This window comes from Gopherus evgoodei, unplaced genomic scaffold (genome assembly GCF_007399415.2).
Source record: "Gopherus evgoodei ecotype Sinaloan lineage unplaced genomic scaffold, rGopEvg1_v1.p scaffold_48_arrow_ctg1, whole genome shotgun sequence".
NCBI classification, from domain to species: Eukaryota; Metazoa; Chordata; order Testudines; family Testudinidae; genus Gopherus; species Gopherus evgoodei.
Window position 1 is genome coordinate 1,575,278 of NW_022060069.1, and position 137,584 is coordinate 1,712,861.

At 58.0% G+C, this 137,584-nt stretch overlaps 7 protein-coding genes across 13 annotated transcripts in view; 3 read left to right on the forward strand and 4 right to left on the reverse strand.

Moving 5' to 3' along the window:
* Positions 1–8,626, reverse strand: part of LOC115642994 (cytochrome P450 2A13-like) — a 9,880-nt gene extending 1,254 nt beyond the window's left edge. The window contains exons 1-8 of the mRNA XM_030546739.1: positions 8,432–8,626; positions 7,663–7,825; positions 5,518–5,667; positions 3,477–3,637; positions 3,015–3,191; positions 2,404–2,545; positions 1,485–1,672; positions 391–532 (exon numbers count right to left, since the gene is read on the reverse strand). Coding sequence (XP_030402599.1) covers positions 391–532; positions 1,485–1,672; positions 2,404–2,545; positions 3,015–3,191; positions 3,477–3,637; positions 5,518–5,667; positions 7,663–7,825; positions 8,432–8,611 — 1,303 coding nt within the window. The 5' untranslated portion in view covers positions 8,612–8,626. The remainder of the gene's footprint in view (positions 1–390; positions 533–1,484; positions 1,673–2,403; positions 2,546–3,014; positions 3,192–3,476; positions 3,638–5,517; positions 5,668–7,662; positions 7,826–8,431) is intronic.
* Positions 8,627–16,066: 7,440 nt separating this feature from the next.
* LOC115642996 (cytochrome P450 2A13-like) lies at positions 16,067–27,828 on the reverse strand. Of its 3 annotated transcripts, XM_030546747.1 has the most exons (10): positions 27,638–27,828; positions 26,998–27,160; positions 23,677–23,816; positions 23,390–23,414; positions 22,857–23,017; positions 20,185–20,361; positions 19,848–19,989; positions 19,276–19,463; positions 17,446–17,587; positions 16,067–16,252 (listed from the first exon to the last, which is right to left on the reverse strand). In XM_030546747.1, the coding sequence occupies exons 1-10, from the start codon at positions 27,815–27,817 to the stop codon at positions 16,071–16,073; spliced, it is 1,500 nt and encodes a 499-aa protein (XP_030402607.1). In that variant the 5' UTR covers positions 27,818–27,828; the 3' UTR covers positions 16,067–16,070. The 3 variants fall into 3 exon arrangements, with proteins under 3 accessions (XP_030402607.1, XP_030402605.1, XP_030402606.1); XM_030546745.1 differs by lacking the exon at positions 23,390–23,414 and having other exon boundaries at positions 22,857–23,026; positions 23,676–23,816; XM_030546746.1 differs by lacking the exon at positions 23,390–23,414 and having other exon boundaries at positions 22,857–23,023; positions 23,673–23,816.
* Positions 27,829–33,153: 5,325 nt separating this feature from the next.
* On the reverse strand, positions 33,154–41,352 carry LOC115642995 (cytochrome P450 2G1-like). 4 transcript variants are annotated; one of them, XM_030546744.1, is made up of 9 exons: positions 41,169–41,352; positions 40,634–40,796; positions 39,528–39,677; positions 37,367–37,527; positions 36,825–37,001; positions 35,658–35,799; positions 34,835–35,022; positions 34,139–34,280; positions 33,154–33,335 (listed from the first exon to the last, which is right to left on the reverse strand). In XM_030546744.1, exons 1-9 carry the CDS (start codon positions 41,346–41,348, stop codon positions 33,154–33,156), a joined length of 1,485 nt encoding a protein of 494 aa, XP_030402604.1. In that variant the 5' UTR covers positions 41,349–41,352. The 4 variants fall into 4 exon arrangements, with proteins under 4 accessions (XP_030402604.1, XP_030402603.1, XP_030402600.1 ...); XM_030546743.1 differs by having other exon boundaries at positions 40,634–40,640; positions 41,169–41,348; XM_030546740.1 differs by having other exon boundaries at positions 36,825–37,042; positions 37,399–37,527; positions 41,169–41,348.
* An 8,738-nt stretch (positions 41,353–50,090) lies between these two features.
* LOC115642990 (cytochrome P450 2G1-like) lies at positions 50,091–63,484 on the reverse strand. Its single transcript, XM_030546735.1, has 9 exons — positions 63,212–63,484; positions 57,541–57,703; positions 56,887–57,036; positions 55,886–56,046; positions 55,462–55,638; positions 55,070–55,211; positions 54,308–54,495; positions 53,949–54,090; positions 50,091–51,408 (listed from the first exon to the last, which is right to left on the reverse strand). Exons 1-9 carry the CDS (start codon positions 63,482–63,484, stop codon positions 51,227–51,229), a joined length of 1,578 nt encoding a protein of 525 aa, XP_030402595.1. The 3' UTR covers positions 50,091–51,226.
* A 14,855-nt stretch (positions 63,485–78,339) lies between these two features.
* LOC115642991 (cytochrome P450 2G1-like) lies at positions 78,340–86,769 on the forward strand. Its single transcript, XM_030546736.1, is given in 11 exon segments — positions 78,340–78,621; positions 79,445–79,607; positions 80,015–80,164; positions 80,313–80,473; positions 81,450–81,626; positions 83,340–83,423; positions 83,425–83,445; positions 83,447–83,483; positions 84,201–84,388; positions 84,622–84,763; positions 86,208–86,769. Coding segments are annotated over 11 exon segments (1,572 nt in total). The 5' UTR covers positions 78,340–78,441; the 3' UTR covers positions 86,477–86,769.
* Positions 86,770–90,492: 3,723 nt separating this feature from the next.
* On the forward strand, positions 90,493–116,448 carry LOC115642954 (cytochrome P450 2B4-like). The gene is made up of 10 exons (XM_030546661.1): positions 90,493–90,672; positions 91,750–91,912; positions 92,665–92,814; positions 106,647–106,659; positions 107,710–107,857; positions 108,642–108,818; positions 109,609–109,750; positions 112,009–112,196; positions 113,235–113,376; positions 116,144–116,448. Exons 1-10 carry the CDS (start codon positions 90,493–90,495, stop codon positions 116,320–116,322), a joined length of 1,482 nt encoding a protein of 493 aa, XP_030402521.1. The 3' UTR covers positions 116,323–116,448.
* A 3,614-nt stretch (positions 116,449–120,062) lies between these two features.
* LOC115642992 (cytochrome P450 2G1-like) lies at positions 120,063–132,153 on the forward strand. Of its 2 annotated transcripts, XR_003998272.1 has the most exons (10): positions 120,063–120,887; positions 122,507–122,669; positions 125,441–125,590; positions 126,094–126,254; positions 127,407–127,583; positions 128,410–128,551; positions 129,569–129,756; positions 130,623–130,764; positions 130,983–131,218; positions 131,364–132,153. XR_003998272.1 is itself a non-coding variant. In XM_030546737.1 (9 exons), the coding sequence occupies exons 1-9, from the start codon at positions 120,708–120,710 to the stop codon at positions 131,162–131,164; spliced, it is 1,485 nt and encodes a 494-aa protein (XP_030402597.1). In that variant the 5' UTR covers positions 120,063–120,707; the 3' UTR covers positions 131,165–132,153. The 2 variants fall into 2 exon arrangements, 1 of the variants encoding a protein (XP_030402597.1); XM_030546737.1 differs by having other exon boundaries at positions 130,983–132,153.
* Positions 132,154–137,584: the final 5,431 nt, after the last annotated feature.

Consider the following 137,584-nt stretch of genomic DNA (forward strand, 5'->3'; position numbering starts at 1 on the left):
TGATTTACACCGGCTGGGGATCTGGCCCCACTGACTCCAGTGGAGTGACATTGATTTACACCGGCTGAGGATCTGGCCCCACTGACTCCAGTGGAGTGACACTGATTTACACCAGCTGAGGATCTGGCCCCACTGACTCCAGTGGAGTGACACTGATTTACACCGGCTGAGGATCTGGCCCCACTGACTCCAGTGGAGTGACACTGATTTACACCAGCTGAGGATCTGGCCCCACTGACTCCACTGGGGTGACACTGATTTACACCAAGGGGCGATCTGGCCTCACAATTCTCTCCATGCAGGGTGAGGTCTAGTGGCCGGGCGGCCAGGCCAGGCCCGGATCTCGCTGCTTGGGACGCTGGGAACCGAACTCTGCGGAGGGATTCGTACCTATTGAGAAGGGCACGAAGGCGTCACTCTTCTTAAACTGGCCGTTCCCATCCAAGAAATGGCCGGGGTCGAAGGTGTCGGGGTTGCTGAATTGTGTGGGGTCATACAGCACGGATCCCAGCATCGGGTACACCTCCGTCCCCTGGGGGAGGAGAAGGCGACAAGCAGCAGTGATTAAACACAGATAAGCCACAGCGCAGATGTTGGGGCACGATTCAGGGTCATCTTCAGCTACGGGAGGAATTTGCAGCAAAAGCAAATATTAAATTGCAGAAGCCTGGTCAGGCTACAATCCAACGTTCACGTCTCGGCATGTGTCTCCCAACGCCCTCTGCTCTAGCTACTGCACTCGGCTCCGCCCGGAGCTGGGAAGGGAACCCAGGAGTCCGGACTCCTCGTTCTCACCATGCTGCCCCTGCGGATTAACGCTGAGATTGCAAGCTCTATGGGGCAGCGTCTTTTGTGTGTATTTGTACAGCACCGAGCGCGGTGGGGTCCTGTCCGTGACTGCGGCTCTTCGGCATGATGGGAATACAAAATACAACTAATAACAATACTGGACCAGGCCCTCAGCGGCTGTGCCTGTATTGATGTGCACAGGCTTTCCGTACCCACCGTGTGCATTTTAAGATGGCACTAGAGGTCAGGCTAAGGGTATTTATCCACATGGATGAATGTTATTGTTAGGTGTATTACGGCACCTCCCAGAGGCCCCAGCTGCAATCGGGGCCCCGTTGTGCCGGGCACTGGACAAAGGGAGTGATATTCCCTGTCCCAAAGGGCTTCCAGTGTAAATAGAAAAGTGTTGGAGAGTCATTAACACCGTTTGTTCATTTAACATGTGGGGGAAACTGAGGCACGGGGCAATGCCCTAGATCACATGCTGAGCTAGTAGTTGAGCTGGGAATAGAAACAAAGTCTCATGAGTCCCAGTCCGGCGCCATGCCCACTAGGTGACCCGACTTCCCAGAGGCAGCATCGAGCCCGGTGCACTGCCCTGTCTGCAGCACTGCGCTGGACTCCAGAGAAAGCGACAGTGCTGAGCCCTGCACAGCCATGGGGCGGGGTGGGGGATAGACGCCCCAGGACCCTACCTTGGGAATAGTGTATCCCCGGAACTGGGTGTCCCTGGTCACCCGGCGTGCCAGGCCCATGGGGATGACGTCACAGAACCTCTGGAACTCATGGATGACAGCGTTGGTGTAGGGCATCTGGCTCCGGTCCTCCATGCTCGGGGTGCGGTTCCGCCCAATCACCCGGTCAATCTCCTCGTGGATCCTTTCTGCAGAGACATCAGCAGAGCTCAAAGGGGGGGGCCCGTGCTGAAGGCTCAGTGTGGGGCTGGCATGGAGCTGGCATGCAGCTCTGTGGCCACCTGGGGACACTGCCAATTCCACCAATCTTCCCGTGGGAGCTGAGATCATGATCCGGCCCTGACCCCGCCGCAGTCAGGGAGTGACTCTGGAGTGACCCCGTGGAAGCTGAGATCAGGATCCGGCCCTGACCCCACTGCAGGCAGGGAGTGACTCTGGATTGATCCCAGGGAGCTGAGATCAGGATCTGGCCCTGACCCCACTGCAGGCAGGGAGTGACTCTGGATTGACCCCAGGGAGCTGAGATCAGGATCTGGCCCTGCCCCACTGCAGTAAGGGAGTGACTCTGGAGTGACCCCATGGAAGCTGAGATCAGGATCTGGCCTTGTCCCCACTGCAGTCAGTGGTTAACTCTGGACTGACTGGTCAGAATACAACCCCTGGCATTTCAGCTTGCCATAGTCATGCTGGCCTGGCTGACCTGGCGTTCCCTGACCGCTGGCTTCCTTTGACTCACGATGGAGCAACACGAACAGGACCCTGCTCCCATGTCAAACTCACTGCTGAGCTGTGACTCTCTGGCCCCATCCGGAGATGGTGTAAATGGAGGAACTGCTGCTGCCCTCACCAGAGTCTGGCTGATTTACACCAGCTGAGGATCTGGCCCTTTGTGGTTCCTTTGTCCTCCCTTTGCAGTTACCTTCGATCTCCGGGTATTTCAGCAGGATCAGGAAGCCGTAGCGCAGGGTGGTGCTGATGGTCTCCGTCCCGGCGAAGAAGATGGTGAGCACCGTCAGAACAATGTTCTTCATGGAAAACTCAGAGGAAGGATTTTCCTTTTCCTTTAAAAGACCACAGGGGAAGAAAGGGACATTTGAGAGAACTCCGGGGCTGTGACTGAGCTCAGATTCACTGTGCTCACAGCCGCCAGCCGGGAGCAGGGCCCCCACCCACTTCAGGATGCTGCACAAAAGTGGAGCAAAAGACAATCCCTGCTCCTAGGCGCTTACAGTCTGAGAGGATGGCTCTCAACCCATTGTACGGATGGGGAAACTAAGTCACAGTGCAATGCTGTGATTCAACTAAGGCCACACCAGGGGTCAGAGCCCAGATCTCCTGAGTTCCAGCCCAGTGCTTTCACCAAAGCGTGTTGTTCTTCACTATCTCTGAGGCTCGATTTCTCTGCCCCAGAAGGTTTGAGGCCTGAACAGACCCCGTTACCAGTTGAACCCCTGATTACGATCGGGCCGTTTGGTCTCTCAGGCCTGACGCCAACCAAACTGAGCTGTCCCCTCCGGCTACGGCCGGTACCTGCTGCATTTTGACCAGGAAGCAGTCGATGAAATCCCGAGGGGCGCTGGGGTCCAGGGTCTTCTGGTTCACCTTCACCTTCCTCTCGATGAACTTCTCCAGCCCTGCCAGTTGCTTGAAGGCTGCGCGTTGGGGGCCGGGCAGGTAGCACATGGTGTCCGAGAACATCTCGTAGAGCTGAGGGGCAGGGAGAGCAAAGACCCCGCTGAACACAGGGTGGTTGAGAGGTGATCTAGCCATCCCTGGCCACACCCGTCTGTCTGTCCATCTCTCCCCATTCAGACTGTCCAGCTCTTTCACACCCATCACAGCAGGTCCCAGGTTTTCCTCTTCGCTGCCCTCCCAGCGTTCTCGCATCCCCCTCCGCTCCCCTAGCTAACCAGTGCTCCCCCTGATCCCGCAGCCCGGGGCAGGCACGTCTCGGAGCCGTAGGACATGGCCTGGGGCGCCCCCCCGGCGTACCTGCCCCCAGGCCGTGGCAGTGAATTGGAAGCTCTCATTGATCATGTACAAGAGGGAGAGGAACTCCTCGTCCTCATAGTCGAACCGGTCCCCGAAGACCACGGAGCTGATGACGTTGGACACCGTGCGGCTCAGGATGTAGGTGGGGTCAAAGGGCAAACCTAGGGGGTACAACCAGCGTTGGGTGGGGCACAGGTGAGCCGGGAGGCTGTGCCACGGACCGTCTCCCCTCCATGGACCCACAGCCTCCCCGAGTCGCTCCTGCCCCCCCACCTGCCGTCTTCACGCGTGTGTCAGCAGGGGAAGGGTCCTGCTATGCACACAGGCTGGCCACAGGATCTGAGTTCTCGCTGTCACTTCCTTCATCCTCCCACGCAGCAGCGCCCTCATAACCCTGACAGGGCTGGGCCCCAGGTTCTGGGGGGCTGCACCCTGATTCTCCTCAGGGTCACTTCGGAGAGGGGCCAGGGTGTCTCCACTGCGGGGTCTTCGCTTCCTCGACCCACGGATCCGAGCATTACATTCAAACCTACCCCTAACCCTATGAAATACCTCTAAGAACTCAGGTGCAATGGGAGAGGTAGGGAACAAGGACCCCGCCGCATGGGCACGGGGACATTGCAACCGGCCGGCTCTGGGATGTGAGACCAGTTCACCGCCTTTTCCTCACCAGTCCCAGACCCTGGCTCTGCTGTGGTGACTTCGGGTCGGACCCCTGCCCTGGCAGTGCCCACCTGCTCAGATGCCAGGACTCTTCTCCCCAGCGTCGCCCCCCCATTTGGGTCACAGCCCCCCTCTCAGTCCAGTCTGCAAGATCTCTGGTCTGGCGACATCTCCCTGCCCAGGGCCCCACTGGCTCGCCCCAGCCACTCGCCACGCTTGGCTGCAGGGTTACGTGTGGCCTGGCCGGTGCCTCTTATCCCAGCTCTGGCCCTGTGGCTCCCCTTGCAGCTTGGCCTGGGCTATGCCTCTGCGTGGCTGCTCTGCGCTGCCCCGGGTCCCGGCTGCTCCAGCTCCCCAGCTCTGCCTCCAGCCTAGCTGCTTTCCCCTTAGCTCTGCCCTCCTTTGCTTCTGACAGCTCCCGCTCACATGGATGATGGACCCCTGGGCTCTTAACTCCCTCATTGGCTGGTCTGCCCCATCATTCAGGCTGACCTTCAGCAGTGGCCTCTCCCCATTGGCCCAGGGGACTGTCAGTCTCAGGATCTTGATTTCTCATTGGACCTACTCCTTTCTTTTTGTACAGGGAGAGGGCCACTACTGGGCCGACATATTACACCTGGCTGAACTGCACCTGGAGGGTCGACCCCGCAGTGCCACGCAGAGGCAGCGAGGTGGCGTGGGGGAAAACTAGCCCCGCCCTTGTGAGCCACCGGTTCTCTCCCCAGCTCTGCCACCGTCTGAGCCCGTCACCGGGAACGCAGCCGATCCCAGATGGACCCCAGGCAGCGAGTCAGCAAGAGACCAACACGCCAGCCTTAAATCCACAGTTCCAAAGTCCTTCATCCAATACTGACAAAGGCTTTTTCTGCCTAGCATGGAGATTCGTTTGCTGACCCGCTGTCTGTTTATCTGCTCAGATCGCTGGCCCACCTGTTTGCCTTCTCCTCCCCTTCCCTGCCAGACATGCAGGCAGCTTTGCACATGTCCTGACACCTCACATACACAGGCTACATATTACATCCTATGGTGGCGCCCTGGTCACAGAGGTAATCAGGCGGAGCAGGGATTTGAGCCCACACCTCCTAGGCTGGAACCCCACTCACTGGCCTACGGGGTGAGCACTTCCCCACTCCGTGACTCAGTTTCCCCACCTGCACAATGGGCGCTATGACACTGCCCATCTTTACAAAGATCCACAGGTAAGACCCTCAACTGGTGTAAACTGGTGTCGAGGTCAACGGAGTGATGACAATTTGCACCAGCTGGGGGTCTGGCCCCATTGACCCCAGTGGAGCTCTGGTCAGTTCCCACCAGCTGGGGGTCTGAACCCCCCTGACTCACGTGGCCCCGGCACTGGAGGAACAGGACACAGACAAACCTTTCGTGCCCCGCAAGGCTTCCAGCAGGAAATGAGCCTCCTCCAGGATCCGCTCCTCGATGCCTCGCTTGCCCACCCCGAAGTTCCTCAGCGTGGTGATGGACAAGCGGCGCAGCTGCTTCGCCCTCTCCCCGTTGCTGAAGGCCACTCCTGAGGGGCGGAGGAAGGAGTAAGGAACCAGACCATGATGCAGGGGGCCCGAATGGGGCTGTTTGCAGTACCCCACAATGCAATCAACCACTAGGGGACGCTAATGAGAACCCTTTCCGCAGGCCAGTCCTGCCCTGAGCTGGGCTGCGGATTTATTTTATTCACTGTATCGTGGGGGCAGCTGGTGGCTGGGATCCAACGGCATTAGGTGCTGAACAAACATATAATATGGAGAGCCAGTTCGTGCCCTGAAATATCCGCAGGGGGGCGAGGGGGATCTCTCTCCTGCCGTCCATCTCCACCCTCTGACAAACAGAGGCCAGGGACACCCTTCCTTACCCAGCCTGCATTTATCCAGTTCTCTTTTAAACCCTGTTATAGTCCTGGGTCTTCACAACCTCCTCAGGCAAGGAGTTCCACAGGTTGACTGTGCGCTGCGTGAAGGAGAATGTCCTTTTATTTGTTTTAAACCTGCTGCCCATTCATTTCATTTGGTGACCCCTAGTTCTTGATTATGGGAATAAGTAAATAACTTTTCCTTATCCACTTTCTCCACATCACATGATTTTATAGACCTCTATCATATCCCCCCTTAGTCTCCTCTTTTCCAGCCTGAAAAGTCCCAGCCCCTTTAATCTCTCCTCATATGGGACCCTCTCCAAACCCCTAATCATTTTAGTTGCCCTTCTCTGAACCTTTTCTAACACCAGTATATCTTTTTGGAGGTGAGAAGACCACATCTGTATGCAGTATTCAAGATGTGGGCATACCATAAATTTATATAAGGGCAATAATATATTCTCAGTCTTATTCTCTATCCCCTTTTTAAAGATTCCTAACATCCTGTTTGCTTTTTTGACGGCCTCTGCACACTGCGCGAACATCTTCAGAGAACTGTCCATGATGACTCCACGATCTCTTTCCTGACTTCTTGTAGCTAAATTAGCCCCCATCATATTGTATGTATAGTTGGGGTTATTTTTTCCAATGTGCATTACTTTACATTTATCCACATTAAATTTCATTTGCCATTTTGTTGCCCAATCGCTTAGTTTTGTGAGATCTTTTTGAAGTTCTTCACAGTCTGCTTTGCTCTTCACTATCTTTGCCACCTCACTGTTTACCCCTTTCTCCAGATCATTTATGAATAAGTTGAATAGGATTGGTCCTAGGACTGACCCTTGGGGAACACCACTAGTTACCCCTCTCCGTTCTCAGAATTTACCATTAATTCCTACCCTTTGTTCCCTGTCTTTTAACCAGTTCTCAATCCATGAAAGGACCTTCCCTTTTAACCCATGACAGCTTAATTTACGTAAGAGCCTTTGTTGAGGGACCTTGTCAAAGGCTTTCTGGAAATCTAAGTACACTGTGTCCACTGGATCCCCCTTGTCCACGTTTGTTGACTCCTTCAAAGAACTCTAACAGATCAGTAAGACACGATTTCCCTTCTGATGGTGCAGAATTTCCTGGGAACCCCGTGTCCCTAGTCTGCTCCTCCTGCACATTCACGTGTCTTTGAGGTCTCCACATTTTCATTTTTTATCCCCTCATTTCTTAACTTCAAGGAGGTTTTCACTGAAAACAAATAGAAACGACGCCGAATGAAATGTAGAGAGGGAGGGAATTTCATTGACTTTCCGCCTCCTTCTAAAGGAGAGCTTTTGCCCTAAAAAAATTCACTTTGGACCCACGGAGATGTTCCCCTTGCATAGCCCAGCAGAGCTGAGCGGTGGATCTGACTCAGGATCTAACAGGTGGGAGGCTGGTCCCTGTGTCGATCGGTGGTTACATAAAGACAGATATTTCCGGGATTGCTGGGAACAGCCCCGCCAGCCCCCTGCTCCTCTCTGCCCCAAGTTTGGGGCACGTCTCCAGCTGGAGCAGGTCAGGACTAAGTGGATGAGCCGCAAGATTTTCACCAGCTGCAGCCCTGGCCGGGACCTGCCCCCTCTGCTACCCCCGGCTCGCTCCCCTCCCACAGACGCCACTGACCATAGCCACGGAAGATCCAGTCGAAGGTGGCTTGTTTCCCACGCCCACCAAAGTCCTCGGCCTGGTCCAGCAGGGCCTCTGTCACCGCCCGGTAGCCGCACAGCACCACCACCCGCCGGGGTCCCAGGTGGAGGGTGTAGACGGGGCCGTAGCGCTCACTGATCTGAGATGGAGATGGAGACATCGTGAGACATGGGGATGAAGCATCAGGGACACACAGAGACAGTGCCCTGCTCCTCCTTGCTCCCCACAGAGCACCCCCAACTCTCCCCGTCCAATCAACCAACCCCTCCACACCCCCACCATCCACCCACCCTCCCCTCCCCTTCTGCACCCCCATCGCAGCCCACCACCTTTCCCTTCCCGTGCTCTCCCACCCCATGACCCCCCGCCCCACACCCCCAACCCTTGCCCCTCTCCCTCACACAGCAAACCCCGTCCCACCCCACCCAGTCTGTCCCTCCTCCATCCCTCCATGCCCCGCCTCTGCCCCCCGATACTCCCTGCGCCTCTCCCCAGCCCCGCCCAGAGATACCAGGGTCAGGCTCGTCACGGAAAGTTAACAAAGCTCCTACAGGCTGAGCAGGCTGGAGGCTCTGCGGTAGGGTGGGCAATTTTGGTTGGACGCATTCCTCGAGTTTTCACTGCTTGAAATAGTCGTTAATTAAAGATTAATCTGCAATTCCTGGAGCCTTGGCACCATTATCTGTGGCGCGGGGCTGTCGAGAGGTCAGGGCTCCCCGGGACGTCCCGGGCAGAGCGCACCAACCTTCATGAGCGACTTGCGCATATTGCTGAGCTGGACCTGCAGCAGGTTCCCGAGGAGGGGCAGCGGGGTGGGCCCTGGGGGCATTTTCCCCCGGCCCTGCATTTGCCGCCAGGTGGAGAGGAGCAGGAGGCAGGAGAGGCAGATGACCAGGAACAGGGTGACGGCTCCCAGGAGATCCATGGCTGGCTGGGAGCTTCCTCCGCTCCGCTGCGCTTCTCCGCAATCCAGCGCTGCAGGCGGTTTTATCCCCGGCGGGCAGGGCTCTGGCATCGCTGCCTCTTGCGTAACCCCCTTGTGCAACTGAGGGTTGGCTTCCCTCCAGCCCCCGGGCAGGGCTGCTGGAACAGGGGGTGCAGGATCCCCAAGGCACATAACCCCCTTGTGCAATGAGGGTTGGCTTCCCTCCACCCCCCGGGCAGGGCTGCTGGAACAGGGGGTGCAGGATCCCCAGGGCACATAACCCCCTTGTACAATGAGGGTTGGCTTCCCTCCAGCCCCCGGGCAGGGCTGCTGGAACAGGGGGTGCAGGATCCCCAGGGCACATAACCCCCTTGTGCAATGAGGGTTGGCTTCCCTCCAGCCGCCGGGCAGGGCTGCTGGAACAGGGGATGCAGGATCCCCAGGGCACATAACCCCCTTGTGCAATGAGGGTTGGCTTCCCTCCAGCCGCCGGGCAGGGCTGCTGGAACAGGGGGTGCAGGATCCCCAGGGAGCAAAGGCTGCAGCGGTGTCACCGTTTGCCTGGCCTCCCATGGGGCCGCTCCCGGTTTACAGCAGGGAAAGTTTTTCCATTGACTGAACCTCGGGGCGGGGGGGGTGACACTGGACACCCGAGGCTGGAAAAGCCTCAGCCAAAGACACTGGGCTGGAAGGAGCCTCCTGGCCCAGTCCCCAGCCAGCGCAGCTACCCCGGCGGAGAATCCTGGGCAGCTGATCACACTCCCCCTTCCCGCTAGTTCGGGGGTTCTCCCCCCGCCGCTCCAGACCCTCTCAGCTCCGACACTTCGGAGCCGCCTCAGTCGGCGCTGTTGATTCGTGGCCAGCTCCTGTGCCAACATTGTCCTGCAGCTTCTCCCTGCCTGGCGTCCCCCGATGCGCGCAGAGGGCAATCAGCCTTCATTCTCCCAGTAGGGCGCGGATTTTAGAGCACTCAAAACCAACCAACCAGTTTGCAACAAAACACTTTTAAAGAATGCCACCCCTTTCCCCTGCAGATGCCCGGAATCAGACACAGCAACAATTGAAGCATCAAAAGCAACTTTTAAAAATGGTTTTAAAACCACCTTTTAAAACCAGAGTGAAATCCCCAGTGGTTTAAACGCTCAAAGCCCCTTTGCAGCAAGAAACCCACAGCCATCACCTGCACATGCCCCTCAATCACAAACAACTTTACCCATTTTAAACAGACTCACAAACCCCCACATTTTGTCCAGAGTGAAGAACCCGGGATTTTAAACACTCAAAACCAAACCAACAGTTTGCAACAAAATACTTTTAAAACCCACAAACAATGGAAGCATCAAATGCAGGGTAGATCTGTTTTATATCAATTTGATTTAAATCATGATTTCAATCACTAGTCAGGAAGACTCGATTTAACCACGGATTTCCACATAAAAGTGCACTCTGGTTGGTTGTTATAACCCTAAGACATATTCTTCCCAGCTCAGAGCTAGAGGGAGGTTTCATGTTCAGAAGGTACACACTAGCCATTTTTAAACAGTGATTTCTTTTAAAAACTTTTCCCATTAGTTTTACAGCTGTATCAGAAAATGGATGATTGTTTGGTTATTTCATTTACCACAGATAATTGAGGCAGATTTATATGAAGTCATTGGGAGGTGAATTATCTCCAATTAATATTTGGAGGATTTTCTTGCCATGCTGTATTAGGAGGAGAGCATCACCAGACAGTTAAATTGTTTTATTTAACTAAAACAGCAACGTTAAGTATTCTGGATTTTTTTTCTTCAACAGCAAAGATAATATTTTAACAAAACAACATCTCCGGACTTCTTGTCCTTGTCCAGATCTATCCCACTCCCAACATTCTTCTGTTCATTGAACTTTTTGAAGCTTTGCACTTTTAGAGAGACGTAAGGGACTAACTGTGTACACAGATTTTTAGAGGGACGATAGGTTGGGTCTGTTATTTCTCACCTCTATATATTATTTATTTTAAAACATTTTTGCTGTTAACGAGCATCTTATCTCTGGAGACACAAACTCGCAGTTTGAGAAGTGCAAAACTCAGGGTATGGCTACACTTACAGCTGTACAGCGCTGGGGGTTACAGCTGTCTTCGTACAGCTGTGCAGGGAAAGCGCTGCAGTGTGGCCACATTTGCAGCATTTGCAGCACTGTTGGGAGTGGTGCATTATGGGCAGCTATCCCACAGAGCACCTCATCCCATTTTGGCGCCGTGGGTTGTGGGAAGGGGATGGAAGGATGCGGGTCATTCCGCTTCCTGTCCCAACGCCCCGTGGTGCATCGCTTCACATCCCAGCACTCACTGTTTTTCCGTCCACATTTGGCACCATTGTGAGTCTCCCAGCGGTTTCTGTGCAGTGCGATTTCTGTAGGAAATGGAGCCCGAGCTGCTGAGGACTTTGCTGATGAGTGTCGCCAGCACAGCACGTTTGGCAGTGGAGCTATTCCTTCAGCTCCAAAGTGACAGTGAGGAGTCAGACGATGATAGCGAGTCGCCTGACACGTACGACAGGAAATTGCTGCTGGCATTCACGGAAATGCTCAGCACCTTGGAACGCCGCTTTTGGGCTCGGGAAACCAGCACTGAGTGGTGGGATCACATCGTCCTGCAAGCCTGGGATGACGAGCAGTGGCTGCAGAACTTTCGGGTGAGAAAAGCCACTTTCATGGGACTGTGTGCTGAGCTCGCCCGCACCCTGCGGTGCAAGGACACGAGATTGAGAGCTGCTCTGTCAGTGGAGAAGCGGGTGACTATTGCAGTCTGGAAGCTGGGGACTCCAGACAGCCACCAATCGGTCGCGAACCAGTTTGGAATGGGAAAGTCGACCATTGGAATCGTGTTGATGCAAGTTTGCAGGGCCATTAATCACATCCTGCTAAGAAGAACCGTGACTCTGGGGAACGTGCAGGACATTGTGGATGGCTTTGCACAAATGGGTTTCCCTAACTGTGGAGGGGCGATAGATGGGTCGCATATTCCTATTCTGGCACCATCCCACCTAGCATCTGAGTACATTAATCGGAAGGGGTATTTCTCTCTGGTTCCCCAGGCTCTTGTGGATCACCATGGACATTTCATTGACATTAGCACAGGCTGGCCTGGAAAGGTGCATGATGCACGCATATTTCGGAACAGGGGCCTGTCAGGAAGCTGCAGGCCGGGACTTTTTTCCCAGACTGGAAGATCGCAGTAGGGGATGTCGAAATGCCCATTGTGATCCTTGGAGACCCCGCTTACCTGTTAATGCCATGGCTCATGAAACTGTATACAGGGAAGCTTGACAGAAGCAAGGACCGGTTCAACTACAGGCTGAGCCAGTGCCGAATGACTGGGGAGTGTGCTTTTGGCCGTTTAAAAGGGTGCTGGCGATCTCTGTATGTAAAAGCAGCAAAGAATCCTGTGGCACCTTACAGACTAACGGACGTTTTGGAGCATGAGCTTTTGTGGAGCATGAGCTTTCCCACGAAAGCTCATGCTCCAAAACGTCTGTTAGTCTATAAGGTGCCACAGGACTCTCTGCTGCTTTTACAGATTCAGACTAACAAGGCTACCCCTCTGATACTTGATCTCTGCATGGGAAGCTAGACTTGGGGGAAAGCAGCATCCCTGCGGTTATATCCACGTGCTGCACCCTCCAAAATATTTGTGAAGGAAAGGGTGAAACATTCAGTCAGGAATGCATCTCCGAGGTTCAACGCCTGGAGGCTGAATTTGCACAGCCAGAGAGCAGGGCTACTAGGGAGGCCTTGAGGGAGGAATTTGAGGCTGAAAACCAACAGTAATGTTTGGTGCCTTTTTTCTTTAAAATTTGTTTTGATCGTTTTGAACTGTTGTTTTGAACTGAAATGTACTGACTTGTCATTTCAAAACAAAGGTTTGTTTTAAAATTCAGCCATATTTGTTCAAACAAACCAAAAAAGGGTAAAAAAACACAACTCCCCATAACAAAACAAAACGAAAAACCAGAGAAATTTCATTGTGGATCAAAAGCCACCCCACAGAAATACACAAAAACCTTCCCACATTTTATGTTGGGTTTTTTTGTTTCAGATGTTTTCCATCCAAGACAATTTGTTGTTGGTTTGTTCTGGTGAGAAACTGAAAATAAAATCGGTTTCAAAACAAACCAAGTTTTTCCCCCTGGATTTTTCGATTTGGTCCCTGACCTGAGCCGTCAATTATTCACTCGGCTCTAATTGTCTCTGTCATCCAGGGCTACGTGGATGCACCTTCTGTTACCTTCTCCTTTGCACTGGCCGTGCGTGAGGCTGGTCAGCAGAGAATCAGACTCATTCTTCCCACAGCAAAATGTAGCTCGATTTCCTCTTTGGTTCTTAGCCACCCTCTCCTGCTTGACCCAGCTTTGTCCATCATATTAACAGATGCTTCCAAAGTCTCTGAGATCCTCAGCTGCACCCCAGCCGGCGATACTGGCCCTCTCTGTTCCTGGCCCTCTTGAGAATCTTCCAATTCAACCGTCACTTTCCTAGCACAAAATAAGCCACATCCTCTGCTGGGCTAAATCAGCGTGATCCCATTGCCTTTCATGGCGCTTAATCCAGAAAAACTACACTGAACTTAATGGCATTGCACCCCGGTACAAATGGTGTAAGTGAGAGAAGAATCGACTCCTAGACGGCCATCCGATAGCCATCCATTTATTGTTTGCATTATGACAGTGCTCAGGAGCCCCCGGCATGGGCCAGGTGCCCATGGTGCTAGGTGCTGTACAAAGACAGAACACAAGAACAGTGCCTGCCCCAAAGGGCTTACAATCCAAATATAAGGCACGAGACAACAGACGGCTAGAAACAGTGCAAGAAAACAAGGAGACGTCGCTGCTCAGCGTGCCAGGCAGGGGTTAGCAGGTTTTGGTAGGCGTGCTGGAAAAGGAGAGTGCGGGTTATATTCCATCCAGAACCTCGCCCACTCGCCCCAAATGGGTCAAGCTCTGCTCTCAAGGAAATCAGTGTAAACCCAAAAAGCCAATGGAATTATTCCAGATTTAGAGCAACACAACGTGGAGCAGAATTTTTCCCAGGAGCATATTCCTCCAAACTGCCAGAAAAGGTGCTGGTAAACACCACGCAGCCAAAGCGATAAAGTTGCACTGTAGGGCGTATTTTAAAAGGCGCCAAGAAGAGGTGCCAGGAGGAACCCACCCCTCCCCCCAGGTGATACAGTCATACTGACCTAGCTCCGGTGTGAGCAGTGCTAGTTTGGCAGGAGAGCTTCTCACGTCGACATCGTTAGCCCAGCCTGACGAGAGGCAGCAGCTAAGCCAACGGGAGAAGTTCTGTCAGGATCGTAGCGCTACACTGGCAAGCTGCAGTTTTTTAAGTGTCAACCAGCCCCTGGAAATTTCCACTACATGCATCTGATGAAGTGGGTATTCACCCACGGAAGCTCACGCTCCAAAACATCTGTTAGTCTGTAAAGTGCCACAGGATTCTTTGCTGCTTTTACAGATCCAGACTAACACGGCCACCCCTCTGAGACCAGCCCTCAGGAGCCACAGAAGGCCAATGTGTTGTACAGACAAAACTACACAGGATCTCTTCAGGGGGCAGGACAAAGATGCCACATTTATTATGATAACAATTTGATTTATGATCAATAACTAATATCTTAATCCTTGTACACACACACATTATACCTAATACCTACACACAGACACACACATACACACATACCCATCAGATGTTCTGCAGCTGCTGCATAGTTACCAGTCCTGGACATAGCTTGAATTCGTTAGGTGTTAGTTTGAATCTAGAGTCTATAGGTCTTGCTGTGTCACTGCCTCTGGGTTTGGTGACTGATCACCCATCAATTGCAGGTGTGACTTTCAGCCTCGGACCTGGCTTTGATCTTCCTTCTATTGCACCTTTTCTGTTTAGGGTGGACTCTGCTTACTTTGTTAGGGCTCTTGTCTGCATCTTCAGCCGGTGGGGTTTGAACTTTATTTCATCAGGACAGGCTGGGGCTGGAGGTTGATTCCATCATCCATCCATACCTCAGTCACACATCTAAACTAGCTAATAAGATTACAGCTGGGTTTGCAGAAAGGAAGGCTGGAGGAAGCTTTTACAAAATGGAGTGAGCATTTTAAAATGGGGTTTGAATTACAATATGGCAAACAGAGAACAGAAGTTACAATGTAGGCAAGTGCAGTGAATGGTGAACAGAAGTTACATTAATAAAGTAAACAATTAAAAACAATTTCATTTATCTACAAACGAAGCCCTTTTCTGCAATCCAAGCAGCTGCGGAGAAAGGTGGTGGCCGCCTGGCAGGGCAGCGCTGAGGGTTAGCAGAGGGTTCCTGGTTGCGAATGCAGGGCTGAGGAGCTGGCTGGCGTGTGCCTTAGGAGAAGGTTAAGAGAAGCCGCCAGGGAGGGGAGGAAGATCAGAGACAGGCTTCTTGGGCACAGAGCCTGCCGGAGTGGCAGGCAAGGGTTAGATCTGACCCAACACACTGGATGCCTGAGTGGGAACTGGGCTCTGTTGGATATTGGGCTCACGAGGGTACGGACACCTTCGTAGCTCTCCCCATGAGTGATCTCCACCTCATACGAATGCACAGGCCTGGGTGGTGCTCCCTGACCATCTAGCTGTGTGGAAAGGTTTCTATTTAAAAGGGGAGTGCTCGCCCCCACCCCCTGGGCAAATGGGAGACCTAAGTCCCCCTCTAGCCCCGAATGGCCATTTCACACAGCCAGAGGGACCCTATTGGCTCCGTCTTCCATCGGGTCCCATTCACAACATGGTAAAGTGTTGGGTCTTTCACTCCCCATCCCCTGGCTGTTGCCCAGCGGGCCATGGGCGGGCCGGCCAAGTGTCGAAGGGGGAGTTGGACCCACCAGTTAGAGCTGGGTGCAGGATGGGCGGACTCCAGGAAATGAGCTGAGTGTCAGTAGAACCGGAGGAACCGAAGCCAAATGCCAGCACCGGCGAGGGGTCAGCCGCAGTCGTAAGCCAGGGATCAGGAGCGGAGAGACAGAAGCCAAGTGCTGGCATTGGTGGATTATCCGGAGTCGGGAGCCAGAGCGGGGAGCCGGGGGTTAAAGCCAGAAGTCTGAAGGAGGGAGCAGAAGGTGCAGCAGAGATAAAGCAGGCTGGAGTGGGGCTGGAGGAGGGACGAGAAGAAGGGCACGTGCAGCTGCGGGCCTGGCATGCGTTGGGCAGCCACTGATGTGCTGCAGGGGGCCAGGCTTATAAGCCGAACTGCTAAACTAGCAGCCAGTCAGTGGCTGCGGCCACTCAAAATGTTCATGCTGTGTAGCGGGGCTCGTGGGTGGCTGAGCAGCGCGGTAAGCCAGGGAGCAGGCCAGCAGCTGTCCCCGGCTGCTCTGGCCCTGACACCCCAGGTTTCTCCGTTCCCCTCCCTCTCGAAGGCTCCCCCAGAAATCCCGTCTGATCCATGGGGCTGCTAGCACGGGACCAGGCAGATCTCGTAGCTGCGGGGCAGGGTGGCGAACCCGACCAGCTTCGGGGAGATGTCGATGTCTTTGGGCTCCACGCGGGAGCGGAAGCGGAAGTTCTGCAGGATGCCGGCGATGAAGAGGAAGAGCTCCATGCGTGCCAGCATCTCCCCGAAACAATACCTTTTCCCTAGGAGAGAGGACAAAGGCGGCGTCATGGCCCGGCTGGACCAGGGTGCCCGGGGCAGGGGCAATACCTTTTCCCTAGGAGAGAGGACAAAGGCGGCGTCATGGCTCGGCTGGAGCAGGGTGCCCGGGGCAGGGGCAGTACCTTTTCCCTAGGAGAGAGGACAAAGGCGGCGTCATGGCTCGGCTGGAGCAGGATGCCCGGGGCAGGGGCAATACCTTTTCCCTAGGAGAGAGGACAAAGGCGGCGTCATGGCCCGGCTGGAGCAGGGTGCCCGGGGCAGGGGCAATACCTTTTCCCTAGGAGAGAGGACAAAGGCGGCGTCATGGCCCGGCTGGAGCAGGGTGCCCGGGGCAGGGGCAATACCTTTTCCCTAGGAGAGAGGACAAAGGCGGCGTCATGGCTCGGCTGGAGCAGGGTGCCCGGGGCAGGGGCAATACCTTTTCCCTAGGAGAGAGGACAAAGGCGGCGTCATGGCCCGGCCGGAGCAGGGTGCCCGGGGCAGGAGAGACTCTGGGAGCGGGTCTCACTCCTTGTCCAAACTCTGCCCCAGTCTGGAGCAGTGGTGTCAGGTCTGGCCTTACCTTGAGGTGAACGGCCAGACTGGGGGGGGAAATGCCACTAGGACCCAGAGTGTAGGAAATTGTCTGCTGCTGGTGCATCTGTATTCTCTCTGCTCCAGATGCACAGGGATGGTGGAGTGCTGTGCTGGAGGAAGCAGGGCACAAGGGACATAACAGGCAGGCAGGAGACGAGGTGAGAGGGAATAACAGAAAGCAGCAGGGAGAGAGAGGAGGAGGAGCCTCTTATGTACCCCTCCAGCACCCCCAGGAGCCTGGACTGATTCACACCAGCTTGTCAGGGGCTTCCTGGTTCCTGCTGCTTCCCTGAACCCACTTGAGGAGAACAGGCAGTCAGCTGACGTAGGAGCCAGTTAGGTCTTTAAGACGCTGATATCTTCCCTCACTGATTTACACTGGCTGGGGGTCTGGCCCCATTGACCCCAAGGGAGTGACACTGATTTACACTGGCTGGGGATCTGGCCTCACTGACTCCACTGGAGTGACACTGATTTACACCAAGGGGTGATCTGGCCTCACAATTCTCTCCACACAGAGTGAGGTCTACTGACCGGGCCAGGCCCGGATCTCGCTGCTTGGGACGCTGGGAACCGAGCTCTGCGGAGGGATTCGTACCTATTGAGAAGGGCACAAAGGCGTCACTCCTCTTAAACTGGCCATTCCCATCCAAGAAATGGCCGGGGTCGAAGGTGTCGGGGTTGCTGAATTGTGTGGGGTCATACAGCACGGATCCCAGCATCGGGTACACCTCCGTCCCCTGGGGGAGGAGAAGGCGACAAGCAGCAGTGATTAAACACAGATAACCCAGAGCGCGGATGTTGGGGCACAATTCAGGGTCGTCTTCAGCCACGGGAGGAATTTGCAGCAAAAGCAAATATTAAATTGCAGAAGCCTGGTCAGGCCTAATCCGACGTTCACGTCTCGGCATGTGTCTCCCAACGCCCTCTGCTCTAGCTACTGCACTCGGCTCCGCCCGGAGCTGGGAAGGGAACCCAGGAGTCCGGACTCCTCGTTCTCACCACGCTGCCCCTGCGGATTAACGCTGAGATTGCGAGCTCTATGGGGCGGTGTCTTTTGTGTGTATTTGTACAGCACCGAGCGCGGTGGGGTCCTGTCCGTGACTGCGGCTCCTCGGCACGATGAGAATACAAAATACAACTAATAACAATACTGGACCAGGCCCTCAGCGCTGTGTCTGTACTGATGTGCACAGCGTGTACCTCCTGGCTTTCCGTACCCACCATGTGCATTTTAAGATGGCACTAGAGGTCAGGGTAAGGGTATTTATCCACATGGATGAATGTTATTGTTAGGTGTATCACGGCACCTCCCAGAGGCCCCAGCTAAGATCAGGGCCCCTCATGCCAGGTGCTGCACAGACCCTGGTGGAGATTGGGGTCCCCTATTGTGCCCGGCGTCGTGCAGAGTGAGCGATATTCCCTGTCTCAAAGAGTTTCCAGTGCAGATAGCAAAAGGGGAAGGGATCATTAACACCATTTGTCAATGTGACACGTGGGGGAAACTGAGGCACAGGGCAGCACCCAAGGTCACACGGTGAGCCAGAGCTCGGAATAAAAGCCAGGTACTGTAAGTCCCTGCCCAGTAGATCACACGACTTCCCAGAGGCAGGGTGTGACGGGGTGTGCGTACCCCGCACTGGACAAGATAGGGTTGATCCCACATTAAGTCCCGCTCCTCAGACCGAGCTGGGCATGCTCCAACTGCTGCCTCGGTATAAAAGGGAGCAGCCCAGCTCGTTCTAGGCTGACCACTGATGAGAAAGGATGCTTGGTGGAGGCTCCAGCCCAAGGGCTGCTTCAGCCCCAGATTGCAGGAGCCAGCGACCCTGGGGCCCAGACCAGAGACCTGTTGTCTATGGCCGGGCGGCTGGAGCTGGAGTCCCAGCCAGCTGCCGGCGCCGAGGCGCTTGGAACCCCCGACGGTGAACGGGGCCCAGCCTCAGGACTCCCGGCAGGAAGTGGCCCAGGGAGGCGGGTGAGCGGTATCTGCCATCCAAGGAAAGTCAGCATGTGGCAGCAGGATCCCCGCTGTCTGGGTGCTGACCACACCCACCAGTGACAGGGCCCTGGGCTGGACCCTGTGGAGCAGGGAGGGCCCGGGATCCCCTGCCCTGGCTGCCCCAGGATGGCAACCCCTAACTCTGGCCATTAGGCCACATGGCCCTGCACCCGAGGGCAGCTATCTTGACTCTGGCCACTGAGCCGGGCTCGTTCCAGTCTAGGGTTGTCTGGCAGACTGCAATCGTGGTGGTCTCACGATCCGAAAAGAGGACGGGGTGCGCACACCCCACGACACAGGCGTACACCCAGGTGTCCTGAGCGCCAGCCCTGTCTACTGCACTGTGCCGGCCTCCACAGAAAGTGACAGTGCTGAGCCCTGCACAGCCATGGGGCAGGGCGGGGGATAGATGCCCCAGGACCCTACCTTGGGAATAGTGTATTCCCGGAACTGGGTGTCCCTGGTCACCCGGCGCGCTACGCCCATGGGGAGGACGTCACAGAACCTCTGGAACTCATGGATGACAGCGTTGGTGTAGGGCATCCGGCTCCGGTCCTCCATGCTTGGGACCCGGTTCCGCCCAATCACCCGGTCAATCTCCTCGTGGATCCTTTCTGCAGAGACGTCAGCACAGCTCAAAGGGGGGCCCTGTGCCAATCTGGATTGACCCCGGGGGAACTGAGATCAGAATCTGGCCCTGCCCCCACTGCTGTCAGTGGGTGGCTCTGGATTTGCCCTGAGGGAACCGAGATCTGAATCCAGCCCCTAGAATTGGAATCTGAAATAGCAACTCTAACTCGGTGTTCCCTGACCGCTGGCTTCCTTTGACTCACGATGGGGTGACAGGACACAAACTCACTGCTGAGCTGTGACTGTCTGGCCCCATCCGGAGATGGTGTAAATTGAGGAACCGCCGCTGCCCTCAGCAGAGCCCGGTTGATTTACACCAGCTGAGGATCCGGCCCTTTGTGGTTCTTTTGTCCTCCCTTTGCCTTTACCTTCGATCTCCGGGTATTTCAGCAGGAGGAGGAAGCCGTAGCGCAGGGTGGTGCTGACGGTCTCCGTCCTGGCGAAGAAGACATTGAGCGCCGTCAGAACAATGTTCTTCAGGGAAAACTGAGAGGAAGGATTTTCCTTTTCCTTGAAAAGAACAAGGGGAAAAAATCACAGGCTAAAAACGAAGAACTCTGGGGATGTGGCTAAGCTCAGAACCCAGCCGTGACTCCATTGCTCTGCATCAATCGGGGTCCCCGTTGTGCCAGGCGTGATCCAGACAAGTTGCTAGCGAGTACCCCCCTTTCCCCCATCAACTTCCTGCAACTCCCCTGCCAGTACCTGCTGCATTTTGACCAGGAAGCAGTCGATGAAATCCTGAGGGGAGTTGGGGTCCAGGGTCTCCTGGTTCGCCTTCACCTTCCTCTCGATGAACTTCTCCAGCCCCACCAGCTGCTTGAAGACTGCGCGTTGGGGGCCGGGCAGGTAGCGCATGGTGCCCGATAACATCTCGTAGAGCTGGGGGCAGGGAGAGCAGAGATCCCACTGAACACGGGGTGGGGTTGAGAGCCCCCATACCCATCCTCTACCTATGCCTCCATCCCCAGACCTTCCTTCTAGCTCTTTATCTCACATCCATCGCTGCAGATCTCAAGCTATTGTCTTCGGCACACTCCCTGGGCTGTCTGGAGAGTCCCCTAGTTAATCAGCTCTCCCGCCCTATCCCTGCAGCCTGGGCCAGGCAGGTCTCAGGGCCCTGGGCCCCACAGACACAGGATCCCAGCAGCGGCTGCACCACCAGTGCCAAATCCACAGGTAAAATCACCTCTCTGCACCTACTGGAGAGTCCCCTGTTGATCCCTCCCAGGATCGTGTTCAATCTTTGGGCCCCAGTGTCGTGCTGGGAGCTCATGTCCAGCTGATGGTCCACCATGACTCCCAAATCTTTTTCAGTCACTGCTTCCCAAAGCTGAGTCCCCCATGGCATGAGTGTGTCCGACTGTCTTTGCTTCTGGATGGATCTCTTTACACTTATCTATACTAACATGAATGTTGTTTGCCTGTTCCCAGCTTATCAAGCGATCCGTGTCGCTCTGTACCAGTGAAATTCCCTCTTCATTATTTTCTCCCAATTCATGTGCCATCTGCAAATGTGATCAGTGATGAGCTGATGTTTTCTTCCAGGTCATTGATAAAAATGTTAAACAGTGTAGGGCCTTGAGAAACAGACCCACTCAATGATAACACCCCCTTTGCTATTACATTTTGAGATCTATCAGTTAGCCACTTTTTAATCCATTTCATGTGGGCCATGTTCATTTGATTGCTTTCTAGTTTTCTAATCAAAATGTCACGAGGTACCAAGCCAAATGCATTATACTACAGATTCCATCAGCATTATTGTCATAAACAGATAGAACAACTATTAACTTCAACCATACTTGTTCCTTCTCAAAAAAAGATCCCAAGTTGATTTGACAGAATCTTTTCTCATGCACCCACAGTAATTTGCATTAATTACATTTCTCTCCTTGCATTCTTTATTAGTCAAGTCCTGAATCAGTCACTTTCCTGCAATCGATGTCAGACTCACAGGCGATAACTACCTGGATCATCCCATTTACCCTTTTAAAAATTTGCCACACCTTAGCTCTTTGCTAGTTGTCTGGCAGTTCCCACCAGCCTTGTATTAGAAGGGATGTCGCTTAGTTCATAGTGTGGCCTGTACTCCATCAGCCCAGGATGCTTTTTCTCCTGTATTTCAACAGCAGGGTGCCAGTACTCACGGGGGCATCTTTCCACTCCTCCAGGCTTTGCACACAGTCCTGTGCAGGCTCTGTGTGCCTTAAAGCTGCACTGAAGGGCCAGGGTCAGGAAGGGGGTGCTGTCTGGTGGGGGGAGGTTCAGTACTCCCTGGGGTGTAGCCTAGAGTTACCACCTTTGAACTGCAAAAAAACCCCAGCACCTCCACCCACAAAGCAACTCTGCAATCGCCTTCCAACAGCCACTTCTGGCACCCAAAGAAAGAACATCACGGTGGCAAGCAGGTGTTTGTTTTCTCAGCACATTTTGCCAGCCGCTCTTTGCCAGGCTGCTCCGTTTCGCCAGCTGTCACTGAATTGCAGTTTCTGATGCCAGCCTTTTCCCCCCGGGGGTGCAGTGGGATCACTCGCACTATCGCCCTGACCTGCTGCTAGTTATTACGGCTCACACGTCTCCTCCCTCTCTCACACGCCCACGCGGGCACTGTCTGTGGTGGGCAGACGGCTGCCGTCGTTTCGCCAGGTGTGAGCTGTGATCACTTTAACTGCGGACGTGGGAGAGAGGCAGCATCTTTAGCCGGGCACAGAAACGTTTAACAGTAGCGAGCCCATGTATTGTGAGATTAATGCAAATCTTTAGAGCCATGTTAAAAACAAACAAACCCCAAACCAGTAGGTTAAATTATTTTTCTGGCAACTGGCAAATCCATAAACACCCCCAGCCAGGCTGGTAAAATACCAGCCAAGCGGTAACCTTGGTGCAGTCTGCCCGCTTGCAGAGTCTCTGCCGTCATCCCCAGCAGCAAGAAACACTCCTGGCGAATGTAGGTGAGTCCTGCTTATTATGAACAATCTCAGGATGGGGCGAGGGGTATCAAAGCAGCCCCTTAGTTTGGAGATGCAGTGTTTGGCGCCCTGCCACCAGCAAGCCAAGCCTCGCTGGAAATGGCTACGACTGGCCCGGTGGGGGACTCAGCCGGCTCTTTTGAAACTTTTGCTGTGTAATCTGTCAGTTCAGTCCCGGCCCAGTACAGAGTTCCACGGGGCTGGCTGCAGGACTGTGGGCATTAGGAAGCTCATCTCTCCATGCCCTGGAGGTTTTCACGCTGGCAGCGCAGTGGCTGCAGCATTTGCCTCTCAAACTCTTGTCCCCCAGAATCATACTGTGCTTTCTCCCACACCAGCTAACGCCCCCACTGGTGCTTTCTCTGGGACATGGGCTGGGGTGCTTAGTCCCCCCCCGCGACGTACCTGCCCCCAGGCTGTGGCGGTGAAGTGGAAGCTGTCCATCATCATGGAGAGCAGGGAGATGAACTCCTCGTCCTCGTAGTCGAACCGGTCCCCGAAGACCACGGAGCTGATGACGTTGGACACCGTGCGGCTCAGGAAGTAGGTGGGGTCAAAGGACAAACCTAGGGGGCACAACCAGCATTGGGCGGGGCACAGGTGAGCCGGGAGGCTGTGCCACGGACCGTCTCCCCTCCATGGATCTCACAGCCCTGTCACCCCCAAGTCACTCCTGTCCTGATCCTGCAGCCACTACCTGCCATGTTCACACCCAGCTGAATTGCATCTGGAGGCTCAATGCCCGTGAGCGGCTCTGCTGCTGTCTGCCCCCATGGCCGCCACAGTCCCTCCCCTCCCTGGCAACCCTGCGAGGCAGGGCAGGGCTATCCGACAGGGAACCGACACCCACAGAGACTAAGCCCCGGTCAGACAGGCAATCTTCAGCAGAGAAGGGAACTGAGCCCACACCTTGGGTCCTAGGCTAAAACCCCACTCACTAGCCATGGGTAGGGCCCCATCCCGCTCCATGACTCAGTTTCCCTATTGGCGCAGTGGGCGTTATGACACTGACCATCTTTGCAAAAGTCCACAGGTAAGAACCACCAGCTGGGGGTCTGGCCCCATTGACCCCAGTGGAGCTCTGGGTGGTTCACACCAGCTGGGGGTCTGGCCCCATTGACCCCAATGGAGCCCTGGGTGGTTCCCACCAGCTGGGGGTCTGGAACCCCCCTGACTCACGTGGCCCCGGCACTGGAGGAATAGGACACCGACAAACCTTTCATGCCCGCAAGGCTTCCAGCAGGAAATGAGCCTCCTCCAGGATCCGCTCCTCGATGCCTCGCTTGCCCACCCCGAAGTTCCTCAGCGTGGTGATGGACAAGCGGCGCAGCTGCTTCGCCCTCTCCTCATTGCTGAAGATCACTCCTGGGGGGCAGGGAGAGCAAGGCACATCTCCCAACCAGAACATTATGAATAATCTCGGGCTGGGGTGAGGTGCTGTACAAGCATGTCTCTGTAACAGACAATTCCTGCCCCCAAAATGCGGGGGGAGGGGGATTGCGTGCACCTCGGCATGGACACACTTGTACACAGTGGGGAGTTGTGCAGTAATTTCCCAGGTAATATTGTCCCTATTTTCCCCCCTCCCATTTGCAATGAGAGCTCCAGCTCTGAGTGTCGAGCCGGTAGCAGGCAGCTCCCTGCTATGATCTGCGGCTGCATAAAGATGGCAAATATTTTCGCAGTTACTGGGAACGGCCCAGCCAGACACCCTGTGACGTAACTCACATAACCTGTGACCGTATAGATCATTGTTGCAACCGCTGTTCTATAGCTGCAGCAAGTATTGTACAGAGGTTGTCATGTGAGGTGTCTCTGGAAAGGTTCTGGTTTGCTGGGTATGGTGATGCTATCTGTGTGGGTCTATCGTTTTTGTCGTTGAAGTTTTGAATATTGGCTCTGTACTTGTATCTCAGTGTGTTTTGATTCTAAGTAGCCTCAGCGAAGCGTTTGGGCAGCTTCTCAAGAAGGGACTGTTCTCAGTCAAGAAACACTTAACGGACAATGGACTTTGGGAGACACCAATCCACCTCTGAGCTTTCCTGGTAACGTTCAAACTAACATGGAAACAGTGGTGTCAGCCTGCAAACTGAGTCATGCATGGACATATGACTTTCCCGTGTGACTCCAGACTCCATCTTGCTGTGATCTTGCACAGGAGAACCAAAGGGTTTCCACCCACAAGAGAAAGACTATAAAAGACTGCTGCATCTCCTCCATCTCGTCTTCAACCCTGCTTCTTACCTCTGGAGGGACTTTGCTACAAACAGAAGCTCTGCACAAAGGACTGAATGACCCATCCCAGCAGGGGATGTTCTAGAGACTTGATTTGAACCTGCAGTTTACTCCATCCCTGCTACAAGCCTGAACTAAGAACTTTGCCATCACTGTATGGAATTGATTCCATTTAACCAAGTCTAGCTCTCGTCTAGATCTTTTTCCTTTTATAAATGAGCATTTAGATTTTAAAAGCTGCAAAGAATCCTGTGGCACCTTATAGACTAACAGACGTTTTGGAGTATTCACCCACGAAAGCTCATGCTCCAAAACGTCTGTTAGTCTATAAGGTGCCACAGGATTCTTTGCTGCTTTTACAGATCCAGACTAACACGGCTACCCCTCTGATATTTAGATTTTAGATTCTAAGAGATTGGCAACAGCGTGATTTGTGGGGAAGATCTGACTTGTAGATTGACCTGGGTCTGGGCTTGGCCCTTTGGGACCAGGAGACCCTGATTTCTTTTACTGGGGCATTGGTTTTCATAGCCAGTCGTCCCCATGACGGTGGTACTGGTGGGGATGCCAGGAAGCTGGAGTGTCTGAGGAATTGCTTGTGTGACTGGTTAGCCAGGGGGTGAGCCCGAAGTCCTCTCTGGCTGGCTGTTTGGTTTCCTTGGTGTGCAGAGAAACCCCAGCGTGGGGCTGTCACTGCCCGGCTCCGAGCAATCTGAATCGGTACCTCAGACGTGTCCCTCCAAAGGCAGCATCGTTACACACCCCTCCTCAATCATCCCTGTGATCTCATGCCAGGCTGGCTCAGCTGTGAGAGTATTGTTAAAACAGGGATTAGAATCCGAAAAATGCCTTTCGTGTTTTGACTTCATTCCATCTCTGTAAACTGCTGCCTGCATTCATCTCACCGGGAATATCTGCGTCCCATGATGTCCGGCATTATTCAAGTGTTTGTATTATAAGCTGCTGTGACTGCAAATCTCCAGACAGGAGAGAGACGGCAACTACCGTGCCGATCTCTCCCCGAAGGTCTGTCATGTCCTGCCCCGCCTGCAAGGCCCATCGCCAAAAAGATAAACTCTGGCAGAACATCAAAGAGGACCAGAGACTTTGCTGATTGCTCTCCCCACTCCAAACACATGAATTCTTTCCACCACCTGAGTGTGCAGCTGCCCACACAAAGGGGGAAAGGAATGAAAAGCCCGAAGCAGGAGGAACTGGATCTTTATGCTGGTTGGATTCTGAGATGAAAGGATCACTCGTCATAAACAAACGATCCCCAGTGCTTAGCCTGGGGTAGCTCTAAAGGACAGACGGATTTGGGTTCCAGTGGTTCTCAGTCTGTCCCCCTTTCAGGAGCCTGGTCTGTTTTGCAAACTCCCATGTTTCACCTCATTTGAAAACAAGTTGCTCACAAACCAGAAACAGAGATAGAAAAAAGAATCCCAGCCACCCAGTTACTGAAAACTGGCCGATTCGTTCATATTTACCATGTAATTATAAAATAAATCAAATGGAATCTAAATATGGCACTTACATGTCAGTGGACAGTACACAGAGCAGAATAAACAAGTCAGTGTATAAAATTTCCGTTTGTTCTGACCTCGCTAGCTCTTCGTATGTAGCCTGGTGTAAACCTAGGCCAAAGTCTAGAAGCTGTGCCCCCGGGAAGAGCTCTGGTCCCTCTGCGCACCCCTGGCTGAGAACCACTGGACATTGCTGTTACTTCTGGAAGCTTCCGACCGGAACGCCCTTGTGTGTCTCTGCGTTCACCTTGTAAGAGTCTCTCGTTTCCTTTCCCTAGTTCGTAGCGCTTCCCACCGTTTAGTGCCAGCGGCAGCTTTGGTGCAGGACCCACGGTGCGGTGGACGAGGGGTGCGGGACGGGTCCCTTGGGAGGAACCTGAGCAGTGCTGTGCTTCTTGGCGTAAAGGACCGTCTGCTGCAAAGGTGGGCTCACCTGGGCGGCGAGACGCATCGGAGGAAGGCAGCCCGTTTTGGTTGGACGTATTCCTGGAGGTTTTGGCCCATGGCTCGTTAATTAAAGACAGTCCTGGAGAGGTGGCAGCCCTAGATTGGAGGAGCCCAGGGGACTGCCTGTATGGTGCCTGAGGACAATCCGGGGCGAACGCTAAGCAGAGAGCTCACAGCCGGTTTAGGGTGGGTGACCTGCTTCCCATCTGTCTGCCCTGCGGCGGGACTCGAACTCCTGAGCTGTCGCAGGCCAGCTCAGCAACCCCCAGCCGGAGCGGCTCAGCACCGAGCTGCCTTCCCTGTGCCCCCCGGCTCGCTCCCCTCCCATGCATGCAACTGACCGTAGCCCTCGAAGAGGCAGCTGAAGGTGGCTTGTTCCCCGCGCCCGCTGAACTCCTCAGCCTGGTCCAGCAGGGCCTCCTTCACCGCCTGGTATCCGCACAGCACCACGACCCGCCGGGAGGCCAGGCGGAGGGTGTAGACGGGCCCGTAGCGCTCGCTGATCTGAGACGGAGACGCCGTGTGGGATGGGGGGGACGGACGCTCACCCTCTCCTCACTCCCATGTGCCAGCCCAGCCCCCCAAACACAGGGCACCTGCTGTCCCTCCCCCTCCTCACCCCACACGCATCGCCATGCCCTTCCCCCAACTCAGCAGCCTCTCCCCCCATACATACAGAGCATCTCCTCTCCCCTGCCTGTAGCCCCCTCCCCTCACAGCACCCCCACCCGTCTGGCGCCCCTCCCCCAATTGCAACACTCCTGCCCTTGCTCCACACCACCCCATACCCTCCCCACCTCCAGTGCCCTTCCTCTTCCCTCAACGCCCCAGTTCCTCTCCCCAAGCAGAGCACCCCTGCCCCGTAGCTACCCTAGGTCGAGATCCTCACAAGGTATTAATAAGGGTCCCTGGCCGCTGATGGGCGGGGTCACCCTTATGGGGTCAGGACACCCTGGGTCGTCCCGGGCAGAGCGCAGCTACCTTCATCAGCGACTTGCGCATGTCGCTGAGCTGGACCTGCAGCAGGTTCCCGAGGAGGGGCAGTGGGGTGGGCCCTGGGGGCATTTTCCCCCAGCCCTGCATTTGCCGCCAGGTGGAGAGGAGCAGGAGGCAGGAGAGGCAGATGACCAGGAATAGGGTCACGGCTCCCAGGAGATCCATGGCTGGCTGGGACCTTCAACCTTTCCTGTGCCTGTCTGTGATCAAGTCAGTTCTGCTGGCAATCGATGCAATTGCACAACTCGATTTTGCAATCAGGGTTTGGGCTCCTTCCAGAGAAAGCCCCGGAGTCCAAATTCCACATGTGCAGAAAAGCTGCAGCGGAATCTCCTCTATCTGCAGCGAGGGATCGCTGACATCCCTGGTCCACTCCCCGTCTTCAGCCGGGACGGGAAGGAACGGGGGGAGGGTAACCGGAGGAAGCAGAATTTTAAAATGCTTTACACAAGAACATAGGAGTGTGACGAACTGGGAATGTTCTTAATGTTTCCCCTGAATACTGTGTTGGTGCCTCAGTGTCCCCTATGCAGTTCTTAAGTATCTAGGTGGTGGAATAAGGGTGTGTGATTGCTGCAGAGGAAGGGGCCAGTGCCCCTAAATGCCTGACACTCTGTCTCCTAGCAACTGATGGCCTGGGCCCCTCCTCTGCAAAGGTGCCGGCTGAAGGTGTTGGAGACAAAGGGATCAGGTGACCTCCTGGCCTGGGAAAGGAGCTGAGCAGAGAGGAGGGGCTGGAGGGGGTTGTTAGTCTGGAGCTGGCTGGGGACAAGGAGTGAAGTGCAGACGTGGGGGTCTGGCTCACTGCCCCCCCCCCCCGAATGGACCCGGCCGAGGGGTCCAGTTCGTGGTATCTACAAGCTCTGTTTTAGACCCTGTTCCTGTCATCAAATAAACCTCTATGTTACTGGCTGGCTGAGAGTCACGTCTGACTGCAAAGTGGGGGGGCAGGACCCTGTGGCTTCCCCAGGACCCCGCTGGGATGGACTCGCTGTGGGAAGCGCACGGAGGGGCAGAGGATGCTGAATGCTCCAAGGAGAGACCCAGGAGGTGAAGCCGTGTGAGCTTCTTGCCCTGAACAAGTCTGCTCCAGGGGAGAGGAGGCTCCCCAAAGTCCTGCTTGGCTTGGTGGGGAGCAGCTCCAGAGCATCGCCCGGGGACTCCGTGACAAGGAGTGGACTGGCCCTGCTGCTCACCAGCCCCTGCCAGCTCTAAAATCCTGGACAGACACTTGTCAAGCCCCAACTTCAAACTATTTTGGTTGTTTTCCCCCCTGTGCTCCAGAATCTCATCCCTCTGCAGCGTCCTGACCGGACCAGGCCAGAGCACGCCGCACCCCCAGATACCACCGGGGATGTGAGACTCCGGGCTGGTCTGCACTAAAGCGAGGTTGACCCAGCTGTGTCATTCTGGGTGCGAAAAATCCACCCCCCTATGCAACATAGTTAAGGCAGCCGGGGCCCTGGTGCAGGCAGAACTCCTCCCTCACCTAGCTACCACCTCTGGGGGGTGGGGATTAACCACGCCCAGGGGAGAACCCTTCCTGGCAGTGCAGTTTTTCCCCCAAGGTGAGACTTGAAGCCACAATCTCTGACTTAGAAAGCCATTGCCTCGAGTATCGCGGCTGCATCGCTTGGGGATGCCAGCTGTGGCTGGCCGTGTTCCTGGCGGTTTGACAGCATGACATGATCTCTAATTAATCTGTAATTCCTGGAGACGCCACCACAGTCCTGGATGGCTGGCACCGGCGCAGCAGTTCAAGTGTAGACAAGCCCTTAGATGTCCCTCTGCTTTCTCCAGTGTGTCCTTTTCCTTCCCTGCCCTTTTTCTCCGCTTTCCACGCCTCTCCCTTTCCTCCTGGCTGAGAAGAATCTGGCTTCGCTGGCCAAGGCTGCATATTTCACAGCGTCGCTGGGAGCTGACAGAAGTGTGCGAGGTCCCAGAGCTGCTTTTCCAGCCCTCAGGCTGCAGTCGCACTTTCAGCCTCTTACTTCTGGCCCCTTTTGCGTGGGTTTGTCTCATGTGGCTTCCTAGAAAACAGCAGCAACGGCCACTCCAGCCTGGCACCATCAAATTCCCTCGCACTCAGAGAGACCCTGTTACCATCTTCTATGCCCCCCTCCCACCGAAAACAACCGAAGACCAAGGGTCAGGGTTAAAGATCGACCCTTTACACTCCAGAGGCTTTCGCTGGCTTTTTTTCTCTTTCCTCTCTGCAGCGTTAATACAAAATTTAAAGGCGTGTTAATGGCGTGTGCCAGGGGGCTAGGCAGGGTGAGGTCCCTGGGTCTCAAACCCCAAACCTGGTTTAATCGACGTTGACAGTGTCAAGGTCATCTTAGCACCTTTGACTCTCAGGGCTGATTGATTCCAGCTAAATGAATGCGAGATACCCTCCCACCCCCATCTGTGTGTCCATCCTCCCAGCCCCTTTCTCACTCGCACACACCATCTTTCCTCCGCACCTCGTCCATGTGGACACCTCTCACCGGCTAACCACGCCCTCCCTTCCTCGCTGGAGCTGTGGGACCTCCCTCAGGCTGTAGCGGGGTCCATCCCCTGGGACTCAGCAGAAGTGTTTTGTTCCCACAGCAGCCAAGCGAATGGTTGGCACTGCCTGGCGAAAGGAAGCAGTGGCCACCCTTGTGTGCCAGCCAAGCCCAGGCGACATCACCCCTCGGGGCACCTGTCACCAGGGCCAGCCTCCTTGGATCCAGCGCCTCCTGAGTCTGACCTCGGCACATTCAGCTGCCCTGTTCCATGCCGGGAGCTCTCCGCAGGGAGTCCACCCGGATGGGCCACTTGGTGAAGCTTCCTCACCCCACCCCCAAGGGGTCCTGCACCCCAACTCTGCAGTCAGCCATGACGTTCAGCCAGCGTGTAAAACAGAAGGTTTGTCAGTTTCCCTCCTCCATCCTTTGCCTCTTTGTTCTCCGATGCCTCCGGCTGGCCCCTGGCAGTGGATGGGCCCTGACCATCAGTTCCCACGCTACAGAGTGTCCAGCTATTGTCTGGGTCCAGAGAGCCAGCCAGTAGTCAGACCTGCCCTCCAGGGGTCTCTGCAATGATCACACACCCTTCTTCTGCCACCTGTACTTGTGCTACACATAGGGGAAACTGAGGCACATACAATAGTCCTAGAGAACATTAAGGAAATTCCCCCTTCGTCCCAGCCACTGACCAACATGCCGTCATACGCCAATGAGGACCTACCCACCCGCTAGGATCTTATGTGATTTTTGGACAGCCAGCAAACATCTGAATGCTTCTTTAATGCTGATCAACAGCGGAATCGGTCTCTGGGCTGGAGGGACCCCAAGGACACCCAAGGTGCGACCTACGCTGGCCTCAAACCCCTGGGGTTTTGGGTCAATTCACAAAACTCAAAGCCCACTAACAAAGCTCTTTCAAAGTCTTTGCTGGAAATCCAGCCCCTGATTAAATCAGCCCCCTTCTCCCTTGTCTCCATGAGCTAGTGTGACTTTTTGAATGTTTAAATTGCAAGTCAAATCTCCCTTGAGTGACTGCTCCATGTAGTGGATAGCAGCTTACTACTACTGCCGGTTGATGGGAGTTGCTCCTGGGGCTCCAATCTACGCTGGGATGCGGAGGGGTAAACCTGCTGGCCAACGATGGTTGGCACTTTAATAAAAGGATAATCTGTATCACAGCAGCTCCTAGAGTCAAGCTCGGGGTCCCCACTGGACCTGGGAGCGAGAACAACTTTGGACCTGGCTTTGTTCACACTATTGAACTAAACCAAGTGTCTGAGTGGGAATCTCATGTTGTCTCAGGAACAGAAGGGGTCCTGCCATGAAGAAACAACCAATAGCGACCAGAGCCATCCTGTGCCGCATGGGACCCAGTCACATTGTGTCCTCAGCACAGGTCAGTTCCCTTTAACCTGCCGCTTGGTTCATTTGTTCCGACCGCTGGATCCTGGAGCTGCTGAGAGCTGCGCGGGTTGGCACGGCTAGCAGACCGACCACCTCTTTCAGCCCAACAGCGGCCAGGTCTGAGCAGCTTGTTCGGCAGGGGAAGCACGGGCCTTGTCTCCACTGGATCAACTCGAGTTAATCAGGGTGAAAACGCTCGTGCACACACGGTGTAACCCATCCCTGTGCACTAGCTCCGCGTTTCTCAGGGAGCGCCCTTGCAAAGTGGATGAGGTTTTTTCGGATTGGAATCACTGGGGCTTGGAAGTAATTTTACCAAAAACCGTTTCTGAGGGTAACTTCAAGAGAGCTCTGCAATACCCCTCATTGCGCAGCCCCGGGTTGCTCTCGGAGCCAGGAGCCTGCCACCCCGGCTATAAAACAGTTGTGAGCTTCTAAGGAGGAAAGTGAAGTAAATGCTCTGGGCACATTAGGCAGTGCTGCAAACAGAACGCAAGTCTCCTGGTTAGTCACACAGGGGCTCGTTTATTTACATTAATTGCAAAATTAAGCTCCACAGAAGTCCCAGATAAAGAACAACCAACGGGCATGGGGGTGTCTGCATGGACAGTCATTGGGGATGGAAAGAAGCAGTTGGACTTTCCTTTGCACCGGGGCAGGTCAAAAGTTGCAGTGAAAATGTTCCGGTTTTGAATTATTTGGGTAAACTTCCACTTAAAAATAATATTTATTCCTTTTTCATTGCTGCCTTCTCTCTTCCTGCCCCTGCCCTCCCGTCACTTGATTTTTTTTTAGGTGAAGAAAAGGAGGGAAAAGATCAAAGACTGACAGAGACGCGAATGGAAAGAAAGAAAGTGAAAAATGACTGGCAAAAATATTGAAACGTCTCTCCTGATTTTAGGCGGGGGATGGGGTGGGGAAGAAAGGTGGGTCTGTTTCCAACCTTGAGCAATTGAAATGGCTCCAAAATTTCCAGCAAAACTGTGTCCCCTACGTTGGCGGGTTCCAGTCTACACTAGAAAGATGCGCTCCTGAATGGCTACCGTAAATCAAGTTAATATCCTGTGGCTCTGTCTCCTTCTGCTTTTAGGCCCACAGACCCTGCCTTCAAACCCCACAGAATAACCCACCCACAGGGCCATCACGGCCATGTCAGTCCAGCTCCCAAGGTGGTGGCTGGGGGACTCCAGCTGGACAAAAGTGGTGAGCAGGGAATCATCAAACCCAGCCTCCCATTAGCCTACCCCACCCGGTCGATTTTTCACGGCTTGGAGACTTTACACTGCAGTTGGGTGTCTCGTTCTGCGCTCTAGCTCAACCACAAGATATGGGCTGGATGCAGGAACCACTGGGGGAGCTTTTCTAGCTTTCATATCTAGGAATCTAGCCTCAGTGGAACCCTCTAAAGACCGGCCCGGTTTTTGCGCTAGGAAGAAAAGCCCTTTGAAGGCTGCTAAGCTGAACTGATCTGAGCTCCTAGCAGAGATCTGCCCGTTGCTAAATGAACTAATGCAGGGTGCAGCAATTTTCCATCTAGCTCCTAAAAGGCTCGGCAACTGGTCCCTATCCTCCCCTGCGGCCTCTCTACTTGGTAGCTGACGTTCTTCAGCGAGGGACCAGGCACATCTCGTACGTGGGGGGCACGTTCCCGAACCCGCTCACTTTCGGGCTGATGTCGATGTCTTTCGGGGGCAGGAGAGCTTTCAGCGAGAAGCTCTGCAAGATGGTGGTGAAGTACAGAAAGAGCTCCATGCGGGCCATGGCCTCACCCAGGCACACCCGCTTCCCTGGAAATACATGGAATGGAATTTAGTGCTCTTCACTCCAGCATGCCAAGTCAGTGTCATTGCAGGTGGGGAAACTGAGGCACGAGAGGGGGGGAAAGGGATTCACCCAAGGGCAGTGGCACAGCTGGAAATAGAACCCATTAATCCTGACTCCCAGCCCTTCCCCCTGCTCTAACCACCAGACCCCACTCCCCTTCCAGAGCTGGGACAGAACCCAGGAGTCCTGGCTCCCAGCCCCCCCCATGTAACCACTAGCCCCCACTCTCCTCCCAGATCTGGGGACAGAACCCAGGAATCCTGACTCCCAGCCCTTCCCCCTGCTCTAACCACCAGACCCCACTCCCCTCCCAGATCTGGGGACAGAACCCAGGAATCCTGACTCCCAGCCCTGCCCCCTGCTCTAACCACCAGACCCCACTCCCCTCCCAGAGCTGAGAGAGAACCCAGGAATCCTGGCTCCCAGCACCCCCCCATATCTAACCACTAGTCTCCACTCCCCTCCCAGAGCTGGGAGAGAACCCAGGCATCCTGGCTCCCAGAGTCTAACCAGCAGACCTCACACCTTGACAAGTCGGAAATAGCTCTTAGGTCTCCTGAATGTTATGGACTGGCCCACACAGCTAGTCCTGGGCTGTGGACCGGCGATATTAGGTCAGACTGTGTTGGAACCGTAGCTGCATTAGGGCTGGTCAGTGGGAGAGGGTCTGTAAGGAAGCACCCAGGCTGCTTCTCAGCCCAGCCCGGGACGATCAGCTCCAGAGAGCAGGGGGCGAGCGTCAAAGGACACGAGGCAGGTTCTGTACCTGAGGAGAATGGCACGAAGGCATCGTTCTTCTTAAAGCGGCCGTTCTCGTCCAGGAAGTGCCCCGGGTTGAATTCTTCTGGATGGCTGAAATATTTCGTGTCCCGTAGGACAGAGCCCAGTAAGGGGAATACGTTGGTGCCCTGGGGAAATGGAGAAGAGAGAGGTAAGAATTAAATACACCTGTATCTCTTCCAACCCCAACCTCCACCCACCCATAGGAGAGACCCATAGAGTGACCATTACAGCCGCTATTCCGGGGACCACAACGGAGCACATTGTTTTATCTGTGTAAACAGGACATAAAGACAGTCTGGGATTCCCCCGACCCTGGTGTCCTGGGTCTCTGTAATCACCGCAGCGATGTGTGTGTGAGCGGTGGGATACATTCCCACGCCTCCTTTGGCGAGACTGGAGGGTTCTGTGAAATCTTGACCCACGGCTGACGGTTGGGGCAGTTGGCCCCTCCCTCCATAGGGCTGTTTAGTCTCGGTTTGGGTGGATCGTTTATTCCTGTGACGCCGTTCTTGGGGGAAGTTTGTGTGGCCAGAAAAGGGGACGGATGTTTGCAGCCACTGTCACTTTCTACTCCCTAAGAACATCTGGGGCAGTTCGGACAACTGGGGCTCACCCCAAACCCCCTTTCCTGGGAGGTTTCGCGATTTCAAACCTGCCCGTTTGCCCCCTGGCCCCGCACCTTGGGGAGGGTGTACCCCCGGAACTGGGTGTCCCGGATCACCGTATGTGGCACCCCCATGGGCACGATATCCGTCACCCTCTGGATCTCATGGATCACCGCATCTGTGTAGGGCATCTTCATCCGGTCCTCGCTGGCGGGGACGCGGTTGCGGCCGATGACATGGTCGATTTCCTGGTGCACCTTTTCTGCGGAGAGGCAGGCAGATCTCTGCGGGAACTGTGCGGGCACCACAGCCCCCAGGCCACGTGGGAGAGCGACACCACCAATCCCGCTGTGTGCCAGGGCTGAGCTGCGGAAGGGCCTGCTGCCACGGGGGGCTTCTAGTGGAGCTGGCCACTGGAGCAATTCATAGTTTAGAGAAAGAGCCGGGCACGGGGGAGAGGCGGCCACCAGTTGCCACCAGTGGGATTTCTGGGGCAGCACTGGGCAGCAGTTGCAGATTCCAGTGGGGCTAGCGGGGTGCAGGTCAGGGGGGTGTATTTGGGGCAGCATCAGACGACCCTGGCAGCCAGTCCTTTAGCAGAGGCAGTTTTTAGAGAAGAGATCCAGGTTCAGTTCTACACAGAGAGACCTCACCAAGGTCCTCATTAGATGCACATTAGTGGGTCTGAACGCCGCTGCCCTCTGCAGGGTGGGAATGAACTGCCTAACTATGTGCCATAGCCACTACACTGCAGTTAATGGAGATTCTCCTTATCAAGTGATAGGGGCCTTGGCAGAAGGATCTGGGTTCCATCCCTGCAGCCAATCAAAAGCTCTAGGTCGCTCATGGAAACTCACATCCCACTCACTAAACAATTCAGCCTTTTCCTTCCTTTACCTTCGACTTCCGGGTACTTCATGAGGAAGAGGAACCCGTATCTCAGGGTGGAGCTGACGGTCTCTGTGCCGGCGAAGAACAAGTTGAGCGTGGTGAGCACCAAGTTCTTGGTGTTGAACTCACTGTTGGGGTTCTTCTTTTCCTGGGGGAGACGGACACGGGAAAGGGCAGTGGGTGACATCCCTGGATAAAGGAAGGTGTCGCTGCAGGCACAACCTGCGCGCTGTCTCCTGACATGAACACCTCGGCAGCTCACCAGACAAGGAGCAGGGGAGGGCCGGCAGGTCTGGGGAACGCTTCCCGGGGCTCGGCAGAGAGCGGGCCAGGCGCATCGGGTCAGCACAGAGCCATAGCTCACTTTTAGAGATCTCAGAGTGCTGTATGAAGGCGGTAAGCATCATTAGCTCCATTTTACACATGGGGAAACTGAGGCACAGACTTACTCAAGGAAGAGGCGGGAATTGAACCTTGGTATCCTGAGTGCTATCTGCTAGGGAACACTGCCCAGCATCTCTGCCCAGCTGTTATGGTATCAAAGAAGCACCTCCGGCAGGGCCCCACTGCTCGGGTTGCTGCAGACACAGTGCGAGAGAGGCTCCCTGCCCCTCAGAGCTCAGTCTGACTAGCCAGAGGAAGGAGCAGGAGCCTCAGACGACAGCTGGGTCTGCTGAGGCCCACGGAGAGGCAGGGACTCACCCAGGGAGCCTGTGGCTGAGCTGGGATTTGAACCCAGGTCTCCTGAGTCTCGGTCCAGGACTGTAACCACAAGCTCCCTGTGTTATTGGCAGTATTTATTATTATCTGCTTTACTGCAGCACCAAGGAACCCAAATCACGGAGCAGACCTCCATTGTGCCAGGTGCTGTACATCCTTATTGCTATTCGGTGGATTATTGTAGCACTGCCCCAGTCCCGGACCAGGACGTCATGGTGTCAGGTGCTGTACGTCCTTATTGCTATTAGGTGGATTACTGTAGCACTGCCCAGTCCTGGACCAGGACATCATGGTGTCAGGTGCTGTACGTCCTTATTGCCATTAGCTGGATTACGATAGCACCGCGCCAGTCCTGGACAGGTTGCCAGGTGCTGAACAAACACAGATCAAAGAGGAAGCTCCTGCCCCAAGACCTCCCAAGCCGGACCGTTTGCAAGCCCTGCCAGCCGGTACCTTTTCCATCTGGATGAGGAAGCAGTCAATGAAATCCCGCGGGGCATTGGGGTCGAGCGAGGCCTGGTTGATCTTCACCCGCTCGGCGATGAAGGCCTTGAGGTCCTCGATGAGGTGGTAGATGCGGTGGTGGCGCCCGGGCAGGTACTGCATGACGCAGGAGTACATGTCGTAGAGCTGCAGGGGGGCAGACACCGAGTTCACCAATCGCCCCAGAGCTGGCTGCAGCCAGGCCCCTCCTCAGCAGAACCAGCTGTGGAGGGAGCACATACCCAGCCCCCCCAGACCATTTCCTGCCTCGCCTCAACTTCCCAACACAGATCATGTCTGGAGCCAGGCTTGTCCCCGAACGCCCCCGGGGCCTTTCAAGGGACAACGCATCCTCTGCGGCTTTCCGGCAGTTTCAGGGATTGTCTGACTTCCTGTATAATCGAGACCAAACCAACTCCCCCACAAAGCCCATGAGGGCGCTTTTCGAAAGGCCGCCAGCCCATCCGAGGTACGTCCTTGGGCACGGGTGGGAATTCTTTGCCCAGCGGTACCTGGGCCCAGGGAGTGCTCATCTCTACGAAGCTTTCGTTGATCATGCGCAGCAGGGACAGGAACGTCTTGTCCTCGTAGTCGAAGCGGCTCCCGAAGACGACGGCGCTGATGACGTTGGAGACCGTGCGGCTCAGGAAGAAGATCGGGTCAAAGGGCAAACCTGACACGGACAGAAGAGGAAGCGGCGGACATTCCCCCACTACGGTCTTCTACTGCGATTGACCCGCCCACTTGCTGTGACCCTGCCCCTTCTTGGGGTAGAGGCAGCAAGGTTTAGAGTGGCAACTCACACCTCTTGGAGCAATCGTTTCAGGCTCTCTGCAAACTCAGACAGAAATCACAGCATTGTTTATAGCTGGGTCACATTTTCAAGCCTCTAGAAACTTTAATGTTATATGTATTGTGATGGGGCAAGGCCAGATGGCTACAGTAAAGTGCTGAGAAATAGGTATGTTAGCTCCAGGCTAAACAAATCCCTAGTTCCATGGTAACCAAATGGCAGTTGCTCCAGGTTAATCAAGGCACCTGGGGCCAATTAAGATCTTTCTAGAAGGCAGTGGAGATAGCTACTTTGATTAGAACACCTGCAGCTAATCAAGGCAGGCTAATCAGGGCACCTGGGTTTAAAAAGGAGCTCACACAAGTTGGGGGGGGGGGGTAGAGGAGAAAGAAGCTGGGAGCAAGAGGGCAGTGAGCTGAGAGTGAACTGCTGGGGGATTGAGGAGGACAAGCATTATCAGACACCAGGAGGAAGATCCTGTGGCGAGGATAAAGAAGGTGTTTGGAGGAGGCCATGGGGAAGTAGCCCAGGGAGTTGTAGCTGTCATGCAGCTGTTACAGGAGGCACTATAGACAGCTGTGATCCACAGGGCCTTGGGCTGGAACCTGGGGTAGAGGGTGGGCCCGGATTCCCCCCAAACCTCCCAACTCCTGATCAGACACAGGAGGAGTTGATCCAGACTGTGGGGAAGATCACTGAGGTGAGCAAATCTGCCAATAAGTGCAGGACCCACCAAGGTAAAGGAGGAACTTTGTCACTATGTGTGTGTGTGTGTGTGTGTGTGTGTATATATATATATATATATATATATATATATATATATATATATATATAAAATACACACACACACACACACACAGATTCTGATTCTGTGGGACACCCAGCACCGGGGGAGTGGGATGCCCCTTAAATTCTAGCAAAAGCATTATGCCAATTGATTAGCAAGTCTTCCGATCCTCAAAGAAATGGAGGCACAAAGCGGGTGAGCGAGTGACACAGAAACAAGGGACAGAGGCAGGGGTAGAAGCCTTGTATTCTAAGCTCCCAGACCCATGTTCAGGCCACTAGGCAGCACTGCCCCTTGGCTACCTCCTGATTTGCTGGGCTCAGTTTGTCAAATGCAGCTAACTCGCGCTACAGCCCAGCTGCAGAGAAGTGAGACTGTCCGTGCTCTGAGGTGGCAGGATAGCTCGTTTGCTCGTTGATCACGGGGCCTAGCACCGGGTGGGGTCTCATGGGACAGGCGCGGGCTGGGGGAATGAGGAGTCCTGGGATCTAGTCCCACCTATTTCATAATCAAAAGGTATTTATATGGGCCCCTGTCTTATCCTAGCATCTGATCACCTCACCCTCTTCAAGCTGCAACAGTCACAATGCTGCTGGCCCCAAAGCAGAGCTCTGTGTCTGCAGAAGCTGGGTCAGTAAAAGAATGGCACCACCCCCACCTTGTCTCCCTAACCTCCTCTTCCCCCCTCCCCCAATAAGGTACAGCTATCAAACCCATTTTACAACAGGGGAAACTGAGGCACAGCATCTCATCCAGAGTCACTTGGGAAGGCTGTGGCAGAGCCGGGAATTGCACCTGGGCTGCTCACAGCTCAGGCCACCACCCTCACCACTTGGCCACGCTCCCTCTGCCACTCCTGTGTGACTGGATGAGTCCCTTCCTCTCGCTCTGTGCCTCGGTTTCCCCTTCTGTAAAATGGGAAGAATCGTCCTGCCCACGGGAGGGTGAGTACCTGGGAGGTGCTCGGTTACCATGGTGACATCAGCCCTATCAATGCCTATATCAGGAGAAAGGGCGGCTGATAAAGTGGCTGTAAAGCCGCACCCTGGCCCTGGCCTCGGGTGCTCCGGGGCCGGGGGGGAGGGACGCAAACCTCTGGTTTTCCTGAACTCCTCCAGCAGGTACTGGGCCTCCTCCTGGATCCGCTCCTCGATGGATCGCTTCCCCATGCCGAAGTTCCGCAGCGCGGTGAGGGAGAACCGGCGCAGCTGCCGCCACCGCTCCCCGTTGGCCAAAGCCACCCCTGGGAACAGCAGGAGAGAGCCACGGGAGTCAGCCCTGGGGACGCCCTGATGAGCCCCCCCCTTGCTGCCCTGCGGCACTGTGCCCCCGCGTGGTACTGACTGCCAGGGGAGAGCACCCCAATGAGCCCCCACTCCCCACAGCACTGTGCCCCCTCCCAGTACTGACTGCCAGGGGAGAGCACCCTCTGCCAAGCCCCCCATCCCACTCCCTGTGGTACTGTGCCCCCTCTCGCCCCTGTGGGGCTGGCACTGACTGGGGAGAGTGCCCTCTGCCAAGCCCCCCACCCCACTCCCTGTGGCACTGTGCCCCCCTCGCCCCCGTGGGGCTGGCACTGACTGGGGAGAGTGCCCTCTGCCAAGCCCCCCATCCCACTCCCTGTGGTACTGTGCCCCCTCTCGCCCCTGTGGGGCTGGCACTGACTGGGGAGAGTGCCCTCTGCCAAGCCCCCCACCCCACTCCCTGTGGCACTGTGCCCCCTCTCGCCTCCGTGGGGCTGGCACTGACTGGGGAGAGTGCCCTCTGCCAAGCCCCCCAACCCACTCCCTGTGGCACTGTGCCCCCCTCACCCCCGTGGGGCTGGCACTGACTGGGGAGAGTGCCCTGTGCCGAGCCCCCCATCCTGCTCCCCACGGCACTGTGCCCCCTCGCGGTACTGACTGCCAGGGGACAGAGCCCCCTGCCAAGGCCCCCCCCTTGCTCCCCTCACGCCCCCGTGGGGCTAGCACTGACTGGGGAGAGTGCCCCCTTCCGAGCCCCCCACCCCACTCCCTGTGGCACTGTGCCCCCTTGTGCCCCCGTGGGGCTGGCCCTGCCTGCCGAGGAGAGCGCCCCCTGCTGATTCACCCACACGGCTCCCTGCAGCGTGTGTACTGTAATGCCCCGTAACAGCAGCCCCCCGCTAACACAAGATGCTGCCCCCGGTGCACACGTGCTGAGCCTGACTCCGCCGCTTACCGAAGCCCTTGAAATTCCGGTCGATGGACGCCAGCTCCCCTCTGCCGCTGAACTCCTCAGCGTGATCCACCAAGGCTTCCTTCACGGCCTCGTGCCCGCACAGCACCACCACCCGCCGCGGGCCCAGGTACACCGTGAACACCGGGCCGTACTTCTCCCGCAGCTGCAACAGAAATCAGAGCAGAGAGGCCATGCGAGCACGTTGGGGTGCATGGGCTGGGGCACAGGCTAGGGGTCAGATCCTGAGCGGGCGTAACCGATGCGCTCCACTGCAGTCAAGAGAGTAAGGTTGATTCAGTGCATTCCCTGGCACGGCTCCGGCTATGCCCCCGTTTAGACCAGATCCCCATGGGACCCCGATTCTTGAGCGGCCACGTACACTACAAACCTGCCTTGCAAGACCCCTCTGCTGTGACGTGCTGGGGGAGAGCAGATTAGTGGGTGTCCCTTTGCCTATCCCCCGTCGTGACCGAGATCAGCCGCACACTCCACCTCGCCAGGGCCCTACACTGAGGTTCCCTGGGGCGTGACTTACAGCCATGAACGACTTGAAAGTCTCGTCGGTCTTCAGCTGCAGCAGGTTGCCGAGGAAGGGCAGAGGGGTCGGCCCTGGGGGCAGCTTCCCTCCCTTGTGCATTTTCTTCCATGCCGAAAGGAGAAGCAGGCAGGAGAGGCAGAGAGCCAGGAATATGGTCATGGCTCCCCCGAGCTCCATGGTGGACACAGCCGGTGAATGGCCAAGAGCCAGTGCCAGCTCGGCTGTTATATGCAGGCTGGTCGGTAAGGGGAGATGGTGCCATTCTTGGCATCCTGAAACTCTACTAGGTAAATAGGGTTTGGTTTCAGAAGTGCCAGGGCACTAATCGGCTTGGGAGATTCCAGGCTGTCATGGATGGAGGGTATTAGGCTCCCGTGAGAATCTCTCTTGTGCTTTTCATACCCTTGGCTGTAATGCACTGGGCAGAGTGTCAAAAGGACAGCATGGGATGTGTTTGTACAGCCCCAAGCACAGGCCGGGGAAGGGGCAGCGTGGCTTAGTGGCCAGCCCACAGCCCGTGCTGGGGTCTGTTCTGGGCTCTATGGCCTGGCATTTTGCAGCCTTGTAGCCCTGGCTTTTGCACAGCTGTGAATGACTCCAGGCCCGGTGGCATTAGGCCAAATGATGTCCACTGGGGATCTGGCCCGGGACAGGCTGAATACAGTGGCCCAATCAAAAGCTGTAGTTTAATAATCGGACTCTCACAGCGTCTTTATTTACTGCTCTTTTCTGTTGCCTTGCTAAGTCCCACGTCAGCCTGGGTCCCACCTGGCCCCCGTTTGCCCAGGATCGCCCCTTTTCGGAGGGAGCCACCATAGAACCACAGAATCTCAGAGTTGGAAGGGGCCTCAGGAGGTATCTAGCTAGTCCAACCCCCTGCTCAAAGCAGGACCAACCCCAACTAAACCATCCCAGCCAGGGCTTTGTCAAGCCTGACCTTAAAAACCTCTAAGGAAGGAGATTCCACCACCTCCCTAGGGAACCCATTCCAGTGCTTCACCACCCTCCTAGGGAAAAAGTTTTTTCTGAGGCCATGTCTACATCTAAAATTTTGCAGCGCTGGTTGTTACAGCTGTATTAGTACAGCTGTATAGGCCCAGCGCTGCAGAGTGGCCACACTTACAGCAACCAGCGCTGCAAGTGGTGTTAGATGTGGCCACACTGCAGCGCTGTTGGGCGGCTTCAAGGGGGGTTCCGGGAACGCGAGAGCAAACCGGGAAAGGAGACCAGCTTCGCCGCGGTTTGCTCTCGCGTTCCCCGAACCACCCTGCAAACCGTAGGGAAGGAGACCTGCTTGCTCGGGAGTTCGGGGAACGAGAGAGCAAACCGGGGAAGGAGACCAGCTTCGCCGCGGTTTGCTCTCGCATTCCCGGAGCCACCCAGCAAACCGCAGGGAAGGAGACCCGCTTGCTCGGGGTTCCGGGAACGAGAGAGCAAACCGGGAAAGGCGACCAGCTTCGCCGCGGTTTGCTCTCGCGTTCCCCGAACCCCCCTGCAAACCGCAGGGAAGGAGACCTGCTTGCTCGGGGTTCGGGGAACGAGAGAGCAAACCGGGAAAGGAGACCAGCTTCGCCGCGGTTTGCTCTCGCGTTCCCCGAACCACCCTGCAAACCGCAGGGAAGGAGACCTGCTTGTTCGGGGTTCCGGGAACGAGAGAGCAAGCTGGGGAAGGAGACCAGCTTGATTACCAGAGGCTTCCTCAGGTATGCTGGGATACCTGCTTATTCCACGGAGGTCAAGAAAAGCGCTGGTAAGTGTCTACACTTGATTACCAGCGCTGGATCCTCTACACCCGAGACAAAACGGGAGTACGGCCAGCGCTGCAAACAGGGAGTTGCAGCGCTGGTGGTGCCCTGCAGATGTGTACACCTTCAAAGTTGCAGCGCTGTAACTCCCTCACCAGCGCTGCAACTTTCTGATGTAGACAAGCCCTAATATCCAACCTAAACCTCCCCCACTGCAACTTGAGATCGTTGCTCCTTGTTCTGTCATCTGCCACCACTGAGAACAGTCTAGATCCATCCTCTATGGAACCCCCCTTCAGGTAGCTGAAAGCAGCTATCAAATCCCCCCTCACTCTTCTCCCCTGCAAACTAAACAATCCCAGTTCCCTCAGCCTCTCCTCAGAAGTCATGGGCTCCAGCCCCCTGATCATTTTTGTTGCCCTCCGCTGGACTCTTTCCAATTTTTCCACATCCTTCTTGTAGTGTGGGGCCCAAAACTGGACACAGTACTCCAGGTGAGGCCTCACCAGTGCCGAATAGAGGGGAATGATCACGTCTCAGTGACGTTGTCCAGGTGCCCAGCGGAGGGCTCGGGATCAGCCTGGATGCCCAGGGGGTTTATTCCTCAGAGGTGGCACCGGAGGCCCAGCACAAGGCCAGAGCTGAGCACGTGTTGGTCCCTGGGCTGCAGCAGGAGCAAAGTGGTAGGTAGGCTGGGCATTGGCCTCTGCCCAGGGTGGGAATTACCCCCCCGTGGGATTATGTAAAAGGAGATCGAGTTCAGGACTTGCGTAACCATGATTGAGCCAATTCTCTCCTCGCCCTTGCGGTGAGCTCCCCTCTTAACCCCGGCCTGTTTACTCATTAAACACGGGATGCAGCTACATGAACCTCCGTGAACCCGAGCTTGGCTGGACCTGCCCGGGAGCTGGTTTGCTGACTGGCTGAGAGATGCCTGGGCTGCTGACATTCCACCTCCCCAGTGTTTGCCTTCCCCTCTCGAGTGTGGGGCAGCACCGAAGGACGCTGGCAAGATCTCATAAACACATTTTTCAGAAACGCCCCAGCATTCCTTGCATGGCTGTGCCCCGGCCCTACAAGGAGACAGCAAGAGGCCCCGTCGCGCCAGATGCTGCCCAGACCTCAACCAAGATCAGGGCCCTGTTGCGCCAGGTGCTGCAGAAACCCCGGCCGATATCGGGGCCCCGTCGTGCCGGGCACCGCCCAGGCCCAGCCAATACTGGGGCCCCGTTGCGTCGGGCGCCGCCCAGACCCCAACCGAGATCAGGGCCTCGTTGCACCAGGTGCTGCCCAGACGCAGTAAGAGACAGCCCTTGTCCCCAAGAGTTCACCCTCTAAATCAGAGGTGGGCAAACTATGGCCTGGAGGCCACGTCCGGCCCGCAGCCCTTGAGATCCCACACAGGGACGCTGGCCCCGGCCCCTCCCCTGCTGTCCCCCCCACCCCCGCAGGGCAGTGCTCTGGGCGGTGGGGGTGCACGCTCCTGCAGGGCAGTGTGCCAGCATGGCTGGCTCCGGCTGGGTGGTGCGGCTGCCAGATATGGTTCTCTGAGCCGCATGGTAAGGAGGCCGGGGCGGGGGGGTTGGATAAGGGGTGACGGGTCCCGTGGCAAGCAGAGGACAGGGAGCAGGGGGCCTGTCAGGGGCCAGAGGTTCTGGAGGGCAGTCGGGAACAGGGGATGGGGGGGTTGGGTAAGCGTGAGAGTCCCCGGGGGGCTTGTCAGGGTGTGGGGGTGTGGACGGGGGTTGGGGCAGTCAGGGGACAGCGAGCAGGGGCGTTGGATAGGGGGTGGGGTCCCAGGGCTGGTTAGGGGCAGGGGGTCCCAGGAGGGGGCAGTCAGGGAACAGCGAGCAGGGGTGTTGGATAGGGGGTGGGGTCCCGGAGGTGATTAGGGATGGCAGTCAGGGGACAGAGAGCAGGGGTGTTGGATAGGGGGTGGGGTCCCGGGGGTGGTTAGGGGCAGGCGGTCCCAGGAGGGGGCAGTCAGGGGACAAGGAGCGGGGGGGGGTGGATGGGTTGGGGGCTCTAAGGGGGGAAGTCAGGGGGCAGAAAGTGGGAGGGGGCGGATGGGGGCAGGGGCCAGGCTGTCTGAGGAGGCACAGGCTTCCCTATCCGGTCCGCCAGACAGTTTTGCAAACCTGATATGGCCCTCAGGCCTGAAAGTTTGTCCGCCCCACCCCCCGCTCTAAACACCCAGGATGGAGTCATTATCCTGATTTTACAGGTGGGGGTCCTGGGGCCCGGGAAGATGAACTAACTCTCCCAAGATCACCCAGGGAGTCCATGGCAGAGACTGGGAAATGCTTGTCCCAGCCCAGCACCTTAAGCTCCCTCTCCAAGGCAGCAGGGGATAGTGATTTGTTCACGCCTAGAGCCTGGGAAACCTGCCACTCCCGAAGATCCTGCTTTGCGGAGCAGCCACGCTGCCAGGAGGCTCTGTTGGCTCTTTAAATGTGCTTCCCACCCACCCTTCTCGAGAGGCTGGAAAATTCCACCTGCCGGATCCCACCATGACCCTGCACTCAGAGGGAGGAAGGCAGGGCCCCGTTGCACAACGAGTCTCCTAGCACAGGGCAGCCAGGTTGGCCAGAGCATCTGCCCAAAGCCAGCCAAGCCCCTGGCCCCAGAATAGAAAAGTAAGCAACCCGAGAAAAGATAAACAAAAGCCACTGAAGTCTTGGATTAGCTTTGTGTAAACGAACCCAAGGCGGGTAAGGCTAAAAGACAAATACTGCAGGTGATTAAATCAGCACCTATTGTTTCATGGACAAAGGGAGAAGTTTATAAGGTATTTGGGTGTTGCAGCAATTCCTGAATCCCTTTTGACAATGAGACTCCCCTGGATCTGGATGTTGCAACGCCTAAAACCCTTTAAAAACCTGGGCCACGGGGTCTTGTTTGGTCACTACCGACAATCTGAAAACCCGCCCAGCCAGTCCAGCGAGATAGACTGGCGTGTGTGGGGAGAGAGAGAGGTGCAGGCTATGGGGATGGTGTGACGAACTGGGAATGTTCTTGATGTTTGCTCTGAATACGGTGTTGGTGCCTCAGTGTCCCCTATGCAGTTCTTAAGTATCTAGGTGGTGGGATCAGGGTGTGTGATTGCTGCACAGCAAGGGGCCAGTGCCCCTAAATGCCTGGTACTCTGTCTCCTAGCAACTGATGGCCTGGGCCCCCCCTCTGCGAAGGTGCCAACTGAAGGTGTTGGAGACAAAGGGATCAGGTGACCTCCTGGCCTGGGAAAGGGGTTGAGCAGAGAGGAGGGGCTGGAGGGGGTGGTTAGGCTGGAGCTGGCTGAGGGCAGATCTGGGGGTCTGGCTCACTGCCCCTAGAATGGACCCGGCCGAGGGGTCTGGTTCGCTGTACCTACAAGCTCTGTTTTAGACCTTGTTCCTGTCATAGAATAAACCTCTGTTTTACTGGCTGGCTGAGAGTCACGTCTGACTGCAAAGTGGGGGTGCAGGACCCTGTGGCTTCCCCAGGACCCTGCTGGGGCAGGCTCGCTGGGGGAAGCGCACAGAGGGGCAGAGGATGCTGAATGCACCAAGGTCAGACCCAGGAGGTGAAGCCGTGGGAGCTTCTTGCCCTGAACAAGTCTGCTCCAAGGGAGAGGAGGCTCCCCAAAGTCCTGCCTGGCTTGGTGGGGAGCAGTTCCAGAGCATCGCCCGGGGACTCTGTGACAACTGGTGGCAGCGGTGGGATGTACTGTACCCCGTGAATGGCGCTGCTTGCAGTAAGTGACTGGGGAGCAGTAAAACAAAGGAGGGATAATGAGGACCAGGCGTGCTGAAGGCTCAGAGTGGGACGGTTTCAGGGGGCGGTTAACCTCTGGGAGTGTGTGACCAGCGAGAAGGAATAACGGGGTCCCCCTGAGGACTGCAGTGAGCAGTCTCAGCGGTGGAGGAGCTTGTCGCTCGACCCTGGGAGAGAGAAGGATTTTTGCAGTAGCAGGGTTCCCCGGGGGATTGCAGGAGCAGTCCCAGGGGCAGAGGAGTCTGCAGCTCGACCCTGGCAAAGAGGTGGTGATCACGAGAAGGGCTGGCACACCCGGGGTTCTTCCTGGAAACCATGGGGGAGCCAAGAGCACACAGGCCTGTGAGTCCAGAGCAACTTGGGAACGGTGAAGTGATGGTCTATCACCATCCCCTTAAGAAGGACGTTGTGATCCTGTGCACAAAGAGAGGGTTACGCATGGGGAAATTCACCAAGGCACAGTTAATCGTGCAGTTGGAGGAGAAGCACCGCTCTGAGGAGCAGATTCCTGGCCCAGATGGGGCTACAATAGGATCTGGGAGCAGCTGGAGCATCAGCCAGGCATCCCCGAGAGTCTGGTCCCCAACCAGACGAGGGTCTTCACGATAGGGTTCCCCATCAGGGGATTGGAGACGGATGGGATGGGAGCAGAGCCTGAGAGACCGAGAGGACCGTGAGAGAGAGCAAGAGTCTGAGGAAAAGCTGCAGGAGAAGCAGCAGCAGCGTGGACTGGTGATGGTGGAGCAGAGAGACATAGGGGGCTGCCCAGGGGTCAGTGGGGAAACACGCCTGCGGGGGCGAGACCCTGGGACAGAGAGAACTGTGGTGGTGCAACCCGAGATGCTGGGGGACTGTGGGACCTGGGTGAAGTTCCCTGGGGTGAAGCCCCTCACCCTCCCTATGGCCCAGATCCCTGTGCAGACCCAGGAGGCGTCGGGCTGGCTGGTAGTTGGGGTTCTCCAGGATATCGGCTGGGAGGCCCTGTTGGGTGGTGACTGTCTCCCCTTGGGACAGGATCCAGGCCCCGCTCCTGTAATGGCCGAGGGTTTGATTCAAATCCAGGGAACCAATTGGCTAGGATGGAAATGATCAATGAAAATGCAAATGACCTGGCTGGCAGGGGACAGGGACTGCTGGGCTCAGGATACCTGCCTACCTATAACCAGCCCCCTGGGGCTGAGTGGGAGGGAGAGATGCTCCCCGCCCCCCTGCACACCGGAGAGGGGGCTCACGCTGGTTCTGATGCTGGGACCAGAGCAAGGAGCTCGCTGCCTGTCCCCACTGGGACAGCAAGGGCAGCGCTGAGCACGGGGGGAGCTGAGACCCCAGCTGAGTGGGGGGACACCCAGGCAGGTCAGGTTGGCTACCAACCAGGTTTGCCTGGTCCAGACGTGCTGCTGGGAAGTGATTACACAGCAGGGAGGGAGCTACCAGGGACAGGGCTCTGGGGGGCTGTGACCCCAGGCCCAGCCAGTGAGAGGGAGCAGGTCCCACTCCCTGCCCCAGCTGCTGAATCCCAGACCGAGCTGCAGAGGGATCCCTCCTTGGAGAAGCTGAGGGAACTTGCTGGCCACAGCGCTGCAAACCCCCTTGGGGAAGGCTGCAGGGACAGAGTCCTGCGGGAGAAGGGATTCCTGTACCGGGAATGGGCTCTTCAAGGGGAAGTAGAACTGGGGGAATCGGGAGGCAGCTGGTGGTGCCCCAGGAATCCACAGGGTTCTTCCCTCTCGAGCTGCTGGATGGGAGGAGAGTGAGGGGACCTATGGACCTGAAAGGGGAGGATTGGGAGGAGAAGGGGGAAGACCCCCGGGGGAATCTCTTCCCTGAGGTGGGAGCCAATCTCCCCATCAGGTGTTCCCCATTCAGAGTCACTGGGAAAGCAGCCCAGAACCTGGAGAGAGAGGTCAAGGACCTGCTGGCTTTAGATGTGATCCAACCGTCTTACAGGCCATGGGCCTCACCCATAGGGCTGGTACCCAAGGGAGACAGGATGATCTGGTTTTGTGGGGACCATCAGAAGCTTAAAGCCATCACAGTGTCCGATGCCGACCCCATGCCTAGGCCTGGGGAGACTCTAGACAAGCAGAGGGGGATGGAGAACTTGGCCCTGGCAGACACTGATAACGTGCATCTTGAGCCAGACCTGGGAGGAACAGGTGTCCCAGGTGACGAGGGGGCTGGGCTGCCTCAGGGAGATGGGACTGACGGTAAAAGCTGGAGAGTGTAAGGTGGGGACAGCAGAGGTGTTGTATCTGGGCCACAAGCTGGGCAGCAGCGGCTGCCCAAGCCCAGAGCTGGCCAAGGCCAAGATGGGGGCTCTTAGCCAAGAGAGCCCAAATCACAGACCAGAGTGCTGGGAGAAGACCCCGTCCTAGTTTGAACCCCAGGGGTACTGGGGTTGGCAAAGGGTGTGGGCTGCATAAACCTTCCCACATGCAGCCTGCGAGTGCCATCAAGCACACCCGACCTAAGGGAGGGCGTGAGACTGGACTGTCCTGGTGTAACTCACACCAAGGAATGGGAGAGGTGCTGGGGCATCCCTGGGAACATTGGTGGGTTCGAACTTCCCCAGGTCACTGGCTGGAGTGACCTCGCTCAGTTCGGTCTCGAAGCGGGGAGAGATGTGACGAACTGGGAATGTTCTTGATGTTTGCTCTGAATACTGTGTTGGTGCCTCAGTGTCCCCATGGCAGTTCTTAAGTATCTGGCAGAGCAAAGGGCCAGTGCCCCTAAATGCCTGACACTCTGTCTCCTAGCAACTGATGGCCTGGGCCCCCCCTCTGCAAAGGTGCCAGCTGAAGGTGTTGGAGACAAAGAGATCAGGTGACCTCCTGGCCCAGGAAAGGGGCTGAGCAGAGAGGAAGGGCTGGGGGGGTTGTTAGGCTGGAGCTGGCTGGGGACGAGGAGTGAAATGCAGACGTGGGGGGGTCTGGCTCACTGCCCCCCAGAATGGACCCGGCTGAGGGGTCCCATTCTCTGTCCCTACAAGCTCTGTTTTAGACCCTGTTCCTGTCATCGAATAAACCTCTGTGTTACTGGCTGGCTGAGAGTCACGTCTGACTGCAAAGTGGGGGGGCAGGACCCTGTGGCCCCCCCAGGACCCCGCCTGGGCGGACTCGCTGTGGGAAGCGCACGGAGGGGCAGAGGATGCTGAATGCTCCAAGGAGAGACCCAGGAGGTGAAGCCGTGGGAGCTTCTTGCCCTGAACAAGTCTGCTCCAAGGGAGAGGAGGCTCCCCAAAGTCCTGCCTGGCTTGGTGGGGAGCAGCTCCAGAGCATCGCCCGGGGACCCCGTGACAGATGGACAGATAGATCCCTGCATCCCTCCATCCCCATATCTAGCTATCCACCGCTTGGTAGATACAAGCCAGGGTTGTGAACAAGCAGGCACACGAACCAACACACGAAGTGCTCTCCGGAGCTTCTTTTGCAACCACCTCCCGTTTTTAGGGTCTTTAATAAGCTGGCTGCTGAAGCAGTTACAAGCAAACCCCGAATGAATACAAACTGAGGAAGCGCAGGGGGACGCAGGAAGCGTCACTGTCATTACGAGCCCAGCACACTGTCAGGAGAACATCCAGTAACGGCCGAGAGCCTCATCGCGGGGACGTCTCATTGAGTCCCGCCAGGAGCGTCTGCCTCAGCAGGCGTCAAGCGGAAATCGCATTAAAATCTCAAGCCAGGGGCACACGACGGGGCTCCCTGCTTTCCAGCCCCAGTGCAAGGCCAGGGCATGACAGTGCAGCTGCCTCCCTGAGCCAACCTGGGTCCAGGAGCAGGTTAATGGGTTTGGGTTACGTCAGCTGCCAATCACCCCTGGAGCTGTTCTGACAGCCCAGGTGTTCCAGCCAGGCCCGCTTGAAAGGCTTCCGTGGAGACACAGCAGCGCCGAGCGGGGGCTCCCTTTGGCGGATTTCATCCCCCTCCCCGAGAGGCCTCGCTGGGTGGAGGGAAGAATTCGTCCCTCCACCTCACGCTGTCTGCACTGGGGCATAGGCTGGTATCGCAATGTCACTCCTGCGTGTGGATTGCGCAGCCCCGGTCTGTGCTCCCACGAGATCCCTGCTCCTGGGCTGAAGGAGATCCCAGCCCTGGCTTTCGTTCTCACTCAGGTAACTCCGAGCAATGCAGTTACATTAGTGCCAGCCAGGCCCCCGAAGATTCCCCCAATCCCATTGCACAAGGGCCTTCAACCCGTGTGAAGGCCCTGATCCCACCACACTGCTCCCAGCCCCGGGTGCAGAAGGCAGATCCAGGACACAGCCAGAGAGCACTGTGCTGTGGTTATTCTCTGCCCCTCAGGGCCCACAGGGGGCAGGACAGGGACAGGACTGTTCTGTGTCCCCCAGTGTGAGCTAGAGCAGCCCCGAGGCTGCTGTAACTGACACCAGGGCCACACAGAGTCCATAATAGGTAACAGGAGTTTAAAGCTACTTTAAACCAAGCACAGGGAGGGGGAACTGAGAACCAGGCCTGATATGTTGCTCGTGCCCCTGGCATCTGTGGTTTCTTAGCCAGACTGGGGCCCCTGCCTGGGCCTTGTCTCCTTCTGTCTCTGTCAGCGAGGGACCACGCAGAGCTGGTAGAAGGGGGGGATTTTGGCAAAGCCGTCCTCCCGTGGCTTGGTGTCGATGTCCTCCGGGGCCACCAGGGGCTTCAGCGTGAAGCGCTGCAGGATGGTGGTGAAGAAGAGGAAGAGCTCCATGCGGGCCAGCGCCTCGCCCAGGCAGATCCTCTTCCCTACGAGAGACAAGAGGGAGGGCGCCGGGGTGGGGAATGAGCCACGCACCTGCCGCATGGATGCGCCAGGGTGGGCAGGCAGGGAGGGGCCAGCTTACGCTGGGAGCAGCAGTGCGGATTGTCAGCCGCCAGTGCTCACACGGACGGGATTCCTAGTGCAAGGAAGGAACGTGCGGGGAGGTCGAGCTTTGCAATCATTATTCTGATTCCACAGTGTTTGGTGCATGGAGAGAGAGAGTGTGTGCAAGGGACAGATAGATACAGGGGGTGTGTGGGGATAGACAGATAGATATAGGGGGTGTGTGGGGATAGATAGATACAGGGGTGTGTGGGGATAGATAGATACAGGGGTGTGTGGGGATAGATAGATAGATAGATAGATACAGGGGTGTGTGGGGATAGATAGATACAGGGGTGTGTGGGGATAGATAGATAGATAGATAGAGGGGGTGTCTGGGAATGAATAGATAGATAGATAGATAGATAGATAGATAGATAGATAGATAGAGGGGTGTGTGGGGATAGGTAGATACAGGGGGTGTGTGGGGATAGATAGATAGATAGAGGGGTGTGTGGGGATAGATAGATAGATACAGGGGGTATGTGCGAATATAGATAGATAGATACAGGGGTGTGTGGGGATAGATAGATAGATACAGGAGTGTGTGGGGATAGATAGATGGATAGATAGATAGATACAGGGGGTATGTGCGAATAGATAGATAGATACAGGGGTGTGTGGGGACAGATAGATAGATAGATAGAGGGGTGTGTGGGGATAGATAGATAGATACAGGGGTGTGTGGGGATAGACAGATAGAGAGGTGTGTGGAGATAGATAGATAGATGCAGGGGTGTGTGGGGATAGATAGATACAGGGGTGTGTGGGGATAGATAGATAGATACAGGGGGTATGTGCGAATATAGATAGATACAGGGGTGTGTGGGGATAGATAGATACAGGGGTGTATGGGGATAGACAGATAGAGAGGTGTGTGGAGATAGATAGATAGATACAGGGGTGTGTGGGGATAGATAGATAGATAGATAGATACAGGGGTGTGTGGGGATAGATAGATAGATAGATACAGAGGGTATGTGCGAATATAGATAGATAGATACAGGGGTGTGTGGGGATAGATAGATGGATAGATAGATAGATACAGGGGGTAAGTGGGGATAGATAGATAGATAGATACAGGAGTGTGTGGGGATAGATAGATGGACAGATAGATAGATACAGGGGGTATGTGCGAATAGATAGATAGATACAGGGGTGTGTGGGGACAGATAGATAGATACAGGGGGTAAGTGGGGATAGATAGATAGATAGATACAGGGGCTATGTGCGAATATAGATAGATAGATACAGGGGTGTGTGGGGATAGATAGATGGATAGATAGATAGATACAGGGGGTATGTGCGAATATAGATAGATAGATACAGGGGTGTGTGGGGATAGATAGATAGATACAGGGGGTACGTGGGGATAGATAGATAGATTAGATAGATACAGGAGTGTGTGGGGATAGATAGATACATGGGGCTGTGGGGATAGATTAGATAGATACAGGGGTGTGTGGGGATAGACAGATAGAGAGGTGTGTGGAGATAGATAGATAGATACAGGGGGTATGTGCGAATATAGATAGATAGATACAGGGGTGTGTGGGGATAGATAGATAGATACAGGGGGTACGTGGGGATAGATTAGATAGATACAGGGGTGTGTGGGGATAGACAGATGGATACAGGGGGTACGTGGGGATAGATAGATAGATACAGGGGTGTGTGGGGATAGATAGATAGATAGATACAGGGGGTACGTGGGGATAGATAGATAGATTAGATAGATACAGGAGTGTGTGGGGATAGATAGATACATGGGGCTGTGGGGATAGATTAGATAGATACAGGGGTGTGTGGGGATAGACAGATAGATACAAGGGGTGTGTGCGAATAGATAGATAGATACATGGGGCTGTGGGGATAGATTAGATAGATACAGGGGTGTGTGGGGATAGATAGATAGATACAGGGGGTACGTGGGGATAGATAGATAGATTAGATAGATACAGGAGTGTGTGGGGATAGATAGATACATGGGGCTGTGGGGATAGATTAGATAGATACAGGGGTGTGTGGGGATAGACAGATAGATACAAGGGGTGTGTGCGAATAGATAGATAGATACAGGGGGCTGTGGGGATAGATTAGATAGATACAGGGGTGTGTGGGGATAGATAGATAGATACAGGGGGTACGTGGGGATAGATTAGATAGATACAGGAGTGTGTGGGGATAGATAGATACATGGGGCTGTGGGGATAGACAGATAGATACAAGGGGTGTGTGCGAATAGATAGATAGATACAGGGGGCTGTGGGGATAGATAGAGCAGTGTGGATTAGGGGTGCTGTGCGGTGAGTCGGGGGACGGACGTGGAGATAGACAGGCCGAGGAGTGAGGATTGGGGCACTGCAGTGTTTCTGGGGACGGACGGACAGACAGATGGAGGAGTCCGGGTGAGGCAGCTCACCTGAAGAAAAGGGCACGAAGGCGTCGTTTTTCCGGAACTGCCCCGTCTCCTCCAGGAAGTTCCTCGGGTTGAAGCTTTCGGGGCTTTTGAACTTGCTGGGGTCGCGCAGGACGGTGCTGAGCATGGGGTAGATCTCGGTGCCCTGGGAGCAGAGCGTCAGGCGCTCAGAACGAGATGAGCTGGGTGGGAGTCATCCCCCCCCCGGGCATGTCCTCCCCTCTCTGCCCCCACACTGGGATTACGCAGGAACAGAGCTGCTCAGCGGGCAGGTGTCGGGTAACTGCCAATGGGGTCAGATCCCCAGCTGCCGAGAATCGGACCCGGACTCCCCCCTGCGCCCCTGCCCGCTCGCCCCTCACCTGGGGGATGGTGTAGCCTCTGAACTGGGTGTCCCGGGTCACGATGTGGGGCACGTCCATGGGGATCAGGTCGCTGAACCGCTGGATCTCGTGGATCACAGCATCGGTGTAGGGCATCTGGCTCCGGTCCTCGATGGCTGGGATGCGGCTCTGTCCGATCACCCGGTCAATCTCCTCATGCATCTTCCCTGCCAGCACCACAGACAGAGCTTACCCCCCGGCCTGGCGGCTCCCGGGAGCTGCTCAGGAGCAGGGAGAGCGGGGACCCCCAAGGCCTAGAGGGCAGAGCCCCGGACTGGACACGGAACACTTAGATTCTCTTTCCAGCTCTGCCGCTGACCTCAAGCTCTGTGCCTCAGTTTCCCCATAATGATACTGAGCTCCACCTGCAAATCAGTCTGACTCGGGTCAGCAAGCGCTCAGGACCTGGGTCCTTGGACCCTGCTGGGCGGGGTCAGAGCCCCAGGCCCTTTGTAACTCTGGTCCAAGCCCTGTCATTGTGCAGAGCGGATGCAGCCCAAAGCTGCAGACCCACATCAGGGTCTCCGGGTTAGCACGGCTGGGAGACCTGTGTACAGCAAACCCAGGCAGAGGCTCAAACCTGGGCTTGGAAACGCCAAGCCCACAAGCCAAAGTCCCACCGATCTAGGCTTAGTGCTCAGTGGAGACATGCCCTAACTACGGTGTGTGGGCCTTTTGCAAACTTCTCCCAGCGTTTGACTCGTGCAATTCAGGGACTGCTGATGAATGTTCCTTAGTTACCTAGGACCTCCGGGTGTTTCATCAAGAGCAGGAACCCGTATCTCAGGGTGGAGCTGACGGTCTCCGTGCCGGCAAAGAACAAGTTGAGCGTGGTGAGTTCCAAGTTCTTGATGTTAAATTCACTGGAAGGGTTTTGCTTTTCCTTGGGGAAAATCAACATAGGCTGAAACCTCAGCATGGGGATTTCTACAGCCACAGGAGAGCTGGTCTTAAAAGTACAGATTTGCACAACGATTCCTGTTTGAACTCTGCAAAATCACTTTGCTGCTGTTTTGGGGTGGGGGGATCCTGGTATTTGTTATGGATGAAAATTGCATGACTTGTGGGGCCCCTAGCGCTGTGTTTGCTCTAAGATCATCCAAGCCATTCACTCAGCTCCCAGAGCACCGTACCTTTTCCATTTGGATCAGGAAGCAGTCGATAAAATCCCGGGGGGAATTGGCATCCAGCGTTGCTTGGTTCTGCTTCACTCTCCTCTCAATAAATTTCCTCATGTCTTCTAGTAAGTAGTAGATTTTCATGTGAGGGCCGGGGAAGTATTTGAGGAAACTCGCATACATGTCGTAGAACTGGAAAGAGAAGAGACACACAGAGCACAGGTTTTGGTGCATCCCCAGAGCCAGACTGTCAGTCACGCCGGGCTGAATCTGGAGTCACGTCGAGGCGAATCTGGAATCATGTCCGTGTGAATCTGGAGTGCCTTCACTGAAGTCTATCGAATTACTCTGCATTTGCTCTGGTGACCCAGAACACAGTTATCTGCAGTAACCCACATGCAATGAAAATACCGACCATTTCATTTCGAGCAGGACATACCTGTGACCACGGGGTGCTCATCTCCTTAAAGCTTTCGTTCATCATCTGCAGCAAGGACAGGAATTCTTTGTCTTCGTAGTCAAAGCGGTCACCAAAGACAATGGAGCAGATGACGTTGGAGACGGCGCGGCTCAAGAAGAAGGTCGGGTCAAAAGGTTCCGCTGGTGCAGGGGGGGAGAGAAGGGAGGAGGGGTCGTGCGGTCATTGGGGGAAGAGGAGCAGCCAACATGAAGGGAGTTTAGGAGCGGACTCGGATGCTTCATAACAGTTCAAACAGGAATCGTTCCGGGGACTTCTCGGGTCAGTGTTATGCCCAAGGTCAGACTGGATCTTTGGAGTGGTTCCTCCTCCCCTTGGAATCTGTAACTCCACACAGAGACGCCCCGGGGGGTACAGAGGTGTCCCGTATGCTACACAACCTTTCAATCCAGATCTATCTGCCCAAGTCGTTCCAGCCCAACATTACTACAATGCTGTGGGGTGAGCGATCTCGAGAGGTCACCTACTCCTGCCTCCTATGCCGACTAACCCTAGCCCAACCCTACAAGGGTTTGTCCCACCTGTTCTTAAAAACCTGCAGTGGCGGGGACCCCACACCCTCCTTCTCTTACCTGTCCCAGGGCTTCGCTCCCCTGCGGGTGAGAAAGTTTTCCTCAATATCTAACCTAGATCTCCCTGGCTGCAGATTAAGCCCATGACGTCTTCTTCGACCTTCAGTGGACACGGAGAACAGCAGATCCCCGTCCTCTTTGTAACAGCCCTTCCTGGCTGTTCTCAGGTCCCCCCCAGTCGTCTTTGCTCAAGACTAAATGTGCCCAGTGGTTGGTTTTTTAACCTCGCTCTGCTCAAAGTGGGTGAGGATCATTCCTGTGCAGAGAGGCAGCCAGCAGCCCTGCCACTGGGTAAATCCTCAAACCGGGGCTTAAGCAGGACTTGGCTGGTGCCTGGGCTGGAGCCGATCCCCAGGGGGGTCGGGGGAGGGCACCACTCCGCTGAGTCACCTTTTGTATTTCGAAAGGCTTCCAGCAGGAACTGGGCCTCCTCCTGGATCCGCTCCTCAATGCTTTTCTTCCCCATGCCGAAGTTCCGCAGGACGGTCAGGGAGAACCGGCGCAGCTGCCGCCACCGCTCCCCGTTGGCAAAAACCACCCCTGGAGGGAGACGAGGGGTTTCAGCCCAGGAAGACGAAAGGCCGTTGAAATGAGCCAAGTGCCGTGGCATGGGCCAAGGGGGAGGGTGGCAAAGAGAAGGTCCCAGCTCTGATCCAGTGATGCAAAAATGCACCAAGCCAGCTCTTCTGGGGGGTGCAATCGTGGGGGGGTTGCATTGGCTGGTTGGGGCAAAGCTTGCTGCGAATCTGGACACACAATGGTGTGATAGGACCATGTGTGTTTAAAAGGGAACCATCTCCTCCCCCACCCCCGTGAAACATACAAAGCTTCACACTCAGGGAGCAGGACCACTTTAGCATGGGGGGTCTTTGTTCTCCTGATCCCCCAGAAGTCCTACAGCCCATCAGCTTGGGGATCGTGTCAGCCAATGCTGGAAGTGGGCCAGCTCCGGAGCTGGCATCGTTCCACTATCTCGATTTGGCCCAGCCGGGGAGCTGGCCCTGTAAGTTTGGGGAGGTTCATTGCATCGCGCCTGCTCCTCACCAAAGCCTTGAAAGTTCTTCTCGACAGTCGGCATGTGGGCTCTGCCGCTGAACTCCTCGGCCTGGTCCACCAGCGCCTCCTTCACTGCCTCGTGCCCACACAGCACCACAATGGGCTTGGACCCGAAATAGACGGTGAACACCGGGCCATACTTCGCACTCAGCTGTACAGGAAAGGTGATCAGAGGGGGGCAGGAAATGGGAATCAGTTCCACAGAAAATGTCAAAAAAACAAAAAATAACCAAAAACTCCTCCCCACCCCTAGCCCACCTCCCCCAAAATACCCTACCAAAGCCACAAACAATTTAGGCTGAAAACAGAAACATTTTTGGCTTGAAATGGAATATTTTTTGGCCAAAGCCTGAAAAAAGTTTGCCCTGAAAACTGCTGAAAATGGAAACATTCTTGGCTGAAAATTGACAAACTAAATACATATATTGGGCCAAATCCTTCTGGAAACCAAAACATTTTTAATTTTCACCTGAAATTATTTGTTTTCCTTCCCCCATCCCTGTGTTCCTGCCCCCCACTCCGGCAACGTTCACACAGAGCCGACCTTTCCACAAACAATTAAACTTGGTTGAAAACTCAACTTTCTGTTGGGAAATCTTGCCACGAAAATCTTTTTATTCCCCACCCCATGATTATCCTTTATGACCTGTGTTGCAAACCCCGACTCCTGGACCAGGACCCCATCGCGCCAGGTGCTGTACGAACACACTCAGTGCTATTCTTAGCAGTGAAAAGAGACGTCCATTGGCACCAGCCTGGTGGTTGATTTGGTGGCTGCTGAAGCCTCAGAAACACAAACTGAGTTACCAAACAGGCAACACAGCAGTTGATCAGCAGAGATCCGTTCCCCGCACCCCTGGCGGGCCAGGTGCAATTTGAGAAATAGAACCGTCTCCATTTCATTCAGTGCATATGAGACTGAACCCCCGAGGGCCGAGATACAACTGATCTGAATGCAGAGTGTGTTCACATTGAAGAGACAGACAGATACAGACATAGCTGTGGGGATTTACGTAGAAAGACACAGAGACAGCGCATGGTGTCTATGGTGGCTGGTATGTAACTAGACAGAGAGAGGGCTAGGGAGTGGTTAGCTAGTTAACTAACTTTCAGCAGCGCTGTGCCGAGTCTTCATTTATTCACTCTAAGTTAAGGTTTCCCGTGCCAGTAATACATTTCAATGTTTTTAGAAAGTCTCTTTCTATAAGTCTATAATATATAACTAAACTACTGTTGTGTGTAAAGTAAATAAGGCTTTTAAAATGTTTAAGAAGCTTCATTTAAAATTAAATTAAAATGCAGAGCCCACCGGACCGGTGGCCAGGACCCGGGCGGCGTGAGTGCCACTGAAAATCAGCTCGCGTGACGCCTTCGCCACCTGTGCTATAGGTTGCCTCCCCCTGAGCTCGAGGGTGTGCCTGGGGATAGATACATAGATAGACGGACAGACAGACGGGGTGTATGGGGATTAAATAGATAGATAGACACGGGGGTGGACAGAGTTAGATGGCAGGGTGTCCGGGGATGGGTAGACGCAGAGATGGGGTGTCTGGGGCTGGGTAGACGCAGAGACGGGATGTCTGGGGATGAGTAGGAGCAGAGATGGGGTGTCTGGGGCTGGGGTGTGTGGGGCTGGGTAGACACAGAGAAGAGGTGTCTGGGGATGGGTAGGTGGGGTGTCTGGGGATGGGTAGACACAAAGACTGGGTGCCTGGGGCTGGGTAGGTGCGGAGATGGGGTGTAGACAGGTATATATACGGATAGACAGACAGACGGGGTGTATGGGGATTTAAATAGATAGACATGGGGGTGGACAGAGTTAGATGGCAGGGTGTCTGGGAATGGGTAGACACAGAGAAGGGGTGTCGGGCTGGGTAGACGTAGAGACGGGGTGTAGACAGGTATATATAGGGATAGACAGACAGACGGGGTGTATGGGGATTAAATAGATAGACATGGGGGTGAACAGAGTTAGATGGCAGGGTGTCTGGGGCTGGGTAGATGCAGAGAAGGGGTGTCGGGCTGGGTAGACGCAGAGATGGGGTGTCCGGGGATGGGTAGACGCAGAGATGGGGTGTCGGGCTGGGTAGATGGGGTGTCTGGGGCTGGGTAGACGCAGAGATGGGGTGTCGGGCTGGGTAGATGGGGTGTCTGGGGCTGGGTAGACGCAGAGATGGGGTGTCGGGCTGGGTAGATGGGGTGTCTGGGGCTCGGTAGATGCAGAGATGGGGTGTCGGGCTGGGTAGACGCAGAAATAGGGTGTCTGGGGATGGGTAGACACAGAGACGGAGTGTAGACAGGTATATATAGGGATAGACAGACAGATGGGGTGTCTGGGGCTGGGTAGATGCAGAGATGGGGTGTCTGGGGCTGGGTAGACGCAGAGACGGGGTGCAGACAGGTGTATATATAGGGATAGACAGACAGACAGATGAGGTGTCTGGGGCTGGGTAGACGCAGAGATGGGGTGCAGACAGGTGTATATATAGGGATAGACAGACAGACAGATGAGGTGTCTGGGGCTGGGTAGACGCAGAGACGGGGTGCAGACAGGTGTATATATAGGGATAGACAGACAGACAGATGGGGTGTCTGGGGCTGGGTAGACACAGAGACGGGGTGCAGACAGGTGTATAGGGATAGATAGACAGACAGATGAGGTGTCTGGGGCTGGGTAGATGCAGAGACGGGGTGCAGACAGGTGTATATATAGGGATAGACAGACAGACAGATGGGGTGTCTGGGGCTGGGTAGACGCAGAGACGGGGTGCAGACAGGTGTATATATAGGGATAGACAGACAGACAGATGGGGTGTCTGGGGCTGGGTAGACGCAGAGACGGGGTGCAGACAGGTGTATATATAGGGATAGACAGACAGACAGATGGGGTGTCTGGGGCTGGGTAGACGCAGAGACGGGGTGCAGACAGGTGTATATATAGGGATAGACAGACAGATGGGGTGTCTGGGGCTGGGTAGACGCAGAGACGGGGTGCAGACAAGTGTATATATAGGGATAGACAGACAGACAGATGGGGTGTCTGGGGCTGGGTAGACGCAGAGACGGGGTGCAGACAGGTGTATAGGGATAGACAGACAGACAGATGGGGTGTCTGGGGCTGGGTAGATGCAGAGATGGGGTGTCTGGGGCTGGGTAGACGCAGAGACGGGGTGCAGACAGGTGTATATATAGGGATAGACAGACAGACAGATGGGGTGTCTGGGGCTGGGTAGACGCAGAGACGGGGTGCAGACAGGTGTATATATAGGGATAGACAGACAGACAGATGGGGTGTCTGGGGCTGGGTAGACGCAGAGACGGGGTGCAGACAGGTGTATATATAGGGATAGACAGACAGATGGGGTGTCTGGGGCTGGGTAGACGCAGAGACGGGGTGCAGACAGGTGTATATATAGGGATAGACAGACAGACAGATGGGGTGTCTGGGGCTGGGTAGACGCAGAGACGGGGTGCAGACAGGTGTATATATAGGGATAGACAGACAGACAGATGGGGTGTCTGGGGCTGGGTAGACGCAGAGACGGGGTGCAGACAGGTGTATATATAGGGATAGACAGACAGACAGATGGGGTGTCTGGGGCTGGGTAGACGCAGAGACAGGGTGCAGACAGGTGTATATATAGGGATAGACAGACAGACAGATGGGGTGTCTGGGGCTGGGTAGACGCAGAGACGGGGTGCAGACAGGTGTATATATAGGGATAGACAGACAGACAGATGGGGTGTCTGGGGCTGGGTAGACGCAGAGACGGGGTGCAGACAGGTGTATATATAGGGATAGACAGACAGACAGATGGGGTGTCTGGGGCTGGGTAGACGCAGAGACGGGGTGCAGACAGGTGTATATATAGGGATAGACAGACAGACAGATGGGGTGTCTGGGGCTGGGTAGACGCAGAGACGGGGTGCAGACAGGTGTATATATAGGGATAGACAGACAGACAGATGGGGTGTCTGGGGCTGGGTAGACGCAGAGACGGGGTGCAGACAGGTGTATATATAGGGATAGACAGACAGACAGATGGGGTGTCTGGGGCTGGGTAGACGCAGAGACGGGGTGCAGACAGGTGTATATATAGGGATAGACAGACAGACAGATGGGGTGTCTGGGGCTGGGTAGACGCAGAGACGGGGTGCAGACAGGTGTATATATAGGGATAGACAGACAGACAGATGGGGTGTCTGGGGCTGGGTAGACGCAGAGACGGGGTGCAGACAGGTGTATATATAGGGATAGACAGACAGATGGGGTGTCTGGGGCTGGGTAGACGCAGAGACGGGGTGCAGACAAGTGTATATATAGGGATAGACAGACAGACAGATGGGGTGTCTGGGGCTGGGTAGACGCAGAGACGGGGTGCAGACAGGTGTATAGGGATAGACAGACAGACAGATGGGGTGTCTGGGGCTGGGTAGATGCAGAGATGGGGTGTCTGGGGCTGGGTAGACGCAGAGACGGGGTGCAGACAGGTGTATATATAGGGATAGACAGACAGACAGATGGGGTGTCTGGGGCTGGGTAGACGCAGAGACGGGGTGCAGACAGGTGTATATATAGGGATAGACAGACAGACAGATGGGGTGTCTGGGGCTGGGTAGACGCAGAGACGGGGTGCAGACAGGTGTATATATAGGGATAGACAGACAGATGGGGTGTCTGGGGCTGGGTAGACGCAGAGACGGGGTGCAGACAGGTGTATATATAGGGATAGACAGACAGACAGATGGGGTGTCTGGGGCTGGGTAGACGCAGAGACGGGGTGCAGACAGGTGTATATATAGGGATAGACAGACAGACAGATGGGGTGTCTGGGGCTGGGTAGACGCAGAGACGGGGTGCAGACAGGTGTATATATAGGGATAGACAGACAGACAGATGGGGTGTCTGGGGCTGGGTAGACGCAGAGACAGGGTGCAGACAGGTGTATATATAGGGATAGACAGACAGACAGATGGGGTGTCTGGGGCTGGGTAGACGCAGAGACGGGGTGCAGACAGGTGTATATATAGGGATAGACAGACAGACAGATGAGGTGTCTGGGGCTGGGTAGACGCAGAGACGGGGTGCAGACAGGTGTATATATAGGGATAGACAGACAGACAGATGGGGTGTCTGGGGCTGGGTAGACGCAGAGACGGGGTGCAGACAGGTGTATATATAGGGATAGACAGACAGACAGATGGGGTGTCTGGGGCTGGGTAGACGCAGAGACGGGGTGCAGACAGGTGTATATATAGGGATAGACAGACAGACAGATGGGGTGTCTGGGGCTGGGTAGACGCAGAGACGGGGTGCAGACAGGTGTATATATAGGGATAGACAGACAGACAGATGGGGTGTCTGGGGCTGGGTAGACGCAGAGACGGGGTGCAGACAGGTGTATATATAGGGATAGACAGACAGACAGATGGGGTGTCTGGGGCTGGGTAGACGCAGAGACGGGGTGCAGACAGGTGTATATATAGGGATAGACAGACAGACAGATGGGGTGTCTGGGGCTGGGTAGACGCAGAGACGGGGTGCAGACAGGTGTATATATAGGGATAGACAGACAGACTTTCAAATGAGATGGTCTCCCCAAGAGTTGGCTCCTGAGCCAGTCACTGCGAGTCGCTTGCAGGGCTCTCGGTGACTCACCTTCTCCAGTGATTTCAGGGTTTCTCCCATCTTCATCTGCAGGAAGTTCCCGATCAGCGGGAGGGGAGTGGGCCCAGGGGGCAGGTTCTTGTTGCGCGACTGCTTTCTCCAGGCGGAGATGACGAGGAGGCAGGACACGTAGATGCCCAGGAAGATGGTGATGGCTCCAGCCAGCTCCATGGTGCGTGGAGTCACTGCCCCAGTGTGGTACGCCAGCCTGGAATGCCCTCGCATATATCTACTCCCAGTCGGGTTTGGCCCTGCCTCCTGCATTGCATAACGGCCCTGGGCAAACACTTCTCTAAGCCACCAGTCACGTGCCACTAATTATCTCCTTGTATGTCAACATTGTGAAAGCCTCTGGTGTTCGGGAGGCGTGTGGGGCCAGATCTCCCCGGCTTCGCCATAACCCACCACCGACTTCTTCGTCTCTCTTGTTCTGCCCTGCACGAAAAGCGAGGCGAGGCGAGGCGGGCGAGGAGGGTGCAGGGGCCGGTGCTCGGAGCTGAGGGGGTCTGAAGTATGCCAGGGCGTTCGCTCAGGCCAGCGAGCAGGATGAGCTGTGCCCCTTCCTCCACTCGCTGCAGACTCACCAAAGTCCAGCTGTGCCTGGTACACAGAACTGTCTGATAATGGCCGGGAAAAGCTGAGCACAGCGAGGCTGGTGCCAAGCAGGACACTGAGGGTCAAGTCACGGGGGAGCCTGATGGGGAGTCACGGGTTGCTGGAGCCAGGGCCATGTGGCAGAACTGGGACAAAAGCCGCTGAAATGTCTCGGTATTTGCTAGCGTGAGTGGGATGAAGCTGCTCTCTTCCCAGACATGGGGTCACTCGACGGGCCAGTTTGGACGATCGGGGAGAGGAACGTGGCCAGCTGGGGGGTTAATTTAGGCTCAGGCACTGTCCAATAACAAGCAGCGGGTTCGACATCCGGAGATCTCAGCCGGGTTAGTACCAGGGCCTGCACCCCGGGCAAAACATCAAAACCTTGTATACAGGGCGGGGACGGGGTGGGGTCCGAGCCTGGGAATGTCAAGTAGCGACTGAGGTTTGTGTTCTAACACTGTCTGGAGATCCCTGCCCCTGCCACCGGCAAGAGGGAAAGGGACCTGTCGGGGGCCAGGGGACATTGGCTAGTGCAGAAGGAGACCAGCGTCCCACCTTGCACTGACCTCACATGCTCGGGTCACGGCTCCAGAGCTCGTCCCGTCCACCAGCAGAAGCTGGTCCAATAACAGATATCAGCTCGCCTTTCTTCTAGACTTTGAACTCTTTGTTTGCTCAATCTCTGCCTAAGGGCCTGAGCCTTGAACTGCTTGTTGTCCCGCCCTGCCCAAGAGCTTGGGTTTATAGACTGTTGTTCGCTCAGTCCCAGCCTAAGGGCCTGAGCTCCTGACTGTTTCCTGCCTCACCAGGCTAAGGTGACAGCTCACCCAACTCGGGTAACGAGGCGGCCTGGCTCCCAGCCTCGCCTGAGAGGGCCAAGTCCCCACACCGGACAATTACAACACCCCTCTATCCATCCCTCCATCCGTCCACCCATCCATCCATCCTATTCATAGACACCCCTCCATCCACTCACCCAGCCATCTCTCCATCCATCCCTTCTGCCCATAGACACTCCTCCATCCATCCCTCCAGCCGTCCACCCATCCATCCCTCCTATTCATAGACACCCCTCCATCCACCCACCCAGCCATCTCTCCATCCATCCCTTCTGCCCATAGACACCCCTCCATCCATCCCTCCATCCGTCCACCCATCCATCCCTCCTATTCATAGACACCCCTCTATCCATCCCTCCATCCGTCCACCCATCCATCCCTCCTATTCATAGACACCCCTCCATCCACCCACCCAGCAATCTCTCCATCCATCCCTTCTGCCCATAGACACCCCTCCATCCATCTCTCCATCCGTCCACCCATCCATCCCTCCTATTCATAGACACTCCTCCATGCACTCACCCAGCCATCTCTCCATCCATCCCTTCTGCCCATAGACACCCCTCCATCCATCCCTCCATCCGTCCACCCATCCATCCCTCCTATTCATAGACACCCCTTCATCCATCCCTCCATCCGTCCACCCATCCATCCCTCCTAGTCATAGACACCCCTCCATCCACCCAGCCAGCCATCTCTCCATCCATCCCTCCTGCCCATAGACACCTGTAGCGAGGCGGACTGGCTTCCAGCCACGCCTGAGAGGGCCGAGCCAGAACAGACGCCGACGTGGGTGGACCCAGCGCCTCCTGTTCCCGTCCCCCAGAAGTCAAGGGGCAGGACAGGAAGTATAAAGGCCCGGCCCCAGCGCTCAGTTGACCGTTGGCCGCCAGAGAGGACAGACGCTGGTACCCTAGCTCCCACTGGGCTGAGCCTGCCCCCTGCTCGCTACCCGGAAGAGGACTGGCCGAGCCGGCCCCGTGCTCGCTACCCGGAGGAGAACTGGCTGAGCTGGCCCCGTGCTCGCTACCCGGAGTCAGACCGGCCGAGCCGGCCCCGTGCTCGCTACCCGGAGGAGGACTGGCCGAGCCAGCCCCGCACTCTCTACCCTGAGGAGGACGGCCGAGCCGGCCCCATGCTTGCTACCCGGAGGAGGACCGGCCAAGCAGACCCCGCGCTCGCTACCCTGAGGAGGACGGCCGAGCCGGCCCCATGCTCGCTACCCGGAGGAGGACCGGCCGAGCAGACCCCGCGCTCGCTACCCTGAGGAGGACCGGCCGAGCCTGCCCCTGCTCGATACCCGGAGGAGGACTGGCCGAGCCGGCCCCGTGCTCGCTACCCAGAGGAGGACCGGCCAAGCCTGCCCCGTGCTCGCTACCCGGAGGAGGACCGGCCAAGCCTGCCCCGTGCTCGCTACCCGGAGGAGGACCGGCCAAGCCTGCCCCGTGCTCGCTACCCGGAGGAGGACTGGCTGAGATGGCCCCGTGCTCGCTACCCTGAGGAGAACTGGCTGAGCCGGCCCCGTGCTCGCTACCCGGAGGAGGACCAGCCGAGCCGGCCCCATGCTCTCTACCCGGAGGAGGACTGGCCGAGCCTTCCCCTTGCCCGGTACCCTGAAGTGATGCCTGAACCACCCCGCGTCCAGTATCCCGAGGACCAGCCCCGCTTACCCAGCGCTCAGGATCCTGAGGAGCCCGTGGTGTGGGACACTGTGGAAGACGTGGGTGATCCCCAGGTACCAACGGGGGGGAGATTGGAAGTGGCCCGCGGGTAGCCAACCCTAGTCTGGCTCCAGGAGACCCCGAACCAATGTCAGTGGGTTGCGGTCAGGATCCCCACTGACCCAGCAGCAGACGGCCTGCCGCTGTTAGGGCCCCGGGCTGGGATGCAGTGGGGTGGGAGGGCAGACCTTCCAGGGGTGGCAGACTCCCCCTCTCGCTGACCTGAGGAGGCCTTTCTTCTAGACTTTGAACTGTTTGTTTGCTCAATCTCTGCCTAAGGGCCTGAGCCTTGAACTGCTTGTTGTCCCGCCCTGCCCAAGGGCTTGGGTTTATAGACTGTTTGTTCGCTCAGTCCCTGCCTAAGGCCCTGAGCTCCTGACTGTTTCCTGCCTCACCAGGCTAAGGCGACAGCTCACCCAACTCGGGTAACTAGGCGGCCTGGCTCCCAGCCTCGCCTGAGAGGGCCAAGTCCCCACACCGGACCATTACAACACCCCTCTATCCATCCCTCCATCCGTCCACCCATCCATCCCTCCTATTCATAGACACCCCTCCATCCACCCACCCAGCCATCTCTCCATCCATCCCTTCTGCCCATAGACACTCCTCCATCCATCCCTCCATCCGGCCACCCATCCATCCATCCTATTCATAGACACCCCTCCATCCACCCACCCAGCCATCTCTCCATCCATCCCTTCTGCCCATAGACACTCCTCCATCCATCCCTCCATCCGTCCACCCATCCATCCCTCCTATTCATAGACACCCCTCCATCCACCCACCCAGCCATCTCTCCATCCATCCCTTCTGCCCATAGACACTCCTCCATCCATCCCTCCATCCGTCCACCCATCCATCCCTCCTATTCATAGACACCCCTCCATCCACCCACCCAGCCATCTCTCCATCCATCCCTTCTGCCCATAGACACTCCTCCATCCATCCCTCCATCCGGCCACCCATCCATCCATCCTATTCATAGACACCCCTCCATCCACCCACCCAGCCATCTCTCCATCCATCCCTTCTGCCCATAGACACCCCTCCATCCATCCCTCCATCCGTCCACCCATCCATCCCTCCTATTCATAGACACCCCTCTATCCATCCCTCCATCCGTCCACCCATCCATCCCTCCTATTCATAGACACCCCTCCATCCACCCACCCAGCCATCTCTCCATCCATCCCTTCTGCCCATAGACACCCCTCCATCCATCTCTCCATCCGTCCACCCATCCATCCCTCCTATTCATAGACACTCCTCCATGCACTCACCCAGCCATCTCTCCATCCATCCCTTCTGCCCATAGACACCCCTCCATCCATCCCTCCATCCGTCCACCCATCCATCCCTCCTATTCATAGACACCCCTTCATCCATCCCTCCATCCGTCCACCCATCCATCCCTCCTAGTCATAGACACCCCTCCATCCACCCAGCCAGCCATCTCTCCATCCATCCCTCCTGCCCATAGACACCTGTAGCGAGGCGGACTGGCTTCCAGCCACGCCTGAGAGGGCCGAGCCAGAACAGACGCCGACGTGGGTGGACCCAGCGCCTCCTGTTCCCGTCCCCCAGAAGTCAAGGGGCAGGACAGGAAGTATAAAGGCCCGGCCCCAGCGCTCAGTTGACCGTTGGCCGCCAGAGAGGACAGACGCTGGTGCCCTAGCTCCCACTGGGCTGAGCCTGCCCCCTGCTCGCTACCCGGAAGAGGACTGGCCGAGCCGGCCCCGTGCTCGCTACCCGGAGGAGAACTGGCTGAGCTGGCCCCGTGCTCGCTACCCGGAGTCAGACCGGCCGAGCCGGCCCCGTGCTCGCTACCCGGAGGAGGACTGGCCGAGCCAGCCCCGCACTCTCTACCCTGAGGAGGACGGCCGAGCCGGCCCCATGCTTGCTACCCGGAGGAGGACCGGCCGAGCAGACCCCGCGCTCGCTACCCTGAGGAGGACGGCCGAGCCGGCCCCATGCTCGCTACCCGGAGGAGGACCAGCCGAGCAGACCCCGCGCTCGCTACCCTGAGGAGGACCGGCCAAGCCGGCCCCGGGCTCGCTACCCGGAAGAGGACCGGCCGAGCCTGCCCCTGCTCGATACCCGGAGGAGGACTGGCCGAGCCGGCCCCGTGCTCGCTACCCAGAGGAGGACCGGCCAAGCCTGCCCCGTGCTCGCTACCCGGAGGAGGACTGGCTGAGATGGCCCCATGCTCGCTACCTTGAGGAGAACTGGCCGAGCCGGCCCCGTGCTCGCTACCCGGAGGAGGACCAGCCGAGCCGGCCCCATGCTCTCTACCCGGAGGAGGACTGGCCGAGCCTTCCCCTTGCCCGGTACCCTGAAGTGATGCCTGAACCACCCCGCGTCCAGTATCCCGAGGACCAGCCCCGCTTACCCAGCGCTCAGGATCCTGAGGAGCCCGTGGTGTGGGACACTGTGGAAGACGTGGGTGATCCCCAGGTACCAACGGGGGGGGAGATTGGAAGTGGCCCGCGGGTAGCCAACCCTAGTCTGGCTCCAGGAGACCCCGAACCAATGTCAGTGGGTTGCGGTCAGGATCCCCACTGACCCAGCAGCAGACGGCCTGCCGCTGTTAGGGCCCCGGGCTGGGATGCAGTGGGGTGGGAGGGCAGACCTTCCAGGGGTGGCAGACTCCCCCTCTCGCTGACCTGAGGAGGCCTTTCTTCTAGACTTTGAACTGTTTGTTTGCTCAATCTCTGCCTAAGGGCCTGAGCCTTGAACTGCTTGTTGTCCCGCCCTGCCCAAGGGCTTGGGTTTATAGACTGTTTGTTCGCTCAGTCCCTGCCTAAGGCCCTGAGCTCCTGACTGTTTCCTGCCTCACCAGGCTAAGGCGACAGCTCACCCAACTCGGGTAACTATGCGGCCTGGCTCCCAGCCTCGCCTGAGAGGGCCAAGTCCCCACACCGGACCATTACAACACCCCTCTATCCATCCCTCCATCCGTCCACCCATCCATCCCTCCTATTCATAGACACCCCTCCATCCACCCACCCAGCCATCTCTCCATCCATCCCTTCTGCCCATAGACACTCCTCCATCCATCCCTCCATCCGGCCACCCATCCATCCATCCTATTCATAGACACCCCTCCATGCACTCACCCAGCCATCTCTCCATCCATCCCTTCTGCCCATAGACACCCCTCCATCCATCCCTCCATCCGTCCACCCATCCATCCCTCCTATTCATAGACACCCCTCCATCCACCCACCCAGCCATCTCTCCATCCATCCCTTCTGCCCATAGACACTCCTCCATCCATCCCTCCATCCGTCCACCCATCCATCCCTCCTATTCATAGACACCCCTCTATCCATCCCTCCATCCGTCCACCCATCCATCCCTCCTATTCATAGACACCCCTCCATCCACCCACCCAGCCATCTCTCCATCCATCCCTTCTGCCCATAGACACTCCTCCATCCATCCCTCCATCCGTCCACCCATCCATCCCTCCTATTCATAGACACTTCTCCATCCACACACCCAGCCATCTCTCCATCCATCCCTTCTGCCCATAGACACTCCTCCATCCATCCCTCCATCCGTCCACCCATCCATCCCTCCTATTCATAGACACCCCTCTATCCATCCCTCCATCCGTCCACCCATCCATCCCTCCTATTCATAGACACCCCTCCATCCACCCACCCAGCAATCTCTCCATCCATCCCTTCTGCCCATAGACACCCCTCCATCCATCCCTCCATCCGTCCACCCATCCATCCATCCTATTCATAGACACCCCTCTATCCATCCCTCCATCCGTCCACCCATCCATCCCTCCTAGTCATAGACACCCCTCCATCCACCCACCCAACCATCTCTCCATCCATCCCTTCTGCCCATAGACACCCCTCTATCCATCCCTCCATCCGTCCACCCATCCATCCCTCCTAGTCATAGACACCCCTCCATCCACCCACCCAGCCATCTCTCCATCCATCCCTTCTGCCCATAAACACCCCTCCATCCATCCCTCCATCCGTCCACCCATCCATCTCTCCTATTCATAGACACCCCTCCATCCATCCCTCCATCCGTCCACCCATCCATCCCTCCTATTCATAGACACCCCTCCATCCATCCATCCCTCTGTGATGGAGTAGGGGCTGTCTGTGTGGGGAATGGGAGAGCAGGGGAGGACTTTAGGGGATGGACCACACTGGAGCCTGTAACCTGAGCTAGGTAAGGGAGGGGAAAGGTCAACACCTTTGCCCGGGAAGGGGACAAAGGAAGGGAGTGGCAGGAGGGAAGCAGTTGGAGTTTGGGCTTGGGGCTGTGTGGGCGGAATTCAGGGTATCCTAGCTAGGATCCAAGCACCCTGAAAGCCCAGAAGGACTCGGTGGAGGGGTCCTGACTGTGCCTGCAAGCTCTGCTGTAACGGGTGTTCCTGTTGTCCAATAAATCTTCTGTTTTACTGGCTGGCTGAGAGTCACTGTGGGTCCCAGGAAGAGGGGTGCAGGACTGGACTCCCCACACTCCGTGACACCCTCCTACCCATAGACACCCCTCTATCCATCCATCCATCCACTCATCCATCCTTCCTGCTTAATAATCCAACCTTTACCTTTCAGGACATGGAAAGGAAGGAGGTGAATGGGAATCAGGGCTATTCGTTCGCCGTGGCTAGCAGTGCCGTGTTCGAGTGGCGAGTTTGCAGTGGGGACTCGTATGGTGGGAGAACTGGAAGAAGACAGTGAGTATAGCAGACTCTGTTTACTTAGATCTTGTTCGAGGTTAACAATCGTACCAGCCAGCTCTGGTCTGTCCCTGCCTTCTAGTCACTCAAAGAGCAGAAGGGAAGATTAACCAAAAAGAAATAGTAATATTGTCCCAGTCTAGCTCAAGGGCCAAGAGCTGGGGATCTGGCTCCATAGACTCCAGTGCAGCGACGGCCTGTTCACACCAGCTGGGATCTGGCCCCATTGACTACAGTGCAGCCACGGCCCATTCATACCAGCTGAGACCTGACCCCATTGACCCCAGGTGAGCCACGGCCCAGTCACACCAACTGGGATCTGGCCCCATTGACTCCAGTGGAGCCATGGCCCATTCATGCCAGCTGAGATCTGACCCCATTGACCCCAGTGGAGCCATGGCCCATTCACACCAACTGGGATCTGGCCCCATTGACTCCAGTGGAGCTATGGCCCATTCACACCAACTGGGATCTGTCCCCATTGACTACAGTGGAGCCACGGCCCATTCATACCAGCTGAGATCTGACCCCATTGACCCCAGTGGAGCCACGGCCCATTCACACCAACTGGGATCTGTCCCCATGACTCCAGTGGAACCACGACCCATTCACAACCAACTGGGATCTGTCCCATTGACCCGAGTGGAGCCACGGCCCATTCACACCAACTGGGATCTGTCCCCATTGACCCCAGTGGAGCCACGGCCCATTCACACCAGCTGGGATCTGACTCCATTGACTACAGTGGAGCCACAGCCCATTCATACCAGTTGGGAATCTGGCCCCATTGACTCCAATGCAGCTACGGCCCATTCACACCAGCTGGGGCTCTGGGCCCCATTGACTCCAGTGGAACACGGCCCATTCACACCAGTTGGGGATCGGCCCCATTGACTCCAGTGGAGCTATGGCCCATTCACACCAGCTGGGAGTGGAGCCACGGCCCATTCATACCAGCTGAGATCTGACCCCATTGACCCCAGTGGAGCCACGGCCCATTCACACCAACTGGGATCTGTCCCCATTGACTCCAGTGGAGCCACGACCCATTCACACCAACTGGGATCTGTCCCCATTGACCCCAGTGGAGCCACGGCCCATTCACACCAGCTGGGATCTGACTCCATTGACCCCAGTGGAGCCACGGCCCATTCATACCAGTTGGGAATCTGGCCCCATTGACTCCAATGCAGCTACGGCCCATTCACACCAGCTGGGGCTCTGGGCCCCATTGACTCCAGTGGAACCACGGCCCATTCACACCAGTTGGGGATCTGGCCCCATTGACTCCAGTGGAGCTATGGCCCATTCACACCAGCTGGGATCTGTCCCCATTGTCCCCAGTGGAGCCATGGCCCATTCACGCCAGCTGGGATCTGGCCCCATTGACTCCAATGGGGCTACGGCCCATTTACACCAGCTGGGATCAGGCCCCAAAATTCTGCTTATTCATCCTGGTAACCTCAGGATCATGGCAATCTGTGCTGCTTTCCTCCTCTCTGTTTTTCTTTATTTTGCTTTGTTTTGCTTGTCGATTCATCATTAACCTCCCTCTTATCAACAAGCAGGTTGCACATAAAGTCCATTGGTTAATAGATGATTAAAGACCATGACTGACCTTGGCTGGCACAAAAGGAGCTTGCAGCTCCAGAGCTGCATTACTCTCAATTAGCTTTCAGTGAGCTATATTCCATGCAACTCCGGCACGCGCCCTGAGTGAGCAGCACCAGTCTGGTCTGGAGCAGGGCAGCGTGTTAGGATCAGTTGCTGGAGCTCCCTTGCACAGTTACCCTCATTCTCACCAGCTGGGATCTGGTCCCATTGACCCCAGTGGAGCCACGGCCCATTCACACCAGCTGGGGATCTGGCCCCATTGACTCCAGTGGAGCCACGGCCCATTCACACCCGCTGGGATCTGGCCCCATTGACTCCAGTGGAGCTATGGCCCATTCACACCAGCTGGGATCTGGTCCCATTGACTCCAACGGAGCTACGGCCCATTCACACCAACTGGGATCTGGCCCCATTGACCCCAGTGGAGCCAAGGCCCATTCACACCAGCTGGGATCTGGCCCCATTGACTCCAGTGGAGCCACGGCCCATTCACACCAGCTGGGATCTGTCCCCATTGACCCCAGTGGAGCCACAGCCCATTCACACCAGCTGGGATCTGGCCCATTGACTCCAATGGAGCTACGGCCCATTCACACCAGCTGCGATCTGGCCCCATTGACTCCAATGGAGCTATGGCCCATTCACACCAGCTGGGATCTGGTCCCATTGACTCCAACGGAGCTACGGCCCATTCACACCAACTGGGATCTGGCCCCATTGACTCCAGTGGAGCCACGGCCCATTCACACCAGCTGGGATGTGGTCCCATTGACTCCAATGGAGCTACAGCCATTCACAAGCTGGGATCTGGCCCCATTGACCCCAGTGGAGCCACGGCCCATTCACACCCGCTGGGATCTCGGGGGAGCCGTGTTAGTCTGAATCCACAAAAACAACCAGGAGTCTGGTGGCATCTTAAATACTAACAGATTTATTTGGACATAAGCTTTTGTGGGTAAAAAAACCCACTTCTTCAGATGCCTGGAGTGAGAGTTACAGATACAGACGTAAATATACTGGCACGTGAAGAGAATGGAGTTACCTCGCACGTGGAGACCCAGTGCTGACAGGACCAATTTGATCATGGTGGATGTGGTCCACTCCCAATAACAGATGTGAAGGTGTCAATTCCAGGAGAGGCAAAGCTGCTTTTGTAATAAGCCAGCCACTCCCAGTCCCTATTCAAGCCCAAATTAATGGTGTTACATTTGCAAATGTATTTTAGTTCTGTTGTTTCTCTTTTACATCTGTTTCTGAAGTTTTTTTTGTTGCAGGATGGCTCCTTTTAAATCTCTTATAGACTGTCCAGGGAGAGTGACGGGTTCTCCTACTGGCTTTTGTATGGTACCATTCCTGATGTCCGATTTGTGTCCATTTATTCCTTTATGTAGGGACTGTCCGGGTTGGCCAGTGTACATGGCAGAGGGGCATTGCAGGCACATGAACAAAATATATTTGAACAAAAAAACTTCGGAAACAGACGTCAAAGAGAAACAACAGAACTAAAATTCATTTGCAAATGTAACACCATTAATTTGGGCTTGAATAGGGACTGGGAGTGGCTGGTTTATTACAAAACCAACTTTCCCTCTCCTGGAATTGACACCTTCTCATCAGTTACTGGGAGTGGACCACATCCACCCTGACTGAATTGGCACTGTCAGCACTGGGTCCCCACATGCGAGGTAACTCCCTTCTCTCCATGTGCCACTATATTTACCTCTGTATCTGTAGCTCTCACTCCAGACATCTGAAGAACCACTCTGAAGAGCGCTGCAGTCGTCAATAATTATTACTCATTAGTAGTATGGCAGCGCCTGTGGATCTCAGCTGAGACTGGGCACAGGACAGCCAGGGAGTGAGAGGCTGCCCCTGCCCTGAAGAGCCCACAGCTACATGTACACAAAGGGTGTGAGGGGAAACTGAGGCAGAAAGAGGGGAAACTAACACATATTGCACCTCCAGCTGCCTCTTCCACCTGGCGTTTCCTGCACCCTTCAGGAATTAGATCTAGTTAGGGAGGCAGAATTGCTCGAAAACATATTGCATCACCTGCAAAACCATTCAGAGTTACAGCTCTTCACTGCTCTGGTAATCAGCATCCCCCCCAAAACACACCTTTCTTACGGGCCGATCACAACCTGGGGGTACCTCATCCACTGCACGACATAACGCCCCTGCGGGGGAAGGGACGCCCAAATCCCTGCCAGCTGAATGAACTCCCGCAGGAAAACAAGAACAGACAAACCCCCCCAGATCTGACCCCTCAGGCCTCATCCTCCCAGGAAACATGCCCGACAGCTTCATGAGATAAGCCCGGGAGCGCCAAGGATCCAAGCCTGAGTAGACGCACTGGACTGACCGTTCTCTGCAGCGCTCCATGACCCACCAACCCGTCTTCAGCCTGAGTGAGCTTGTGCAAGGTGTTTGCTCTGGCTCTGTCGCGTAGGCCTTGCTGGAGCCCTGGCCATAGCCAGCCGTGTGAACCAAAGGCTGGGAACCAGAGCTTGGCAGGAGTGCAATGCATTCCCATCTCTCCAGTAGCTGGGTAAAGAGATTCCTAGGCGATTGCACCAGACATGCCCAACCCCTCCTGAGAGAAGGAGAGATTGACAGGGGTGTTTTGCTCCAACTAGCAGGTAGGAGGAGATGGTGGTAACCGGGAATGCCTGGAGCGTGAGCTGTAACCTCTTTGTATCAGGGCATGAAAGGAGCCATTCTAGGAGGGGGCGTCTGTGTAGGGGCCAGAACCCTGGTGTCTGACTGAGCCTTTGCCCGTCACGGGCAGACGTGTGACCCATTGGACAGGCGCTAGGACTGTGTGTAAACCTGGCCGAGCACCTCGGCCGCTGACCCGAGCCTGGGATCCGTCCTCACGGAAAGCCTGGGTTGCTGGCTCGGTGACTGCTGGGTGCTCCGAGAACACAGCACCGAGCAGCTGGCACAACTCGGCTGGTTGGCAGCTTGCCGCAGGGTGGACCCCGGGACACGCCGAGCACCTTCCCCGGGCCTGACAAAGAGCTCCATGGAGCTGGCAAGAGTGGCCCGAGCCCGTGAGTCTCACAGCAGATGGTGACAGTGCAGGGGGCACTGGGGCAGTGTTACAGCACACGCCATGCACACTCGCGTTGCACGCCCACACTTCGTCCCGATGCAAACAGACGGTGGAGCTGCGCACACAACCTTGCAGTGACCAGGGGCGGGGGCAGTTGCTGGTGTGCTGGGGGGGGGGGGGGGGGCGTAAATCAGGTTCTACCACTTTGCTGCTGCTTCTCTCCTCAGTGGGGCTGGGGAGATTCTTCTCTGTCCTCCGCTTGGGCAAACTCAGCCAGGCCTGCCTCAGCCACTGGCTCTTAGCTCCCCTCCTCCCGAGCAAGGACAGAGTCTACAGCGGAGCCTGGCGTAAATATTTGGCTCTGGCAGGTGGGGAATGACGCAGCAGAAAAAATGCAAACAGCTGCCCGCACCCATCGCACACAGCTGGGACAGAACCCAGGAGTTCTGGCTCCAAGCCCCAACCACCAGACACCACTCCTCTCCCAGAGCTGGGGAGAGAACCCAGGAGTCCGGGCTCCCAGCCCCCCCGCCAGCTCTAACCCACCAGACCCCACTCCCCTCCCAGAGCCAGGGAGAGAACCCTGGAGTCCTGGCACTCAGCCCCCCTGCTCTAACCACTAGACCTTGCAGTAGGATAAGAGAAAGATCCAGCTGGTGTAACACACTGCTTTACAAGCTCATTGGCTGCATCACTGGCCTACCAAGTCCTGCACCAGCCTCAGTTTCCACATAGATTTCAGCTGTGGGGCTGGGAGCCTAGCAGGGGTCGGGGGCAGAGGCTCAGACCGCGGCATGCGTGAGCGAGGGCTGTGAGGGAACAGCGCTCAGGAGCAGCCCGGGTTGGCACCAGACACGCACAGCGCCTGGAGCAGCTTTGGATCCAGCCTGGCCAGTTCAGGGTGACAAATCATGGAGGGGGGATGGAACGGTGACCCCTATTGTATGAGCAAAGGGCACCGGGGCTGAATGCAGCAAGCCCTACGTGGGGGGGGAGGGAGTGTTACCCTAAAATGCCCCTCAGTGGCTACGCAGGGGGCCGGGATGCCAAAGGGGTGGGGATGGGTGTTTCTCCCTGTTTAAAAAGCCCTAGGCACCGTTGGGGTCGCCCCTCACCAGCGGTGCAGGACAGAGCTGATGAGACTCAATGCAGGGTCCTTCTTTCAGGCTGGGGGTCGCAGAGTGGGGAGCAGGCCTGGGGGCGAAGCCTCAGGCCTTGTGGGGGAACAGTGAAGGACACCCCAGAGATCACACTGGCTGCACGGTTCCCCCGAGGGCTGGGTTAAGTGGCGGGACATGAGAACGGGCTGCCCCGTGAGTGGGGTGACTAGTGCTGGGTGGCAGCCGGTTGCATTGTTCGATGCCCCAGGAACCCTGGCTCTTCGCTAACCGACTGACTGGGGTGCAGGGGAGGGGGTGGCATGTTCAAGGGACAGTCCTGCTTTTCCCTTTCTTTGCTGCACACAGACTGCGGGCTCGCGAGAGGGGAAGTTCTGCCTCCCAGAGCAGCATAGGGAGGGCAGGAGGTTGTCCCAGGTTACGGGTGGGGCTCGAGCTGGTTCTGTTTGCTGTTCTTAAGGGACTGACCCCGGCCTTGGCTGCCAGCTCCACCTGGCAGAAGGGTCACATGAGTCGGAACGAAAGAAATACAAATCCCTGTGCTTGTGTGCACAATGGACCCCACCCACACGGTGCTCCCCTGAAGGAGAAGCAGAGAGAGAAAGAATCACAGCAGACAGATGTCAGTCATGTGGTTTCATAGATTATCATAGACTACCAGGGTTGGAAGGGACCTCAGGAGATCATCTAGTCTAACCCCCTGCTCAAAGCAGGACCAATCCCCAACTAAATCTCCAAATGGCCCCCTCAAAGATTGAACTCACAACCCTGGGTTTAGCAGGCCAATGCTTTAAGCCACTGAGCTATCCCTCCCCCCACAGCTGGTGAGGAGGATGCCTGGCTTCAGACGCTTCATATTACAGGTATTACGGCTGCAGCTTGAGGCCCCAACCGAGATCAGGGCCCCATAGTGCCAGGCCTGGCCCAGACCCCGAATGAGATCAGGACCCCCGTTGGGCCAGGTGCTGCACAGACGAAGGGCAAGAGACAGTCTCTGCCTCCAGAGAGCTCACAATCTAAGTAGAGAAAGGGAAGGGAATAATAGTCTCTTCACAAATGGGAAACTGAGGCACAGAGAGGCAGGTGCTTGCCCAAGGTCTCACAGGAACTCTGTGGCAGAGAAGAATTGCAGTCAGATCTCCCGAGTCTCAGCCCTGGGCTTTCACCACAAGGGGGAATGGACGACCCAAAGCCGTATCCTGGCTGAATTGCCCAGCAGTTGAGTCCTCCAAGCGCCCACCATCGCTTTGGTCTGAGCCAAACTCGCTCTTGGCTGCGCCCATGTTTAAACAACACCAGCGGCCCCAGATAAGAACCGTATGCACCCAACACACGTTACAACCCCTCCTGGGTAAATACCGCCCAGTCGGCCTGAAACCAGCCACTTTAAAGCCTGGGATCCCCAGGCTGCTGAGACGCCTCCTCTGAGCAGCTTGGCAGTTTCTCGTGGATCCTACAGCCAGTGCGGAGTTATTTTGATCATCCAGTCGGAGGTCCTGCAGAACGCGGGCCAGAGATCCTCTCCCGGCTGACGTTGGAGAGACACAACTGCAGGACCCGATGGGGGGCGGATACATAACCACTCTTCTGCTGCTGGTCTGTATTTCAGGCCTGATCTACCTCCTTGTGCGCAGACCGAGGTCCCAGAGAAGCCACCTTCCCCCCGGCCCCACTCCCCTGCCTTTCCTGGGCAACGTGCTACAGCTGAAAGCGGAGGGGATGGTGAATTCGCTCAGGGAGGTAGGTCACATCTGTCTGCATCCCGCGTTTGCTCTTCCTGGGGAGCGGTTAGGAGCCTGCTACTGCGGCTATGAAAGAAATCTTGGCATCCTTCACCGCCACCAGGAACCGTTCCCACATGAGAAGAAGTGTTTGCTGCGGTATCCTCAGCTCAAAAATCTCTCCCCTGTGCCTCTGGGTGGCATGGCCTCTTGGTTTATTTCCCTCATTACGTAGGCCCAGGAGCCCCAAACAACGCTCAGGACCCCAGTGCGTTAGGCACTGTACGTCCATATAGTGCAGAACACGGGGCTACTGATGTGCTCTGCCCCAGGGTTGCTGCATCTCAGCTTTGTGCGCTGTTGCATTGGCTCGGGCGTGGGGTGTGGGTGCAGGATATTTGGGGCCAAGGAGAGTTTAGGGGCTGGGTGCGGTGAGCAGGCATGGGGGAGGACACGGGGCGGTTGCTTGTATAGATAAATAACCGTGAAAGGATTTTTGCACGGTTCACCAGCTGAGCTGGGTGGTGGCTGCACGAACAGGGTGTCAGCGAGAAAGCCGATCGATACGCTTAGCGACTGCAAACCAGGGGTGTCACTTCAGAAAAATGCAGAGGGTGGGAATTTGTGTTGGCATGTAGAACTTGACAGGAGATTAGATTATAGCCTTGAAAAGTCTGACGGGGGAAGAGGGCAAAACGCGGAGAGTGCAGGCCTATGAAAAGCCGGGCATGGGGACAAGCAAGGTCCAGGAGGGGGGCAACTGCCCCCTAGTAAATCACGCCCCTAGTGCATGGGGACGGATTCGGCTCTCAGTTCCACCCCCACTCTGGTTTCTACCGCAGCTCAGGGACAAGTATGGCCCGGTCTTCACGGTTCATCTGGGCCCCCGGCGGGTCGTGGTCCTGTGGGGGTACGAGGCCGTGAAGGAGGCCCTGGAGGATCGAGCCGACGAGTTCAGCGGGAGAGGGAAGCTGGCGGCCTTCGAGGAGGTTGTTCAGGGGTTTGGTGAGTTCTGCAGGCCACATATAAGGCATGTGGTCTGATGCCTGGGAGCCAGGACTCCTGGGTTCTCTGCCAGGCTCTGGAAGGGGAGTGGGGTCCCATGGTTAGAGCAGGGGGGGGCTGGGAGCCAGGACTCCTGGGTTCCATCCCTGGTTCCACCACTGACTCAGTGAGCCAGCTTGGGCATGTCCACCTCTGTCTCCTTTCCCCCAGCTACAGACTCAGCAGTGGGGCTGTGAGGTCATTGAACACGTGTGTCTCACACGCACGGAGCACCTTGGCGTGCCAGCAATGCGCGGGGTTTTCACTAGCGCTCTGCCCGCGCCCCTCCAGGCTGGCCGCTCACCACGCTCACGATTCCCTCTCCTGTGCCCTTGACGGGATGCTTTGCACAATTCTCCGATCCCCAGGGCTACTCTTCTCCAATGGGGAGCGGTGGCGGCAGCTGCGCCGGTTCTCTCTCGCCGCGCTGCAGGACTTCGGCACAGGGCAGCGGAGCGTGGAGGAGCAGATCCAGGACGAGGCCCAGCGCCTGGTGGAGGAGTTCAGGAAAACCAAGGGTTCGTCTGTTTGTGGGCTCCTCTGACCGGCCGGGTCAGGGTGTGGGGAGCAGCTGCAGGAGTTCCCCGTCCTGCTGGAAGCCGTCAGCCCTTCTGGTACCAAAACTGCTGGACGGGCTGACTGTCCCATCCCCTCTTCTCCTTCCAGGTTTGCCCTTTGACCCCACCTTCTTCCTGAGCCGCTCGGCCTCCAGCGTCATCTGCGCCATCGTCTTCGGCCAGCGCTTCGATTACGCAGACGAGAGCTTCCTCGACCTGCTGGCCAAGACCAACCAGGTCTTCATGCGACTGAGCTCCACCTGGGGACAGGTGAGCGGCCCAGGGAGCCAGGGATAGGGCCCAGTGCTCCCAGACCCTCTAGAGGAGGATCACCGGGGCCACCCTGGCCCCCTTTATCCTGCAGGAGTAGGGCAGAATCAGATGTGGGGCTGGAAGGGACCTCAAGAGGTCACCAAGTCCAGCCCCCTGTGCTCAGGCAGGACCAAGTCAACCCAGATCGATCCCAGCAGGTATCTCCCCAACTCGCTGTTAAAAACTGCCAGGGTCGGGGATTCCACAGCCCCAACGTCGCCTGTTCGCAACTCCCCTGAGAGTTGGAAAGTTTTGCCCAATCTCTAACCAAAAACTCCCTTGCTGCAGTTCAAGCCCTTTACTTCTTGTCCTACCCTCAGTATATCACTGGCCTCGTTCAGAGACATATAGCGTTAGAAGGGACTGCAAGCAGGGGTGCTGGAGCAGGGGGCACCAGGCCCCCTCATCACTTTTAAATAAGGGTGAGCGATGGGGGGAGGGGCAGAGAGGAGCAAGTGGGAGGCAGGGTCTGGAGGGGGGCAGAGGCGGCATGGGAGAATGACAAGAAACAGGACATATACAAGGAGATCAGACTAGAGAGTAATCTTCTGGCCTTGAGACCTGTGAAATGCTGGTGCTCAAGAGAAGCCGGGTTTGGAAGATCACAGGTGCGTCCCCCTGGTTTTCTCTGCCCTATATATTATGTCCATGACAAACCTGACAGAGAGGCTGGATAAAAACATCAAACACTCTTGGGGGAAGGTTGCAATGTAACCCTGTTTCGGAGAATTTGGAAAGATAATGAGAACCCAGAAACAGAGAGAGACAAAACAGGCTGCTCTTCAAGCACTGAGGCACAGCTCCCCGCCCCCCCTTCAGGCTGTCTGTGATTAGATGCTTCCCTCTAGAGCCACATGCCTGCCAGCAGGACTAGCAAACCCCAGAGCTTTTAAAGCTGCCCCATTTTAACAGTTTTCCATACCCCACTCTACAGCTCTACGAGATGTTTTCCTGGATCATGCGCTTCCTTCCAGGAGCCCACAAACAGATCTTCCAAGACCTGGAGGACATCAACAGCTTCATCTTGGAGAGGATCAAAGCGAACCAAGCGTCTCTGGACCGTGATAACCCGCGGGACTTCATCGACTGCTTCCTCCTCCAGATGGAAAAGGTCTGGAAAGAGAGAAGCTGAGACGGACAGACATGGCCCCAGTGTCCTTTGTTTCACACGTACAGTTCAGGCATCACCACGTACTTCAGGGAATCAAAGCAAGTTTTTCAACTCCCCTTTATCCTGATGCCCACAAAACCTGACCACTGTTCAGCCACTTGTGCGCTGGAACCGCGGCCTATCATGCAGGCCCCCATGGCCTCAGGGATCCTGGGGGTTCCCTGCGTGCTCTCTTGCCTGATCCTGAGATCGGAAGCTCTTTGGGGCAGCATCTCTTTGTTCTGTCTTTGTAACCACCGAGCACAATGGGGCCTGACCCACGACTAGGGCTTGCTAGCGCTATGGTAACACAAGTGAGTAATTAATTAGTAAACATCTGAGTCCATCCACGATACCTTAGCACCTCCATGACCTCTGAGTGCCTCCATGGAAACCTAGAATCTCCATGGTCTCTTAGTGCCACCACGGAAACCTAGAATCTCCATGGAAACCTAGAATCTCCGTGGTCTCTTAGTGCCACCACGGAAACCTAGAATCTCCATGGAAACCTAGAATCTCCGTGGTCTCTTAGTGCCACCATGGAAACCTAGAATCTCTATGGAAACCTACAATCTCCACAGTCTCTTAGTGCGTCCACAGAAACCTAGAATCTCCATGGAAACACAGACTCTCCATGGTCTTGTAGAGCTGATGTGGGTACTGTAACCAACTCGGGCTCAAACACCCAGATTTAGGGATGCAAACCTTGATTTGAACCACGAATGTTTCTTGTGATTAACAACTACTATTAGGACAATAGGCAAAATGAATCCATAACTATAATGATCAGTTACCTTCTCCCGGGGCGTAGGTGGGTTGGGATGGATTGTTCCTACGATGCTCCAAATACCCCTTTATATTTTAGCACGTATGTACCCCCACACACACATATTCATTGTCCTTCTCCCTGTCGCCATTGAGGTTAGATATCTTCCAATCAGCATGAAACCCGGCAACACCTACACGGCATACGTCACACCCATCTGCGCGATTAGCCATGTCACTGGCTAATTCTCAGCACGCCTACAACCGAGAGAGCGACCACATCACAGATTGGCTGCCTGGCACAGCCCTTCTCGGCTTTCCTGTTCTTATCCTTCATGGCACTTCCTTGTTTATCTCAACTGCTTCTTCTGGCCATGGCCAGGGGCTCTTATAAACCCATCAGCATCAGTTATTTAGCAAGCAACTCGCTCAGTTTTACCGTGGGTCCCTCAGGTGGTTTTAACAGACCTTTATTTCCCCTCCTAGCCCATAACCAAGTCCCTGTGGAAATACTCGTCAAACCTTAAGACACATGGTGACTTCCCGCAGACCATTATTGTTCCTAAGTAACCCATATGTTTCAGCTCTCCAACAGAGCCTCCATAGTCACCTGGACTCTCCTCGGTCCCTTACTGCCTCCTTGGTAACCTGGTGCCTCCACGGTAACCTAGAAGCACCACGGTAACCTGGCAGCACCATGGTAACCTGGCATCCGAGGGGCTGAGGGCATCAGCTCAGTCTCTCACCCAGTCTGCGGCTGTCAAATGATTGTTTCAAAGGAGCAGTGGCCTATGGGGTTGGGGGTGGATCCAAAGGCCATTGAACTCCATGGGGCTATGCTAGCTTGCACCAGTTGAGGATCTGTCCCTAGCTGGGTGATAACCCATGTATCCACCTGTACTTTCCAAGGAAATTCTGAACCCCACCACGGAATTCCACCTCAGAAACTTGGTCCTGACGGCATTCAACCTGTTCTTCGTTGGCACCGAGACCTGTCAGCTCCACCCTGAGCTACTGGACTCCTGATCCTGCTGAAACACCCGGAGGTAGAAGGTAACTGAATGGGTGGGAAGCTGGGAATTAGGTTGCAAGCTTGGAATAAATGGGCCAGATCCCCCGCTAGCGTCAACGGGCCTTGCTCCCTTGACTCCAATGGAGCTGAGGATTCGGCCTGAATGGGTGGTAACTTTTGGCCCCATCTGGAGTATTCAGAAGTGGAAGGAGTTTGATGGTTCTCAGCCCCATTCCTAGCATTCCTTACCCGTACATTAGCATCCTCCACCCTTCCCAAGGGTCCCTCCGGGTCATACCTCGGCCAGGAGCTAACGAGCCAGAAAGTACCGCAGGGTCTGTCTGTGTCCAGCAGCCTGAGTAGACAATCCCCCGTGTTGTCACCCCAGCAGAGTTCTCGCTCTTCTCCACGGTGAGGGACCCAATGGCCGTCACTGGCTGGCTGACCCCCAGAGGGACACACTGGGCTGCGTTATCCTGGCTTCTCTGAACGTGAGGGCCGTGCCCCTCACCCCGGGGGCGTCAGATCTGCAGCTGATGTATCTCATCTCCGCTGACCACCCCGATGTACATGTCCTCTCTGGACTGAAGCTGCCTGGCTAATGGGGCGACCCTCGAGACCACCGCGCTGCCCCCCGCCGTGCTGCAAAGCAGGCTCAGACAGGCCAGGAACAAAGCCCTTCCATTCCCCAGCCCACGATGGGGAGTCCTGGTGTCTCCAGCCGGGCCATGTCCTATGTCCCGCTTGCCTCCCTCTAGAGAAGATGACCCAGGAGATCGACCGGGTGATCGGGCGCAGCCGCATGCCGGCGGTGGAGGACCGGAGCCGGATGCCCTACACCGACGCTGTCATCCACGAGATTCAGAGGTTCAGTGACGTTATTCCCATGAACCTCCCGCATGCTCTGACCCAGGACACCCACTTCAGGGGCTACACCATTCCCAAGGTAACAGCTCACGATGTCCGTACGGGGCTGATTCCCTTCCCCCACCTGTCCCCCGCCCTCAAATGTCAACCTGGAGTAACTCCACTGGAGCCAGCGTTACACCGATCTCAATCCGGGGTAACCGAGCAGAATTGTCACCCATCACTTCATGCAAACCCAGGAATAGAACCCAGGAGTCCTGAGTCCTCGTCCTCCCTACTCTACCCATTGCCTCTGCTTCTCTCTGCTGCCAGGGCACAGAGGTGTTCCCAGTGCTGAGCTCTGTGCTGTGGGACCCCAGCCGCTTCAGGGACCCCGAGAGATTCGACCCCACGCGCTTCCTTGACGAGCAGGGTCAATTCAAGGCAAACGAGGCCTTCATGCCGTTCTCCACAGGTACAGAGCTGGGAGGGTGAAGGGGACGTTGCATGAGCCCGGCTGCCCCCCAGCTGCAGTTTCTGAGACACGGGGAAGGGGGCCCATCATGGGCAAATATAGAATAACACGCCTGACAGAGACATTCCTTCTAACTCATTTCAGTTACAGGTTAGCTGACGCAGGAAGGTTCGTATTCAGCTCCCATAGCAGTAAGAAAATGGGATCCCTGTTGGGCCGGGCGCCGCCCAGACCCCAGCCGAGATCGGGGGCCTGTCGCGCCGGGCACCGCCCAGACCCCGACAGAGATCAGAGCCCTGTCGGGCCGGGCACTGCCCAGACCCCGGCCGAGATCAGGGCCCCGTCGGGCCGGGCGCCGCCCAGACCCCGGCTGAGATCAGGGCCCCGTCGGGCCGGGCGCCGCCCAGACCCCAGCCGAGATCAGAGCCCCGTCGGGCCAGGTGCCGCCCAGACCCCAGCTGAGATCAGGGCCCTGTCGGGCCGGGCACTGCCCAGACCCCGGCCGAGATCAGGGCCCCATCGGGCCGGGCGCCGCCCAGACCCCGGCTGAGATCAGAGCCCCGTCGGGCCGGGTGCCGCCCAGACCCCGGCCGAGATCAGGGCCCCGTCGTGCTGGTCGCTGCCCAGACCCCGGCCGAGATCAGAGCCCCGTCGGGCCGGGTGCCGCCCAGACCCCGGCCGAGATCAGGGCCCCGTCGGGCCGGGCGCCGCCCAGGCCCCGGCCGAGATCAGGGCCCCGTCGCGCCAGTCGCTGCCCAGACCCCGGCCGAGATCAGAGCCCCGTCGCGCCAGTCGCTGCCCAGACCCCGGCCGAGATCAGGGCCCCGTCGCGCCAGTCGCTGCCCAGACCCCGGCCGAGATCAGGGCCCCGTCGCGCCGGGCGCTGCCCAGGCACAGAGTGAGACACTCCTGTCCCTGCCCCAAAACAGATCAAAGTCTAACTTGGGTTAAAAGAGCCCAAGCCGGCAGCCACTCAGTTTGTCCCTTGGATTAGCAGTTCTGGTCTCTCAGGTTCCCTAGGGGCTTTAAGGAGCTGCCGTGTCTTTTCCGCGGTTTTCAGCTGGGGGCTCAAGGTCGCGGCCCAGGAAATGCACCTCCCCGGCAGGTGGTAGCTGCTGCTGGCAGAATTCTTCCCTCGCCCTTGTGCTGCTTGACACAGGGACATGGGCCGGCTTAGCTGCCTCACCCAGGGGTGTGGATTTTCCCCACCCTCGAGCACCGGAGCTGGGTCGGTCTCAGCCCAAAGTCACAAACACACAGAGGCCCTGCCGCAAAGCCAGGACCAGAACCCCACTCTCCTGAAAGCTGCCTGCCTCCCCTGAGTGCCGCTCCCTTCACCTGCCTCGCTAGCTCTCGGCCAGGGACAGGGGTGGGAGCGATTTGCTGGGTTATAAAATAGCCAGGGTGGGTCGTGGTCAATTCCACCCCTCGTTTTCCGACCTAGGGAAGCGAAGCTGCGTGGGCCAGGAGCTGGCCAGAATGGAGCTGTTTGTCTTCCTGACCGCCATCCTGCAGAACTTCACCCTAAAGTGCCCCGTCCCCCCGCAGGACCTCGACCTCAGGCTGCGCGGCGCTGGCTTTGCCCACGTACCTCCCTGCTACCAGCTCTGTGCGGTGCCGCGGGGCGAAGGGAGCCGAGCGCAGGAGGAGCGGCCCAAAGATCGTCTGCAGGGGACAGCAGGGGCTGCGAAAGGGCCAAACCCAGCAACGTAAAGACACTCGCCGCTTCTTGGCCTTGAGTTGCCAACCAAAATGCAGGGTTGGGGGCCGTTCCCATGAGAAGGAGCAATGGGAGAGGGGAATCCGGCAGCTCTTTCATGCTCCGTTTATGGACCAAGCCCCGTCTCCCCGAACACAGGAGGAATCGAACAACAGGAGGGGGTTTCTTCGCTCAGATTTCCACGCCGCTTTGCAGACACGTCTCCCCACCCTGGGGTGCTGCCCGTTCCCGCCAGGGTCCCCCCGGTCCACCTGCCTGCTGCGGCCCCAAGACTGGAGAAGCTCTGTCCCCCCACCACAGCCCCAGGCCACAGCGGGGAGTAAGAGCACCTCCCGCCCCGGGGCTGCTGGGGGGGACCGGGTGCTGGGGCGTCCTCTGCCAGGGACAGGGTCGGGGGGTGCCGGGTGTTTCCCTCACTGCCGTGCCTGCCCGGTGTTCTGCTGGGGACCAGGGTTGGGGCGTGGGGGCTTTCAGTGCTCAGCCAGGGCTCTGGCCCCCCAGTTGGCTGTGTTGTACAGACAAAACTACATAGGATCTTTTCAGGGGGCAAGACAGAGATGCCACATTTATTATGATAACAATCTGATTTCTGACCAGTAACTAATATCTTAATCCTTATACACATACATTATACCTCATACCTATACACACACACACACACACATCCATCAGATGTTCTGAAGCTGCTGCATAGTTACCAGTCCTGGACATAGCTTGAGTTCGTGGCTTGAGTTTGCAGCTTCGGTTGGTAGCTTGTGGCGGTAACTGGCCAGGAAAGCTGGGCACAAGGACAAGCTGGGTCTCTGTTGGTCCTGCACCGATGCCCTTGCATGTTGGCAGCAGAGTGTTACCCTCCAAAGTCTCCCATCTCACCCATCCTTTCTGTAGGCTTTAGTCTGAATCCAGAGTCTGTAGGTCTTGCTGTGTCAGGCTGCCTCTGGGTTTGATGACTGATCACCCGTCAGTTGCAGGCGTGACTGTCAGCCTGGGACCTGGCTTTGATCTTCCTTCCATTGCACCTTTTCTTTTCAGGGTGGACACTTCTTACTTTGTTAGGGCTCTTGTCTGCATCTTCAGCCGGTGGGGTTTGAACTTTATTTCATCAGGACTGGCTGGGGCTGGAGGTTGTTTCCATCATCCATACATACCTCAGTCACACATCTAAACTAGCTAATAAGATTACAGCCGGGTTTGCAAAAACGAAGGCTGGAGGAAGCTTTTACAAAATGGAGTGAGCGTTTTAAAATGGGGTTTGAATTACAATATGGCAAACAGAGAACAGAAGTTACAATGTAGGCAAGTGTAGTGGATGGTGAACAGAAGTTACATTAATAAAGTGAACAATTAAAAACAATTTCATTTATCAGTTCTACAGCTGAGAGTGGCCCAGTGGTTAATCCACTTCCCCCCATCCACTAGGCCAGCAACCCTATCAAAGAAGCAAATCAGATAACGGTTAATGGGGTTACAACCACTCCTACCCCCAATCCAGCTCATTTTGCTTAGCACCCAGGAAGACTCTTTTCCATTTAGGCTCAAAACGCTGATCGATATCAAATCTTCCCTCTTCGACATGCCCCGGCCTGGGACTCCATGGGGGAGGGAATTTGCTCACCCAATGACAGCGTGACGCTCAGCCGTAATCCGAGCACATCTGCTGCCGCTGGCCCCAAGGACCGAGCGACGGTGGAACTGTGCACCAGCAAAACGGGCAGTCGCTGCTGGCAGAACAGTTTGCACACAGGGCTGCCAAGTGACTAGAGGGCTGGGCTTTGGGAGACCTGGTCCTGACCCCGGCCTGCGTCCCTGTTCCGTGCCTCAGTTTCCCCACCTGTAACATGAGGCTAATCATTCTGAAAGGCTTTGAAATCTGCTGGAAAGTGCTGGGTAAGAGCTCGGCATTAATTGTTTCATCCTCTGCTGTGAAATCAATAAAAACCCATTTGGAAGTGGTGTCTTTCCAGATAACTCGTGTAGTGTGGGCTGGCAGCCTAGGGGGCCGCGGCGTGAGGCCCGGCCTGGAACCGGAAGCTGCTTGTACTCGCTGCTTGTACCTGCTAGATTCAGAGCGGGACCCTTGTGGTCAGCACAGTTGGTGGGGAAAGGTCGTCTGGCCCCCGACAGACACTCCAGCCCAGGAACGGATCCTCGTGCCAGTGATTAAGTAGCGTTGGGGGGGGCTATTTGCAATGAACTGCCCCCCCACCCCCATCAGAAAATGCTGATTCGTCATAACAAACCCATTCCACGGAAATGTCTCTGTTTCGGTGACAGGCCGGGGATGGAATTGCTGGTGAAAACCAGAGCCAAAAGCTGAGCCCCTCAAACAGCCAATAGCTCAGGAGCAGTAGGTGAAAGACCCAGGCCCAAGACCCTGACTCAGACAGAGCTGTGATTTACACCTGGGGCTCCTAGGTCCCACGTGCAGGCCCAGAGCTGGGGGAGCAAGAGGGAGCTCTCCCCGGTGATTTTGTTCCGCCACGGCGAGAAGACCTCACCCTCTCTCAGGCTGTGAAATTCCCGCTTTCCGGCCAGCCTGGTCCCGCCACGGCGCGAAGACCTCACCCTCTCTCAGGCTGTGAAATTCCTGCTTTCCGGCCAGCCTGGTCCCGCCACGGCGCGAAGACCTCACCCTCTCTCAGGCCGTGAAATTCCCGCTTTCCGGCCAGCCTGGTCCCACCACGGCGCGAAGACCTCACCCTCTCTCAGGCCGTGAAATTCCCGCTTTCCGGCCAGCCTGGTCCCACCACGGCGCGAAGACCTCACCCTCTCTCAGGCCGCGAAATTCCCGCTTTCCGGCCAGCCTGGTCCCGCCGCAGCGTGAAGACCTCACCCTCTTTCACACCGTGAAATTCCCGCTTTCTGGCCAGCCTGGTCCCACCACGGCGCGAAGACCTCACCCTCTCTCAGGCTGTGAAATTCCCACTTTCCCGCCAGCCTGGTCCCGCCGCAGCACGAAGACCTCACCCTCTTTCACACCGTGAAATTCCCACTTTCCAGCCAGCCTGGTCCCGCCGCGGCGAGAAGACCTCACCCTCTCCCAGGCCGTGAAATTCCCGCTTTCCGGCCAGCCTGGTCCCGCCGCGGCGTGAAGACCTCACCCTCTCTCACGCCGTGAAATTCCCGCTTTCCGGCCAGCCTGGTCCCGTTCTGGCACGAAGTCCTCACCCTCTCTCAGGCTGTGAAATTCCCGCTTTCCGGCCAGCCTGGTCCCGCCGCGGCGCGAAGACCTCACCCTCTCTCACGCCGTGAAATTCCCACTTTCCGGCCAGCCTGGTCCCGCCGCGGCGAGAAGACCTCACCCTCTCTCACGCTGTGAAATTCCCGCTTTCCGGCCAGCCTGGTCCCGCCGTGGCACGAAGACCTCACCCTCTCTCAGGCCATGAAATTCCCGCTTTCCGGCCAGCCTGGTCCCGCCGCGGCACGAAGACCTCACCCTCTCTCAGGCCATGAAACTCCCGCTTTCCGGCCAGCCTGGTCCCGCTGCGATGGTCACCAGTTCGCTGGACCAGCGGGGGCCAGAACGGCTGATTGCTCGGCGCGATTCTCTAGTGGGGGGTGTCCGGGAGCCCCCCAGCCTGGCTTCCAATAGCTCTGCTGGTTTTTAACTCTCTCCATTCCCAGGCACCCAGGATTTCTACCCAGGACGGTCCCTTTACACAGCTGGTGCTGCTGTCTGAATCCCCCCACTGCCCGTTGGAAAAGTACAATGAAAATTAAACAAATATTGTTGAAAGTTTCAGTGGAAAAATGCAAATTTTCATCAACAAATATTTTCCCTCCAATTTGGGGGGAGGAGGGGTTTGAAAAAACAAGCTTTTTGGGGGGATGCCGATGCCTGGTGCAGTCGTGTCTCCTGTGGGGACCGTCTCCAGCCAGCCCTGCGTGCGAGGCCCGTGGGGCTGGGAATCCGACACTGTCTCTGATCGTTCAGTTCCTTTTCCTGCTCCTGGTCAAACTCCACATGGGGGTATGTACATATCACTTCCTCTTCCTCCTTCCCCGCACCATGGATCTCTGGCCCAGCTTCACCTTCCCGCTGATCCTGCTCACGGCCTGCTTGCTTTTTCTGCTGTGGAGGGGGCCCCAGGCCGGGCGGAGGAGCCTCCCCCCAGGCCCACGCTCGCTGCCCCTCCTGGGCAATTTGCTGCAATTGTGGGGACCGTCGTTGTTAGGATCTCTGCTGGGGGTGAGTTCAGTTCCTGAGTGATTCCTTCCCCTCCGCCCCAAGGAGCTGTCGGGCTCCCGGGAGTTGGCTCTTGGTGGCAGAGGGAGACACAACCCCGAGTACAGGGACTCGCTCTGCCTGGCGTGTCGGGGGCCGGCGGAGGGGGAGGCTGCCCCCGGTTCTTCCTAGAACCAGCAGCACGCAGCTGGGGGGCAGCAGCTTCTCCTGAATCCAGCGTAACCCGCAAAGGGCCAAGTGACCCTGGCCTGCCGTTTCCCTTCGCCCCAGTGGGCAGAGAGGCAGGAGATTCCTACAGGCCAATCTGGGCGTGTGCAGATCTGTAGCTGGTGTAAATAGAGCTGTGCTGATTTACACCAGCTCAGGCTCTGGCCCTGGGCATGTCCTTTTGGAAGCTGTGATGGGACAGACGCCCGAATGATTTTGACTACAGAACAGCCCTTCTGGCTAACAGTTCATCTGCTCGGCCACGTTTAATGCGCAGCCGGGAACGGGCTGCTCCCTCGCTGGGTGTTACTTTGCGCTGGGTGGGGATATTTTCACGGGCAGCGTAGTCCCGTGGAGGCTTGGCACGCTCAGGAAATATGGCACTGCCTGAATTAATCCAATACGTTACCCCAGCCGGCATGGGTTGGCGGGACGGGCACTGGGCTGGCAAGCACAACTTGTAACCCGGAGCGAATTCGAAGCATGTTTCTCTTGTTGGTTGGGTTTTTCCATCTTGCGGAAAATTTTGATTTTGTCAAAAAGTGAAAAGCTCTGGGGCGTTGGCAACTGAAAACCAAACGTTTCCAGCCCCATCAGTCCGGGCTTCACCAATCTGCACATTTGTGTTTGGTTGAAAACAACCAGGAAAAACAACATTTGGATGGAAGTTTTTCGACCAACCCACGGCCCAGTGCGTGGCCGTGGGTGAACCAGTTTGCTTTGGTGCCTCAGTTTCCCTGTCTCTAGAACAGGGTCGGTGATAATGCTCACCCGCCCGCTGCCACCCAGGGTTAAGCAGCTAAACGTCAGCCCAGCGTATGCACGTGTAGGAGATCTGAGTATCCGAAAGTAACTTCTGCTTCCCCGCTGCAGCTCAGAGACAAGTACGGCCCCGTGTTCACCATCTACTTGGGGTCGCAGTGGGCCGTGGTGCTGTGGGGCTATGAGGCGGTGAAGGAAGCCTGGGTGGACCAAGCAGAGGAGTTCAGTGGCCGAGAGGGGTTAGCTCTTGTGGATAGGACCAGCAAGGGCAATGGTGAGGAACAGTCTGGTTCACAGCGTCACGGCAGCTCAGGTCGGGATTCAGCATCCTTGGCTGCTGACAGAAAACCCCAAAGGCACCCAGCCTTGGACCAAAGCAACCCCAAGGTGAAATCCAGATGACACCCTTGCCCCCCAGCAGAGGTTTCACCCCACAAAGGAGCCTCAACACAGGGCCTGGAGTCCACTGGGGGCTTTGCTCCTGCTATCTATTTCCCCAGGGGAGCGCTCAGGCACTCTCCTCGTGGGTGTCGGGGACAGAGAGAGAGATGGAAGCGGGTGTGCGGAGACACAGAAAACCTGTGATTCTCCCCGACTGAGTCTGGGCTAGCCCCAGGCATTCAAAAATTCATGAGCCAGCTGCCAAAAAACCCTGAGGTTTTTTTTAAACCCAAACCACCGGCTATTTTAAAAATAACAAATTTCAGGTCCTTTTCTTTCACCTCCTGTTCTCTGAGCCTCTAGGGGGTCACCTTTTCAAGCTTTCCTCCTCACACCCATTAGGGGTAGGAACTTCTTTAAATAAAAACAGGTTCTCAGCTAGTCACAGGACTCCAGGAGCTGGAGCTTTAAGGAAAAGCTCCCAAAGCCGCGAGAAACTGCAGCACAGCATTTTATCCACGATCTCTTGCAGAGGAACTTTTCTCTGCAGTGATCGGCGGGGGAAGCTCATTTCCGGCGCAGGGCTGAGAGTCAAGCCCCATTCACTGGGAGGCGCGTGCCCACAGAGTGCCTTTCTGTGCCCAGGGCTTTTCTTCAGCAATGGGGAGACGTGGCGGCAGCTGAGCCGATTTGCCCTTAGCACCCTGAGAAATTTTGGGGTGGGGAAGAGGAGCATCGAGGAGCGGATCCAGGAGGAAGTCCAATACCTGCTGGAGGAGATCAGGAAGACAGAAGGTATCCTGGCTTTGGTATTTTCCAAGAACTGGGGTTGGTCCAACATGGGTGATGAACTGTCTCGCACTTTCCCCCCCATTCCTTGTCCCATGACTCCAGCCTCCGGGAATTCCTACCTCCTTTTCCCTGTCTTCTTACTCAAGCTCAGGGGTTGCCCAGGGAAAATTTTGACTGTAAAATATCCATTCAAAATGATGCTGCAGGGCCTCCTGGGAATTGTAGTTCGGGTACCTCATGTTCTCATTCTCCTCTACAGCCTGGGCAATCTGGCCAGACTACTTATCCCATGATGCACCACTTTCTCCCCTCTTGATGGGGGCTTGTGTCAAGGCAGTGGTGCATCATGGGAGATGTAGTCCCATCAGAGAGCCAGGCCAAGAGAAGAGAAAGGAAGCACGAGGCACCTGGACTACACATCCCAGGAGTAAGGAAAGGGACAGTCCTGTTCTGGGGGGATTTTTCTTACAGAGGCGCCTATGACCCCCCATCCCCGTCCTGTTTTTTCACAGTTGCTGTCTGGGCACCCTACCCAGGAGGCACCACAGCACCAATACTTCTTTTTGGGGAGACAAGATATCAGAATCAGACACTTTTTGCAACAAACTTCACTTGGTTGGAAGCCCAATTTTCCATCCAAAAACGGTTTGGGGAATTTTTGGACCAGGCCTCGCCAGTAAATCCCGTCTCCGGAGCGTAGGGCGAGACCCCAGCCATGGCCCAGGCCCCCGCGCTGTGAGCGCTGAACAAACACAGAAGGGAGAGCGGGCAGTCTAAGGCACGGGGGTCCCCTTAACTCACACCAGGAGGCCAGGTGACAACAGTGGCTGACGTCCTCCCTGCCCCTCACCAAACTCGGCACCAGGGTTAGCACAGCGCTCGCTCTGCTGGAGCCGCGGGGGATCCGGGCAGCCCACCCCCAGCCCTGTGGCCCACTGAACTCTGCCCCAGGCTCTGCCCAGGGAGAGCAGAGAGCAGGGCCGGCTTTAGGCCGATTCGCCCGGTTCCTGGGAATCGGGCCCCGCGCTTTAGGCGCCTGTTAAATTTTTTTTACTCACCCCGGCTGCGGTCTGCTCCGGGGTTTTCCATGGCCCCGTTCCCCTGACCAAAGCCCCGGCGGGAGCGCGGCTGCCCCACAGCCCCGCTCTCCTGGCTGGAGCTCTGACCAGAGCGCGACGAGCCCCACGGCCCTGCTCTCCTGGCTGGAGCTCTGACCGGAGCGCGACGAGCCCCACGGCCCCGCTCTCCCGGCTGGAGCTCTGACCAGAGCGCCGCAAGCCCCACGGCCCCGCTCTCCTGGCTGGAGCTCCGACCAGAGCGCGACGAGCCCCACGGCCCCGCTCTCCTGGCTGGAGCTCTGACCAGAGCGCGACAAGCCCCACGGCCCCGCTCTCCTGGCTGGAGCTCTGACCAGAGCGCGACGAGCCCCACGGCCCCGCTCTCCTGGCTGGAGCTCCGACCAGAGCGCGACGAGCCCCACGGCCCCGCTCTCCTGGCTGGAGCTCTGGCCAGAGCGCGACAAGCCCCACGGCCCCACTCTCCTGGCTGGAGCTCCGACCAGAGCGCCGCCAGCCCCACGGCCCCGCTCTCCTGGCTGGAGCTCTGACCAGAGCGCGACAAGCCCCACGGCCCCGCTCTCCTGGCTGGAGCTCTGACCAGAGCGTGACGAGCCCCACGGCCCCGCTCTCCTGGCTGGAGCTCTGACCAGAGCGCGACAAGCCCCACGGCCCCGCTCTCCTGGCTGGAGCTCTGACCAGAGCGCGACAAGCCCCACAGCCCCGCTCTCCTGGCTGGAGCTCTGACCAGAGCGCGACAAGCCCCACGGCCCCGCTCTCCTGGCTGGAGCTCCGACCAGAGCGCGACAAGCCCCACGGCCCCGCTCTCCTGGCTGGAGCTCTGACCAGAGCGCGACAAGCCCCACGGCCCCGCTCTCCTGGCTGGAGCTCTGACCAGAGCGCGACAAGCCCCACGGCCCCGCTCTCCTGGCTGGAGCTCCGGCCGGAGCGCGACAAGCCCCACGGCCCCGCTCTCCTGGCTGGAGCTCCGGCCGGAGCGCGACAAGCCCCACGGCCCCGCTCTCCTGGCTGGAGCTCTGACCGGAGCGCGACAAGCCCCACGGCCCCGCTCTCCTGGCTGGAGCTCCGGCCGGAGCGCGACAAGCCCCACGGCCCCGCTCTCCTGGCTGGAGCTCTGACCGGAGCGCGACAAGCCCCACGGCCCCGCTCTCCTGGCTGGAGCTCTGACCGGAGCGCGACAAGCCCCACGGCCCCGCTCTCCTGGCTGGAGCTCTGACCGGAGCGCGACAAGCCCCACGGCCCCGCTCTCCTGGCTGGAGCTCTGACCGGAGCGCGACAAGCCCCACGGCCCCGCTCTCCTGGCTGGAGCTCTGACCGGAGCGCGACAAGCCCCACGGCCCCGCTCTCCTGGCTGGAGCTCCGACCAGAGCGCGACAAGCCCCACGGCCCCGCTCTCCTGGCTGGAGCTCTGACCAGAGCGTGACAAGCCCCGCGGCCCCGCTCTCCTGGCTGGAGCTCCGACCGGAGCGCGACAAGCCCCACGGCCCCGCTCTCCTGGCTGGAGCTCCGGCCGGAGCGCGACAAGCCCCACGGCCCCGCTCTCCTGGCTGGAGCTCCGACCAGAGCGCGACAAGCCCCGCGGCCCCGCTCTCCTGGCTGGAGCTCTGACCGGAGCGCGACAAGCCCCACGGCCCCGCTCTCCTGGCTGGAGCTCTGACCGGAGCGCGACAAGCCCCACGGCCCCGCTCTCCTGGCTGGAGCTCTGACCGGAGCGCGACAAGCCCCACGGCCCCGCTCTCCTGGCTGGAGCTCTGACCGGAGCGCGACAAGCCCCACGGCCCCGCTCTCCTGGCTGGAGCTCTGACCAGAGCGCGACAAGCCCCACGGCCCCGCTCTCCTGGCTGGAGCTCTGACCAGAGCGCGACGAGCCCCGCGGCCCCGCTCTCCTGGCTGGAGCTCTGACCAGAGCGCGACCAGCCCCACGGCCCCGCTCTCCTGGCTGGAGCTCTGACCAGAGCGCGACAAGCCCCACGGCCCCGCTCTCCTGGCTGGAGCTCTGACCAGAGCGTGACAAGCCCCGCGGCCCCGCTCTCCTGGCTGGAGCTCCGACCAGAGCGCGACAAGCCCCACGGCCCCGCTCTCCTGGCTGGAGCTCTGACCGGAGCGCGACAAGCCCCACGGCCCCGCTCTCCTGGCTGGAGCTCTGACCGGAGCGCGACAAGCCCCACGGCCCCGCTCTCCTGGCCGGAGCTCTGACCAGAGCGCGACAAGCCCCACGGCCCCGCTCTCCTGGCTGGAGCTCTGACCGGAGCGCGACAAGCCCCTCGGCCCCGCTCTCCTGGCTGGAGCTCTGACCAGAGCGCGACAAGCCCCACGGCCCCGCTCTCCTGGCTGGAGCTCTGACCAGAGCGCGACGAGCCCCACGGCCCCGCTCTCCTGGCTGGAGCTCTGACCAGAGCGCGACGAGCCCCACGGCCCCGCTCTCCTGGCTGGAGCTCTGACCAGAGCGCGACGAGCCCCACGGCCCCGCTCTCCTGGCTGGAGCTCTGACCGGAGCGCGACAAGCCCCACGGCCCCGCTCTCCTGGCTGGAGCTCTGACCGGAGCGCGACGAGCCCCACGGCCCCGCTCTCCTGGCTGGAGCTCTGACCAGAGCGCGACAAGCCCCACGGCCCCGCTCTCCTGGCTGGAGCTCTGACCAGAGCGCGACGAGCCCCACGGCCCCGCTCTCCTGGCTGGAGCTCTGACCGGAGCGCGACGAGCCCCACGGCCCCGCTCTCCCGGCTGGAGCACCGACCGGAGCGCGACGAGCCCCACGGCCCCGCTCTCCTGGCTGGAGCTCTGACCAGAGCGCGACGAGCCCCACGGCCCCGCTCTCCTGGCTGGAGCTCTGACCGGAGCGCGACGAGCCCCACGGCCCCGCTCTCCTGGCTGGAGCTCTGACCGGAGCGCGACGAGCCCCACGGCCCCGCTCTCCCGGCTGGAGCACCGACCGGAGCGCGACAAGCCCCACGGCCCCGCTCTCCTGGCTGGAGCTCTGACCAGAGCGCGACAAGCCCCACGGCCCCGCTCTCCTGGCTGGAGCTCTGACCAGAGCGCCCCAGCCCCACGGCCCCGCTCTCCTGGCTGGAGCTCTGACCAGAGCGCGACAAGCCCCACGGCCCCGCTCTCCTGGCTGGAGCTCTGACCGGAGCGCGACAAGCCCCACGGCCCCGCTCTCCTGGCTGGAGCTCTGACCGGAGCGCGACGAGCCCCACGGCCCCGCTCTCCTGGCTGGAGCTCTGACCGGAGCGCGACGAGCCCCGCGGCCCCGCTCTCCTGGCTGGAGCTCTGACCAGAGCGCGACCAGCCCCACGGCCCCGCTCTCCTGGCTGGAGCTCCGACCAGAGCGCGACAAGCCCCACGGCCCCGCTCTCCTGGCTGGAGCTCCGACCGGAGCGCGACAAGCCCCACGGCCCCGCTCTCCAGGCTGGAGCTCTGACCGGAGCGCGACAAGCCCCACGGCCCCGCTCTCCTGGCTGGAGCTCTGACCGGAGCGCGACAAGCCCCACGGCCCCGCTCTCCTGGCTGGAGCTCTGACCGGAGCGCGACAAGCCCCACGGCCCCGCTCTCCTGGCTGGAGCTCTGACCAGAGCGCGACGAGCCCCACAGCCCCGCTCTCCTGGCTGGAGCTCTGACCAGAGCGCGACAAGCCCCACGGCCCCGCTCTCCTGGCTGGAGCTCTGACCAGAGCGCGACAAGCCCCTCGGCCCCGCTCTCCTGGCTGGAGCTCTGACCGGAGCGCGACGAGCCCCGCGGCCCCGCTCTCCTGGCTGGAGCTCTGACCAGAGCGCGACGAGCCCCACGGCCCCGCTCTCCTGGCTGGAGCTCCGACCAGAGCGCGACAAGCCCCACGGCCCCGCTCTCCTGGCTGGAGCTCCGACCAGAGCGCGACGAGCCCCACGGCCCCGCTCTCCTGGCTGGAGCTCTGACCAGAGCGCGACGAGCCCCACGGCCCCGCTCTCCTGGCTGGAGCTCTGACCAGAGCGCGACGAGCCCCACGGCCCCGCTCTCCTGGCTGGAGCTCTGACCAGAGCGCGACGAGCCCCACGGCCCCGCTCTCCTGGCTGGAGCTCTGACCGGAGCGTGACAAGCCCCACGGCCCCGCTCTCCTGGCTGGAGCTCTGACCGGAGCGCGACGAGCCCCACGGCCCCGCTCTCCTGGCTGGAGCTCTGACCGGAGCGCGACGAGCCCCACGGCCCCGCTCTCCTGGCTGGAGCTCTGACCAGAGCGCGACGAGCCCCACTGCCCCGCTCTCCTGGCTGGAGCTCTGACCGGAGCGCGACGAGCCCCACGGCCCCGCTCTCCCGGCTGGAGCACCGACCAGAGCGCGACAAGCCCCACGGCCCCGCTCTCCTGGCTGGAGCTCTGACCAGAGCGCGACAAGCCCCACGGCCCCGCTCTCCTGGCTGGAGCTCCGACCAGAGCGCCCCAGCCCCACGGCCCCGCTCTCCTGGCTGGAGCTCTGACCAGAGCGCGACAAGCCCCGCGGCCCCGCTCTCCTGGCTGGAGCTCTGACCAGAGCGCCCCAGCCCCACGGCCCCGCTCTCCTGGCTGGAGCTCTGTCCAGAGCGCGACAAGCCCCACGGCCCCGCTCTCCTGGCTGGAGCTCTGACCAGAGCGCGACAAGCCCCACGGCCCCGCTCTCCTGGCTGGAGCTCTGACCAGAGCGCCGCAAGCCCCGCGGCCCCGCTCTCCTGGCTGGAGCTCTGACCAGAGCGCGACGAGCCCCACGGCCCCGCTCTCCTGGCTGGAGCTCTGACCAGAGCGCGACAAGCCCCACGGCCCCGCTCTCCTGGCTGGAGCTCTGACCAGAGCGCGATGAGCCCCATGGCCCCGCTCTCCTGGCTGGAGCTCTGACCAGAGCGCGACAAGCCCCACGGCCCCGCTCTCCTGGCTGGAGCTCTGACCAGAGCGCGACGAGCCCCACGGCCCCTCTCTCCTGGATGGAGCTCTGACCAGAGCGCGACAAGCCCCACGGCCCCGCTCTCCTGGCTGGAGCTCTGACCAGAGCGCGACGAGCCCCGCGGCCCCGCTCTCCTGGCTGGAGCTCCGACCAGAGCGCGACAAGCCCCACGGCCCCGCTCTCCTGGCTGGAGCTCTGACCAGAGCGCGACGAGCCCCGCGGCCCCGCTCTCCCGGCTGGAGCTGTGACCAGAGCGCGACGAGCCCCACGGCCCCGCTCTCCCGGCTGGAGCTCTGACCAGAGCGCGACGAGCCCCACGGCCCCGCTCTCCCGGCTGGAGCTCTGACCAGAGCGCGACGAGCCCCACGGCCCCGCTCTCCTGGCTGGAGCTCCGACCAGAGCGCGACAAGCCCCACGGCCCCGCTCTCCTGGCTGGAGCTCTGACCAGAGCGCGACGAGCCCCACGGCCCCGCTCTCCTGGCTGGAGCTCTGACCAGAGCGCGACGAGCCCCACGGCCCCGCTCTCCTGGCTGGAGCTCTGACCAGAGCGCGACGAGCCCCACGGCCCCGCTCTCCTGGCTGGAGCTCTGACCAGAGCGCGACGAGCCCCACGGCCCCGCTCTCCTGGCTGGAGCTCTGACCAGAGCGCGACGAGCCCCACGGCCCCGCTCTCCTGGCTGGAGCTCTGACCAGAGCGCGACGAGCCCCCCGGCCCCGCTCTCCCGGCTGGAGCTCTGACCAGAGCGCGACAAGCCCCACGGCCCCGCTCTCCCGGCTGGAGCTCTGACCAGAGCGCGACAAGCCCCGCGGCCCCCGCTCTCCCGGCTGGAGCTCTGACCAGAGCGCGACAAGCCCCACGGCCCCGCTCTCCTGGCTGGAGCTCTGACCAGAGCGCGACAAGCCCCACGGCCCCGCTCTCCTGGCTGGAGCTCTGACCAGAGGGCGACGAGCCCCACGGCCCCGCTCTCCTGGCTGGAGCTCTGGCCGGAGCGCGACGAGCCCCGCGGCCCCGCTCTCCTGGCTGGAGCTCTGACCGGAGCGCGACGAGCCCCACGGCCCCGCTCTCCCGGCTGGAGCTCTGACCAGAGCGCGACGAGCCCCACGGCCCCGCTCTCCCGGCTGGAGCTCTGGCCGGAGCGCGACGAGCCCCGCGGCCCCGCTCTCCCGGCTGGAGCTCTGACCAGAGCGCGACAAGCCCCACGGCCCCGCTCTCCTGGCTGGAGCTCTGACCAGAGCGCGACAAGCCCCACGGCCCCGCTCTCCTGGCTGGAGCTCTGACCAGAGCGCGACGAGCCCCACGGCCCCGGTCTCCTGGCTGGAGCTCTGACCAGAGCGCGACAAGCCCCACGGCCCCGCTCCCCTGGCTGGAGCTCTGACCAGAGCGCGACAAGCCCCACGGCCCCGCTCTCCTGGCTGGAGCTCTGGCCGGAGCGCGACAAGCCCCACGGCCCCGCTCTCCTGGCTGGAGCTCTGGCCGGAGCGCGACAAGCCCCACGGCCCCGCTCTCCTGGCTGGAGCTCTGACCAGAGCGCGACGAGCCCCACGGCCCCGCTCTCCTGGCTGGAGCTCTGACCAGAGCGCGACAAGCCCCACGGCCCCGCTCTCCTGGCTGGAGCTCTGACCAGAGCGCGACGAGCCCCACGGCCCCGCTCTCCTGGCTGGAGCTCCGACCAGAGCGCGACAAGCCCCACGGCCCCGCTCTCCTGGCTGGAGCTCCGACCAGAGCGCGACAAGCCCCACGGCCCCGCTCTCCCGGCTGGAGCTCTGACCGGAGCGCGACAAGCCCCACGGCCCCGCTCTCCTGGCTGGAGCTCCGACCAGAGCGCGACAAGCCCCACGGCCCCGCTCTCCCGGCTGGAGCTCTGACCGGAGCGCGACAAGCCCCACGGCCCCGCTCTCCTGGCTGGAGCTCTGGCCAGAGCGCGACAAGCCCCACGGCCCCGCTCTCCTGGCTGGAGCTCTGGCCAGAGCGCGACAAGCCCCACGGCCCCGCTCTCCTGGCTGGAGCTCTGACCAGAGCGCGACAAGCCCCACGGCCCCGCTCTCCTGGCTGGAGCTCTGACCAGAGCGCGACAAGCCCCGCGGCCCCGCTCTCCTGGCTGGAGCTCTGACCAGAGCGCGACAAGCCCCACGGCCCCGCTCTCCTGGCTGGAGCTCTGACCGGAGCGCGACGAGCCCCACGGCCCCGCTCTCCTGGCTGGAGCTCTGGCCGAAGCGCGACAAGCCCCACGGCCCCGCTCTCCTGGCTGGAGCTCTGACCAGAGCGCGACAAGCCCCGCGGCCCCGCTCTCCTGGCTGGAGCTCTGACCGGAGCGCGACAAGCCCCACGGCCCCGCTCTCCTGGCTGGAGCTCTGACCAGAGCGCGACGAGCCCCACGGCCCCGCTCTCCTGGCTGGAGCTCTGACCAGAGCGCGACAAGCCCCACGGCCCCGCTCTCCTGGCTGGAGCTCTGACCGGAGCGCGACGAGCCCCACGGCCCCGCTCTCCTGGCTGGAGCTCTGACCAGAGCGCGACAAGCCCCACGGCCCCGCTCTCCTGGCTGGAGCTCTGGCCGGAGCGCGACAAGCCCCGCGGCCCCGCTCTCCTGGCTGGAGCTCTGACCAGAGCGCGACAAGCCCCACGGCCCCGCTCTCCTGGCTGGAGCTCTGACCAACAAGCCCCGCGGCCCCGCTCTCCTGGCTGGAGCTCTGACCAGAGCGCGACAAGCCCCACGGCCCCGCTCTCCTGGCTGGAGCTCCGACCAGAGCGCGACAAGCCCCACGGCCCCACTCTCCTGGCTGGAGCTCTGACCGGAGCGCGACAAGCCCCACGGCCCCGCTCTCCTGGCTGGAGCTCTGACCAGAGCGCGACAAGCCCCACGGCCCCGCTCTGCTGGCTGGAGCTCCGACCAGAGCGCGACGAGCCCCACGGCCCCGCTCTCCTGGCTGGAGCTCTGACCAGAGCGTGACAAGCCCCACGGCCCCGCTCTCCCGGCTGGAGCTCTGGCCAGAGCGCGACAAGCCCCACGGCCCCGCTCTCCTGGCTGGAGCTCTGGCCGGAGTGCGACAAGCCCCACGGCCCCGCTCTCCTGGCTGGAGCTCTGGCCGGAGCGCGACAAGCCCCACGGCCCCGCTCTCCTGGCTGGAGCTCTGACCAGAGCGCGACGAGCCCCACGGCCCCGCTCTCCTGGCTGGAGCTCTGACCGGAGCGCGACGAGCCCCACGGCCCCGCTCTCCTGGCTGGAGCTCTGACCAGAGCGCGACAAGCCCCACGGCCCCGCTCTCCTGGCTGGAGCTCTGACCAGAGCGCGACGAGCCCCACGGCCCCGCTCTCCTGGCTGGAGCTCTGACCGGAGCGCGACAAGCCCCACGGCCCCGCTCTCCTGGCTGGAGCTCTGACCAGAGCGCGACGAGCCCCACGGCCCCGCTCTCCTGGCTGGAGCTCTGACCAGAGCGTGACAAGCCCCACGGCCCCGCTCTCCTGGCTGGAGCTCTGACCAGAGCGCCGCAAGCCCCACAGCCCCGCTCTCCTGGCTGGAGCTCTGGCCGGAGCACGACAAGCCCCACGGCCCCGCTCTCCTGGCTGGAGCTCTGGCCAGAGCGCGACAAGCCCCACGGCCCTGCTCTCCTGGCTGGAGCTCTGACCAGAGCGCGACAAGCCCCACGGCCCCGCTCTCCTGGCTGGAGCTCTGACCAGAGCGCGACAAGCCCCACGGCCCCGCTCTCCTGGCTGGAGCTCTGACTAGAGCGCGACAAGCCCCACGGCCCCGCTCTCCTGGCTGGAGCTCTGACCAGAGCGCGACAAGCCCCACGGCCCCGCTCTCCTGGCTGGAGCTCTGACCAGAGCGCGACAAGCCCCACGGCCCCGCTCTCCTGGCTGGAGCTCTGACCAGAGCGCGACAAGCCCCACGGCCCCGCTCTCCTGGCTGGAGCTCTGACCAGAGCGCGACAAGCCCCACGGCCCCGCTCTCCTGGCTGGAGCTCTGACCAGAGCGCGACAAGCCCCACGGCCCCGCTCTCCTGGCTGGAGCTCTGACCAGAGCGCGACAAGCCCCACGGCCCCGCTCTCCTGGCTGGAGCTCTGACCAGAGCGCGACAAGCCCCGCGGCCCCGCTCTCCTGGCTGGAGCTCTGACCAGAGCGCGACGAGCCCCACGGCCCCGCTCTCCTGGCTGGAGCTCTGACCGGAGCGTGACGAGCCCCATGGCCCCGCTCTCCTGGCTGGAGCTCTGACCGGAGCGCGACGAGCCCCACGGCCCAGCTCTCCTGGCTGGAGCTCTGACCAGAGCGCGACAAGCCCCACGGCCCCGCTCTCCTGGCTGGAGCTCTGACCAGAGCGCGACAAGCCCCACGGCCCCGCTCTCCTGGCTGGAGCTCTGACCAGAGCGCGACAAGCCCCACGGCCCCGCTCTCCTGGCTGGAGCTCTGGCCGGAGCGCGACGAGCCCCGCGGCCCCGCTCTCCTGGCTGGAGCTCTGGCCGGAGCGCGACGAGCCCCACGGCCCCGCTCTCCTGGCTGGAGCTCTGACCAGAGCGCGACAAGCCCCGCGGCCCCGCTCTCCTGGCTGGAGCTCTGACCAGAGCGCCACAAGCCCCACAGCCCCGCTCTCCTGGCTGGAGCTCTGACCAGAGCGCGACAAGCCCCGCGGCCCCGCTCTCCTGGCTGGAGCTCTGACCAGAGCGCGACGAGCCCCACGGCCCCGCTCTCCTGGCTGGAGCTCTGACCGGAGCGTGACGAGCCCCACGGCCCCGCTCTCGTGGCTGGAGCTCTGACCGGAGCGCGACGAGCCCCACGGCCCCGCTCTCCTGGCTGGAGCTCTGACCGGAGCGCGACAAGCCCCACGGCCCCGCTCTCCTGGCTGGAGCTCTGACCGGAGCGCGACGAGCCCCACGGCCCCGCTCTCCTGGCTGGAGCTCTGACCAGAGCGCGACAAGCCCCACGGCCCCGCTCTCCTGGCTGGAGCTCTGACCGGAGCGCGACGAGCCCCACGGCCCCGCTCTCCCGGCTGGAGCACCGACCAGAGCGCGAAAAGCCCCACGGCCCCGCTCTCCTGGCTGGAGCTCTGACCAGAGCGCGACAAGCCCCACGGCCCCGCTCTCCTGGCTGGAGCTCTGACCAGAGCGTGACAAGCCCCACGGCCCCGCTCTCCTGGCTGGAGCTCTGACCAGAGCGCGACAAGCCCCACGGCCTCGCTCTCCTGGGTGGAGCTCTGACCAGAGCGCGACAAGCCCCACGGCCCCGCTCTCCTGGCTGGAGCTCCGACCAGAGCGCGACAAGCCCCACGGCCCCGCTCTCCTGGCTGGAGCTCTGACCGGAGCGCGACGAGCCCCACGGCCCCGCTCTCCTGGCTGGAGCTCCGACCAGAGCGCGACGAGCCCCACGGCCCCGCTCTCCTGGCTGGAGCTCTGACCAGAGCGCGACAAGCCCCACGGCCCCGCTCTCCTGGCTGGAGCTCAGACCAGAGCGCGACAAGCCCCACGGCCCCGCTCTCCTGGCTGGAGCTCCGACCAGAGCGCGACGAGCCCCACGGCCCCGCTCTCCTGGCTGGAGCTCTGACCAGAGCGCGACAAGCCCCACAGCCCCGCTCTCCTGGCTGGAGCTCCGACCAGAGCGCGACAAGCCCCACGGCCCCGCTCTCCTGGCTGGAGCTCCGACCAGAGCGCGACGAGCCCACGGCCCCGCTCTCCTGGCTGGAGCTCTGACCGGAGCGCGACAAGCCCCACGGCCCCGCTCTCCTGGCTGGAGCTCTGACCAGAGCGCGACAAGCCCCACGGCCCCGCTCTCCTGGCTGGAGCTCAGGCCAGAGCGCGACAAGCCCCACGGCCCCGCTCTCCTGGCTGGAGCTCTGACCAGAGCACAACGAGCCCCACGGCCCCGCTCTCCTGGCTGGAGCTCTGACCGGAGCACAACGAGCCCCACGGCCCCGCTCTCCTGGCTGGAGCTCTGGCCGGAGCGCGACAAGCCCCGCGGCCCCGCTCTCCTGGCTGGAGCTCTGACCAGAGCGCGACAAGCCCCACGGCCCCGCTCTCCTGGCTGGAGCTCCGACCAGAGCGCAACAAGCCCCACGGCCCCGCTCTGCTGGCTGGAGCTCCGACCAGAGCGCGACAAGCCCCGCGGCCCCGCTCTCCCGGCTGGAGCTCTGACCAGAGCGCGACAAGCCCCACGGCCCCGCTCTCCAGGCTGGAGCTCTGACCAGAGCGCGACGAGCCCCACGGCCCCGCTCTCCTGGCTGGAGCTCTGGCCGGAGCGTGACAAGCCCCACGGCCCCGCTCTCCTGGCTGGAGCTCTGACCAGAGCGCCCCAGCCCCACGGCCCCGCTCTCCTGGCTGGAGCTCTGACCGGAGCGCGACAAGCCCCACGGCCCCGCTCTCCTGGCTGGAGCTCTGACCAGAGCGCGACAAGCCCCACGGCCCCGCTCTCCTGGCTGGAGCTCCGACCAGAGCGCGACAAGCCCCGCGGCCCCGCTCTCCCGGCTGGAGCTCTGACCAGAGCGCGACAAGCCCCGCGGCCCCGCTCTCCCGGCTGGAGCTCTGACCAGAGCGCGACAAGCCCCGCGGCCCCGCTCTCCCGGCTGGAGCTCTGACCAGAGCGCGACAAGCCCCGCGGCCCCGCTCTCCTGGCTGGAGCTCTGACCGGAGCGCGACGAGCCCAACGGCCCCGCTCTCCTGGCTGGAGCTCTGACCAGAGCGCGACAAGCCCCACGGCCCCGCTCTCCTGGCTGGAGCTCTGACCAGAGCGCGACAAGCCCAACGGCCCCGCTCTCCTGGCTGCAGCTCTGACCAGAGCGCGACAAGCCCTACGGCCCCGCTCTCCTGGCTGGAGCTCTGACCAGAGCGCGACAAGCCCCACGGCCCCGCTCTCCTGGCTGGAGCTCTGGCCAGAGCGCGACAAGCCCCACGGCCCCGCTCTCCTGGCTGGAGCTCCGACCAGAGCGCAACGAGCCCCACGGCCCCGCTCTCCTGGCTGGAGCTCTGACCAGAGCGCGACAAGCCCCGCGGCCCCGCTCTCCTGGCTGGAGCTCTGACCAGAGCGCGACAAGCCCCACGGCCCCGCTCTCCTGGCTGGAGCTCTGACCAGAGCGCGACAAGCCCCGCGGCCCCGCTCTCCTGGCTGGAGCTCTGACCGGAGCGCGACAAGCCCCACGGCCCCGCTCTCCTGGCTGGAGCTCCGACCAGAGCGCGACAAGCCCCACGGCCCCGCTCTCTCAGCTGGAGCTCTGACCAGAGCGCGACAAGCCCCACGGCCCCGCTCTCCTGGCTGGAGCTCTGACCAGAGCGCGACAAGCCCCACGGCCCCGCTCTCCTGGCTGGAGCTCTGACCAGAGCGCGACAAGCCCCACGGTCCCGCTCTCCTGGCTGGAGCTCTGACCAGAGCGCGACAAGCCCCGCGGCCCCGCTCTCCTGGCTGGAGCTCTGACCAGAGCGCGACAAGCCCCACGGCCCCGCTCTCCTGGCTGGAGCTCCGACCAGAGCGCGACAAGCCCCACGGCCCCGCTCTCCTGGCTGGAGCTCCGGGCCCTTTAAATAGCCCCCAGAGCCCTGGGGTAGTGGGGGGCTCTGGAGGCTATTTAAAGGGCCAGGGCTCCAGCTGCCTCTGCCACCCCCGTCCCTTAAATAGCCGCCGGAGCCCCGCCACCCCCATGCATTCCCCAGGGCTCCCACGGCTATTTAAAAGGTCCGGGGTGGGGTAGAAGCAGGGGAGTCCCGGGCCCTTTAAATAGCCCCCAGAGCCCTGGGATAGCAGGGGGCTTGGGGGCTTTTTAAAGGGCTGGGGCTCCAGCTGCCTCTGCTGCACCCCCTGTCCTGCCCGCACCAGCCCCGTCCCCCGCTGCCTGCAGCCTGCTCTGCACCCCCTGCCCACAGCCAGTCCCTACCAAACCCCCTGCCCTGTCTCCAGCCAACCCCTGCCACACACCCCTGCAGCCCTGCCCAAAGCCAGCCAGCCCCACACCACACACCCCTGCCTGCACCAGCCCTGCACTGCCCGCCCTGCCCTGTCTCCAGCCAACCCCTGCTGCACCCCCCTGCATGAAGCCAGCCAGTCCCATACTCCTGTCTCCAGCCCTGCCAACCCCTGCTGCACTCCCCTGTGGCCCTGCCTGAAGCCAGCCCGCCCCACACTCCCCAGTCTGCAGCCAGCCCCGCACACCTTGCCCTGCCTGCAGCCAGACCCTACCTCCAGTCAGCCCCTGCCCTGCCTCGAACCAGCCCCATGTCCACTGTTGCCCTGCAGTTCCCAGGCCAGTAACCTGCACACCTGCTTCAATGAGGGGGGCAGGAAGCAGCGGGAACCCACACATGTGAAACAGCAGTCATTAATAACCAATCAACAGCATATATGATGCAATGTACATAATATACAATTTTATTATTTATATAGTTATGGAAAGTAAATAATACATGGAAGAAATGGAAGGCTTTTTTTTACACTTTTTTCTTTTTAAGTCATCCCTGCCAGGGCCCCGCTGAAAGTGTTTGAATTGGGTCCCGCACTTCCTAAAGTTGGCCCTGCCAGAGAGGCCAGGAGCTCGAGGAGCGGCAGGCGATGAGAACAGAGAAAAAGGCTGAGTGAGGAGGTTGGATTTCAGCTGGAAGCAGTATGGGAACCAGGGCTGGGGCTTCAGGATGGGGGGACGCACCACCCAACCAGAGACTCAGGGCCTGGTGCTGATGCAAGCCATGTGCACCTCCCCCACTGCAGCAGCCCTGGGGCTGCTCTAAGTTATGCCCTTGCTGCCATGGCCATGCCACAGGGCAAGGTGGGATCTCCGGAGTGCAGACCCGCTCCAGCTCTGCTTCTGGCATTTGAGGCTGCTGTGGAGGAGGCTCTCCACGGCCATGTGCCCAGGCTGTCTGTGCTGGGAGGGAGGCTTCCTCTGCTTCTCCAGCCCCATTGCACCAGTGGGACTGGGCCCCACGACTAAGTGGTTCTCGGCCCTTGCTGCCAGGGATGCCCTTGGACCCACCTTCATGCTGCGACGCTCCATCTCCAACGTCATCTGCTCCGTGGTCTTCAGGGCGCAGTTCAGCTACGAGGATGAGGCATTCCAGATGCTGCTCGGCCTGATCCAGGTGAACTTCTGGCACGTGGACACCGTCTGGGTGCAGGTAGGAGCTGCTGCGGGGTGGGTTAGTGAGGCCTGGCCGGGCTGGCCCTTTGCATCCCCCAGGTGGGTCGTCAGCAGGGACTGGATCGGAGAGCTCCAGCCACAATGCACAGGCCGCTCTGCCGGTTGAGCTAAAGGAGCGGCTCCGTCAGCTGGTAGCGGTAGTAGCTCATATCCGCTCTGTGGACCAGCCAATAGAGGGGGAAAGGACCCATTTGGTCAGTGCATACATCGTCATTGCCGCCCAGCCCCTGGCCGGGATCTAATCCTGTCCTCCAACCCCTCCCAGCTGGGTGTCACCGCAGATTTTCCAAGCATGCCCTGCGCTGCGTTATCCTGCTTATTAATGACTTGCCCAGCATCAAACAGGAACTGAACCCCACTGGCCTGAGCATGCACCAGCCCCTGCCCTCCCCCGCCCCCATCCTCTTGCCCTAGAGCCGCGGGCAGATGCCCCGATACACAGGCCTGGCTTGAGTCATCCCAACTCTCTCCACTTGCTTTGGAGTTTAGGGGTCACTGATTAATCACTCCCCCTCAGGCCTAAGGGGTGCTTAGCCCCCTCCCGCCCCACCTAGATGCTGCTTGGTGCCCCCCCGACAGCTGCTTAACCACCTCCCCTGGCCCCACTTAACACCCCCTAGGTCTAGACATGGCTGAAGGGGGACCTCAGTGGTGCCCTCGGCCTTGTGCTGAGCCCTCTGCTCCGGGGAGCTGGGGGATCTCGCCCCATGCACAAGGGAATCGCTTGGCACCCACTGTGACCCCTTCGTTACACCCGGCAGCTGTACAACCTCTTCCCAGCTGTCATGAATCACCTGCCCGGCCCTCACAACCGGCTCTTTGAGAACTTCGAGGAGCAAAAGTGCTATGTGGCCGGGGTCGTCTGGAAGCACAAAGAGACCCTGGACCCTGCCTCCCCGTGGGACTACACAGACACCTTCCTCATCCGGATGCAGCAGGTCAGGGCCATTAGCGGCAGTGACGGCAGAGCTGGTCCCTCACCAGCTGCCACTCCAGGTTCATTGACTGCAAGGCCAGAGGGTCCTAGTGTGATCATCTAGTCTGACCTCCTGTTGTTAACCAGGCCTGGGTTGGTTAAACCAGATTAGCCCAACTGGGGTGAAGCCCCTGTGTAGACACATTGATTCTGGTTTAGCTTCCACCTTTTCCTATCGCTAAGGCCGGTAGGGAATTCAGCAAGAAAAACATTTGATTGCTGAGAAATGCCCACTTGGCAAAAACGAACGGTTCCACAGGAAAGGGTGGGTTTCAAGGAATTTCTCAATGTAGAAAAAATGTGAAGGTTCAAAATTGTCCATATGCCCCGTTTCCAAATGAAATGTTTCAGTTTTCCAGCTGAACGTGACTTTTTGTTTTGAAATTCAAGCTGAGTATAAAATATTTATTAGGTTTAAAAAAAAAAGCTCAAAATTGAAGCAAAACGACCCGTTTTAGTCAGATTTTCAATTCCTGAAAATGTTCCAAATTTTGACATTTGGGACAGTTAAAAAAAGTCCAAAATCTTGAACATTTTCACAAGACAAGAAAACTGCTTTTTTCCTGACAGGACAGGCTGCCAAGGAGGGCATGGTAGCAATCAACATCAGAACAGCTGAATTTATCCAGCGTTATCAGAATATCCACCTTGATGGTCCATCCTCCCAGAGCTTGAAATCAGAGCGCTCAATAAAGCCGCAGTTCTGCCCCGCAAGGGACTCACGACCTCTCCTCTGCAACCCTTGTCTCTAGGAGGAGAACGATCCGGACACCAAATTCCACCAGGAAAATTTGATCCTCTCGGCACTGGATCTATTTTTCACGGGCACGGAAACCACCAGCACCACGCTGAGATACGGGCTGTTGATTCTGCTGAAGTATCCTCACATCACAGGTCTTTACTAGATCTGACAAGGGGCTCCAGCTGACCGCTTCACAAACAGCCCCCACCCAGCAACCTGGGGAAACAAAATATCCTCCCTGGGAACTCTTCCCCATCCAAGCACCGTGTCACTCCTGCAGCACCTCCTGCTGGTGACTTCTGGGAATTAGCTCTTTCCAGCTCCGGAGCTCCCTCTGCAGGCCGGTGATCCGCCTGTCCTCTGGCCCCTGTGTCCCCCCCTGGACCCGGTGCCGCTTTAACTGGGGTGCTCCCCCTGGCAATACCCCACCGATCTGGGTCTCCTCCTCCCAGGGGAACCCCAACCCACTATCCCCACCTTGCCTCAGTCCTTAGCCCCCGTTCCCTGGGGCAGACTGTCGTGTATCAGCCACTCATCAAGGGCAAAGAGGTCTGGACCTGCTGCCTCTGCCTACCCATGGGCTGCCCCTTTGCAACCCTAGTACCCAGTTGGCCTTACCCTAGGCCTGCAGCCTGGGGGGTTTCTGGACCAGAGCTCCCCAGCTTCTCTTGCCTTCCCCCAGCCCTGCTCCACCTTAGGTACCTAAGTGCGCTCGCCAGCAGCCGGGCCCTTCTCCCTCTAAAGGCAGCGAGACACCGAGACTGCTCCAGCCCAGCAGTCCCTTCATAGGGCAGCTGAGTCCGTTTGGGGCATGGCCCCAGCTGCGGCTGTTTCCCCACTCAGCCTGGGCTGTTCCCCCAGCCTGCCAGGCCTCTCCCAGGGCTGGAGCCGGTCACCGCCCCGCTACAGGGGGGTTAAAACAGAGAAAATGTTATTCCTAGGTTCCAAGGCCGGAAGGGACCCCTAGGGCCATGGAAAGTCCCAGGGAGAAGCCCTCTGAACTGGAGCCGAGCTTTTAGAGAAACAACCAATCTCGGCTGGAAAATGGCCAGTGATGGAGAACTCCCCGGCCCTTGGGAAGCCGTTCTGCCTGCTAAGGGCCCTGCCTGAAAAAGTGCCACCAAACTTTCAGGCAGATTTTGTTGCGCTTCAGCTGGTGGGAGGAGTAGGGGGAGGATGGCCAGACTAAAACTGGGGAAAACCAGCAATTAATAAACCAACAGCACTTGTTAGGTAAGATCCACGTCCCCCTCATACTCCCAGGGTAACTCGACCTTCCATCTCAGCTAGAGCTGCAAGTAGAGGTTGAGGCAATGCGCTCTAGAACTAGCCGTATCCCTTCTCTGCCGTGCCCCACTTACTGGTGGTTAGCCAAGGCTGGCCGGGTGCAAACCACAGGCAGGTCCATCTCTGGCCCCTACAGGAATTTGGGGGCACAGTGAACTTAGCATTGGTGCCAGCAAAGCGGTTGCTCTGCACAGCTGCAGTCCAAGCAGCTTGTTGTTCCTCTCGCACTGGTGCCTGTCCTGAAGACACCTCAGCTCTATGTTCGCACTAAAAACAAGAGTAAACCAGACCCTGCACGAAGCCCTCGCACGCAGCACCCAATGCACGTTCACTACCCTGCCTCTTTCTCTGCTTTGGGCTGTGTGCAGCGTCTACTCACCCAACCACACCGGACTACTATTGTGGTTATGGTGACCCCTCACCCTGACCACATTCAGTGCAGTTCTCTTGTCCTTTCATTTCCCAGCTGGGATAAACATGCTTGATTATCCCCAGATTTAAAACTTAACTGATTTTTGGCCAACTTGTCCCAAACTGTCACATGAGGAAAATGCAAATGAGGCTTGGCCCATTTGTCCCCATGCTCACCAGCAGGTGGCAGCAGAGAGCTCTCACTCCAGACAGCTTCTGTCCACCCAGTGTTCTCAAGCCGCTCCGGGCCGCTCTTCTCCCTGTTAACCAACAGATGTCAATTGCGGGCACCCTATTCTCTAGGGCACCAAAATACGCCCCCAGAGAGGAGGAATCCAGCGCTGCCCAGACACTGCTCCCAAAGGACTTCCAGTCTAAACTGCTAAAGGAAGGAAGCCAAGGCCTGGAGATTTGTCACAGCTCACCCAGGAATGGAACCTACCACTCCTGACTCCAGTCTGGCTCTCCTGAGCAGGAAGCCATGTCACCAGTTTAAGGACTCGCTTACCCCCTCTCCAGAGCTGTGTATTATGCAGGGCTTGCTGGGAACTGACCCTCGCTCACCTGAGCATTCACCCATTGCCGTCACCATAAGACCAGCCTTGAAGAGCGTTGACGGGCTGGCACATAAAAACACCAGCACATCAGGATAAGGGAACGGCAGGAAAAGTGACCTTCGCCTGGCTCATGTCTTACCTCTTTCATTGTACAGAAAGAATTCAGGAGGAGATTGAGCGAGTCATCGGCCAGGACCACGTCCCATGCATGGAGGACAGGTCCAAGATGCCCTACACTGATGCCGTGATCCATGAGATTCAGAGGTTCGCCGACATCATTCCTCTGGGCGTTCCCCACTCGGTGACCCGGGACACCCGGTTCAGGGGATACTCCATCCCTAAGGTACGCACGACACGGAACCCCTTCGTCCTAAACCCAAGCTGGGCGTCTTCTAGCGAGAAACGGGGGGAGCCGGGATGTTTCAGTTCTTGGGTCTTTTCAAAAAGCCAAGGTAAAAAATTGTTTCAGGCTGGACCAAAAATGAACCATGTCTGCAGAGAACTGAAATGTTTCCTGTCGAACAAAAAGTTTTGTCTCAATCTCACCTATTTGCAGATGTTCACGTTTCTTTCTGCAATAACAGGATATTTTGAAATGAAAAGTGGTCTCAGACTGAGAAAAACAGCACGTTTCCTGTCAGACATATTCCAGCGAAATAGAGTTTGTCTGCGTTTTCCCCCAAAGGGACCAGTCTGGCACAATGGCCATGAATTTCTGAACCATTTCAGTGTTGCTGTAGCTGCATTTTTCACCAAACCAAGGCCCAGACGAAAAGGGTCGGGCGGCTGCCGCTCTGCCCTCGTGGGGCCCCGTTCCCCAGCGACCCACCCCTGGTGTTGGCGGCTGCACTTGTGCAAGGGAGCTGTTGGATTGGACTGAGCAGGCTGGTTCACCAACCTTTCACGGGGAGAAATGACACCACAAGGCCTCGTGTAACTTGCTGGCAAAGCTGGTTTTGCTGTCCTCTAGTGGCTGGTCCCCTCAAGAAGAGCTGCTGCTGTTTGAGAATGAGGCTGAAAGTCACAGGTTCAAACCCTGCTAAGGACCATTGTAGGAGGTTGTTACTGTGAAACTGGCATGGTTTAATGAGAGAGGTGTTGTTTATAGCACAGCCAAGCCACGGGGCTAAGGATCCTTCCTTTGGTTATGTAGATTGTAGCTCGCAGGGGCAGGGACCGTCTCTCACTCTGAGTCTGTGCAGCGCCTGGCACAAGGGGGGCTGCAGGAAGGGCCCATGAGAAAGCCTCAAGCCCAGCCCTGAGCAGGACCAAATGCCTCTGGGGAGGCAGAGACCAGTCCATCTCTGGGGAAGGTCCAACCAACCGTGCTCTTGGATCTGGAGCCGTTTCCACTAAGCCGGGTCCGAACTCTCCCCTCCAGGGCACGGTCGTGTTTCCCATCCTGCATTCCGTCCTGCACGACCCCACGCAGTTCAAAGACCCAGAGACCTTCGACCTCGGGCATTTCCTGGATGAGGAGGGTGGATTTCGGAAGAACGCGGCGTTCATGGCGTTCTCTGCAGGTCAATTCTGGGCTCGCTTTAGCAGCTGCCTTCGCAGGGCGCCCGCCTGGGGGCAGAAGCAGAGCTCCGTCTCCCGGCGGTGCAGTGCCACCCATGCCAGAAACGCTGCAGTTTGCGAGTCCGCCGGCATAGATCCTGCCCCTGTGCGCAGGCCTAGGCACCCAGAACAGCCTCTTCTGAGGACTTCAGTGGGGCGTAGGGCTTGCGTCAGCCCCCTGTGCTGGGTGAACATCAGCAGATGAGCGAGGGCTCGGCGGGATGTGTGAGAGATGGGTGGCAATGTGGGATTTTTGAAGGACGGAGTCTCCTTGTCTCCCCAGCTCCCTCCAGACTCCAAGCTGGGGAGATGTTCCCTCAGGTCAGTCCCTGCTGGTTCTTCATACAGGAAAACCCACTGCCCCGGGGGTGAGCAAGGCTCCCACGCTCCTGGGAAGCACTCGATGGTTTCAGAGCGGAGCTCTTCACCCTGATGTCGGAGCACCTCCTCTGTTCATTAGCTGGGCAAATTGAAGTCCCCAGGGGACTCCCTGGAGTCCTTGGCTTGTGTGCAGGAAGCTGAACCCAGGTGTGATCAGGACAGGGCATTAAACCCCCTTGTGCACCACACAGCCTGGAGCTGCCGGGTCTGGGTGTCACTTACAACAGCCTCCGGGCTGCTCTAATTCATGATCTGCCCCCTATGGGTCCTGGGGGGGTAGGTAATAGCCACAGCAGAGCACGCTCCAGCCACGCCCCCGATCCACCCCATATGGGCCCCATGAGGCAGGGATAGCCACAGCGCAGCGCACTCCAGCCAAGTCCCCAATCCACTCCCTATGGGCCCTACGGGGCAGGGAATAGCCCCAGTGCAGCGCGCTATGACCACGCCCCAGATCTACCCCCTATGGGCCCTACAGGGCTGGAATAGCCCCAGTGCAGTGCGCTCTGATCACGCCCCAGATCTGCCCCCTATGGGCCATACGGGGCTGGAATAGCCCCAGTGCAGTGCGCTCTGACCACGCCCCCGCCCCACCCCCTATGGGCCCTACGGGGCAGGGAATAGCCCCAGTGCAGTGCGCTCTGACCACGCCCCAGATCTACCCCCTATGGGCCCTACGGGCCAGGGAATAGCCCCAGCGCAGAGCACTCTGACCACGCCCCAGCCCCACCCCATGTGGGCCCTACGGGGCAGGGAATAGCCCCAGTGCAGCGCGCTCTGACCACGCCCCGCCCCACCCCCTATGGGCCCTATGGGGCAGGGAATAGCCCCAGCGCAGTGTGCTCTGACCACGCCCCTGACCCACCCCCTATGGGCCCTACGGGGCTGGAATAGCCCCAGCGCAGTGCACTCTGACCACGCCCCAGATCTACCCCCATGGGCCCTACGGGGCAGGGAATAGCCTCAGCGCAGTGCGCTCTGACCACGCCCCAGATCTACCCCCTATGGGCTCTACGGAGCTGGAATAGCCCCAGTGCAGTGCGCTCTGACCACGCCCCAGATCTACCCCCTATGGGCCCTACGGGGCAGGGAATAGCCTCAGCGCAGTGCGCTCTGACTATGCCCCAGATCTACCCCCATGGGCCCTACGGGGCAGGGAATAGCCTCAGCGCAGCGCGCTCTGACCACGCCCCAGATCTACCCCCTATGGGCTCTACGGAGCTGGAATAGCCCCAGTGCAGTGCGCTCTGACCGTGCCCCAGATCTACCCCCTATGGGCCCTACGGGGCACGGAATAACCCCAGCGCAGTGCGCTCTGACCGCGCCCCAGATCTACCCCCTATGGGCCCTACGGGGCAGGGAATAGCCCTAGCGCAGTGCACTCTGACTACTCTCCAGATCTACCCCCTATGGGCTCTACGGGGCTGGAATAGCCCCAGTGCAGTGCGCTCTGACCACGCCCCCGACCCGCCCCCTATAAGCCCTACGAGGCAGGGAATAGCCCCAGTGCTGCGCGCTCTGACCACGCCCCAGATCTACCCCCTATGGGCCCCATGGGGCAGGGATAGCCCCAGCGCAGTGTGCTCTGACCATGCCCCCGACCCACCCCCTGAGCCCTACGGGGCAGGGAATAGCCCCAGTGCAGCGCGCTCTGATCACGCCCCCGACCTGCCCCCTATGGGCCCTACGGGGCAGGGAATAGCCCCAGTGCAGTGCGCTCTGACCGCGCCCCAGATCTACCCCCTATGGGCTCTATGGAGCTGGAATAGCCCCAGTGCAGCGCGCTCTGACCACACCCCAGATCTACCCCCTATGGGCCCTACGGGGCAGGGAATAGCCCCAGTGCAGCGTGCTCTGACCACGCCCCAGATCTACCCCCTATGGGCCCTACAGGGCTGGAATAGCCCCAGCGCAGCGCGCTCTGACCACACCCCAGATCTACCCCCTATGGGCCCTACAGGGCTGGAATAGCCCCAGCGCAGCGCGCTCTGACCACACCCCAGATCTACCCCCTATGGGCCCTACAGGGCTGGAATAGCCCCAGCGCAGCGCGCTCTGACCACACCCCAGATCTACCCCCTATGGGCTCTACGGAGCTGGAATAGCCCCAGTGCAGTGCGCTCCAGCCATGCTCTGATCCGTCCCATATGCTGGCGGCTGTGCAGGGTGGGTGCAGGGCTGCTATGCCAGTGCCACACCGGGCAGGGAGGCCCCCGCTTGGGAGGGATTCTGTGGGAACCGTTCCTACCCAGAGGGGCCTGGGAATCAGGCCCCAGGGATGTGCATCCACAGTCTTTACAGGGGGCTACACAGAGCCCCCAAGCAAATAACACCCATGGCTCTTGGCAGGGAAGCGGACGTGTCCCAGCGAGGGCCTGGCCCACATGGAGCTCTTCTTCTTCACCTCCATCCTGCAGCGCTTCGCCCTCTGCTCACCTGCGCGCCCGCAGGACCTCGACATCACCCCGGAGTACCACGGCTTCGGCAAGGTGCCACGCAGGCACCAGCTGCGGCTCGTCCCCCGCTGAACACTAGCAGCTGTGCCACGGCGGCCAGGCCCGGTTCCCTGGCGGCCTGCACCTCGCACAGCGTGTCACACTGGTGCAAAACACTATCGGGGCGAGACAGAAGCATGGCTGTGGAGGAGCCCACGTGGATGTGTGAGCCCAGCTCTGTCTGTGTCTGTGTGTGTGTTCCCCTGCTGGGGGGAGGGGGCGGGGGGCGAGCCGTGTGTGTGTGTGTGTGTGTGTGTGTGTGTGTGTGTGTGTGTGTGTGTGTGTGTGTCCCTGCTGGGAGGCCAGGGGGCTTGGCCCTGCGTGTGGGGGTGGGGGGCTGATCCCAGAAAGTTCGATATAGCGCGGTTTCACCTTAAGGCGGTCAGATTGCTTGGCTCCCGAGGACGGGGTAGAGGTGTCTATACACACAGAACATGGAACAATGGGGGTGACATAGCAGCTGTAATGAGACTAATCAGCTGAGGTGCTGCTATTATCAGCAGGAGAAAAACCCTGTTGTCTGCTCCTCAGGGTCGCCCATTTCCAGCAGTGAGTGACCGTAGGGGAAAGATTAGCCTGGGGAAATAGTTTTAGTGGGAGTGGTCTTTCCCCTACGGCCCGTTCGCCGCGGCACGGGGCCAGCCCCACCGACCCCAATGGAGCTACGGCCCGTTCGCCCCGACGGGGAGCCAGCCCCACCGACCGCAATGGAGCTACGGCCCATTCACCGGGGGCGGGGGAGGCCGGTCCCATGGACCCCAACAGAGCTACGGCCCGTTCGCCCCGGCGGGGAGCCAGCCCCACCGACCCCAATGGAGCTACGGCCCGTTCGCCCCGGCGGGGGGCCGGCCCCACCGACCCCAATGGAGCTACGGCCCGTTCGCCCCGGCAGGGGGCCAGCACCGTGGACCCCAATGGAGCTATGGCCCGTTCGCCCCGGCGGGGGGCCAGCCCCGCCGACCCCAATGGAGCTACGGCCCGTTCGCCCCGGCGGGGGGCCAGCACCGTGGACCCCAATGGAGCTACGGCCCGTTCACCCCGGCGGGGGGCCGGCCCCATCAACCCCAATGGAGCTACGGCCCGTTCGCCGTGGCACGGGGCCGGCCCCACCGACCCCAATGGAGCTACGGCCCGTTCGCCCCGGTGGGGGGCCAGCACCATGGACCCCAAAGGAGCTACGGCCCGTTCGCCCCAGCGGGGGGCCAGCACCGTGGACCCCAATGGAGCTATGGCCCGTTCGCCCCAGCGGGGGGCCAGCACCACCGACCCCAATGGAGCTACGGCCCGTTCGCCCCGGCGGGGGGCCGGCCCCACTGACCCCAATGGAGCTACGGCCCGTTCACCCCGGCGGGGGGCCGGCCCCGCCGACCCCAATGGAGCTACGGCCCATTCACCCCGGCGGGGGGCCGGACCCACGGACCCCAATGGAGCTACGGCCCGTTCGCCCCAGCGGGGGGCCAGCACCACCGACCCCAATGGAGCTACGGCCCGTTCGCCCCAGCGGGGGGCCAGCACCACCGACCCCAATGGAGCTATGGCCCGTTCACCCCGGCGGGGGGCCGGCCCCGCCGACCCCAATGGAGCTACGGCCCGTTCGCCCCGGCAGGGGGCTGGCCCCGCCGACCCCAATGGAGCTAAGGCCCGTTCGCCCGGGCTGGGGGCCGGCCCCGCCGACCCCAATGGAGCTACGGCCCGTTCGCCCCGGCGGGGGGCCGGCCCCGCCGACCCCAATGGAGCTACGGCCCGTTCGCCCCAGCGGGGGGCCGGCCCCGCCGACCCCAATGGAGCTACGGCCCATTCACCCCGGCGGGGGGCCGGACCCACGGACCCCAATGGAGCTACGGCCCGTTCGCCCCAGCGGGGGGCCAGCACCACCGACCCCAATGGAGCTACGGCCCGTTCGCCCGGGCTGGGGGCCGGCCCCACTGACCCCGGGGCTGTTTCGTGTTTCGAATGAGAAGGGTCTCCACACACTCCTCAATAGGGTTCGCTCCTGCACACACCTGCTCCCCTCCGAGCACAGCAAGAGCCGAGTCGGGCGTCCCGCTGGTGGGCCCCTCCCCAGAGCTGTGAAAGGAACCAGCCCCTGGGTCCCCAGGGATGAGAGATGCCTCCCCCCAGCCCCAACCCAGCCCAGCCCCGGTCCTGCCCTGGCCGCCGTCCCGGGGCCCCTGCCCAGCCCAGCTGCTGCTCGGGGGAGTCCTCTCTCCCTGCCTAGCCCTGGGGCAGCCTGCACCCCAAGCCCCTTAGCCCCAGCCCCAGCCCAGAGCCTGCCCCCAGCCAGAGCCCTCGCCCCCCAAACCCTCTGCCCCCACCCTCAGCGCTCATCTCAGCTGGCCTCTCTTCTGGGAGCGCAGCACCCCCTGGTGGGCGGACCGTGCAATTGCAGCACTTCCCCCGTATGCTCTATTATTGGGGGGGGGGGGGGCTCTGCAGGGGACATGTATTCTGCACTTGTTTCTTTTGTTGAAAAGGGGGGGCCTATGGCTCCCTTCTCCCCTCCCTCCAGTTCCCGCCCTGGTGGGTCAGTCCTTTTACAATCAGATTTTGCCATCTGTCTCTTTGTCCTCCCTGGGAAATTTCCCTTCACTTCCCATGTCTCCCTGCAGACAAGAGAAGGATGCATTTTCTGCCAGCTCGACGCCAGGTGCGTCACCCTGAAGGGATGGCCACTGCGCTCAAACGACTCTCTTTCTTCCAGAGAGGCCGGCATAAAGGCTGCCCAGCCATGGGGCACACAGAGAGACAAGAGTTTTCATAGCCCCAACTCCAGAATATCGTTACCCCTTTTTGACCCAAGCGGCCAGGGGAATTTGGGGGCCCTGCAGGCTGTTGCAGCCGGGAGGAGCCGTTGACAATGGAGTCTCAAAAGCCTCCTTCTCCGAGCACAGGAGGCAGCTTCCTTGCTCACAGCACGGGACGCTTTCCGCCAGCTTGCCCAGGCCGCCTGCGTTTGGCTTTCCTGCTGCTCCTGTTGGCTTCTCCTTCCTGTCATGCTGCAGCTTGTCCTGGGTCTGCGCTTGCACGCCCAGCAAAAAACTCCCACCGCCAATCAAAGCCCCGGCTCCTGAATTCAAAACCCCTTCACCATGGGATCCAGCTTTTCCATGTGCCTGGGGGGGTTTCATACAGGGGCAGCTCTAGACATTTCGCCGCCCCAAGCTGGGTGGCATGCCACGGGGGGGCGCTCTGCCGGTCCCCGGGAGGGTGGCAGGGGGCTCCGGTGGAAGTCCCGCAGGCGTGCCTGCGGAGGGTCTGCTGGTCCCATGACTTTGGTCCCGGCGACCAGCAGAGCGCCCCCCGTGGCATGCCACCCAACGCATGCGCTTGGCGTGATGGGGCGTGGAGCCGCCCCTGGTTTCATAGATTCATAGATTCATAGACTTAAGGTCAGAAGGGACCATTATGGTAATCTAGTCTGACCTCCTGCAAAATGCAGGCCACAGAATCTCACCCACCCACTCCTGTAACAAACCCCTAACCAATGTCTGAGTTATTGAAGTCCTCAAATTGTGGTTTAAAGACCTCTATGAATCTATGAAGCCCAGGTCTCCTGGGAGGGGGTCCAACTTCACTTCCCAGCCCCACGCCAGGCAGAGCGGGGAGGGGAGCTGCCCACATCCTGGCAGAGCACTGGAGCTGCTGGGCTCCAGGTGACAAGGGGAGTGCCTCCTCCTCCGGCCCTTTGATGCGGTTTAGGTGGGCTCGGAACACGCCTACCACATCCGTCGCTGCAGGCAAGCGAGGCCGGGAACGCCCAGCCAGAGGATGTCTGGCCGCGTACTCCTAGAAACTTCAGCGCTTGCTTGGGGACTGCAGGCAGCAGCCGAGCAGCGGGGTTGGAGGATCTGCGGGGTACCTACAGGTCGGTGCCCGTGTCCTTTTCTGGAGCAGGGCCTAGCTTTCTCTCTTTGAGCACCGGCTGGACACGCAGAGACTTAGCTGCACCTGTTACTGCAGAGGCAGAGAGAGGGAGCTGGGCGTTCGGCTCAGTGTCCCACCCACAGAAATATCTGGGTGGGTTCTTTGGCGGTTGCTGCCCATCCCCAGCTATCTTGCATGGGTGTGTTTTGGAAGATAATCGCTCCGCTGCCTAGATCATAAGACTCGGCTACATAGCCTGGGCTTAAACAAGCAAACAGAACAGCCCCAAGGACCTGGATCCGAGAAGAGCTTTGACACGGATGTTTTCCAATCCCCTCGTGATTCCAAAGGTGTTAAAAAGGTCAGTGCCCCAGTGACTGGCTGGCAAAATTGCCCCCAGACTGTCAATTTCTGAGTTGCACCCAGCTCTGGGGAATACGGACACAGCCAAGCATCAGGTGAACTAGGTCATCCTTGCCAGGTGCCACGAGATTCAGCTCCTGGAACCTACGTCTGACGCTCCGGCTGCTCCTGGCCCACGGGTGGCTGGCGCGATGGAGCTGGGGGGAGCAGCCACTCTTGTCCTGGCGGCTGGCGTTCTGTGCCTGGCTCTCCTCTGGGAGTGGAAACGGCAGCAGGAAAGCAGCAAATTTCCCCCCGGACCGACTCCTCTGCCACTTCTGGGCAACGTGCTGCAGCTGAGCAGGAGGGACCTGTTCACCTCGCTGATGGCGGTAAGTCAGCGGCATGTGAAAATCAACCCTTTGGATATTCCCAGGAAAAAGCTACAGGCAAGGGAGCTAAGGGTCAGAGTCCTCACCTGTACCTCAGGCAGGGTGACCAGATGTCCCGATTTTATAGGGACAGTCCCGATTTCAGGGTCTTTTTCTTATGTAGGCTCCTATTACCCCCACCCCCTGCCCCAATTTTTTATACTTGCTGTCTGGTCAGCCTAACCTTAGGGTAAAATAATTTTCCTACATCCGACCATTATAAACCCAATTAAGGTTACACTTCAAAGAAATCTGAACATGTTAAATAACCTTAACTCTGTCCTTTGACACCCCCCAAAACATGTATGATTAAGTTCAGTGTTTGTGAGCAAAGATGAAGCAGATTTTTACACGCACATTAGACATTTTTCCCACTTATTTTGTCCCAAGACAGAGTTAACGTTAACTCTGAATTTCCTGGGTTTATAATGCGTTGTGATGGGCTAGTTGCGATTCCTCTGTATCATGTATTTTATTGATGTTTTCTCAACCCTAACTCCATCTTAACGGAGTCGTTGTCTGGGAGTGTCTCCATGTGTGTGTTTCACTTAGTAATGCCCGATGTCGACAGTAAACAAGAATCTGGGTGCGGATGTTAGTTACCATGGGATAGTTTGGAAGATATCAGTGATCAACCTTCAGTCTTGTAATGGAGTTGAAGGGTCAGATCCGCTGGTGTGTGCTCACTGCTCTCACCCGCTCTGGAGCAGCGAGAAGTGGCCAGAGCTGCTATTTAGGGATGGTTTGTATTCTCAGAGAAATCCAAAGTAGCCCCCGGGAGTGGGTATCAGTTTTCCCCTCTGCCTCCTGGCCTTCGGTTCCCCCGCCTGCCCGGCCAGCTGAGAAGATCTGGTCCAACAAGCAGCTTGTTTGGGGGGGGAATACGATGAACTGTCACTTTTTGCCGTTTTTCACAACTGAACGTCAGTTTGTCAACCGAGGCTGATGCGTCAGAGCATCAGAAAAGCTTGCACAGAGTTGCCCTCTCTCGAAAGGGCCCATTGTTCTCCAGGAGGGTGAAGCCAGGAGTCTGCCATGAGTCCAATTCTCCCAGCCCTTTCTAAGCCCCAGAGAGCTCAGCCACTGGCTAACAGCAGTCGAGGTTTGAGCCCCGATGATCAAGAGCCGTTCCCTCGTTAAGAGCTTTTTCTGTGTATATTCTTCTGTGGAGAATGAAGCAAGAACCATAATTCCAGTTCCCACCTGAATGCCCCGTGAGCAATCGACCTCTCGGTGGTGTGATACGTTTGATAAATGCACAGACAAAATCGTATTGTTGTGTAATCTAGGCAGGTTTTCGCACCACACCCAGCCCGGTGATAACGGCTAAGGGTGTGTCACAGCTAAAATGCAAATATAATGAAAAGAGAATCACGCAGGGTCGCTGAGTCACTCCCGGGAAAAATGTAGGGGCCAAATCCTCAGCTTTTGCTGATTCCCAAAGGGCCTCCCTGGACTAGGAAGGGGGGAAGTTTTCACAAGGGATATTGAGCCACACGTCTTTCCTCTAGGCCCATATGCCTCTCTCGTCGGGGCAGCGTCTGTTCTTTCCTTCTGATTTACAGTCCTTCCCCTTGCAGCTGCGGGAGAAGTACGGCCCGGTGTTCTCGGTGCTCCTGGGCCCGCGGCGGGTGGTGGTGCTGTGCGGGCACGAGGCCGTGAAGGAAGCCCTGGTGGATCACGCGGAGAAGTTCAGTGGCAGAGGAGGCATGCCCACATTGGACAGGATCTTCCAAGGTTATGGTGAGCGGGAGGGCGGAACTGGGTTGCAACATGGGAAGCCATCGCATTCCTCTTTGTGGATGGTTGTCAGCCCCCGAACCTTGCCAAAGCATCGTCCCGCCCTCTACCCGGCTCACCAGCCGGTCGGGGATACGGCCTCGTCTGGGTTCGCCTCGCTGCTCCACATCGGACAGAGCAGGGAGGAGAAGCTAGCTCTGGCACGACCCAGGGGAGCGCCCCACGCCCCGTTGGGCTCTCTGCGGGTCACGGGCACTCATTCGCTCACATTTCTTTTTGTCTGGCTGGCGGGTTTTTGGTGACAGGTTTCCAAAGGGCTTGGAACAAAGACACATTTCAAAATGAGGCTGGTCAACTTTCTAACTGCACAAAGCCGAACACTCCTTCCCCACCCCTGCCCCAAGGCCCCGCCCCTGCTCACGCCATTCCCCTCCCACACTCACCAGGGAGGTGAGGACTCTGGCTGTGGGTGCAGACTCTGGGGTGGGACTGGGATGAGGGGTTTGGGGTGCAGGAGGGAGCTGGAGCAGGGGGTTGTGGCACTGGGGGGGGTGGGCTCCGGGAGGGAGTTTGGGTGTGGGAGGGGGCTCAGGGCTGGCACAGAGTGTTGTGTGGTGTGGGATCCAGGAGGGAGTTTGGGTGTGGGAAGGGACTCAGGGTTGGGGCAGGGGGTTGGGGCACGGGGGGGGGGTCCGGGAGGGAGTTTGGGTGTGGGAGGGGGCTCAGGGCTGGCACAGAGTGTTGTGTGGTGTGGGATCCAGGAAGGAGTTTGGGTGCGGGAGGGGACTCGGGGCTGGGGCAGGGCGTTGCAGTGCGGGAGGAGGTTTGGGGTGTAGGGTCCTGGCGGCACTTACCATGGCTCCCAGGAAGTGGCTGCCAGGTCCCTGTAGCCCCTAGCCCAGGGGTTCTCAAACTTCATTGCACCACGACCCCCTTCTGACAACGAAAATTACTTCCTGACCCCAGGAGTGGGACCAAGGTCCAAGGGCTTCACCCCCAGGCAGGGGGCTGCAACCTGAGACCTGACCTTCAGCTTCAGCCCTGGGCAGTGGGGCTCAGGCTTTGGCTTCATCCCCAGCAAGTCTAAGCCAGCCCTGGTGACCCCATTAAAACAGGGTCGTGACCCACAGTTTGAGAACCGCTGCCCTAGACACAGGACGGCCCGGGAGGTTCCGTGCACTGCCCTCGCACCCAGAGGCACCACCCCTGCAGCTCCCATTGGTCACGGTTCCCAGCCAATGGGAGCAGCGGAGCCGGCACTAGGGACGGGGGCAGCTCGTGGAGCCTCCCTGCCATCCCATGTGCCTAGGGGCCACAAAGACCTGGCAGCTGCTTCCGCGCAGAGGTAAGGCTGGCAAGGAGCCTGCCTTAGCCCCAGGCCCCTGCTGCACTGCCGACCAGACTTTTAACAGCCAGCCGGCCGTGCTGACCAGAGCCATCGGAGTCTCTTTTCGACCGGGCGTTCTGGCAACCCTATGCCGCAGGCACCGAGATTTGGGGCTCACGTAGGATTCACTTCTGGATCTCTTTGCCATTGGCCCGTCCTCCCTTACTGGAGTGGGTGTCACGGGGCTGGGGGGAAGTGACAGATAATAAATGCCAGAGGTCCCCTGGGGAACTATCCAACTTCCCACGAGAGCCACCCGGAATCAGGGGCCAAGACCATCAGAAGGAGCCAGTGGTATTGGAGAGCTCGGGTTTGGGGGGCTCAGAGGTGCCGTACCACAACTTCAGCTGGGGGCAGTGGAAGCCACTGGTGCTGAGCACCTCTTTAAATTCAGACCCCAGGGATCTCATGCTGGGCAACCATAATCAGTGGCCATAGAGTCCCATCCAGTTCATCCTCTGTTCCTTCCTAAAATGCATTGACCTGTGCTTTGCCCCATAAAGTTCCGCACAATTTCAGCCCAGGGCTCCGCGTTAGAACCCCTGGGCTTCACACTTGACTGCAGCTCGTCACCCTTCTGATCCCCGTTGTCTCCCCTGGGCCACGCAACGGAGGTCAGTCTCCAGAAGGCCTCACACGGCCGCCCTCCCGAGAGCTTCTCACAGATGTGATCCGCGGTGCACCCCGGGAGGTGCGTGCGTAGCTGGATTTGCATTTTACGCATGAGAAACCGAAGTGCTTATGCGTGAGTCACTTCCCCTGTTAATACTTTAGTTACTCGTCTGGGAAATGGGGATTCTACAGCAGACAGGGGGGCTGGTGGCAAAATCGGGCCCTGAAGCCAGACTGGAACCTCAACTACAAGGCCAGTCTTCCTGTAGCTTCTTTAACATTTCCCCTGTGTCAATGTCTGCCCTACCCTGATCACACCTGTGGCTGTTCTCCAAACACCTCCCGGCTCGGGAATAACTCCTTCCGCACAGGTAGCATATCCCAGGCTGGACCCACCATGTCTAGACTCACTGTGTCTCCTAACACCGGAGATCAACTTTCAGGAGTGGGAAGATGCAAAGACAGAGTCAAACTGCTTGATGAGAACTTACCAGGTGGGTTAGAAGAACATGTTGGATGCCAGGAAAGCCAGCGAGATGCCCTGGGGGGTTTCTAAGCAGCATTCAGCCGGTTTCACCGGATGCAGCAGTTAGAAGAACTGGGCCTGTTTTGCAACAGCAGCATTCGAGAATAATGAGCTTGAAGGGTCCAACCCAGTTTGACAATCCCACTGATCCACTTCATTTTCCGTTTACAAGCTGACATCCCTCCATTCTCTCGCTGGCTGGTTGTCATTGGACCCTCTGCCCCTTCTGTTTCCCTCTCTCGTCCTCAGGGGTCATCTTAGCGAACGGCGAGCGGTGGAAGCAGCTCCGCCAGTTCTCTGTCGCCACCCTGCGGAGTCTGGGGATGGGGAAAAGGAGCCTCCAAGAGAGGATCGCGGAGGAAGCTCTGTGTCTGGTGGAGGAGATCAGGAAAACCAACGGTTTGTGTCTGTCGTGTTGGGGCTGCAGGGCCTTGATGGAGGGTCTAAGTTCTCCACAGGCTGAGGGGGCAGGGGGGTCTCTGTTGCTTTTGCTGGAGACTCACGGTGTTGAGCTCTTCTGAAAACCTGGCCCATAGAGCCAGGCCTGCTGGGCCCTGTTCCTCTCCCAGCCTCTCCCTCCCTTCGTGCCTTGGGCTGCCCATCAACTGCCCAGTCGTCGGCCTCCTCAGCTCCAGAGCACAGGGGGTCACACTGGGGAGCGGAAAGGGGGCAAGTTTGTGCATCGAGAGATTTCAGTTTCTATTGCCCAAGAGTTGGAAAAGGATGAAAAATCCCCCTGGTCCCAGCTTGGCGCCGAGGACGGGGGGCAGCCCATCCCCACACTTCGGTGCCCCTCGCGGTTAAGCATTAACCCCGGGCAGCTCCGATCGGCGAGGGATAGTCCCCTTCCTGCCACTCCCAGAGTTCCCGGTGGCTCAGCGCAGTCTGTTCTGCCACCCCAGGTTCTCCCTTCGACCCCAGCCGCCCCGTCAGCCACGCCGTCGGCAATGTGATCTCCTCCATTGTCTTCGGGGACCGCTTCGACCACCAGGACCAGACCTTCCTGACCTTACTCGACGTCATCCAGAACCTCTTCCTGGAGCTGACCAGCCCCTGGACACAGGTGGGTATTGCTTGCTGGGGCCGCAGGGGGTCTGTGCAGCCTGGGACGGGTCCTGGAGTGGCAGCAAGCAAAGGAGAGCAGGGAGAGAGCTAGGAATCCAGGCTGGATTTTCCAAGGTATTTAGTGCCTAAAGATGCACCTAAGTACGCTAGGCACCCACCCCTCAGCGTGACTTGTGCACCTGTCTGCAATTTTGCAGATCTGGCCCTTCATCCCTGACCGCTCCCCACCCTCCTGCAGTAGGATGGAAGGCCTTCCTCCCGGGGCTCGGACCTACAAAAATGCCAAGGCCTTATCCCTCCCACTGGCCCCAGTGCCCCACCAGACACCTGTTACTGAGGGCAGCTAACTTCACAGCTGCTGGTGTCCCCCCCGAGCTCGTCCCTCATCTCTTGAGCCTTCCTGGGGCCCAGTCTGACGCCCAAACCAGTGGGATCCTGGGTGTGGAGGTCAAAGTGCAGGCGTGGTCCAGGAAGCCTGATCGCTGCAGAGTTTCATGCCTATGCCTTTGGGGTGCAGAGCAGCCAGCCTGTCGGATCTGGAGCGCACATAGGTGACTAACTCTATCCAGGCCTGGCACAGAAACTGGGCCCAGCCAGCAGCTCGCAAAATCAGACTGTGGGATCCCAGCCGAGCAGGTGGGACGTCTCGGAGGGGCAGAAGCGGGTTCTTCCCAGCCCAGAACCAATGACGCAGGCGGGGATTCCAGGGTTGGCCCCCGCTGGTGATTCCATCACCATCCACTGGGGCTCTGGTGTCTTTTCTAAAAGCCCCAGCTCCTGGAGTCATGGGTGAGGGTCAGACTCATAGCCCACTGCCTTTTTCTCTCACGTGAGTTTGCCCTCGTGTGTGCCAAGAAGAGTGCGACGACGAGTAGCCGGCCCACGGAATGCTCTCCAAAGCCATCATTAATCTTCTTTTTAAATCTCATGATTTCTGAATGCTTGGGGATGGCGGCCCTGTCCTTGTCGCTTGCTGCTGCTTCTGGGCTGCCCTGAGCCAGCCATGGGAGCAGCGAGACGGAGGTCGGCTGGCTGCCTGCGCAGCCCGTTCCCGCATGATATCCAGTCGGGGCAGCTCACGAGTGGCCGCCCACTCCTTCTCCGTGCTGCTAACAGAGCTTTCCGCGTCTCTCCCACCTTCCCCCCGCAGTTCTACGAGATGTTTCCAGGCATCATGCGCTTCTTACCCGGCCCCCACAACCGGATTCTTCAGCACGTCAAGGTGCTGCACAACTTCGTCACCGAGCGGGTGCAGAGGAACCAGAAGACCTTGGATCCTGGCTCTCCTCGGGATTACATTGACACCTTCCTCATCAAGATGGAAGAGGTACAGAGCTGTGGGGGACAGGGAGGTATTTTGGTGGTGGGGGGTCTTCAGTGGACTCTGGGATGTTCCTTCGCATAGGCTGGGAACCACAGAGTCAGAGAGCATCACCTCGTCTGTCTGCGACCAACGGCCTGTAGAAAGAATCCCCTTTATCTTCATCCCAGCCAAGCCCTGGCTTTCCTTTCCCTTGAGGAATACCGCAAGTGACGGGCAGTCCATAACTCCCTGGTGTCGCTTTCCAGGGGCAGGAGTTCAACACACTGGCCCCGATTCTCCGCTGCCCTGCACCCAGGGCAGTTATTTACCCCCAGTGCAACATGGGGGGGGGGGTAGCATCTTAGACCCGCTTGACGTGTTCCAAAGCAAACAGCCCTGCCAGGTGCAGGGCCCTGCAGGGTCAGGCCCATGGTTACAAGACAGTGTTTCCTATGCAAATTTTCCACGTGCTCAAGCAATGCCATTGAAACCCCTTCACGCTCACAAGACAGCTCCCATGAGAGATGTGCACACCCAGGCAATGCTGTGTGCATTCAAGCAGCCCCCATCCTTTGACCTAGGATATTTTGTGAGAGAAATAGGGGTGGTTTGATCTGAGGCTTTAAGGCTGCTTGTTAATTCAAAATACTACATTAGAAATACTGAAAGATCAAATTAACGTCCTCATGAGTTTGTCGGGTTAACTCACAAGTGTATTGGCCTGGCCATGAAACCAGAGACCTCAGCCATGAATTCTGGTGGTGCGAATATTTCTCTCCTGTTTGTCACCCTGCTGTTTGGGTATCATCAGCTATGAGATTTTGGGGTTTTTTTTATTTCCTCTTTCAAGGAAAAACAAAATCCGCAGAGTGAATTCCACACAAAGAACCTGACGCTGAGCGTAGTCCACTTGTTTTTCGGTGGGACAGAGATGGTGAGCGCCACCTTGCGATATGGGTTCCTGCTCCTGATGAAGTACCCAGAGGTACAAGGTAAGTAGTGGGGCTGGTTGAAAGGTTTCTGACAAAATGGGTTTCTTCCCCTCTGTTTCAACAACCCCACGTTTAGAAAAGAGAGATCAGAAGGAAGTGGTCAGTAAGGAGCTGTGTCCCACTTTGACAGTTTTTGGAGCAAAATATTCCAATTATTCATCTTGATTTTTCTTAACTTTATATGATTACAACTCAGAATGAAATGAAAATGTTCAGAATCGAAATCAAAGGGTTTTGACCCAAAATGATTTTTTTAACCATTATTTTTGCCAGGAAATTTGTAAATTCTTTTGTGGCTCTGGTGGTTCCATTTTGGAACGGAAACAAATTTTGAAATCATCAAATTGCCCACAAAATGGATATTCCGGTTGCCACTGTTTTGCTATCAGCCATTTTTTAAATGTTTAAGAAGCTTCATTTAAAATTAAATTAAAATCCAGAGTCCCTCGGACCAGTGGCCAGGACCCGGGCAGTGTGAGAGCCACTGAAAATCAGCTCGTGTGCCGCCTTTGGCACGCATGCCATAGGTTGCCTACGCCTGCGTTAGCCCCTGTAATGAAAGCACTGGCTTTTAAGAAACTCTTCTGTTGTATAGAAGGGTGGACCCGGGACGGAAGCTGGGTTGGAATCTGGAGCACTCCACCCTGGCTCTCAACGGACTTTGTGGTTAATTTACTAGACTGGAAGTCAGCTACTGACCCTTGCGTGAACTGCCCTCAGTCACTAAGTCCATGCTGGTTAGTTCTCCACCTGTCAAACAGGGGTAGTACTACTCCTTTGTATCTTGTCTACTGAGATTTTAAGCTCTTTCAGACAGCCACAGTCTTACCATGAGTACATACAACGGGATTCTTGTCTCAGCCAGGGCCTCTCGGTGCTACCAAATTACTAATAAAAACGGTTCAGGCAGCAGCGGGACGGATATCATGACCTGCCCCTAGACCACAACTTTGCTGGGGTGTTTCGTGCCACATGCTCCCTGTGCCCGCAACGTGCCTTCCACTGATGTCTCAACAGAAAAGGTGCATCAGGAAATCGATGGTGTTGTCGGCCGGAACCGCAGCCCCGCCGCTGAGGACCGAAGCCGGATGCCCTACACCCACGCCGTGATACACGAGATCCAGCGATTCAGCAACATCCTCCCGCTGGGGATTCCACATGCAGTGCTCCGAGACACCCAGTTCCGGGGCTACATACTCCCCAAGGTGCTGAGTCCACAGCCCCATTTACATTTTAAAATACAACACACACACACACACGGCAGCCACCCTTCATGGGAGCTTGCCCTAGTGTCCATGAACATTTCTGTTTCCCTCTCCTCACATTATGTTCTGCTTAGCTATCGCCCTGCACCCCAGAGACAGCTGCATTCAAAATGTGGCTTTGAACAGACACCAGGATAAGATGATTTTCAAGTGGGTTTGGGCAGGACAAGAGGAACTATGCGCAGGTGCACACATGTGAAATACAGTTACAGGGGCGTTCCCGGCCATTGGCGGCCTGGATCTCCATCAGCTTCTCTTTCTTTCTCTAAAAGGTCACAACAAATCTCTGTTTCTGTGGCTGGGACAATCAGGCTGGGGTGTTGGGATTTCCCCAACCACTAAGTGGCACTATTTCTCCATAATTCACAGCTGCAGTGTGGCTCAGAGGAGAGGGGCCAGGACCTGGCCTGGGGAGACCCAGGGGTGCAATTCCTGACCGGCTGGGTGTGGCTGGCAGTGCACCCAGGTGAAGGAGAGCTCTGATTTCAAACCAAGCCCCTCGCACCTGGCTAGCCGCTTTGTACAAGCCACGTCGCCATGCTCTATGGGGCTGCGCTGCTGACTCTGACTCATGGGGAGAAGGCAAAGCAGGTTTCTTTGTGGAAGGGAGTGACAGCCTAGTAGTTACAGCAGGGGACTAGGTGTCAGGACTCCTGGGTTCTTTCCCTGCCTCTGCTGTATGCGTGGGTCCCAATCCTGCAAACACTCACACGGGTGACATGGCTAAAATAGATTGAAACTGATGAGGAAGCTCTTGCTGCAGTACCTAGGGCTGGCCAAACAACCAGAACCACCTCTCTTACCAGGGGACAGATGTTTTCTGCGTGCTGGGCTCCGCCCTCCGGGACCCCAGACACTTCAGGGACCCAGAACGCTTCAACCCTGGGAATTTCTTGGATGAGAATGGCGGCTTTAAGAAGAACCATGCTTTTGTGGCTTTTTCCTCAGGTACCAGCATTGCTCCCCCTTCCTCAGCCCCCCATAGATCAGGCCTCATGCCTAACAAATGAACTCCTTGAAGGCTAAGTTGGGGGAGCGTGGGTGTGACTGTGGTAAGGTTTAACTCACTGCAGGGTGCTGAAGTCTGTGCATGGAAGGGATGGGGTGACTTGTTCAATCTCCAGGACAGTCAGCCAGGATTCCTTTACTTGCCTTTGTTCCCCTAGGGAAGCGGGTGTGTCTGGGCGAGGGTCTGGCCCGCATGGAGCTCTTCCTGGTCTTTACCTCCGTCCTGCAGCACTTCACCTTGCAGTCGCCCATCGACCCCCAGGACATTGACCTCACCCCAAAAGCGAGTGGATTTTGGAACATACCTCCCAAGTACAGGGTCTGTGCCCTCCCACGCTGAGTCGTCATCAGCGGACATGCCAGGAGAGCAGTTATTGATCGTGAAACAAACAGGGTAAGCGTGTGATGGCCCCAAGGCTGGACCTGTGTAAATGAGGAAGCTTTTCCATGGTACAATCTCATTTGCAGGTCTTGACGCTGAACATTCCTGGCCAATTTACCTCAGGCGTTCACTCATGTTTTTTCTTTTTAATGCCAAGATATCCCTGAAGCCGTGTACAGTTCTGGTATGGAGAGAGGGTGGGTCCCAATCCTGCAAACACTCCCACATGCACGATGGCTGAACTCGATTGAAACTGACATGGAAGCTCTCGCTGTGACAGCTCGAGCTGGCCAAAACACACAGACATGTCCTTCGAGAAAAAAATTAAATATATATTTTTATTTCGGAAAGCTGTGAGTGGGGGAGGGGGAATGAAAAGGGGAGAGAATGGGGCTCACCAAGATGATGTGAAACATTTTGACATGTTTTACTGTCAAATTAAAACTTTGGACTAAATTTGTATCTTGGTCAAAGACATTTTTCATCAGAAAAAAACCTTGCCGTGGGAACAGCAGATTGATGCTGAAAGAGGTGACCCCCAGAGGGGAAGGGAAACCCTGCTTCTTCAGGTCAGAAAGAACAGGGTAACCCCCCTGCTTCACTGATTAGGGCTTGCAACATGCTTTGAGATCCGCACATGCCAGGGACTAGAGACAAACAAAATATGAGCATCCGCTCGGATTGGAAAGCATGAGCTGAGCTGGGGGGAGCGTGGTCTAATGGTTAGAAGGGCAGACGGGGAAGCAGGACAGACGGATTCTGTTCCTGGTCAGGTACTGTGTGTGAGACCTCAGACGGGTTCTCACTCGGTGAACCCCACCGGTTACTTCCCATTTCTTTGTACACACATGGATAGCTGGGGGCTTCAGGGGCTGAATCTCTGTCTATTGTATTTCCTGCTCCAAACACGGGGCATGCAGATCAATAAACTCTATTTTGGTACCAGGCCAGAGAACAGCTGTTTTGCTTCTTATTCTAAACAACTAAAGCCCTCTCCCCTTCCCCCTCTGCTGTTTGCAGGCCAACACTAAGGAAATAGCCAGGTGGCTCCTAGGTTTGACACTTAGCCAGCACTTCCCAGTATCAGTGGGTCTCTAATGGCCATCTACACACATCCCCTTCCATTTGGTACACCAGACTGTGGAGTTCTGGTCTCAGCGCTGGAACAGAAAGGAGGCTACGGGTCAGGGTTGTGGGGCATCGGCAGGACTTTGTGTTGGGGGAGCCCTAGGACTGGAACGGCCGGGGGTGCTGTGGGGCAGGGCTCTGTGGAAGGGGCTCCCCAGAAGAGGAGTAGAAAGGGGTGCTGCAGATTACAGCTGAGAGGCATTGACGAAGCTGAGTGAGGGGCACACATGAGAATGAAGGCGCGTTGGCAGAGGAGTGGAGACTAGGACTGGAATAGCCCGGCCTGCCAGATAAACCAACGCTTCAGCCCATTAACCTCCGTTACACCCACCTTGTACAGACAAAACTACACAGGATCTTTTCAGGGGGCAAGACAAAGATGTCACATTTATTATGATAACAATTTGATTTACGACCAATAACTAATATCTTAATCCTTATACACACACATTATACCTAATAGCTATACACAAACACACACACGCACACCCATCAGATGTTCTGCAGCTGCTGCACAGTTACCAGTCCTGGACATAGCCTGAGTTCGTGGCTTGAGTTTGCAGCTTGGGTTCGTAGCTTGTGGTGACTAACTGGCCAGGAAAGCCGGGCACAAGGACAAACTGGGTCTCTGTTGGGCCTGCACCGATGTCCTTCCACGTTGGCAGCAGAATGTTACCCTCCAAAGCAGGGCCGGTGCAACCATTTAGGCGGACTAGGCGGTTGCCTAGGGTGCCGAGATTTGAGGGCGCCAAAAAGCGCCCTCAATTTTTTTTTTAAATGGTTGAGCAGCGGCTGCTGCTGGGACAGAGAGGGAGTCTGAGCTGCCAGCGGCAGCCGGCAGCCCAGGGTGTTCGGAAGGGGCGGCAGGCAGCTCCCATGGAGCTGCCGCAGTCGTGCCTGCGGACGGTCGGCTGCTCGCACGGCTCCGGTGGACCTCCCGCACACCGGAGCTGCCTACCTGCCCTATCAGCGCATAGTGGGGGTGAGGGGAGGGTTGAGGAATGTTCAGTGTCCCCCTTAGAAATGCTAACAAGCTTATTCAGCGAAGTTTTGATGTACTTGATACATGCTATTAGATCGTCCGTTAGGCATCAACCAGATAATTTAAGAGTAAATGTCTTTTTGTTTGAAGTACCACCGGACACTAATCTGTCCATTGCCCTCTCCCTCCTGTGTTACTGCTTGAAGCAGAATCCTGGGTAACAGTAATGGGGATGCTGGTAAAACCTGTTAAAATATTTCCCCTTTATAATGCCACATTTTTAATACAATTTTAAAATTAGATCCCATAATTTCAAGGCATCGATTTCCCCGTTTGGACAATTAAATTGCAATTGTCGGCATGAACATCATTTTAAAGCTGGGTTTTGAAAATCTACTTTAACTTCAAAAATGAATGACCAAAAGATGGGCACGTGAAGTAAGATAAAAGTAATTAACTGAGGGTCTAGCATTGCCTCCCAACACCGCAAAAGAGCTGAGGGATTTCCAAAGAACTCCGACCCCACTACAGTGTATCATTCCAGCGTGAGAAGATAGTTACTGCAGATAATAGATAACGAGTTACCTGGGTTGGAAATAGATCTTTGTGGAAGGGAAAGCAGGAAACTTGTCTTTCTGATTACAGAATTATTTTGCTTCTGGATCCATTAAAATCATAATCGATTTTTTGGGGGAGGGGATGTGGGGAAGAAACTCTTTTCTCTACTAGGTTTGTTCATAGGCAGCTGAAAAGAAAAGTTAACCGGCTTTGCACAGAACTGAAACCTAAAGGTCTCTCCTCCCTCCTTCTCTACTCTGACCCCTCTGGGCTATTCCAAGTTAATTGTCATCGAATTGCCCAGCAAAGAAAGAGATAGTGGCAGCAATTAGACATAGCCCCCACCAGTTCAGGAGTCATTAACACAGTACAAAGATATGCTGCATGCTTTCCGTGCCCCCAGGCCTAATGAGGGACTGGGGGCAAGAGGAGCAGGGCGGGGTGAGCCCCCAGGGAGTGAGCCGCAGAGAGCCAGTGCCCAGGAGGCTGAGAGGGCAAGGGGCTGCAGGGGCACCCCCACTGCTATTTAAAATGCAGATCCCGCAGCGGTACCTCTCCATGGGACAGAGCCGGTTCCTCACAGAAGCTTCTGTCCAACAGCTCTTCCTTCTGCAGCTGCTCTTTGTGCTCCAGCTCCAGCCATGGCAGCTGAACCCCCTGTCCTGACTGCAGCCAACCCCTCATCCCCTGCCCTGCCTCCAGTCAGCCCCACACCCCTTCCCCTGCCTCCAGCCAACCCCTCATCCCCTGCCCTGCCTCCAGTCAGCCCCACACCCCTTCCCCTGCCTCCAGCCAACCCCTCATCCCCTGCCCTACCTCCAGTCAGCCCCACACCCCTTCCCCTGCCTCCAGCCAACCCCTCATCCCCTGCCCTACCTCCAGTCACCCCACACCCCTTCCCCTGCCTCCAGCCAACCCCTCATCCCCTGCCCTGCCTCCAGTCAGCCCCACACCCCTTCCCCTGCCTCCAGCCAACCCCTCATCCCCTGCCCTGCCTCCAGCCAGCGCCTCACCCCCTGCCCTGCCCGCAGCCACCCCTTCTGCACCCCCTGCCCTGTATCCAGCCAACCCCTCATCCCCTGCCCTGCCTCCGGCCAGCCCCACACCCCTTCCCCTGCCTCCAGCCAGCCCCACACCCCCTGCCCTGCCTGCAGCCACCCCTCCTGCACCCCCTGCCCTGTCTCTAGCCAGCCCCACACCCCTTCCCCTGCCTCCAGCCAGCCCCTCACCCCCTGCCCTACCCGCAGCCACCCCTGCTGCACCCCCTGCCCTGCCCACAGCCAGCCTCACACCCCCTGCCCTGTCTCTAGCCAGCCCCGCACCCCTGTATCCAGCCAGCCCCTCACCCCCTGCCCACAGCCAGCCCCACATCCCCTGCCCTGCCTGCAGCCAGCCCCACACCTCCTGCCCTGCCCACAGCCAGCCCCACACCTCCTGTCTCCAGCCACCCCACACCCCCTGCACTGCCCACAGCCAGCCCCTCACTCCCTGCCCTGCATGCAGCCAGCCCCTGCTGCACTCCTTGCCCTGTCCATAGGCAGCCCCATACCACCTGTTTCCATCCAGCCCCTGCTGCAGCCCCTGCCCTGCTTGCAGCCAGCCCCACACCCCCTTCCCTGCACGCAGCCAGTCCCGCACCCCCTGTCTCCAGCCAACCCCACACCCCATCTCCAACCAGCTTCGCATCCCCTGCCCTGCCCAGAGCCAGCCAGCCCCACACCCTGTCAGGTTATTCAATTATTTTCATTAAATATGTAGGCTAAATAATGAAATTAATAAATTTTCAAGCCGAATATGTATTAATTCTAATGAACAATGCCACATTATGCAGTATTCATTTTTGAAAGTTTATAATAAGCAATGCTCTGGGGGGAGGGGTGGGGGCAGAGGGCGGAAGGTGGAAGTTTAGCCTAGGGCGCAAAATATCCTTGCACCGGCCCTGCTCCAAAGTCTTCCATCTCACCTATCCTTTTTGTAGGCTTTGGTCTGAATCCAGAGTCTATAGGTCTTGCTGTGTCACTGCCTCTGGGTTTGGTGATTGATCACCCGTCAATTGCAGGCGACTTTTAGCCTGGGACCTGGCTTTGATCCTCCTTCTATTGCACCTTTTCTGTTTAGGGTGGACTCTGCTTACTTTGTTAGGGCTCTTGTCTGCATCTTCAGCCGGTGGGGTTTGAACTTTATTTCATCAGGACTGGCTGGGGCTGGAGGTTGTTTCCATCATCCATACATACCTCAGTCACACATCTAAACTAGCTAATAAGATTACAGCCGGGTTTGCAAAAAGGAAGGCTGGAGGAAGCTTTTACAAAATGGAGTGAGCATTTTAAAATGGGGTTTGAATTACAATATGGCAAACCGTGAACGGAAGTTACAATGTAGGCAAGTGCAGTGAATGGTGAACAGAAGTTACATTAATAAAGTGAACAATTAAAAACAATTTCATTTATCAGTTCTACACCCCCAGCCCAGAGAGTAAGCAGACACAGCTACCGGGAAATCTACAGTCCTGCAAGAGAGCAGGGAATGTTACCAGCGTTCACCCAGAACATCCAGGCTTCACCTGCGGGAAAGGACGTGAAAGCCACATTCTTCTTGACGCGCGAGGAAAGAGTTGGGATTAAATAGCTCCGAGTGCTGCCAGATGCTTGGATCGCTCAGCGCAGAGGATAGGGCAGGAAACACAGAGGTACCCTAAGAAAGCAGGATGGGAGAGAGGTTTCCTTCCACCCTCTCACATGCAAACACGGCAGTGAAGGAACATGTGTGTTTAGGGATATTGACCTGCCTTACCCTGCCGCCTGGGGCAGAGATGTGGGGTGCCCAACAATGGAATTCTGTGCCATTGGCGATGGCCTTGGACGAGCGGGGAGCTTGTGCCGTGGGGCAGTGCCCGCTGCTCTGGAGCCTGGTGCACACAGGACGCTCAGGACCCCCGGCTTGCTGAGTGGAGTGATGCAATAGTTTGGGAGATGGGGCACTTGGGTCTAGGCCCAGTGTGGGAAGAGAGTGTGATGGAGCTGTTAGAGCAGGTGTCCCCCGCATCCTCTGGACCCTGGGGATGACACCAAAGCGCCCCGAGGGCTAGGGATGAAGCGGTGCTGGGGCTTCAGTCTCTGCTGTGCCTGGATTTAACGGCCAGCAAAGCCCCTTTGCCCTCACCTGGGGCAGGGCATGTCCACAGACACCATGTCCCTGGTCACCAGGTGCGGCGCGTGGGTAGGGTGAAGGTCTGCAAAGTACTGGATTTCATGGATTGCAGCATTAGTGTATGGCAGCTGGAGCCGATCCTCTGTCCGTGGAGCCTGGTTCCTTCCGACCACCTTGTCGAACTCCTGGTGCCTTTTATCTGAAAATAGCCTGAGAACCTTCTGAATGTGAGCACATGTCAGACTAATAGCCAAGGGAGGGAGTGGGGTCTAGTGGTTAGAGTGGGTGGGCTGGGAGCCAGGACACCTGGGTTCTTGTTGAGGTGGGATGCCCACTTTTTATTCCACTCTTTGCCCCCCCCCCCCATTTTTTCCAGTGGAATAAAGCAAGGAAAGGGGAGTAAAAGGTAGGAGGGGAAAAATCTTGGGGTTATTTCAGGGACAAACAAAACAAGGATTTTAACTGGAAACGGGACGAACAGCTTCGTTTCCAACTTCTGGGGCCAAAATAAATGGATTTATTTCAAAATGGCAATTTCCCCCAGCGACAGAATTGGGATT

What these genes read in the sequence shown, in the direction of transcription:
- LOC115642996 (XM_030546747.1), bottom strand. Translation starts at nt 27,817, where the DNA reads ATGGATCTCCTGGGAGCCGTGACCCTATTCCTGGTCATCTGCCTCTCC. An exon ending in CCGCCACAGCCTGGGGGCAG is followed by an intron (nt 20,362 to 22,856) that starts GTACGTCGCGGG and finishes CCCTGCCCCCAG; the next exon opens with CTCTACGAGATGTTATCGGG. An exon ending in GAAATACCCGGAGATCGAAG is followed by an intron (nt 19,464 to 19,847) that starts GTAAAGGCAAAG and finishes ACGTCTCTGCAG; the next exon opens with AAAGGATCCACGAGGAGATT.
- LOC115642995 (XM_030546740.1), bottom strand. Translation starts at nt 41,348, where the DNA reads ATGGAGCTCGGGGGAGCCATGACCATATTCCTGGCTCTCTGCCTCTCC. An exon ending in GAAGTACCCGGAAGTCGAAG is followed by an intron (nt 35,023 to 35,657) that starts GTAAAGGAAGGA and finishes GCCTCTCCGCAG; the next exon opens with AAAAGGTGCACCAGGAAATC. An exon ending in CTTCGTGCCATTCTCCTCAG is followed by an intron (nt 33,336 to 34,138) that starts GTACAGAACCTG and finishes ATGTATTTCCAG; the next exon opens with GGAAGCGGGTGTGCCTGGGT.
- LOC115642990 (XM_030546735.1), bottom strand. Translation starts at nt 63,484, where the DNA reads ATGCAGGAGGCAGGGCCAAACCCGACTGGGAGTAGATATATGCGAGGG. An exon ending in TCCTGATCCAAATGGAAAAG is followed by an intron (nt 55,212 to 55,461) that starts GTACGGTGCTCT and finishes ATTTTCCCCAAG; the next exon opens with GAAAAGCAAAACCCTTCCAG. An exon ending in CTTCGTGCCCTTTTCTTCAG is followed by an intron (nt 51,409 to 53,948) that starts GTGAGCTGCCTC and finishes TGTCTCTCGTAG; the next exon opens with GGAAGAGGATCTGCCTGGGC.
- LOC115642954 (XM_030546661.1), top strand. Translation starts at nt 90,493, where the DNA reads ATGGATCTCTGGCCCAGCTTCACCTTCCCGCTGATCCTGCTCACGGCC. An exon ending in TGTTAGGATCTCTGCTGGGG is followed by an intron (nt 90,673 to 91,749) that starts GTGAGTTCAGTT and finishes TCCCCGCTGCAG; the next exon opens with CTCAGAGACAAGTACGGCCC. An exon ending in GTTCATGGCGTTCTCTGCAG is followed by an intron (nt 113,377 to 116,143) that starts GTCAATTCTGGG and finishes GGCTCTTGGCAG; the next exon opens with GGAAGCGGACGTGTCCCAGC.
- LOC115642992 (XM_030546737.1), top strand. Translation starts at nt 120,708, where the DNA reads ATGGAGCTGGGGGGAGCAGCCACTCTTGTCCTGGCGGCTGGCGTTCTG. An exon ending in GGAGATCAGGAAAACCAACG is followed by an intron (nt 125,591 to 126,093) that starts GTTTGTGTCTGT and finishes CTGCCACCCCAG; the next exon opens with GTTCTCCCTTCGACCCCAGC. An exon ending in TTTTGTGGCTTTTTCCTCAG is followed by an intron (nt 130,765 to 130,982) that starts GTACCAGCATTG and finishes TTGTTCCCCTAG; the next exon opens with GGAAGCGGGTGTGTCTGGGC.